Source organism: Symphodus melops (genome assembly GCF_947650265.1).
Source record: "Symphodus melops genome assembly, chromosome: 17".
Classification (NCBI taxonomy): domain Eukaryota; kingdom Metazoa; phylum Chordata; class Actinopteri; order Labriformes; family Labridae; genus Symphodus; species Symphodus melops.
In genome coordinates, this window is record NC_136707.1 from 3,160,801 (window position 1) to 3,301,742 (window position 140,942).

The 140,942-nt window shown below is 41.1% G+C and overlaps 11 protein-coding genes across 14 annotated transcripts in view; 3 read left to right on the forward strand and 8 right to left on the reverse strand.

Annotated features, from left to right (window-relative positions):
- Window positions 1-497: 497 nt before the first annotated feature.
- LOC306838856 (keratin, type I cytoskeletal 13-like) lies at window positions 498-4,726 on the reverse strand. Its single transcript, XM_079367236.1, has 8 exons — window positions 4,250-4,726; window positions 3,382-3,464; window positions 2,627-2,783; window positions 2,313-2,474; window positions 1,970-2,095; window positions 1,799-1,873; window positions 1,561-1,706; window positions 498-771 (listed from the first exon to the last, which is right to left on the reverse strand). Exons 1-8 carry the CDS (start codon window positions 4,679-4,681, stop codon window positions 564-566), a joined length of 1,389 nt encoding a protein of 462 aa, XP_079223362.1. The 5' UTR covers window positions 4,682-4,726; the 3' UTR covers window positions 498-563.
- Window positions 4,727-20,055: 15,329 nt separating this feature from the next.
- On the reverse strand, window positions 20,056-21,679 carry LOC306838527 (uncharacterized protein). The gene is made up of 2 exons (XM_079366735.1): window positions 20,334-21,679; window positions 20,056-20,248 (listed from the first exon to the last, which is right to left on the reverse strand). The coding sequence occupies exons 1-2, from the start codon at window positions 21,490-21,492 to the stop codon at window positions 20,157-20,159; spliced, it is 1,251 nt and encodes a 416-aa protein (XP_079222861.1). The 5' UTR covers window positions 21,493-21,679; the 3' UTR covers window positions 20,056-20,156.
- Window positions 21,680-26,098: 4,419 nt separating this feature from the next.
- LOC306837681 (keratin, type I cytoskeletal 18-like) lies at window positions 26,099-28,673 on the reverse strand (the record flags this gene model as incomplete). Its single annotated transcript, XM_079365425.1, has 6 exons — window positions 28,351-28,673; window positions 27,593-27,721; window positions 26,819-26,901; window positions 26,580-26,739; window positions 26,345-26,500; window positions 26,099-26,224 (listed from the first exon to the last, which is right to left on the reverse strand). The coding sequence occupies exons 1-6, from the start codon at window positions 28,549-28,551 to the stop codon at window positions 26,099-26,101; spliced, it is 855 nt and encodes a 284-aa protein (XP_079221551.1). The 5' UTR covers window positions 28,552-28,673.
- An 802-nt stretch (window positions 28,674-29,475) lies between these two features.
- On the forward strand, window positions 29,476-41,731 carry LOC306838266 (MBT domain-containing protein 1-like). Its single transcript, XM_079366361.1, has 18 exons — window positions 29,476-29,629; window positions 30,895-31,144; window positions 32,203-32,336; window positions 32,945-33,056; window positions 33,171-33,250; window positions 33,438-33,555; window positions 34,067-34,201; window positions 34,708-34,796; window positions 34,939-35,037; window positions 35,139-35,274; window positions 35,807-35,862; window positions 36,017-36,121; window positions 36,207-36,354; window positions 36,773-36,855; window positions 37,493-37,730; window positions 37,822-37,893; window positions 38,018-38,206; window positions 38,895-41,731. The coding sequence occupies exons 1-18, from the start codon at window positions 29,609-29,611 to the stop codon at window positions 39,002-39,004; spliced, it is 2,175 nt and encodes a 724-aa protein (XP_079222487.1). The 5' UTR covers window positions 29,476-29,608; the 3' UTR covers window positions 39,005-41,731.
- Window positions 41,732-44,378: 2,647 nt separating this feature from the next.
- Window positions 44,379-48,870, reverse strand: LOC306838267 (nucleoside diphosphate kinase B-like). The gene is made up of 5 exons (XM_079366362.1): window positions 48,713-48,870; window positions 46,495-46,627; window positions 45,541-45,642; window positions 44,914-45,026; window positions 44,379-44,661 (listed from the first exon to the last, which is right to left on the reverse strand). The coding sequence occupies exons 2-5, from the start codon at window positions 46,609-46,611 to the stop codon at window positions 44,544-44,546; spliced, it is 450 nt and encodes a 149-aa protein (XP_079222488.1). The 5' UTR covers window positions 46,612-46,627; window positions 48,713-48,870; the 3' UTR covers window positions 44,379-44,543.
- Window positions 48,871-52,901: 4,031 nt separating this feature from the next.
- rapgefl1 (Rap guanine nucleotide exchange factor (GEF)-like 1) lies at window positions 52,902-83,726 on the reverse strand. The gene is made up of 16 exons (XM_079366770.1): window positions 82,576-83,726; window positions 81,078-81,370; window positions 68,157-68,235; window positions 65,395-65,635; window positions 64,818-64,915; window positions 64,567-64,679; window positions 63,292-63,459; window positions 63,099-63,196; window positions 62,574-62,696; window positions 62,172-62,350; window positions 61,749-61,839; window positions 61,555-61,605; window positions 60,994-61,081; window positions 59,871-59,935; window positions 59,420-59,474; window positions 52,902-58,560 (listed from the first exon to the last, which is right to left on the reverse strand). Exons 1-16 carry the CDS (start codon window positions 82,776-82,778, stop codon window positions 58,436-58,438), a joined length of 2,070 nt encoding a protein of 689 aa, XP_079222896.1. The 5' UTR covers window positions 82,779-83,726; the 3' UTR covers window positions 52,902-58,435.
- A 4,914-nt stretch (window positions 83,727-88,640) lies between these two features.
- casc3 (casc3 exon junction complex subunit) lies at window positions 88,641-97,913 on the reverse strand. The gene is made up of 12 exons (XM_079365753.1): window positions 97,676-97,913; window positions 96,595-96,622; window positions 95,758-95,813; window positions 95,194-95,448; window positions 94,587-94,735; window positions 94,055-94,228; window positions 93,037-93,950; window positions 91,995-92,168; window positions 91,034-91,132; window positions 90,761-90,930; window positions 90,337-90,541; window positions 88,641-89,882 (listed from the first exon to the last, which is right to left on the reverse strand). Exons 1-11 carry the CDS (start codon window positions 97,868-97,870, stop codon window positions 90,398-90,400), a joined length of 2,358 nt encoding a protein of 785 aa, XP_079221879.1. The 5' UTR covers window positions 97,871-97,913; the 3' UTR covers window positions 88,641-89,882; window positions 90,337-90,397.
- A 1,418-nt stretch (window positions 97,914-99,331) lies between these two features.
- LOC306838722 (uncharacterized protein) lies at window positions 99,332-103,246 on the forward strand. Its single transcript, XM_079367068.1, has 5 exons — window positions 99,332-99,408; window positions 100,045-100,113; window positions 100,681-101,154; window positions 101,253-101,372; window positions 102,103-103,246. Exons 2-5 carry the CDS (start codon window positions 100,100-100,102, stop codon window positions 103,070-103,072), a joined length of 1,578 nt encoding a protein of 525 aa, XP_079223194.1. The 5' UTR covers window positions 99,332-99,408; window positions 100,045-100,099; the 3' UTR covers window positions 103,073-103,246.
- A 1,591-nt stretch (window positions 103,247-104,837) lies between these two features.
- On the reverse strand, window positions 104,838-110,947 carry eif3d (eukaryotic translation initiation factor 3, subunit D). Of its 2 annotated transcripts, none has more exons than XM_079366772.1 (16): window positions 110,827-110,947; window positions 109,578-109,703; window positions 109,292-109,337; window positions 108,948-109,084; window positions 108,765-108,850; window positions 108,584-108,656; window positions 108,122-108,237; window positions 107,895-108,027; window positions 107,650-107,797; window positions 107,348-107,478; window positions 107,062-107,147; window positions 106,693-106,822; window positions 106,393-106,535; window positions 106,022-106,214; window positions 105,824-105,917; window positions 104,838-104,952 (listed from the first exon to the last, which is right to left on the reverse strand). In XM_079366772.1, the coding sequence occupies exons 2-16, from the start codon at window positions 109,698-109,700 to the stop codon at window positions 104,939-104,941; spliced, it is 1,653 nt and encodes a 550-aa protein (XP_079222898.1). In that variant the 5' UTR covers window positions 109,701-109,703; window positions 110,827-110,947; the 3' UTR covers window positions 104,838-104,938. The 2 variants fall into 2 exon arrangements, with proteins under 2 accessions (XP_079222898.1, XP_079222897.1); XM_079366771.1 differs by having other exon boundaries at window positions 108,122-108,243.
- A 4,085-nt stretch (window positions 110,948-115,032) lies between these two features.
- Window positions 115,033-140,942, reverse strand: part of LOC306838857 (somatostatin receptor 3) — a 28,592-nt gene continuing 2,682 nt past the window's right edge. The window contains exons 1-4 of one of the 3 annotated variants that reach the window (XM_079367238.1): window positions 132,785-132,893; window positions 129,268-129,376; window positions 127,065-127,242; window positions 115,033-119,743 (exon numbers count right to left, since the gene is read on the reverse strand). In XM_079367238.1, the coding sequence (XP_079223364.1) occupies window positions 118,226-119,653 (1,428 nt within the window). In that variant the 5' untranslated portion in view covers window positions 119,654-119,743; window positions 127,065-127,242; window positions 129,268-129,376; window positions 132,785-132,893 and the 3' untranslated portion in view covers window positions 115,033-118,225. Of the gene's footprint in view, window positions 119,744-127,064; window positions 127,338-129,267; window positions 129,377-132,784; window positions 132,894-140,942 lie in introns of those variants that run through there. The other 2 variants (XM_079367237.1, XM_079367239.1) reach the window with 2 other exon arrangements.
- Window positions 138,817-140,942, forward strand: part of LOC306838858 (cytohesin-3-like) — a 10,271-nt gene continuing 8,145 nt past the window's right edge. Inside the window, exons 1-3 of the mRNA XM_079367240.1 lie at window positions 138,817-138,898; window positions 139,813-139,883; window positions 140,285-140,334. Of these exons, the coding sequence (XP_079223366.1) occupies window positions 138,859-138,898; window positions 139,813-139,883; window positions 140,285-140,334 (161 nt within the window). The 5' untranslated portion in view covers window positions 138,817-138,858. The remainder of the gene's footprint in view (window positions 138,899-139,812; window positions 139,884-140,284; window positions 140,335-140,942) is intronic.

Consider the following 140,942-nt stretch of genomic DNA (forward strand, 5'->3'; position numbering starts at 1 on the left):
TTCTCAATGCATTTTAAAGACATTCAAAGTTCGATTTTTGTTGTTGTACCGTGGCTAATACAGGAGGAGAAGCTAGCGGCAGGTAGCAATTAGCTGAAGTCCCGGGGTAGCTGGTTGGCATCCGATAGTTAACAGACAACAGAGTGTGGGATTTAATGCTTTATGGACCTTACAAAGCCAGGTATCCACTCTCATAGATAGACTTTCTCACACAATCTCAAAATCTGTAGCATCACTTTGTGATATGACTACAATATTTTTAATCTCACATGTTCAATTCCTTTATTTGTTTTGTTTTTTTCTTACTTTGTGCTGAAATCTGTCGTGTGAGACACTCACTGAAACACTGAGCTTGGAAAACTTCATGGATAAAACATGTTTTTTTGATACACTTTTGTGTCTTTTGTTGTTCACTCGTTGCATTTTTTTTGAATTTCTAGAACTTGGGAACCTGTCAGTATAGTGACGTATGAACAAAAAGGACACAAGAGAAAAACTTTTATGTTAAGGCACATCAGCCACTTTTATTTGTGCATCGTTTCAATGTAAGCTGAGTGAGGTGCTCAGTTCACTTTTGTTTCTTCGCTAACCACCTCAGAGCTGGAGACAACCTTCCCATCCACTACCTCCTCCACGATGGTGATGACTTTCTGCCTTTTGGTAGAGGTCGAGACGGGGGCAGGGGGGGTCGTGTTGAGGTTACTGCTGGAGGAGCTGGTTGAAGTCCTGGAGGAACTCATGGACGAAGAGAAACCGGAGGAGGAGGAGGAACTGCAGAAGGAAGAAACATAGATTTTTACATCTGAAGTCACATATAAAGTAAAGAATTGTCCTTTCGAAGTGTCAACAAAGAAACACTGCTGAATACTCAAAAAAGAGTAGTAGTTAAAGAAGGAGACACAAAATGAAAGGAACAACAAATAAATTATTTTTGCACTAACCCTATCAAGATTAATGTTCATGAAATGTGAAATACATTTGAAAAGAACATAGATTTTCATTATTAAATGCAGAAATAAAATTAAGGTAAATGAAATGTATAAGAATTATATTTTTTCGTGTTTCGAAATGCATCTGTCGTTATTCCTCTTGTATATATTGTTCTTAAAATTCCTTTGTTGGTATTTCTTTGCATGTTAACTCTCCTTTTTGGCACGCCTACGATTCAAAATACTATTTGAAATAGGAAATAAATCAATGTGTATTTTTTCGATAGTGATATATGTTTTAACACTTTTAATATTGAATATAAGGAGTACGGTCTTCACCAGCTCTTTTTGTAAAGTGTCTTCAGACAACATTAATTATAATTTGTTTGAGTAATATTTGTCTTACTCTTCAACGTACAATCTTATGCCAAAAATATGTTTCAAAAGTTGGGACTGTGACCACAAAGACTGTCTTTGTCAACAGAGCTTACAGCTCTATGCCTTTTTTTATGTCAAAAACAATCATGAAAAATTGAGTCTTTTATGGTTTGTTTGTGTCTTAAATGTACTTTAATTCTACCTGCAGGACATTTATCCTACAGGTGAATAAATAACTCTTTAAATCTCTCACCCGCCACCCTCTCCATCCAGCAGCCTCCTGTACTCGGCAATCTCCATCTCCAGTCTGGTCTTGATGTCCAGCAGCATCTGGTATTCTTGGGACTGTCTCTCCAAGTCAGACTTCAGCTGCATCAGCTGTTCCTCCATCATCGTCACCTGAAGAAGAAAAAGCATAAGAAAAGAAAGTTTACATGTTGAATCCAACGAGCAGCAATAGTCTGAGTGAAACTATGAAACAGAATCCTCACCTGGTTCTGGTAACCTGTCAGCTGCATGGAATACCGGCTTTGGGTTTCAGTCAGGGTGTTCTCCAGTGACGATTTCTGCAGGAGAGAAGACCCGGTTCAGTACTCATAACATACACTCGATGTAAATGAAATATGTGTGTGTGTGTGTGTGTGTTGGTGTGTTATTCTCACCATGCTGAGCTGTGACTGCAGCTCGATCTCCAGACTCTGCAGCATTCGCTTGAGGTCTGAGATCTCAGTTTTGGACGTATTGATGGTTTCTGTGCTGACAGCAACTTCTTGGTTCAATTCATCTGTCTTTTTGGGGGAAAAAAAATGGCAGCATTTTCATTACAATCTGTAAGTTTACCCACTGATTTAGTGATATAAACGTGTCAAGTTGTATATTTTGTATAATTTTACTTAATAACACAATAAATGTCTGGAGAGATATTTATTATAATCCAGACAGTTGTTACAGCTGTTGTTATGTTACAGTTAGATACCAATTTTCTACAATAAAATGAAGTCGTACCTTCGCTTTGAACCAGGCTTCCAGTTCTTTGTTGTTCTTGGCAGCGGCAACTGCGTATTGGTCTCTGATTTCCTCCATTATTGCAGAAAGGTCTTGTCCTGCAGGGGCGTCAACCTCCACGTTTACCTGACCACTCATCTGACTCCGCATGGCAAGCAGCTCCTGCAGAAAAACAGTGAGACTTATTAAGTTTCCAGCGTTGGTCCTTTCAGTCATTTCTCAATCCTGTGGGAACCTAATTTATAAGCAGCTTTAATTACATGTCCACGTAAACTATATGAATCCCTTAAATGGATAAAAAAATATTTACTGACCTCCTCGTGGTTCTTCTTGAGGAAGATCAGCTCCTCCTTCAGGCCCTCGATCTGCATCTCAAGGTCGGACCTGCTCATTGTCAGCTCGTCTAGGACCCTCCTCAGCCCGGCGATGTCTGCCTCCACTGACTGACGCATGGCCAGCTCGTTCTCGAACCTACAATCAGGATAAATTAATAAATAGTTTTAAATCAGTTTTTCTGGGGAAATGTCTCTTCTCTTCTCTTCAGGTTTCAGTAACGAAAAAGCTAAGGAGATAGTGTTTGCTATCATGAACTCTTTTCCGCACTCTTTTTCTGCTTGCTATCTGTAGCATATGTGATTTTCTTTTAGCAAGATAATTAGCTTGGTAGCTAACTGGATAATACAGAATAGCTGTAACAGAATCATGGACTCTTATCTCCTGCCATAAAAGCGGCGTTACTTGAAAAAGGTAAAACAGATATTTTGCTTAAATCCAGTTAACTGAGTTATCAACCTTAGCTTGATGGATGAATGGACTGTTTGACAAGTATCAGTACGTAAACTGTAAGTAAAAAAACTATCAATCTACTCAATTTCAGTAAGATAGCTAATTAGCTTGAAAGCTATGAGGAAGGTTTAACCTAGAGGACCTGATTGTTTTATTGACCCTCAAGACTGTGTGCTAAATTTGTCTTTGACAGAAGACCAGAATTTTAATTCTCTGGCTGTCCGTGGGGTGCGCACACTCCTTTAGCCTATTCTACCTTTTATTAATAAATGAATTCACTCACTTGAGCCTGAAATCATCAGCAGCCAGTTTTGCATTGTCGATGCAGAGGTAGATACCACCGTTGTCTCTGGTAGCATCCTGGATCTGAGAGATAAAAGACAAAAGAAATGCTCTTTACTTTCAGTTTGTGTTTCTCATGTTTAAAGTATCCGTTTTGATGAAAAACATATTACTGATGCAAAGTTGAATGAGTCAAATTATCCTCTCTCCCTTTTAGTTCTCAGATTTTGTGATTATATATGGACAGAAAACTGGAGCAGTAAAATGTGCAATTGTAATTACAGATTTAAATGCTTGACATATTCGGATGGATTCTTTCGTGATGAAAGGTGTTGGCAGATTTAATACCTTTTAAAAAAACGATTATTTTAACATTTGCTGGTTTCTCTCTCTGAAACATCTCGATTCTTTATCTCTCCTTCTTAATCTGTGTTTGAGTGGAATAAACGTAATATCTGCTCCTTTTCAACGCTGCTGTTTCTTCAGACAGTTCTTGCTCAACGAGTTCAAAAAAGCAACACTTCTTATAATCCAAAATGTCAGCTGTCAATCTTCAAATACACAGTCAAGCACTTAATCTAATAATTGCTAAAAACAGGTTAAGAGCAACGAATGTTGCACGAAAGGTGTTTGAGTATTTTGCCTGTGATAACTAGATTGTTGTTGTCATACATGTTACACCTGGTTCAGCATCAACAGTATGAAGATAATGGCAGATCTAGGGTATTGCTTTGATAAACCTAATAATTTACAGACACTGTAATGAAAACATAATCACAAACTATAACTTTCATTCAATGATTAAACGCAGTTGCTGTTGTTGTGTTAAGGTAACTAAATATCAGCACACATGTTGGAACTAAACTCACCTTTCCCTGCAGCTCTGCAATGGTGGCATAGTAAGCGCTGTAGTCTCTGGAGGATGGGGAGGTCTTCTTTTCCAGGAACTCTCTGATCCTAAGCTCCAGTTCACTATTGGCAGCCTCCAGCAGGCGCACCTTCTCCAGGTAGGTAGCCAGACGGTCATTCAGGTTTTGCATGGTTGCCTTCTCGTTGGCAGAGATGTCCATTTCCCCTCCGCCGCCGCCGCCGCCGGCGCCCATACCGAAGGCGAATCCAGAACCACCACCTCCACCACTACTAAAACCACTTTGGTACTGGAAGCCACCTCCACCACCTCCACCACCTCCACCACCTCCGCCATAGGAGGACATTCTGACCGCACCACGTCCACCGGGCATGGAGAAACTGGTCATACCTCTAGAGCTCATGCTCATCACGGACCCTCCTGAGTTGTACATATTGTGATGTGGATAAAGGAGCTGTCTTTCTGCTTCAGCTGAGGAGACAAGACGAGACAGTGGAGCTCAGAGATCAGCTGCTGATTTTTTATACTGTTAGAGGAGTTCGTGAGGAGGAGGAGAGATGGATGGAGCCAAGTCTGGGAGGAGACACCTGCCCGTGTTTAACTCAACAGAAGGTTAACGGGTGTGTAGGTGTGCCTGAGAAAGGCGGAATCCACCCATCGTTAGTGCATTCACCTTTTAGTAAACACACAAAAGGATCAGCTTTAATCAAAAGATTAGAGTATAAGAAGGGCTGCAGGCGAGTTCAAACTTGGATGACATTTAGATTTACAGGTCGCTCACTACATGCAAAAACACATCCAGTCAATCAGCTGCAGCAAAGAGTGACCTTCTTTACAATAAAACACAACCTGTTATCAAATTTTTTATGAGGGCAGGGTTGGGTAACTTTTGGCCGCAAGTTATTGTGGTGGGACTCATGAGCCAAAGTGCCTTAAAGACTAAACCACGTGTTTGATTAAAAAAAACTGTCTTTGACAGCTGAGTAATCTTGAGCAAACAGAGACAAAGAAGCGAGACTAATGCCAGGTACACACATATGTGAGAGACCGCACACATTACATCGCTCATGACCAATGAACATTTCAGATCTCACACACTAGCCGATTCAGCCGCCTCATATCACAACGTGTCATCTTGCACGGTCAGATGCAATTTAAGAGTAAACAAACCGGCAAGCGAAATGTCTCTTAAAAAAGTTTGGATTCAATTATATGATGTGAAAAAGAGTTCAGTAACTTAATGACTGTAAGCTCTGTTGACTAATGTTCTCTATCACAGAATGACTGAGTTTAATCTTCAATAATCTGACATCTGTGTCAGATGGTTTAACCTTAGGACCTTCTGATTATGCCCAAATTGATCCACCGCTGTACCTGGGGCTTGAGTTTCAAACCCATCGGACCCTAACCCTGGATGGTTTGACCCCTGCCCCAGATTGCCCATCTGAACCCCAGACTGTTTGTCCTCAGCTCCAGATGCTTTGACTTCAGACTGAGATGGTCTAAGCCCGGCCAAACATGATCTGAATACGTCCTCAACCCCATCTGAACTCAACTCCTGGATAATCAGATCTCTGCTGGAGAGGGTTTAAGACCAGACCCAGAGAGTTTGATAGTCTGATTTCAATCCTAGAGGGTCAGGGTTTGATTGCTCTGGCAGTCCTCAACCCCAGTCTGACATCTATTGAAGATGGTTTGATCTAGACCCAGATTAATGTATTCAACAATGATCTTCACACCTCTAAACTCTGTAGTATAATGGCAGGGACGTATAACCTCAGAATCAATGAATAAAAATGTAGCTTAAGATAACATTATCACACAGAAGTCTAGAAGACTACAAACACTCAAGTTCATTTTTACCATTTACAATTACACCACTCGTTCTAACATTTGGATTAAGCTTGTCATAATATAAATCAAGATCTCTGACAGAGAATAATGGACGCTTTAATTATTATTTCTTAAAACGACAGGTGCAGTCAAACACAACCAGATACTAGGAATGTGGATTTAGCTGCATGCTGTTCACTTAATCCACGGTAAACAGGTACGCATACTTAAATTAAAGCCTGGCATTCAGTGTACGATTGTACAAAGATTCATTGCTGAATGTTAAACCCAGTGTCTGTTTAACTTCCTTGTATATGACTCTCTGAACAATGAGTTCTCTGAACAACACTAAATAAGATCATAGTTTGACCTGGAAAAAAAAGTGCAATTTAAGATGTGATTACTTACTTTAGCATTGTTAAAATGACACATTTTTTACTAAACTGTTGGAGACAAAGGCTGATTGAACTCGAGAATTTTCTGAAAACACTGAGCAGCACCGAGCAGAAACAAAGGAAGCTTTTGGTCACAATCACTTTTAAAGGTGTGGTTTGCATGAGAGAAGGTGCACAAGGTGCTTTTGCACAGTAACAACATGGCACAATCAAGGCCATGAAGCATGCTGTATGTATGTTCTAAAGCAAAGGGGTACACGAGGAATACTTAAATTGTCTTTTGATTTATATTGTTTGATTCTTCTCAAGTTTAAATTTGCCAAATTCAGCAGTTTGTTTCTCAGGAATCATCAGTACTGAAGTGTTATCACATGTTGATAATGAAATAACAGCGATTGAATGAGAAGCATCAAACTGGGACAGAGGACTCAATAGATTCACTTTATGCATAAACGCATCCTGGAGCAATGTCAATCATTTAAGTATAATGATTAAAGTGGAAATGCAGGTTGGGTGTGGCTGCGTGGTATTCTGCTGCAGGCGTGTTCCCATCATGCACAGCTGCTTTCAGGCTGCAGGGAAAACAGACAGGTATGCACAACACCCACACTCTTATCTTCTTTATAGTAATTACAGGTGAACTTTAATTTTACTTCAATTCAGACAATGCCCAACATGTTTGTTTAATAGGCGTACTCGTCTCAGATGTTTGGCTCTGAAGGGACAATTATACCTCCAAAAGAACTTGTTCAAACTGACAGCTTTCTGCAGGGTCACTGAAGGCAATGCTCTGATTTAGCTGTATTACTCAATCATCAGTGTATTCAACAATGTTGGTCTTCTCTGGTACATAAACATAATCTTATCTAAAAAGTCTTGATTGGAAGTAGACCATTTTATATAACGTCTCTGCAGAACCACATGACCCGACCAGATTCGCTCTACTGACTGTCTATTGCTTCAAGTCGTTTTCTATGACCTTTGAAAACCTGCACTTAGCTATTCCTCTCCAAAAATGAATGTGGAACGATTTACAACACATTCTCAAGATTGACACTCTTGTTTCTCTTTCACAAATTAAGACAACGATTTCAAATCACTTTGCCACAGTGAGCGATTGTTTTAACTGAGAACCCTCCTGTTTTTGTCGTCTTATTGCTGCTCTTTCTTGTAACTCTACATTTACGTCATCTAGCGTAAAACCTCACAACATAAGCTGAAAGCTTGTTTTAATTTTTCAACCCTTCATGAACATTGTACTGACAAATGCATGATAGGACATGACAGCTCAGTTACTACTACTATTAATGAAACATCAAAACTCATGAGTAATCTAAAAAGTCTCCCTCTGTTTTAGCTAACGTCATATTTACCATTCTGCTTAGAGGCAGGGTTGGTAATTTTTTCCAGATACACTGTTTAAGCTCTTGGTTGAAATTGTCTTTAGTGTCCTGCCAGAAATGAATAACTTGTGCTCTGAAAAAGGAATGAAGAAAAGTGGTCAGCTTGTAAAAGCTTCGATCATTATCTGCCACGAGGTGCCAATCTGATGAACCAATCACACTTTCTCTACCCCATGCATGCACGAGCCCACACTGAAAGCATGAGCTGAGGTTCACTTCTGGACCAGCGGTTCTTGCACATGTAAGTGAGGGGGCGTGGCTTTTATGGAAGCACAGAGGGGAGGGGGGTGGTTGCAGATGGAGCACTGAGGGAATCCAACTTTTAAAATCATGCTGGTTTTAATAAATTATCAAACCTGCCTTTAAGGTAACGTAAAAATCTCTCACAAAAGAATAAGTGGACACTTGGGAGATCAAAAACAGCAGCACTGTGCCTCACAGCTCTGCTACTATTTCTGCTTAGCTTACAACATATTTCATAAGTCGACAAGCATGCATGCAGTGTTGTGTCCCTACAACATCAGGGGGTTTGAATGCAATCTGTCTTAAGCTGGCGTATAAGAAAACTCTCCTCAAACACAGAGAACACTACAAATCTTCAGATGCTATGCTAATTAGAAAAAACTCATACCGATACTAAAGCTAAGTCATGACCCTGTTTAAACTCACCAATCTCTTCTGGTTCAACGTTCAGTCACTTCTGATGCTTGAGCTCACATCCAAAGCTTTCTGCTGCTGTACAACTCTGCTCCTTCTCGTGCTTCCATGAAAACTCTCCTGCAACAATCAGCTAACATCACCTGAGAACTTCTATTACACTCCGACTATAGATGGACAATAGCAGTACATTAAAGAAAAAGTTGTACGTCATGCACAATAAATGAAGAGTAAATGAAATAAACTTCAAATCTAGCAGGAATCTGGCTTGAAAACTGTGTTTTTTTTGTCCATTCTTAATTACACTGTGTGCATGATAGTGTTCGTACTAAAACAACTGTAACAACCATAGCCCAGTTAACAACCATAGCCCAGTTAACAACCATAGCCCAGTTAACAACCATAGCCCAGTTACTGGCTCTTTTACTATTTTTGAATCATATTTTGTAACATTTTTATATTTTTGTCGAATTTAATTTTTGCACTGTGTGATTTTTTATCCTGCTTTGCTGCTGTAACACTGTTAATGTCTCAGTTTGTGTGATAAATAAAGGGTGATCTTATTATTCTGATGGGTAGGAACTCTCTGACCAACTAATAAATGTGTGTTCACTAACTGACAGATATTGTCTTAAACACACACACACACACACACACACACACACACACACACACACGTAACAATCCCCTCCACCACCTCAGGGAAATCTATGGAGAAACCCTCTGAAGCTGCTCCAGCTTGTCCCCTCCCCAAAATGAACCCTACTCATGAGTCCTTGGCCTGCAGCATCAGTCTTATATAACAGATGTTACCTGAGAGGGGCAGGGCTGCTGCTGCTGCTGCTGCTGCACAAAGTCAATTTTTTTTCTTCATCCTGGATGATAGGTGCATTGAAAAAGATCAAATAAAGACTTTTTTTATGAACCAGATTTCTGTATCATATTTAAAAGCTCAAAGTAGAAAAGACGAAACCCTTCTTGTGACTGATTGCTTCCCTGTAACTTTAATTATGCAAAGTCTTCTCAAAGAAAATAAACCTACACAGCTCAGAGGTTTTTATGCACTGTACGTATGTCAGGCTTGTTTAGTATTTAACAAAAGCTAACAAACAGCTTGTACAGCTTCTGGTGGTGTTTTTCGTGTCAACTGTGTGTAGTTTTAAGGCATCAAAAGTACTTGGTTAAATGTAGGTTGTGCTGAAGATATAAACAGCCTCATGTTTAAGACTGTGACAGGTAAGAAGTTTGACTCAAGCAAGGTTTTTTTTTAGGTTGTGAATTTGAAGTTTTGACTTTATCAGCGCTGGTCCATTAGTTAGCTTGTGTTTAAGACGACGTAGCCAGTCTGGTCTGTGTTGTCTGTGCTCGATATCCCAACATGCTTTGCAAAGCAAAAGCAGCAACTTCTAATACACAATGAATGGGGGCCATTGTTCAAGTACACACAGACACAGTGGGTGATGTTGGCGACGGCACTTGTGGTCATGTTGACGTGTTTCATTCTGGTATGTTTGTTGCAACACTTTATGTGACAGACAACTTTCTAGATGGAAAACGTCTTACCAGTGCGTCTTATAAACTTTGCGTTTACAGCAAACAAAGTTCAGGCATGAAAAGAGAAAATATGCCGTTTAAGATGCATGTGTTTGACATTCAAATTCATTAACACATATTCCAACTCATTATTAAACAACAGAGTAACACGGCACTAAACTAAACCTGTAACCTGTAAGCACCTTTTCTTTAAATTGATAGTTAGCTTCATATGACAATAAACTGCACATTTAACAGCAGTCCTAATTACCAACAGAATATTGCGTTGACAACATTTTGCAAATCTTCAGTTGGACAAGTCAGTGTGTCAACCTTTCTGTGTGCCACACCTGGCTTGTCAGATAGCCAAACACAGATGAGACTACTCCCTACACGCCCCTGAATGTTCCATGTATACTTACCTTTAACAAAGTACTTGCAGACTTTGCGTTTGCAGCTTCACTTCAATACAACATCCAAGCACTTCTTCGGCCTCGGTTTCAGAGGGTCCCAACCAGCCTCCGTCAAGTCGCAGCAGGTGTGTGCCTGCAGGTGATGATGTCTCGAAAAGAGAAAGTCAAACACTGTCAGGGTGTTGTTATAATAATAAAAATAATGTTCAGACAAGTTTCATGTGTTCAAACCAGCCTTTGAAATCTTATCGTAACAGCATGTTCAAATGGAAAAAAGGCTGAAAAAACTGTTTCCTATCATAGGCTTCAAAAATATCATTTACAGCTTTCTTTCTTTCTTTCTTTATTTTTGGCATTTAGAAAGCCAAGCAGACCAAATAGAGCTGAAGACTCGTTCACTGGGGAAGGTTCATGCTATTCAGACGGCACAAAAAGTTTAAAGATGTGTCTATAATTGTTAAGCACAGAGGGATCAACAAGGGGATTACATAAAAAAAAGAGTTCCAATCATCAGGGAATTTATTTGCACTGAAGGTAAGATAGAAAACATGTCACGATGGAGAAGCTATAAAATCTTGCGAGTTTAAAAAAAAAAAAAAAAAAAAAAATCTCAATTGTCTTGACCAGCTGGTTTTTGGAGGGCTGAGATTTTTTCGAGCAATAAAAACATTTTCTGTCACAAAAGGACTGAGGATAAAATCTTTCTGCAACATTTGAAACACCACAGGGAATTTCTCCGACTTCGATGAGAAGCCTGAAGATGTGCAGAGATTACTAAAAGAGTTCATCATGTCTGTATGATGACAATAGGGGAAAAGATCAACCTGACATCCCCCTTAATGTATTCCAAATGATCTTTATTTTACAATTTCCGGAGATGAAGTGTTTTATACTGCTGCAAATATGTTTACAGCCTGTTCACATTCCCTTGATGGAGATAACTAAGTAACCGATGCTTTGTTAAGGTGCATCAAACAGACCCACAGGAAACCCTCTTTTGTGTCAACCCATTCCCAGCAGCTTAAAGAAGCAGCTGTAAGAAATCAGAGTACTTAATTCACCTTTGACTACCTCGACATACTGACTTTATTTGAGGATAATCTCACAGTAAATCTTGGTCTTTTCGTTATTTGCTTGTTCTTGTCCCCAGACCGTGTCATAAAACACGCAATAAATCAAACATCACCTGAGTCAGATAACAACATGCCCTCCCTCCTCGCTTCCTCCAAATCAGGGTGTGACGGCCCATGCATTCTTCTGGATCCTTCCCTCAAACCACATTTTGGCTCTCCCTCTCATAAATCCTCCTCGTCTGTTTCGCTTTTTTACCATTAACAGACCATCAATCACTCACTCAGACGTCACTCGATACACGTCACACCAAAAGTCTGCACGGAAACCAAAACTCTGCATGCAATTCTGCAGGAACGCAATGTCAGACAAACTTCTTACTTCTTAATGATAAAATGAAGTTTGTAAAATGAAAACAACAACATTTCGCTCATCTGTAAAAAAGGTATCAAACTTTCCCAGCTTCACATTTTGTTGCTCTATGTGCAACTCTGTACGTTTGTGTCCTGGAGAGAACTCCCACTATTTGATGAGGCTCAGATAAACTGGGTTTTGTTGTAGCATGCCCAGCTCAATATGTTTTCCATACAAGGAAATGTCAAGGTGGTTCTCACCTGAGGCTGTTCTGAGTCTTTAAGGTGAGAGTGACTATACTTTGATTTCTAGCAGTTACTGCGTGCTCTTAAAACTGTCGTTGACTCAACAGGGCAAATAAAGACTTAACATGGAAAAGACTAATAATGTTGCTCTTTCTGATACTTTTACACTGTTGGCCTATTCAAAATGACATCGTGTTGCTCATAGAGCTGAAGGTGCAGACAGACATCATATGTTACGAAATCATTTCCCTACATTTTGATATCAACATCATCACTTGATTTCTCATGTGTGGAGGAACTGTGAAGCTCTAGATTGACGTGTTTTATCCTGGAGTTGTGTGTAAGCGGGTGAACGGGCTGAGACACCTGAGTCCAGGTTTAGAAAACAAACACACCTGTTTGTTGATGCTGCAACAACTACTACGGGCAGATTCAGAAAGTTAAACACAGCATTCACATAATAACTTTATACTCACGTTGCACTCTGCTTGTAGCCACCAAGCCATTGGTTATTTTAACCCTGCTTTAAAGGCTCCAGTTTGGCATTTTGGACGTCTTCATTTTTAACCAGAAGGGTCACACAAGAGCGTGGAGCTCGCAAGGAGCGACGAGGATGCTTCCTGGCCAACATGACGTTTTAAAACAGTTTCCTTGGGTAGTTCAGACACTCGGCGTTTCAAAGGGGAGCCAGGTCCGAGGTTTAGTTGTATGACTTGAGATTTTAGTAAAGCAGGTTAGTCAGGTGAGGAGTGACTGCTCTAAATAAATACAACACTGTGTTGCTTTCTTAGTTTGGCCAACGAGGGCCAGCTGGCAGTGCAATACAGGTCATTCTGTCGAGTTTGTGATGAAGCACAGAGCGCCCTGATGTCCAGCACGCCGCTCAATCGCTTCAGTACAGAGAATGCTTTAAGTGTGGTTATTATTTCTTTGGTAAGTCCAAAGCTGGTAATATTGTTTGATCTATTTTTTCTATTCCCTGTCATTAGGCAGGACTTTAAAGAAACCTCAGTCCTCTGCTGCGATTTCTTTACAGGAGGCTGAAACAACGACAACACGTGACACATTCATAAATAAAATTCTTGCTTTTTTTGGGGTCACTGAAGCAGCAACAGGACCGATGGTCGGTCCTGCATGGTGGGGAGTGTTGCCTGAGTCGTGTCAAAGGAGAATCTCAAACAAACAATAGATCTTATTCTGATCTAAACTGTCAGACACATTTCTTGCTAAAAAATTCCAGCATGGTTTTGATTTCGAGCTTTGGCCGACACACACCTGTAAAGTTCCCATGTGTAAAACTGTCGTTGTCATTATCCAATTATAAGTGATTAAGGAGTTTGATCAGTTACACAACCATCAGTGACTCAGTGAAGAGTCGTTAACGACGAGGCTCAGTGTTTTATAACCCTAACAGTTCATACATGAAAGTGATCAGTTTATGTCTCTGACATTGATCCAGCAAAATGAGAGAGAAAAGAGTTATAATAAAAGGTTTAGTTTAGTTCAACGCACAAGTTTCACCATCCAACGCTCACACACCCCTGCACTCTAGAGACTGACAGCAGATCACTTTTTCTTCTCATCTGCTGCCAGGTTTCGTCTCTCTCACACTAATGAATCTGTTTCACAAACTGTTTTCATTCCATCAAGGTCCAGTTCTTCTACTCACTGCCTCTCTGTGCCTTTGACTTAGAGTGTTACGAAAACACGCACATCACCTGTCGGCTCTGACATTCTTTCAGTGTGAGCAAAGTTTTCTGCCGGTGCATCGAGAAAGTCTGCAAAAGATCGACTTCAGTCGCCAGTCATTTTAAGAGACGCTCATTCTACACCAAGCTCCATTCAGCTTTTTAATTTATTTTTTTTTTTTAACAATTTGTGAAAACTGCCAATGCTGTGCTTCTGCCAGAAATCTCTAGCGTCTTTGTATCGGCAGGTTTCCTGATGAGAATTACTTCTTTATATACGGCAAAAGCCTCAATTAAAAACCAGCCAACTTCTCTCGATGTTCAATCTGCGTGCGACTCTTTTTTGAACACACGCGTCGATGAACAGTCATTGCAAGTCGGAGATTGTTCTCATTTAAGTTAAAGCCAGGATTCATTACAAACGTACAAATCCTTCTGAGCTCAACAAAAATCCATTCAATGAGTTCAGTGGTTATTGGACTTGAGCTTGTGTAGAGCTTTTCTAGTCTTCTGACTACTTAAAGCACTTTTACACCGCAGGTCACACCTACACAGTCCCTCACAGATGGCAGAGGCTGCTGTGTAAAGAGACCATCAGAAGTAAACTAATCCCATTCATACACATTCATACACCAGCAACAAAGCAGTGGGAGCAACTTGGGGTTAAGTGTCTTAACAAAGGACACATCAAACATCTGTTAGACTGACTCGACCAACTGAGCTGCAGCCACCTGCACGCTACAATGCATGTTTTTTTAGAAAGTGATGAAGGTGCATATCTGTGCAGGTAAAAGCTTCTTCAGAGGCGTGTATCCTTCTCCTTTCTCTCCCATTCTCCAAGCCCAGCACAGTTTCACCATGAGCCTGGTTCTGATCCAGCTTTCTGCCTCTTATAAGGAAGTTTTTCCTTGTCACTGTGATTTTGTCAGAAACGTGCTTAGTGTTCATAATGGATTCATGTTGGGTCTTTGTTTCACCGGCTCTTTTTGTAAAGAGTCTTGAGATAACACTCGTTTGACTTGGATCTGTACAAATATAGATTTATGGATCTTCATTTTTGTCTACCTTGTGAAATTATTTTGAAGAAATAAAACATGCTTTCTTGAGTTGATAAGCCAGCAGGGCCTTGATAACAATTACGGACTCCATGTTTGCCAAAGTAGAGCGTGTGCAGGTTTAACTGGCTCTGCTTTCTCATGTCATCTGTCTGATCAGAAAACACTTTAGTCCTTAGATGAGAGTTGGATTAATGTCAACTTTAAAAAGGTTATGTTTGTATTTGATCTGCATCTGGGTGTGGTCGCATTAGACTTGTCAGAGACTGAGACACACACAGTGACAGGCGTGTCGCCATCACGGCAACCGCCCTGCAAGCTGAATGGTTGATCGCCTATGAAGAAAAAAAGATTAAAATGAACAACAGAGACAGGAATTAACAGATCACTGTAGAGATTGGGGAAAAGTTAATCATTTTATTATAAGATTTGTCTCTGTGTGTGTGTGTGTGTGTGTGTGTGTGTGTGTGTGTGTGTGTGTGTGTGTGTGTGTGTGTGTGTGTGTGAATGACTGGCAGGAAAAATACTTTCTTTTTTTCTTCTTCTTCATACTTCAAATATTCAAAGTGTTCCAACAGGCCTCTGGGGAAAGAAACACACACACACACACACACACACACACACACACACACACACAGACTCCAGTTCAAACATGTATGAAACACAGCTCTCACACACACCCACACACACACCCTCTCCAGAGTCTTTGGATGCATACGAGCACATACAGCACCCAGTAACATGCACACACTTTGTATAATGTCGCATCATTATGGGTTTAAATCGAGGTGAATGACAGACTTTAACTCAAGCCATCGTTTGCATGACATGTTTTAAACTTTATTTAGTTTTGTCCTTGTGCTTCTTAAATCCAGATGCAAACGAGGTTATCTGTAATTGTTATTGTTAAATAAAGTTCAGAAGCAGCTTTGCTTTGAGTTGATCCTTCAGTATGACGGGTTCATATGCTGTTTAATTGCAGACTGACACACAATACTAACACTTCAGCACTGTAGTATTTAAACACCAGCTACTATATTAATTAATTCAACTGCTTGTTATTGCAAATATTTAATCAGCCTATCACATCTTAGCAACTTAATGCTTGTCAACATAGAAAAAAAAGTTTCCAGCACTTTGTTAAATGTATGCCACGAAGAATTATGGAAGCTCTGAAGGCAAAAAGAGGTCCCACCCAGTCCTACAAGAACGTGGACCGAATAAAGTCTACCTAATATACTGACTAACTTTAGTTGAAATAAAATGTCACATCTGTACCATACTTTAAATATTCTTTGTCACAGAAAGAAGCTCTTTGTTTGAAAGTTTCACAACCCAGAAAATACCGTGAGTGTTTGAAAGCATTCACTTCATAAAACATTTCATCGTTAAGTACCTGTCAGTGGGGCCACACCCACCTGTCACCTTCATCCTGCAGGCACTAAAAACATAATCCACACACACGCACACACACGCACACACACACACACACACATGTTAAACTTATTTCTATTGATGATCTTAAGAACAGCTTTTATAACTGCACATGAACGTCGTCTGCTTTGTTTGTCCGTCTATCTTTGTGTTGTGTTTGCACTGGCGCTTTGACGCAAATTAAGTCCCCGCTGGAGGGATAAAAAAAGTTCTTTGACCTGACTTTGATTTTATATTTCAGCAAAATGCTAGCATTTGCATTAATCCACACATCGTGACTGAATTAGTTAATCCTGAAGCTGGAACTGTAAAGAAAAGAGATGCAATATAAAATGCCAGATGTTAAAGTGGCAAGCATTATAAAAGGTGAAAAAAAGTGTGTTTGATGTCAATAATGTGTCTGTATATATATATATATACATATATATATATATATATATATGTATTCAAATTTTTCTGACATTAGTCTGACATTATCCTTAAAAAAGGGTTAAATATGAATTTCATTTTTTTTTAAGATTCATTGATGACTCAATTGTGCTTGCTAATAATAAAAACAATTGTTTATGGATATATAAAGACATACTCCATAGTATCAATACAAACTGCTCAGTTTTTAATCATTATGCTTGATAAGGTGGCTGTTGTAAAGATGTAGGCAGGCAGGACTGCAGAAGTTCTCTTTCAGGTTTAGAGACCCTGAGGCACCAAAAGGGGGCTGTGAGGTAAAACAGGCTTTGAACAAAATGTTCTTGACTCCTCAGAGTGTCTTTCAGGACAAAAAAAAAAATGCTGAATAAGACATTGTCCAAATTGCGCTGGTGTGTCTTGTCAATCACAGGTAGCCCCGCCCTGAATCATCCCTTGCTTTATGATCTCTTAATGAAGCCATCATTTATTGAAGCAACTTTATACTGTAGTGTCAGAGACAACACATGAACTCATCATTACAATGTTTACTGAGGATATAAACTTCTACAGATCACACTCGTTTTGGAAAGCAGTAGAACCTGAACTCTGTCTAATGCCGACTTCTGACAGTCAAAACCCTTCATTACCCACAAGTAGGACTGTCAGCATTAACCAGTGATTCACAGTGATGGAAAAGAACAATCCACTTTCCCTTGAAATACCTTTCAGACAGCTCAGCTGATGAGTGACACACCTCAGGACATAAAACATTTCACTTTTTTACACTTTCTTTGAGTTCCTTTTTTCCGTGGTTAAGTTAGTGTCATAATTTTCGATCTGCCAGAATTTCCTTTATTTTGAAAATAAAAGCAAGGATGAATTCAAAAGTTTCAAAATTACTCTCAGTGTTCATGACACTAGAAAAAGGCAAAATAAAAGCAGAATTTTTTATGTGAAATACTGGAATTTTGAACATACGATTAAAAATGTGATTCACTTTTGAAATATAGCAATTAACAAAGATATAATCTTCGACAGCTCTATACACACAAGGCAGCAAATCCACTGAGTGTGGGGTTTTGTGGTGTTTAATGTCGACTGCAGTTAGTGTTGTTACCTACAGAGGTCTGTACAGATGTTTCCTTTTAAATTGAGCAGCCTTCAACCCTGATCAGCGCTGGCTCAAGTGACATCACCTGCGGCCATTTATCAGATGTCAAATAGGTTATGTTCTGCTGACCACATACTTTATTTAATAAATGAATAGTGAAAGTAGGCTACAGGAAAATTCCAGAAACAAACCTCCTTTTAGCTGCAGGCTGCATGAAATGTCTTGACCTTTACATTTCTGAAGAAGGAGCAGTCACTGCAAAAGAGGTGGGTTAGACTTCATTGATCAGTGATTGGTCGATCCTGTGGCGAGGGAGGAGTGTGCAGGTTTCAAGTTTATTAAAGGGATACTTCACCCATTTGCATGAAGCTGTGTATCATTAGAAACATGGTAGTAGTGTTAAATGGTCGTGAATCCAACCCTCATTTTGCCCCGAGACAAGAAAAATATGTTTTTGAAGTTTTCTTCATGCGATGCAATAGGACGCTTTTTGCATCACATGAAGAAAACTTTCAAAAGAAACGAAGAGCTAAAGCTTTGAAATAACTAGGGATAAAACTCAGTCAAGAGTCTGTCTAAGACTAAAAATACTTTGGATATTGCAATTGTCATGATATGATATGTTTAAAGCCTCTTATCTGTTTCTATGGTGTTTAAATGAACCTCATTTGCACTTCATTACTTTAATCAATTAATTTGGGAGTGGAACAGAATTAGAAATAGCTTGAAAATTTCCCCCTTCATGTTTTTCTCTTGCTTTTTTGAAAAAATCTAAAAAATGTGTCGCTTTCTGGTAGCACGTAACCTGATGCAAGTGCTCAGTGGTACTGTAATATTCAATATGGTCATCTGTTTCAAAGTCATTTGAATGTTTCTTTGAGCAACCCATTAAAAAAAAAGCAAGGATTGAATGTTCAAAAGAAACAGTATAACTGCGTTTACTTGCACTTAAAGGAAAACTGTCGAAACTCAAGCTTTTTATAGTTTTGAGGTTCAGGGTCACATTTTTTAGGGCATCACATTTAATAATATGTGGAGACTCTATGAAACCTTTACAAGATACACATGTATTGTGGGAAGTTGACACTTTGAATATTGAAATAATGTCCCACCCTTTGACCTACATTGTTTCCCCACGTTGGTATAATTCCTTTTTGTGGTTTGCAATCAATGCATCTTTTTGTGCGCAAAGAATTTTCAGCTTTAATCAAATTCAAGAGTGTTTTAATAAAGCTATGCTTCATAAATGTCTCATTAATGTCACCATGTTCTCTGGTCTGGTCTGCAGCTCTTCTTCAGTTGTCACACATTTGGATTCTGCTGCCACCTGCAGGTATGAACACATCCTCACAAATCATTGTTAAAGAGATCTGGATCTTTTTTTTTTTTTTTCTAAAAGTGTAAGCTACTATAATCAGAGTTCTGCTGTTTTATTACAGAACTTTTAAACATGACCATGTAGTGAGGTTGTCAATTAGGTGAAGCCTAATTTTATAGGACCACTCTTCCATCATTGGTGTACCTTTTGGAATATGTCCCCATTCCCATTAAATAAATGCTACTCTTCTCTCTCAATGAAACATTTATTTAATTAGAGGATACAGAACAGAGTCATTTTATCAGATTTATTTGATGATCAAAAAGTAACCTTTACTTTAGGTTGTACAGAGACCAACAACAATAAGAGAGGTTTAAACAAAAACACCAAACATCACATGAAAACACACATGAGCTCTTTGGTTTGAAACCCACATCAAACCACTGAAACAAAATGGAAACACCACTAAATGTACAATTTACATCATATGTAGTAAAAAGGTTCATTGACAGTGACTGGAGACATAAAAAGCAACACAAACTTAAGTTAGGTATGATTTTTTTATCAATAATTCTGATAATTTAAGTAAGTATGAGATAGATTTTTAACAATCAAACATATGATGTAACCCTTTTCATCAGTGGTGAGATATTAAGATATAATATATTTTTAAGTACCTGTCCTCTAATTGGGTACTTAAAGTTTATGTTTTTAATATACTATGTCTGTGATGACATCATAGGTCCCCTGATAATTGCAGGAAAAGAGGACTTCAGCCCTTTTATATAGGACACACATTTTAAGCACCACTCCCCTAACGCTTTTAATTTTGCTGAAAGCATTTAACTTGTAATGGAGTGTCTTTTTTTAAATTAAAAAAAAAAAATTACCAGTGTACAATATTTTAGTCATTTTAGACTTGTGAACCAGCATCGGTTTGTTCAGCCTCTAACTGAGGTGTCAATCTGTCCCACCCTGGTTAGCCTATCAGAGATGCATGACATCATTAAGGCCTTCGGGGTCAACACTGGTGACCCCAACACCTGTTGACAGCCATCGCTGGAGCAGAGGAGACGTACCTGCAATGTAAGAATAAGAGTCTTTTTTGGAAAAAATGTTCTTTTGTTATTGTTGCCGTTGTTAAAAGAAAGTAGGCGCTCTTACCTGCGGCCTGTTGTTCTTGATGGGATTTCTGAGCTTTGCTTCTTCTGTCCTGACTTCTCTCCCTTCCGGCTGCTGATATTGACAGAGCCGCCATCTTGCAAACACTGATTCTTTCCTTGCTGCTTCCTGCTCCGCTGCCAGTGCTTCTGATTGGCCAGTTGTTGCTGCTGATGACCCTCCCCCCTGTGCTACTGGTTCTTCCTGACCCAGAGGAGCTACTGATCCTAGTCCCTGTTTGGCGGCTAACTCTGTCACTGCTACCTGCACTGCCAAGTTTAGGCCTGCTCACAGGGCTACTTATGCGATTCCCACCTGCTGTTGAACTGTTCAGCCAACCACCACTACCCATACTGCCACTCAATCTTCCCCCAGGGCTTGAGGCTCGTTGGCTGTTGGTCTTTCCCACTCCACCTGACAAGCTTGCATTCCCTGCACTGCTCCTACGGCTGCTAGATGAACTGTAGACACCGCTGCCAGTGCTGGCATATCTCCCAGAGCTGCTAGTCCTGTGGCTGCCAGATGAGTTGCTGAGCCTGCCCCCACTACCTACACTACTACTGCGCCTAACAACACCTCCAGAGCTGAGTCTGCCTCCACTCCCAGCACTGCTGAGTCTTTGTCCACTAGTTGGTGGACTGATGATATGGCTGTAATTTGCACTGACACTGACTCCATCTGCACTGCTGGCACTACTCAAACGTCGAGTACTCCCGCCATAAAACTGCCACTCCCCACTCCCCCCAACATCAAATCTTCCTGCTCTAGGTATTGCCGGTGGGCTTGTTGCAAGATGGATATCAGCCAATGGGCTTTTTTTGTCGTCGGCATTTGGTAAGCTACTGCTACCAGCCCAACTGCTAATACGACCAGTACTTCCACCATAGAATTTCCACTCTCCACTTCCTCTGCTGCCAAATCTTCCTGTTTCTGGTGGGCTTGTTGCCAGGTGCAGGGCTGTTGGAAGACTTTCTCTTCTCTCTGTGTTGTATAAATCATCACTGCCAGCCTGTTTAATACTGCTGCTGTCGACCATCCGCTCTCCAGTGGTGTTAGCCACGATGCCAAATGTTGTTTTTGGTTGGCTTGTTGAAAAGAGCAAGGCTTCTTCTTTTCTTGCGCTAGATAAGCTGCTCTTACGCCCAAGACTGCCATAAACCATGTAATCACTACTTCCTCTTCTACTAAACCTTCCTGTTTCTGGCCGGCTTGTTGCTGGGAGTGTGGCCCCTGATGGACCTTCTTCACTCCCTGTGCTGGATAAGCTTCGGCTTCTATTTTCTGTACTGACACCATAAACTTTCCATTCTCCACTGCCTTTCCTAAATCTTCCCTTTATGTCTGCAGCAGCATTTTCAATATTACTGACTTTACCTGATGAATTAGCAGCCATCTCACAGAGACGAGCTGAATCACTCGCGATACCACTGTAAGGAGCCACATTTAAATTATTCATCACACCAATAAAGGTAGTCCTTTCATTTGCAGGTACAATACCAAAGTCACCTGTGTTGTTATTATTATAATTATTCTGCTTCCTTATCCCACTCTCAATACAGGGATCCTCCTTTTGTTTGTATGGGCCTCCTAGACTACCACCATGATTCAGGATATTCTTGATGTCTTGAGAGTCTCCTGTACATTTGTCCATATCTTGAGGATGAGCTGCATTACCTGTACTTTTTCGATACAGCCCTCCAAAACCTAGCTGTTCCTCTTTGTCTGCTATGACACTACATCCGCTGGGATCACTGAACTCCAAGTCTTTTGACTGGCTTCCAATATCTTGACTGTTTGGTTTGTAGTTTTCTTTTGAACTATTCACACTCAAACTACTCTCTGTGTTATCTTCAAATGATCCAAAACACAGATTGTCTCCATCGTGCTCTGAAATGCTGCTGCTTCTGTCCTCTCCTGGTAAAGCTTGATCTCCACTAAACAACAGGGATGGGCCCAACTCTTTTGTTGTAAGAACATACTTTTCAACTGGTCTCACCCTCATATTTGCCTCAGATGGACTTAAGCATGCTTCCTCGTCCTCATCTTCAAAATTCGGGCTTCGACACGAATTTGCCTCAACTGGACTCAAACATGTGTTGGGATCATTTGGGCTAAGAAACATGTCTGGGTCCTCTGGACTCAGGAGTGAATCAGGACTTCTACAATCTAGACCAACTGGGCTAAACACTTGAGCATTCATGCTCATTATCACTTCTGTCTCAACTGGGCTAAGACACACTTCTTGATTCAAAGCTGGGAGTGGATTTGATGGACTCATAAAGACGTGACCTTCATCTGGACTGAGAAACTCATCAGTGCTGGATGAACTAAAAGCCACACCCGAATCTGTTCGACTTGTAGACTTTGTGGACTTTGTTGTACTCATCAATGCTTCTTGACTTGGGGGATTATTTATCTCCTCAGCTATTTCAGCAGGATTCATCTCCACCTTGTTGATATCATTAGAACTTTTGACTACCTCGCTCTTGTTCACTTCTACGTCTACTTTGTTCAAAATATCTGAACTTTCAGTTCTTCTCTGGAGATCAACATTGGTGTCTGGGCCAGTTACTGAATCTGAATCCTGCATTACATTATTTTCTTTGCCAGTTAATGCATATTCTGGTTCTGCACAAGGAATGGTCTCGGTACTCTCATTATGATCCCTTGTGTTGGGATCATTTGGGGTAAGAAGCATGTCTGGATCCTCTGGACTCAGAAGTGAATCAGGACTTCTACAATCTAGATCAACTGGGCTAAATACCTGAGCATTCATGCTCATTGTCACTTCTGTCTCAACTGCTTCTTGATTCAAAGCTGGGAGTGGATTTGATGGACTCATAAAGACATGACCTTCATCTGGACTGAAAAACTCATCAGTGCTGGATGAACTCAAAGCCACACCCGAATCTGTTCGAATTGTAGACTTTGTGGACTTTGTTGTACTCATCAATGCTTCTTGATTTGGGGGATTATTAATCTCCTCACCTATTTCAGCAGGATTCATCTCCACCTTGTTGATATCATTAGAACTTTTGACTACCTCGCTCTTGTTCACTTCTACTTCTACTTTGTTCAAAATATCTGAACTTTCAGTTCTTCTTTGGAGATCAACATTGGTGTCTGGGCCAGTTACTGAATCTGAATCCTGCATTACATTATTTTCTTTGCCAGTTAATGCATATTCTGGTTCTGCACAAGGAATGGTCTCGATAATCTCATTATGAATGTTTGAACCTGTCCTGTTAGTCTGTAAACCAGCTTCAGTGGTGTTTTGTTCACAAGTGAACAGTTCTGTTTTTTCCTCAGCCTGAATGGTGCCCTCAATACAATTCATGGTTGATGATACCACCGTTTCTGTCTCTTCCTTTATTTCTGCAGCAGTTTGTTTGCTGGGATCAGAGTCACAGGCTTTGATAATCTCAGTTTGAAGGGTTATGTTTTTAAAGGCCTCTGTAGTTACTTTGTTGGAGGTTAGAATTGCTGGTGTTGGCTGATCAGTAGGACTTGTGGCAGATTGTTTGCCAGAAAGCAACATGCTGTTGGACGTATGTAACTCTATTTTAGAGACAGCTCCGTCTTTGAAATCTTCTCTAATCTGAGAATCAGCAAACCCTGAGTTCAGGGGAACATGATCTTCAGGGTTTATTTTATCTTCCACAGGGATGCTCTGATTGTTAATTTTGTCACTGGTGGTCATGAATTCCCTTTCTGTCCCCTCAGAAAGAGCTTCAGTCTTTTTGTTTTGAGACTTGTGGAATGAGCCTGTCTGATTTGATGTGTTAATCGAGCTTCCTATTAAACTCTTTGGATGTTTGCTCCTGTCCGTGATTGTCTGGCCTGGGGTCGCTATTTCTGTGAGTGAACCAAATACGGGAGTTTTTTGGACAGTGCAGATGTTGTCTCTAGAGACCTGATTAATTCTTTGATATTTTACCTGACTACTGGCAGGTTTGTGCACTGTAAAGTTTGTCATTAAAGAAGAGGGGCTGGTTGAGGCATAGTGAGATGGGAAATTGGTCGCAGAGTTTGAGTGAAGACTTGAGAACCTGTGAAGATAAGAAATACTTATTTGACATTTTCTTTTGACTGTTATTGCTGATTGTTTTATTGTTTTATGGGACTTTCATTGTGTTTGCCGTTTTAAACCAATGTTTCAGTCTAGATAACAACTTTTTCTTTTTGAAAAGGTATATATGTCGAGGTCGGGTCTAGGTATCTTTTTTATTTTGATGTCAAGTGATGAGGACTGATTTGAAGTTAAATAATAAACTTCATACCTTTGTTGACTCATTGCATCCAGCAGCCTCTTGTAGTCTTTTATCTCAGTCTCCAGTCTGGTCTTGACATACAAAAGGGCCTCATAGTCTGCAGCCTGCTGAGCTGTTCCCTGCAAAACTGAGTCAAGGTCTCTGCACAAATTGTCTGCTCGCCTCTGCAGGACCTCCAGCTGCAGAACGAAGGACTCTGTCTGCTCCAGACCAGAGGCCTCCAACGCTGCATTCTACAGACAGACAGACAGACAGACAGACAGACAGACTGACTGTTATGGGCTGTGGAAAGGGATCCTTCCTTTGCAGGTTCAAAGAGGTATACCATGCAATAAATAATTACAACAGCAAGTAGCTAAGTGTTCCCTACTCAAATTTTCTTTATTAACATTTAATGGATGGCAGAACAACCAAGTTTTACATGTCATAATTTGCTATGATGAGCAAGTTTTGCAACTTCGACAGAAAGGTGGAAAGGTGCAGGATGGTTTATTATGTTGATCATACCCCTCTTGAGTTGAATTCATATAAAGTCAGGAACAAAGAAGCTAAGCAATTTTCTGTACTCTCAAATTTTCCGACAGGGTTATTATAATATCATTCAGTGTCCATACGCTGTGAGCAGGGTTTGAACCTGCGCGGGGATACCCCATTGGATTTCGAATCCAACGCCTTAACCACTCGGCCATCACAGCTGATGTGTAATGGGATTACTTTGTTAAATCTCGAAAACTCCTTGGGAAGACCCTCACATTAAAAATGGAGGCAAAGGATAATTGTTCCAAGCTCATGATAGTTCATTTCAAAGAACCAATGCTCAAGTTTCTAGGGTTAGGCCCTTCTGGATTTCAAGACCAAATTATAAACACTCTGCCATCACAGCTGGTGGAGTCCAGATTTACGTTCCAAATTCAAATGAACTTTGTCAGACATGGGACAGAATCGAGATGGTGCAGAAAAGAGCGTAGTGATACTATTTGTAGATAATAAACGTCCTTCTCGGTACCTGCTCTGTTACACAAACCCTAGATCAGGACTGAAGAACCAATGTGGGTTTTTTTAAGTATTTTGTAAATTTTCCTGTCTGGGTTATTAAAGCATCATACAAGCGTCCATGAAGTATGAGCAGGTTTTGAAACCTCATTGGATTTTAAGTCTAAGGCTTCAACCACTCTGTCATCACAGCTGATGGAGTCCAGATTTGTGCACTAAATGTATATCGTTTAAAGCAGATGCACGCTGTGAGCAGGGTTTGAACCTGCGCGGGGGAACCCCATTGGATTTCGAGTCCAACGCCTTAACCACTCGGCCATCACAGCTGCAACTACATATAACATAAAGGAATTAGTTTGCTAAATCCAGATCTTCCCTTTGATGGGAACACCATCACATCAAAAATGGAGGCGAAAGATAACTGGTCCAAGCTCATGATTTGTCATTCCAACATACAAATTGTTTAGCTAATATTGGATATTCACTGTCAGGGTTGTCTTAGTTTTATCTTACCAAATCCTGAAGTTGTGTTAGTTCCTCTTCCAGACTTGCTGCGGTCCACCTCAGTGTCTCCAGTTTAGATTGGTCAACCTCTGACCGTACTGCAGAGTCACAGGCCAAAACGGACACCTGAACACAACACACCTCATAAAATCTACAACTGTGGGCGCAGCACTATTGTACAATGTTTTAAACTCACTTATGAGTGGCTTGCATCAAAGTAAAAACATGCTGCAAATATCTGTATACCTGAGTGTTGAACCAGCACTCATTCTGGTTCTGGTTCTTGTTCAGCAATGTCACACACTCTCTCAGGTCCTCCAGCTGCTGGATCAGGTCTGATGACCCGACGGTCTGCATCTCCACTGCAACACCTGACACCTGGGTTGGGCAACCCTGCATGTCCTGAACATGTATACAGGAAACATCAAGTCAGAGGAGGTCTTCTCTTTTGAACATTTCAGGTAGGTTTATATTGTTTCACCTGTTGATGTTGAAACTGCAGCTCCATCAGTTCTTCTGAGTGCTTGTTGAGAAGACTCTGCAGCTCTGGCAGTTTGTGGACATTAAGCTCCTCCCCAAGAAGCCTTAAGTCACTGAGCTCTGCCTCCAGACGACCACGATGCTCCTGCTCCTTTTCATACCTATTTACAGTACACAGCAGTGTATGGGGAAATATGTCTACATTTGCTATCAGTGTGTTAAATGCTGTGTGTCACTTACCTGGTACTGAGGTCCAAGCAGGTGAGCTCTGCACTGAGCAGCTGCAGCTTCACCTGAGCCTGAGCCGAGAGACTTTCCCCAATCTATGAATGAGAGGAAAAGTTAAAAACAACGTTTTATCAAGAGACGGTGCATATCGAGTTATCGTGTTTCGGACTGTGCACATGTTTGTTTTGAGTTAGGTCTTTTGACTGGATGGTGTAGACAGAGGAATTGTTTGTCCTCTTTAACAGGCCTTGGAACCAGTTGGATTTGACTTCACGATGGAATGTATTTCTGTTCGCATTGTTCACGTCACCATCCAGACAAACAATTACCTCTGTTCAGAGGTAATTGTTTGTCAATAAAACTTTCTTTTGTTCAAGATCCAGTTCAATCTCAGGTTGACAGCTCCAGATCTGATTTCGCTACGTCTCAACAAGTCTGACCTTTAAACAGAGCAAAGCATCCTGACAGGTCTGATCTCGCCGAGGACGCAAAAACATTAAGAGCAGTTTATCTGCACAGCTGCTGACCTTTTCCTCTCTTTAAGATCTTTCTTTTTCATGAATCATGTTATTTTCTCTGATTAAAGTTTATTAAAAAAAACTGTTATTAAATCTATGTTACCATAATTTGTGTTTCACATTTCATATCTTATATTTAGCTTTGATTTGATATCTTATTTTTTTCATCAGTCAAAAACAATAACGTTTTTTTTTTCTTCTTTTTAATTGAACCTCTCAGATTTCCTTTTACTTTTGTTTTGTTTTCTAGCCGTGTGTTTTGTTACACCTGGTGCTGCAGCAGAGACACCGTCCTCAGATGTGTGTCCAGCTCGCTCAGCTCTCCGGGACCCTTTTTGTCCAGTTCTTCCTGGATCTGATGCTCCAGCTTCTGATTGGCGGCCTCCAGACATTGGACCTGCAGTCACCAATCAGAGGAGTCAAACAATAAATCAATGAACAAATATATTGATTGTCAGCATATATCAGTGATGAGTGCATCTGTGTTTTTGATTGTCAATCAGCTGCTTTGTATTTGTTTTAATCTGTCATTTCATTAAAAAATAAAAACCCTCTACATAGCCAATGTCAAACTCCACTCATAAATCTGCTACTTTTGCATTTTCATGCTCTTACCAAAAACATTATTAATCTTTTCAAATCTCAATTTCATGTACGTTTTTCCTGTGAGGGTGCCTGAGTTGATCTTGGCAATAAAGAGGATGTGTGTCTTCACAAGTCATTTTCCTGGTAATCAGGAAATCTGGTACTTCTGTGTTTTATGATTCTCAAACTATTGGTTAATTTCCACTTATGTTCAAAGTTTATAATGTTTCTGATTTAACGGTGTGGATCAGAACAAAAGAAGAAACATGAGATTTTCAAAGAGTGCTTGTTTTAGTCAATGCAAAACTCCATTGAAATTTTCATCTTGTATGCTTCGAAACATCAGTGGAAATCACATTTATTAGATTGATTTTGTTTTCTGCTGCTGCTGAATCCATCATGGGAGTATTTTTAAGTGTTTCCCTGTCTTGCTTTTCCTACCTGCTGCAGGTACGAGGCCAGCCTCCTGTTCAGATCCTGCAGGGCGACTTTCTCCCTGGACAGACAGAAGCTTCTGCTGCTGTCAGGAGCTGCAGCAGGAGTTGTGCTGTAATGCACCATAACTCCAGGTCCATGATGAACACGGTAACCCAGAGCTGCCCGGCTCGCTCGGCTTGCACGAAGAACCTGCCACGGTGACATCTAATCACTCACTTGTGTTTACGTTCTTAAGTGCGGATGTCACGCCTGGACTCATCTATGCTCCTAACATGCACTGATCCTTTAAGAGTAATCTTCTGGAGAAGTTAGGACACAAACACAGGTTTTTCTCCCTTATTCCCTTATCCAGCTGCTGTCTCAACTCCCTGCTGGGGCTGTGCAGTCCTCACAACAGGCTGTTTCTGCCACAGATGTGTCAGGACTTGGTGAAGCGTAACTTTAATCTGCATTATCCTTTAAATAGTGACATTTAGAGCAGGTTTCAGCACGGCGGACGCCCTGCCCCTTCACGCTCTTTTAGTGATCAGTGAATAGAAAAGAACATCAAGTACTTACCTGTTCTGCAGTTTTTCTTTGACCTGAGGGCCAAATGGCAACTGTCCTAAACACATTATATCTTACATGACAGACTAATTTCCTTTATATGTCATCTATAATCTGAGTTAATGTATCACCGATGTATGTACAGTACATTGATTTGAAAATACTATAACCCACAATTCAGAAACAGCGTGATCACAAACGATGCATATTAAATTGAACGTTGTAATCAGCATGGACAAAGCTCTTTTGGAATCTGTTAATTTAAAATATTCCTCCCTTAAAAATACATCACAGTAAGAAATACTTTAAAGCATAATGTTGGTTCTGGATCCACCCAAATGATTTTATGTTTTTTTTATTTTTTTTATTTTCAAGAATGAAAAAAAACCCAGTACATGTTAATGAAAACAAGAACTCCATTACTCAATATCATCTCATGTAACGTTGGTACATGATTTATATTTTATATTCAGGTAAAATTGATATTCATTTTCTGTCCAGCAGAGGTCACTCGCAGAGGAGACCACTTTATCTAAACTCAACACACGAAGCAGAGAGGCCAACAGCCAATCAGAGAGCAGCAGCTGTGGTCCCTGCGCCTGCGCACTTTGAAAAAGGGGGGATATTTTTGTAGATATGTCTGGCTCTGGGTTTTAATGGTTCTATTAAAGTGTTTTCGTGTTTGAGTGAGTGTGACCCTCCGCGGCCCACCTTTATGGAGAACCCGAGAGACCTGGTAAGTTTTTAGGCTTGTCTCTCCTCCTGGAAAGCGACCCCCCCCCTCCTCCTTTTGTTATGGTTGTGATAGCGGTGTTCAAGTCAAGTGAAAAACTCCTTTAAGAAACATAGTACTTTACAGTTCCCCAGGTCTCTAATAGGAATAAATACCACATGGACTTGTAATTATACATTTAATATTGGAGCTCTAAATACGCTTCCATTCGTCATATATAGTCTGTGTATTAATTTAATCCAAATATAGCCTTTAATAATTATATTGCCTGTTATTCACCTGCCAAACCTGCTTTAAATGTCATGCAATATTTTATTTATCTCGTGTAAAAAAAAATAGCACATTGATTCCTGATCAGAAATTTCTCTTGAGAAAACAAGGCTTTAAGGATTTGTTGTTCGGCATAGGTGTTCTTTAACAAATGTCTATTTTTTTCAGCCAATTTCATTTTTCATCATCGCATCGCGGGTGCACAGTGAGGTTTAATCAATTAAACAATTAGATTTCATTTGCAATTCTGTGCACGTGCGTTTTGTAGATGCCGATCGTTAGGGCTTTACCTGAGTTTAACCCAGCTCTGGATAATAACAAATGACACCCATATTTTGGGGGTCATCAATAAAAGAAATTTAAAAATGACACAATTTTAGGGGTCATTTTGTTTTATTATCCAGTTAAATGTTCTCGCTCTGACAGCCGCCAGTTCTGTCTCTTTGTTGTCAGTCATATCGCTCTCTCTCTCTCTCTCTCTCTCTCTCTCTCTCTCTCTCTCTCTCTCTCGCTCTCTCTATTTCTCTTTCTTTCTCTCCCCCCCTTTCTCTGTCTGTCTCTCTCTCTCTGCTCTCTGTCTTTTTCACACACCGCACTGCAGTGGTGCACGAGGTCACAATGGAAACCTCTGGATGCAACAGCTGTGTGTGTGTGTGTGTGTGTGTGTGTGTGTGTGTGTGTGTGTGTGGTAATATTTAAAGCATATGCTGTGTGCAATAGACTGTATCAGCCTTTCACCTGTTTGTGATATCGGTATTGATCATTATTGATTTGGATTACATCAAAAAATGTGAATGGGATAAAAATTGTTCCTGTTGAAGTTTCTTGAATGTTGTTAAGTTTTGTAAAAAACGTTTTCGGTTTTGGTTTTGGGCGTTTGTTTCTTTTCTGTCTGTGTCTCCTCGATGTCTCAACTCTTCTCTGTCTCCTCTCCTTCATGTGTCTTTGTCTCCTGTGTGTTTGCATTCCCTCTCTATCTGCGTCTCCTCCGCCTGCAGGTGGAGCGTCCGTCCAGGAAGCGCTGTGACTCCTTCGGACTGCTGGACGGCCTGGAGGAGGACCGCAGCAGCTGCAGCTCCGAGTCCAGCGGGGGCAGCGGAGGCTCCAGCCCGGAGGACAGCGAAGATGAAGATTACGGAATAGGAGGAGGAGGCGGGACTCACCTCAACTCCACCTCCAACTCCTCCCTGACTCTCATTAAGACTAACGGACAGGTGTACACCTACCCTGATGGAAAGGCTGGCATGGGTCAGTCTTAGTCTGATGAAATGTTTTCTGCTTTTTCTTTTAAACTTCTCAATTAGCCTCACAGCTGAAGTTTGTTTTCCATCAGTGTCACACAAATCGCTCTGCTGCCATAAATACATCATAAATTCATCCACTACTGAAAAAAAGTCCCCCAACAAAAGCACTATCATCTCATCATTGTTTTACAAAGTTGAATTTAAAGGTCACATATTATCCTCCTTTTAACAACAAATGTAAATAAGTCTCAGAGCTCCCTAGAACGTGTGTGAAGTGTGTTGTTGTAAATCCACTCTGGTCCTGTGTTTGATCATGTCTATAAACCCCACTGTGTCTGTAGCTTTAAATATGTAAATGAGCTGTGTCTGACCACGCCCCCTCTCTGGAAGGGCTTGGGTAGTTCTAGCTTTCTCGCTCCATGTCCTATTAGTTAGATTGAGAAGGCAGACTCAGAGAGCAGAACAAACACCTAGCTGTGGGAGTGTCACCCACCTGGGGGAGGGGCTACTGCCCTTTGTGATGTCAGGAAGGGAAAATCGCTGAGCGGTTTATTTGAGCATTCTCTGAGAAGTGTAACAGGCAAAAGACAGAGGAGGGAGTTTGTATGCAGACTAAGGAGGCGTATTAGTGTTAAAAAAACAAAATAAAGTGTATTTAAAATAACGTGACCTGCAAATATCGGTCATACATGAGCTTTACTTTAAAAGAAGTGCCTTTAATAACCAGATATATTTAGTTGATCATACTCTGGTGCTACTTTCTTTCTGCCTTGTCTAGTTCTATACTTAGTAAAGAATCCTAATTCAACTCTAAAATGACCGGCTTTTCTATGTAGATTAATCTGCTGCTGAAAATAGAAAGGATCCTTTAAGAGATATAACTTTTTTGCTTAAGAGGATAATACTTTTTAACAGCTGTTACATAAACCCTCTCTTAACCAGCAGACTAATTCACAGAATAATGGAGTTCCTGCTCTGCTGTTGCCTCAATCATTTAGTCTGTGTGTGTTTTCTTTCTCTGATGGATCCTTCAGTGATTTGATTGTTTTCTGCTCTTCTCAGCGACCTGTGAGATGTGTGGGATGGTGGGGGTCAGAGACGCTTTCTACAGTAAAACCAAACGTTTCTGCAGCGTCTCCTGTTCCAGAAGTTTCTCCTCCAACTCCAAGAAGGCCAGCATCCTCGCCAGACTTCAGGTATAACAACACTGACTGAGAAACAAAATGGAGCCGCGGCCTGACTTCCTTTTGTGTCCATTTTTTTAAATGGCAGAACGTCTCCTCTCGTCATATTCTTTAAGCTGATCTCGCCTCTTAAAGTTTTACAAGATTCATTAAAAATGTCCTTCAGTCACCACAAAGTGTTTAAAACAATTAAAATATGTTTTGCAACGTATGAACAAAGAGAACAGTGACCTGATGAAGGCTTTTTCCCTCTGTTAGGTTTGAAGACCGTGTGCTGGAGTTTTTTGTTAAAGCATTGATTATATATAAGACAATATCATCTGCATTAAGACCAATAGGATGTATTTAAAGTTTTATCGGTGTAAATTAATGATCCTCGTTTGGGATCCTGTTTAGCCCTTTTTGTTGCAGGTAAGATGGTTCCGGTTTGTGCAATGATTTATGCCGAGGAGAGAGCTAAAAACAAAAACTGCAGAGGCTAATGTTTCTCGTTTTTCAAGCACTAAAGAGAAAAAAAAGTTCAACTCAGTTCTTTGGTTGCAAACAAATCTGCAGTGTTCATGTTTTTGTCGTCTCAAAGGGGAATCTCGGACTCATTTTTCTCTCTTTGTGACTTTAAGGGGAAGCCTCCCACTAAGAAGGCCAAAGTCCTGCAGAAACAGCCTCTGATGAGTAAACTGGCTGCGTACGCTCAGCATCAGACTCACCAGCAGGGCGGAGTCAAGAAGAGCGGTGAGTCCGCTCGGCTTTCAGTGGACATGCAGGCTCTCTGCAGAGTCTCTCAACCTCCTTTTATTAATCTTATAAGTGTGTTTCAGTTAGTCTGTTGTGTATGTGTGTGTGCAGTCACTCTAGACATGTTCGACTGGGGTCGTTACCTAGGAGACGGAGATGTGATGGGAGCACCAGTCAGCAGCTTTAAACATGTAGGTGCATCGAACACTTACACACAAACTACCAGCTTGTTTAGAAGATTGAACTCACATGAAAACATGAAGAGGGATTCTTTCTTAGTATTTAGTTTGTTCGGTGGCGGTCTTTGGAAGATAAAAGATTCAAAAGAATCAAATCACTTATATCTGTGTTAGTCTCTTATTGTTGTGTTGTGCTCAGGTCCCGATGGGAACGTCGTGGGGCGACATCAGTGAAGGTGTGCGGGTGGAGGTCCCAAACACTGACAGCGGTCTGCCGCTGAAGGTTTACTGGATCGCTGGGATCATCAAACTGGCAGGTACACACACACACACACACACACACACACACACACACAGACACACACACACACAGTCTCAGAAACGCTGCTCTTATGGTTAATGAGTTTTTTTTTCTTCTGATGGCGTTTGAGGATGTGTTGATGTATTATCTGTTCCAGCCATTAAAACTTTCACTGGAGAATTGTAGCAAAAATAAAAGTCCACAATTCAGTGAAATTTCATAATTTTGCAAAATACGTGAGGACCCCAAAGACCTTCACATTAAGTTGATTTAATGATTTTTCTTTTTCTTTTTTAAACCCACATAAATCAGAAGTTCTTCCTTGTTTCATGTCGCTCTGTGCTCGTCCGGTCTGGATTCCTTTGAACTGACTTTTCTGTCTTTTGCTGCTTTGTGTAGCCTGTATCTTTTTTTCCAATATAGCTAATCTAATGGATGAAGTCTCTTAATAATTAACCCCAAAATCCATTTTTTACTAAAAGCATTCAGGATAACTTCTTGAAAGTGATGAGGCTGTGTGTGTGCAGGTTTTAAAGCTTTGCTGCGGTACGAGGGATTCGACAGCGACTCCACCAGAGACTTCTGGTTGAACCTGTGTGTGCCGGACATCCACCCTGTGGGCTGGTGTGCTTCAGGGGGCAAACCTCTGGTCCCCCCCCAGAGTAAGCCACACACACACACACACACGCACACGCACACGCACACGCACACATGCAGAGTCACACTGAAGCTGCATCCGGCTACTGGAATGAAATGAGCTCAATCTGAAGGTTATATTATTATTTCAGACCTCATACATGTCTCAGTCGTTTTCTTCAGCCTGCAGCAGTGAAACAAGCTGTGACGGCTGCAGTGTAATCATTGATTTTTTTAAATGACAAATTCACATGACATCATTGTCTTTAAAGCCAGCAGCTGGACAGTTTAAACAAAGGTCTTCTGGTGAGAACAAGTGTGTGTAGGTCTTTTATTTTGGGATTTTATCGATGTGTACATTTGAAATTAATGTCGATTTTTTTACAGGCATGTACCACTTGTTTTCCTTTGTGGGTCCTTGAGAGGCTTCCCTTTGAAACAAGTTGAGGGGGCTCCAAGAACAACAACTGATGTTTAAGGTGTAATGTGTGTGTGTGTGTGTGTGCGTGTGCGTGTGCGTGTGTACACTCAGCCATTCTTCACAGAGTCACAAACTGGAAGACGTTTCTGGTCAAACGGCTGACGGGATCCAAGACGCTGCCGCCAGACTTCGCTTCCAAGGTCAGAGACGCGTTTCTCCCTTTGTTTCCTCGTGACGTCGCTGAGTCATGTGATCCACTCTGTCAGCTGGCACCATGTTTGAACTGTTAAGTCTGAAGGCTTCAAACACCTCCTCACAGTGTCTCCTCCTCGTCCTCCTCAGGTGCAGGAGAGCATGCAGGTCCCCTTTAAGAAGCAGATGAGGGTGGAGGTGGTGGATAAAACTCACCTGTGCAGGACGCGGGTCGCCTTAGTGGAGCAGGTGAGACTTGGACAGAAAAGAGGGCCCATGTCTTATGATTTTGTGTTTTTATTTATTTGTGTGTGTGTGTGTGTGTGTGTGTGTGTGTCGTGTTGTTGCAGGTGATTGGCGGTCGTCTACGTCTCGTGTATGAGGAGTGTGAAGACGGGACGGACGACTTCTGGTGTCACATGTACAGTCCTCTGATCCACAGCATAGGCTGGTCCCGATCCATCGGACACAGATTTAAGCGGTCCGGTGGGTTCAAGTTTCTGATGTGTAATGAGCTGGAACAAATCCCGACTAGATGCAGTTACACACACACACACACACACACGTTTTGATTCTGACTGAAGATTCAGCAGCAGTTTGAAAGGGATTGAAACTTGTGCAGACGAATTAAATCAGAGCAGCTGACATCTCTTTATTTGGATCCGATCAAGAGAGAGAGAGAGAAGTATCTCTAATCCCTCTGTTTTGTTTACGACAACCTACGTCGTACATCTTCACAAATATTTCAAGAACGAGCAGCAATAAACGAAGCCAAAGTAAAAGTGCAAAAAAAAACAAAAAAACCTGCAGTTCTTCGACTGTGCTGTTGTTGCTGGTTCCAGAAGTATCCTTAAAAAAAGCCCTGTGCTAAAGTCTCCAACTATACATCTACAGCCTGCTGCTGAATGAACGTCATACAGACCTATGACATTTGTGCAACAGCAAACTTTTAATTTAAAGGATCATCAGACTAATCATCAGATGCTCTGTTTTAAAGAAGAGCTGTGTGTGTTTCCAGATGTTTCCAAGAAGCTCGGCAGTTTAATGGACGCTCCTGGACAGCTGTTTGCAAAGGTGAGAGCGTCAACAAACGTGGCCATCAGTCAGTCTTCTCCGCTTGTAGCCAAACAGAGCAGTTCAACGCCGGGCTTTTTTTATTTTACATCAACTCAAATGTTTGTCCTTTTATCTGTTACATCGGGGTCAAGTACTGTTTGTACCTGTGCAGGTGAAGGAGGTGGACCAGAGCGGCTCCTGGTTTGAAGACGGGATGAAGTTGGAGGCCATCGACCCTCTGAACCTGTCCGCCATCTGTGTGGCCACAGTGAGGAAGGTGACAACAAGCAGTGATTAGACACACGTTTGAATTCAGAGCAGTCGACGAGCACTGTGAACCAGATCCAAACTCTCTTCATCAGGTCCTAGCTGACGGATATCTGATGATCGGGATCGACGGCTCGGAGGCAGCTGATGGCTCAGACTGGTTCTGTTATCACTCCACCTCTCCTTCAGTCTTCCCCGCTGGATTCTGTGAGATCAACAACATCGAGCTGACACCTCCCAGAGGTACGTCTGCGTACATGAACGAGTTCGATGTTTAATATTGTGTCACGAAGCACGCATGGGTCTGACAGCACAACACATTCATGCAAGTCCAGAATTGAAAACTTCTCTGAGGGCTGTTCAAAGAAGAGACAATAAAATCAGAGTGAGGTGAAAAGCTCGTTCCAAAACCAGGGTGGAGTTGGCTTGCTTTCTGTTGGACAGGCAGGTGCCAAGCAGCCGTGCTGGCTTGTGCTAGCTTGCTAAATGATTGGCTTTTTTCATTACAACAAATGCAACAGGCCTATTCGAGCTTGCAGTGTAGCTACAGGAAGTAAACTCGCACGCTGCACGAGGGTGAGCGCTTCTGGCGGCGATGAGCCCAGTCTGAACGTTGTATATGTGACACTCCTCTTCGTCTTTTTGTCTTTGTGTCCGTCAGGTTACAACACTCTTCCTTTCAGGTGGTTCGAGTATCTGAAGGAGACTAAATCTGTGGCTGCTCCCGTCACCCTCTTCAACAAGGTCAGAGAACAAACGCCAGAAAAACTACGCTCAGCTCAGTTCAGTCGATGAGTCTGAAGTAACATCGGCCTCATGACGTCAAACATTTAGCTCTGTTCATGTTCCTATGAGCTCTTTTTATTCAGTCTTGGATCCGTTACGAGTTCCTCTTGGTGAAGTCAATGTTGTACTCTCCGATCCAGGAGAAAGCGGTCACTTTGTTTCAAAAATAAAAGCAGGGGTGAATTTAACAGAGTACTCTCATCTAAAGATCCAAAATTTCAAAATAAAATCCAACCATTTTTATTTTTAAATGCCAAGTAATGACCTTTCAAACATGCCTTTAACAATGGGATTTATTACAATTAACTATTGAAATTTAAAGATTAATTATGATTAAAAAATGTTGTTTGACTGCCATTCTTTATTTCGTCTTTATTTCACTGAAGCTTTTTTCTTCTTATTTTGCACAAATTTAGAATTCCCCCTTTAAACATTTGAAGCATTGTGACATTAGCTTACGTAGTCTCATAATAAAATATGATGAAATGTATCTGTCTTCAGGCTTTGGTTGCATGTAAGGACATCGGATCTGTTCTGAAACATGTTTCCTTCCTCTTTGATATGAGTAAACTCTGTTCGGTGTTTCCTCGGTCAGGAGGTTCCTAATCACGGTTTCCGTCCTGGGATGAAGCTGGAGGCCGTGGACCTCATGGAGCCCAGGTTGGTCTGTGTTGCCACAGTGACCCGCATCGTACACCGGTTGCTACGGATACACTTTGATGGCTGGGAGGACGAGTACGATCAGTGGGTGGACTGTGAGTCACCTGACCTGTACCCGGTGGGCTGGTGTCAGCTGACCGGGTACCAGCTGCAGCCGCCCGCCGTCAACGCAGGTCAGTACTAAACTGAAAATATACACATTCAACAACCTGTGCTGTCAGACGGTTTGGAGAACTTGTTGAAAATTTAAAAAACTTATTTCAGGCTCGAGAGATCTTCAGTCAGCAGCATCCAAACAGAGGAAGAAATCTCAGCAGTACAGAGGACAGAAGAAAAGTACGTTTCTCACATCAACAGCATTTAAAGATTTCTTTTACAAATCGTACTTTTATGTTTAAAACAAATCCCAAATAGTTTTTTTAAAAACGGATTTCCGTCCTGTCTGACTGTGTTTTTTCAGAGAGGAAGTTGCCCATAGCTAAGCGACCCATCAGTCTCTCCGGCGCCATGGTGACGGGCGTCCCAAGGAGCCTTTCAGGAGACGAGAATGAGACTCCACCTAATTACCCATCACCCCCCACTCCTGCCTCAGCAGCCCAGCCCCCCTCTGTCGACCCCCAGAGCAGCCCCAACACTGAGGGAGGGCCAGGTACACACACACACACACAGCTGATGCCACACAACTCGGCTTTAGCCTCAGTGTGCAATATAACCTTCTAGGCTGTCCGGCGCCCCTGGTACAAGTTCCTTATGTTTTAAGTGAAGTTTAATGATTGAGCAATAATACATGTAATCATTTTGCAAACTGTTGTTTCAGTAAAAATTAACATTTTCACACAAATATTCACCTATAAAATATTTTCAATTGTTTATTTATGTCTTTAATATTTATTATTGATTGTTAAATTTCTATTAATGTTGGAGTGGAAACCAGGCTACAGGTCCAACAGAAAAATAATCTCTTTAGATACCTGAGAAAAAAAAAAGTCATTTAAAAATGTGGCTCTGATTTGTTACATCGTGGCTTTTAAAGGAAAGGTATTGCTACTGGGTTTTGAAGACATCTCTTTTAGACCGTTACATGAGATCTAACTTTGTCGAGGATAAAAGTGAAACTTAAGTGCTCATCATAAAAACATATTTGTTGTGTTTGTACTTCACTTGAATATTTACATGTATGCAATGTTAGCATAAAGCTGACCAATACTGAAGGGTTCTTTTTTTACTTTGTACTTTCTCTTTATCAGCTTCTCTTTCTCACAGGTTTACATTTATTATTTAAAGCATCCGTGTTTAACCCTGCAATGGCCTCCTAACTGTTTTCTTTGTTCCTGCAGGTTCACAGATTAAAGAGGAGAAAGTGGATCGATCAGAGTTTTCTTCAGAGAGGACTGAAACAGAAACCAACGGATCTTCTGGAGAGTTATTTAACACACAGGACCAGTAGGCCTAATCCGTCTCTTTATCGCTCATTCTTTTCATCAAAACCCTAAATTTGGCCCTCCTTCAATTCAAAATCTATTTATTTCTCTTCCTCAGTATTTATCTCTGTGCCCGGTCAGACCAGGAAGTGGAACATATTAATTTATCCCTACATAAATTAACTACCATGAAGTTTTGAAAGCTTGTTGATGAAGTCAGGGTTGTTTCTAAAGTTAAATAAATTGATCTTTTAGACTATTTATATCCCAAACAGAAGACATTTCTTATGTGCTACTTCTGTTTTTTTTTAAAGTCAGCCACAGAAGCACATGAAGCCAACTGCTACAGGCATTTCTAGCTAACTTGTTCAGCGGCTAACACGTCAAAAACCTGATTATCCAAAACAGTTGCATCTTTTGTTTTGAAGCATTAAAAGGGCAAAGTTTAGAGTTATCTAAACGTTAGAGGAGTCTGGCTAGAGGCTATTTAGCTTCATTCTTCTCTGTATGATAAACCTCTCCTAATATTATATCACATATTTTCTTCTCATAACTTTATCTGTTTTTTCAGGGCCATATTCTTGCTAAAAACATGCTAGCTTGCCACAATAAGTCAGATAGTTAGCTAGTTTGTACAATGGGCAGCTTTTATTAAAATGTAAGTCCTTCATTAGATATATTTATGAATCAATCTCAATAGCAAGCGTAAATGTAGTGCTGGTCTGCCCAGGTTTCATTCTTTATTTTCCAAACTTTCCTTCAAATCGTTCCTGGACTTTTCCAGGAACAAAAGACCTTTCACATGTTTCAGACATGTTGTTAAAGCTGTCATTCTACCTGAAGTATCACTAAAAACTCTTAAAAGTCTTCTGATTAAAAAAGGGCAAAAAAAAAACACAGAACAAAGAGAGAAGACTTCCACTGAAAAAGAAAAACAACAAGTAAAGAAATCTTTTATAGGATGTTTTTGACACATTTCTTTGTTGTTTGTATATGTTGATGTGGTGTTTAAGGGTCAGAACTCTTGACGTAATAATGTTATTACTGAATGCTGTGTAATGTCATGTTGAGATTAGCAGTGATTTAAAAAAAAAAAAAAAAGTATGCGTGTGTGTTTGGGTGTGTATGTTGATGTTTTGATTCTAAAGAATTATCAAAACATAATGAAAAAAGAAACCAGCCTATAGGAGCCACAGCAGTCAAACTGGTTTAGTTTTTCAAATCCTTAATTGTATTGTTTCAGAAGCTTGTTCAGAAGGCCAGTTTTCCGCAGTTGTAAAATAATCTTTCTTCTATAATAATAATAATATACAGTATTGTTCCTTTACATTCAATGTTGCTTAGTGAGCCAAAACTGGGTGAGGTTTGGTTGAAGGTGTTTTATCAAATAGATATAGAATTCCTCTTAAGTGTAAAAGACCTTTTTATTCTGAAAATCACCTCATCTCTTAAAGTTAGGAGTAGCTGCAATAAATATATATCCCAAATATTGCAATAAGAGATTTATATTCTTAGCATCTGATCATACTGACAACATTGGTGCCAATTCAGTGGTTGACTTCTTGAACAATGTCAAACTTCTCAAATAAATCTAAGATTCATGTCTTAGTTTTTATACTTTATAAAGGTCACATATTATGCAAACACTAATACGTGTCCCTGGACTGACTACAAACCCCCCAATGACAAGAAAAGTCCATCCTCTCTGTCTTTCACCTGCTCCACTTTTCAGAAAATGTCTGCTCAAACAGGCCGTTTGGATATTTTTCCTTCATGACATCACAAAGGGCAGTAACTCCTCCCTCAAGTGGGTGACACTCCCACAGGTGTTTGTTCTGTCCTTTAAGTCTGCCTTCTCACTGTGAACAATAGGGCATGGCATGAGAAAGCCAAAGCCACCCATGCCCTTTCAGAGAGGGGGGGCGTGGTCAGACACCGCTCATTTACATATTTAAAGCTACAGACACAGAAACAGCCTGTTCTGAGCAGGGCTGAAATAGAGGTTTTATAGTTGACCAGATAGATTTAGAACAAGAAACTTCACAGACATGTTTTAGATAGAGAATAATATGTGACCTTTAACATTAAATTTAAAAGTAGTACAATTATATTTAAGTCAGGAATGATGACGACATTTTAATAGTTACTTTAATATCCGACCAGAGCTAGCTAAAATAGCAAACTGAGTAGTATTGAAGATATTTAGAATCAAAATCAGGCCGATTAAGAAAATCTTATTTGGACAATTGTATGTCCTTTTTACACTAAAGACAGGAACAGAAAATGTATATGTTGCAGAGTGTTATAAATCTCAACTGTGACTTCTTGATACCTCAATAAGTTTGTTACGTGAGGATCTAATGACTCAAACAAAAAAATATCACAGGCTATTTAAAAAATACTTAAGAGTTTATAGTATAAGAAAGAAACTTAAGTAATGAGGATCACAACATTTTTACAAAGAGATACAAAAATAATCTTTAAAATTTTAATGTATCAACCCACAGATTTATACAGACAATAAACTAAATATGTGTTTAAATATATACTACTACAACAATAGTATCATACATAAAACATTTAAGTTATTCATCACTGCATTCACATCAGGACACAAATGTCTATAACCTCTGTATAGTATCATTTCTTTACACTTCTGCAGTTTACTGCTAACATGCCAGAACTCTATTTTAGCATATGTTATTGACATTACATAAGAAGATGATTATTTTCAGCCTGTTACATTTGGCAGACATTGACTTGGACACATTACAATTCTGCTCTGTGAGTCGGTTCTCAAGGAACTGTTTAGCTAAAATTAAAAAAAAGTATGACAAATTTCATTTTGTACTTATGATAGGATGTTTCAGTTCAGTGTGTTGGCTCCATTTGACAAATAGTTTTCTTACACACCGTAGACAACATGGACTTTAACACAATTTCAGTCTCAGTGTGGCTAATTTCCCCTGAGAGAAGATAATGTCAGAGCAGCTTTTTGATGCTAATGTTTGAAAATTGGGGCTGTCAAACCAGTTCAATTTGTAATTAGTAACACTGTGATTAATCACTTTTTAATTGAATGTTTGAAACTTCATTATTTATTGCATTTCTAAACCTTTTTTGTTATGCTTTTATTATCAATGTTTGTACTATCTTAAGCTAAGGGTACTTTACTTCCTGTAGGCTAAAACATTAACTTCTCTGCAAAAAAGCATGAATCAGTTTTATAACAACGAGGACAGAAACCTTGTTGGAAAAATCGTTTTGGAGCTGTATTTTGATTTTATACTTGCTCCATCTGTTACCAATAAGGAGGCGGAGCTTATGCCCTATACTGCAGCCAGTCACCAGGGGGAGCTTTAAATGTTTTGGCTTCTCTTTTAGGAAGCTGTCATGTTGTTCATATTTTTATTCAGTCTGTTGATCTCACAATCTTTATACAGTATTACACTAATTTAGTTTCATTTCCTCCTCAAAAAGAGTAAAATAATAAAAACGCACAACTAAAGTGTTATAGGGCTCACAGTGTATAACAAAAAGGACTTGTGTATGTGTGTGTGTGTGTGTGTGTTTTGAAGTCAACTGTGTGTGTGCATGCATCAGTCTAAGCAGTTAGCACACTAATCTACTAGCTGTAGTTCTTGTTACACGCACGACTGTGCTGTGTGTATGTCGTCGGTCTGTGCTTGTCGTCTTTTTTGTACGTGAATGTCTTGAAGTCTTTTTTGTATCATGGTGCTATCTATTCATCGGTCACGTTTGATACGATTTTATGAGATGATTTGGACAGATCGTTTGTGACTCTGGTGAAGAAGTTGTATTTTAGACAAAGATTTTTGTCTGTGAAGAAAATCTGTTTGTTCACAATTTGTGTTTAAGGTTTGACCTGCTCAGTTTAAGGAATAGTGAGCGCTGTCACAGGAGTTATTGATTTCATTTCTCCCCTATTCGATGATTTGAGTATCTGAATGTTTGTTGGTTGTACAGTGACTTACTGATGTGACAAAATGATTTTTTCTTGAGAGTCTGGAGAACCAGACCAGCTGTGGTTGCTTTTAAGTTTTTAAACTTGCAATCTCAAGGTAGCACTGATCATAACTGGAAACGTGTTTTACTTTTAGGTGATTAGATAATAAAGAGTATGCATTAGGGAATACCCTGTTATATAATTAAACATGGATGCAAATAAGGGAAAATTCAAATCAAATAAAAATACATTGACACACTGTTTTATCAACAGAGGACGCTATCTGCTTTTGGCTTCTCTTGTTAAGTAGTTCAAGAAGAGACTTCTTTTAAAATCTTTAATTCTTTAAAATATCTTTTTTTTTAAACTTGATTAGAGGGATTGTAGTTTTGGCTTCATTTGAGTCTTGATTTGATTCATTTTTGCAAAAACAGCATTTTGTCCTCTTAAAAAATAATAATAATAACATTGTCAAGTATTTAGTCATATCTTAATTCTTGCTCCTGAAGAATTACGAGCAACCATGGCAACTCTCAAGCTCTAAGCCTGTTAGACATCAACAGCACTGTTTTTATTTTTGTCTACTTTTGTTGCTCTTTTTTTTTTTTTTTTAAACAGGCAAATAATCAAGCCTCTGTCTTGTGCTTACTTGTTGTAAATGTTAACGTAGACATTGCAGTACTTCACATGTAGCCTTCGAAACCTGCAAAAGAGAGCCGACGAAAAGAAAAACCAGAAAAAAGAACCTTCATTAAGCTAACGTTTGCAGAGACAGTTTAATTTATTTATTCTTTAAAAACACATTTTTAATTAGAGTCCCTCTGTGTCTGTTAATGTCCACTACTTTACATGTTCATTGCTGTGAACATGAAGCTTACTGAGCTCTTATTAAAAAAGACAAATGTTTTTATAAAGTATGATACAAAAAAAAAATCTATACTGGAAGTGTATGACAAAAGAAATGTAATGTACCGATGTTAACTTTCATGGAACTTTTGTAATACATTGTGCAATTTTTGGCAGCATGATTGTGAAGAAGTGATTACATTTAGACGACTCACTTTACATTTTTATGCAATAAAAAGTTATGAGGAAAAAAAACTTTTTTTTTGTTTTGTTTTTTTCATCTTTCCCTTCTATGCTCTGCAACTCCGGGTACCTTGAGACGTGAGTGACCATCACTGTCTCCAGAGTGATCAACGCTCACAATCATGAGTCACCAAATGATTCATTCAGTTCACCCAAAATCTGTGCACGTTTGATCACAACACTGTACAAAGAGTTAAATTTGCCGAACTTTTTTGACCCTGTGGTGATACAGAGTCAGGCCACACGGTTACAGCTTTCTGCATGTTCGCCTGTAACTCTGCAAACTACAGGCTGATAACAGAACATATTAAAAACCTTCAAATGAAACGGATACAGAGAGGGTGAACATTTTTGTTAACATCTAGACTTTATTGATAAGTGCCACATGTTTGGGATTGATGAATGAAGACCATGTAAGAGGCTCGACTGCAGGGACGACAGGTGTGATGGGGGCGGGGTCAGTGGGGTGGATGAGGTCCAGTTGGGTGGAGCTAACTGGTTAGGCAGCTTTACTCGTACAGCCAGGCCTGGGCGCAGGAAGCGTAGGTGACGAACTCCTCGGCCTTGAACCACAGGTCGATCTCAGTCTTGGCGTTTGCCAGGGTGTCGCTGCCGTGGATGATGTTCCTGAGAAAACAGAGGAGAAAAAGGTTAGTGAAGAAAGGGTTGCTCATGTATAAACACATAATTTAAAAAGTAAATCGACAAATACATTTAAAAAGACGTTTTCATGTTCAACTCAATTTTAATTTAGATGTTTTTTTGGCAAGTTTAATTTTGTGAGTTTATTCTGAAAACTGAAACTTGCAACAGACATTGGAAAGCCGTTACACCATGAGAGACATTTTATATTTAATGTGTGCGTTTATCTCTGCTCACCTGCCGATGTTGATGCACAGGTCACCACGGATGCTGCCAGGCTTGGAGTCAGCGGGGTTGGTCTCACCCAGCATCATCCTGGCCAGCTTCACAATGTTCTCTCCCTCCCACACCTGTGGACACATTAACACACTGGTTACCTGTGTGATCACAAAGCTATGCTAGATAATCATGTTTAAAAATGTTGTTTTTAGTGCTAGAACAGCATGACAGTCACAGAGGACATTTCTGTGTTGAGCACATGCTGATAATACTTTCGGGCTCCAGCTTGATTAACATTTTCATTGCAGGATTTTTGCTCATCACTGACTCCAGTGAAGGATCTGAAAACCTCCTCGTTACTGTAATGTGAAAAAGAATCTGAAACATGTTGAAGCTAATTCGTGATGTGAGCGTCCTCTAGAGGTTACGACCTCTCCGTCTGAATGTGACAGAGGTCGACTCCATGAAGGGAGCGAGGCCTTGAACACAAAGAAGGTGTGAAGAGAGGGAACGAGGACAGCGGGGCGAGACGTGTTGATTCAATGGAAAGAGAGATAAAAAGAGAAAGATATCTGACAGAGTGCCGGAGATGTTCAGAATGACTCTGTCGGTTTGTGTGTTGATGCTTATTAATGTGTGCGTTACCATGGCGAAGACGGGTCCGGAGGACATGTATTTGCACAGTCCAGCGTAGAAAGGCATGTCCTTCAGGTCCAGGTAGTGCTTCTTCATGTGTTCCTCAGAGGCCTTGAAACCCACAGAAAATATAGAAAATTAATGCAAATACGAAGCTGTGCAAAGTAAGTACATTCACTGAAGTATCATTCGTAGGTTCTTACACCTGCGTGAATTAATGAAGCTCAGAATTCTGGATTAGCTTGATCTTTTTCATTCCCAAATTTTAAACGGCAGTTCAAGAAATCCCTTTCAGTTCTTTTCTTTCTGAGAGGGAGGAGACTTGACTATATTTCACTTCTTTGTGTTTCATTTCAGCACAGTAATGGGCAGTGCGGGAGCCTAGCTTAGCATAAGTTAACATCATTTTTCTCTCCGTACTTGCAGCCAAGAGGTTGTCTTCACCCTAATGATTTACAACTTCTACGCTGATGACACACAACTCTATATCAGCATACATTTTTAAGGCCAGTTTCTGATGTTTCTGACCGAGGTGAACCTCTGTTTGATGTCGTCCTTTAATGTAGCTACATAGTTTAATCATTCACACAGACAGTGAGGGGATTAACCTTGCCAAACACAACAGCTGGGAATAGCATCACTGAGTGTTTGATAGTGATACCAGTATGAGTCCTTCAGAGGACAGCTCAACAGCTGTCATCTCTTCTCACTCATCTCAAACCTACTCTGAGTGCTCTTGTACTTCTATCTTTGTAAGGAATAGTTTACTTGTTTCTAATAATGAGTTGAAAATCATCTAAATCTGCAAACAAGAAGCTTTGTATCTAAAATGTTACTGCTATAAATAGAACTTAGCATGTATGTAAGTAATGAACCCTTTACTCAGTTCTCTTCCTAAAACAAAGTCCTGTTTAAATAACTCTTTCAGAGTTGAAAACATTATCTTGATGTCTTCTTGGTTACCTGCAGAAATTTGGCGGCAACCAACTTGTAGCCTCTGGTCTCAAAACGCTTGATGATCTCACCGCACAGACCTCTCTGGACGCCATCAGGCTTCACGGCAATGAAGGTACGCTCCATTTCGGCTAAGAGAAGGCTGCGGACACACAATCGACACAGAAGAGGAAAAGGCAAAGTTTAACCGTAAGATCTGAAGGAAGATGTCTTGACTTAAGAGTATGTCTGTATTAGGGGATCAAAATTGACATAAATCTTCTGCACTGACAATTTAGGATAGGAAAGTCGGATAGTATAGAGGTCTATGAGGAAATAAGCCAACACTCTATGACTTTATTTGGGCTACAAAGGGCTCTCTGCACTTTTAGTTTATGTCACATGTTTAAATTTCTATTTCATCCATCGTGTGTGACTTGATAATTGTAGATGGCAGCAGCTCAGTGCCACGCTCAGATGTGTTTCTTATGTAAGCTTCTCATCATTAGAAATATTTCATTCTGCTGAATGTGAAATCAGAACTGCCCTCTGGATGTGTCTGGCAGCGTTTTCCTCTCTCTCAGCACAGAGAAACCATTCACTGAAAGGCGACACCGGCTCGGACAAAGCTTTGGCTGCGAGGCTTTCTAATTATACTGCCTGTCGGTATCTGTTCATGTGAAGCCGATACGAGCTGAAGGCAGGTGGCTCTGGCAGGACTTCAGGCTGGGAGAGCGGAAAAAAGCCTGTCAGCTTTGGGGGGTGATGTTTCTGAAGTCTAATTAGGGTTCAGGGTCAGATAGCGAGCTTATGTTCTGCTGAATTATCAAACATTACATTTTATGACTCTTTCTCTGTTCCATGAGCTGTGTGATGATGGAAGATTATTAAAGGCTGGGCAGTTGAACCAAACTGCCCAAACTTGAAGAGACAGCTCTGCAGGTCAAATTCTGATAAGACTTCAATCAAATTCATTGTTAATATTCTTTTTCCTTGAAGGGTTTACTCCATTAACAAACCACTACAATATATGTCATAATATACTGGTCAAACTTTTCTATTTCATCTTGCTATTATTTATTTCGATCACTTTTATTTTTAGGTGACACAGGTGATTTAAAATCAAGTTTTCTTTAAATAAATATACCAAAAACACATTGTGCACAAGAGTGAAATACATAAAATTTGTAAAAAAATAAATAAATCAGCTCATCTACTCAGACAGAAACACAACTTGATGACGTCCAGCTTCAGTGAACCAATCAGGACATGACCCACTGTGAGGTGGAGTTTGTGTCTGCAGAGAGCAGCTGTGCTTTGACACATCACAGTGAAACATTCCTTACCCAGTTACTGTCGTGAAATTCACTCCAGAAATTTGACTATTTACCATTATGAGCTTTTTTCACGAGATCCTAAAGTCTGGTCTCTCCATGCATAGATAGTTTCCTCATTTTAGGAAAGAGAAAAGCATGTCATGTTTCATTTAGCTGAATCGTTGCGCCTCAGATTAAACCACATTTAAATGTCTAAAGTTTATGTAATCAATAATGCATCTATTTCTTATGTGTTATCATTGTTTGGTAACAAGTAAGAATAATAAAGTTAAATTTGTGTCGAAAGGAGACAAGAATTTTAACATTATGTTGAAGGATCTCTTAAATTAGAATTATTGATCATTTTAAAGTCAAGATTTTGTAAGATTAAAGAACTTTTATATTTCATATGATCCCAAAGAACAGAGACTTTAGTTTTTTCTTAATGTGAAAGTGAACTTGTGGAAATTGAGGCCTGTCATGTACGGTTATTGAATGCACCGCCTGTGTGCAGCTGTCCAGCATGTCTCTGTAGGAGAAGCACGTGTTGCTACAAAGTGTTTTCACACTATTTTATATCAAGTCAATGTTGCATTGTTTAGTTTTGAGAAAAAAACAGACATCCGAAACATGTTTGCAACACGTGTGCATAATATGAAGCAGTCGGAAAACTATAAACACTAACTGACCTAAAATATTTCTTGCAGCTTTAGTGTGGGATACTAGACCTTACTAAAATATTTAAAGACAGAATCATGAGAACTTTGCCTCATCACAGTCTTCCACTGAAGAAGCTGTCCACTGTCCAGCATGCAGACATGAATGGAAACATTTGAGGTCAGTCGTCTTTAGTTTGTCATGTTAAACTCAATGAGACAAAATCTGTCAGCATAATAAAACAAAATGGACTTTGATGTGTGTGTGATACCTACCTTGGTTTAGGGTTGAGGAGAACTTGTGAAGACTTGCAGCGGGGATGTGATCACCGAGGCCGAAGACCCGAAGAGCAGCTCTATATAAAGGCCTTTTTGGTGGGGGAGGGGTTGCAGGGGTCCAAAAATGTGTGTGTGTGTTGGGTCGGGGGAAACAAGTTAAAAGTGTGTGTCTGTGTGTGTCTGCCAATCTATCTTTGTGGAAACATGTTTTAGATGTCTTTAGAAATGGGGACATGTATGTGCAAAGTGATGACCTTAACCTTTCAAATGCACAAATAAAATCCCATGCACTGCAAATGAATGCATAAGTCATGTTAGGCATTATACAAATAAAATAAAAAATACTCATAGTGACTCGACTGACATTCAAGATTATGTGAAACGTTCAGGAATGGAGCACAGTCATTGCGTTCTATGAAGTGCCAGACATGTCACGATCATATCAGAGTTGATCTATTGGTACAAAACTAAAGAGTATTGGACAAAATAGCTGATTTTATTGGTGCAAGAGGTCCCAGTTTGTAGATGTGCTTTTTCAACCATACAGCAAACAATTTTTGGTTAATTTGAGAATCACTTGTCCTAAACTGGAGGGCGGATATATGTAGAGACAAACAACCAGGCACACTCAAACTCACACCTACGGGCAATTTAGAGTCTATTGACTGGTGGAAGTGTCCACAGTATACCTGACAGGGAACCCACACATGCATAAGGAGAACATGCTGTGAGGCGACTGCGATAACTGTGCAGCTCAAATGTACTGTAGATATTTTTATATGGATATCAGTTAGTAATTGATACCCCCTGAATACAGCATATATATTTACTGTAAAATCATTTACTACTGCAGCTATCTGAACTGCAAAATGTGCTTTCTTTTTTCAATTTTGTTTTAAAACTCCTTTTCTGTTATATAAAGATATATGTGTATTATTGCTGGGTGTTCATGTCTGTCGTATCTGTATTTTTTACTGTTTAAAAAAATCAATGCTAAAATATTTTGTTTGTTAAAACTATATATTTAAATAAATATATTGAAATCTGAAAAACCTAATGCTAAATACCTTTAGCTGAAGCCTAGCTAAGGCTACCTTACCAGTCTACATTTGATGTAAAACTCTTTCTGCTATGTAAAGCACTTTTTTAATATTTAAAGTCGCACATGTGAACTACATACGTCAGACAGAGGATAGAAAGACCTCTCACTATGTCCTCCACATACAGTGAGTGTTTGGCTTAGGCTCAGTCCTGTCAGCACAATCATGTTTGAGCCTCAGTCTGAACTCAGTCAGCTGCTGCTTTACTCAGATACTGTATCAGTGTTCAGATTTCCTGCTGCATGAGTCTGTCCATGAGTCCATCAGATGGACAGAAGCACAGATAACAGTCTAATGGAGCCAATATTCATTTCTAAATGCATGTATGAAAAAAGCTATTTTTGCCTTTTTAAAAACTGCTTTCAAATTGGGATGCAAAAGGGGAATCTGTTATTCTTCACTACACGGGGGGAAAAGGGTTTTTCCCATCACAAGTTCTGTGGCCTCTAATGTTACTGACCTAATTTACTGTTTTACCATAAGAGAGCACTGAGAGACTTCCAATCAGAGAGCTTTAAATGATGTTGCCATGCAGCTGCAGGCGGTATCATGTTTGAGGTTTATCTCTGTGCAGTGCACACAATTCAGCCAACCCAGTCAAAAATGTCTGGCACCGCCACTGAAGTGCAGGTCCAGACCTTACTCTTTGTTATGATATTTACATGTATGGAATGAAAGATAAAATGCAGCAGCAATATTATTCTAAAGGCCTTTCATAGAAGCATTTCCACATGCACAGTGGTGCTTAGATGCACTATGGTACTTTTACTGTACCTATACTTATTTATTTTGCTTATTGTACTTCAGCTGAAGTAAATTGCAGGACTTCTATTTGTGATGAAGTGTCTCTACATTTGATCCCATTTTCCATCACAGTTCCCGTTGTCAAGGAACAGGTGTAATGTATTATATAAGTGGTTGTCTTATTCTGCACCTGTTATATAATAGCTGAATTTAGACTGAAACTCACACACACACACTGCTGCACTCTATACTATACGCCTTTAATCTGAAGCTCCAACCTTTACCCTTCCCCCCAAATTGACCCTAAATATAAACCTTCTCCTAATCAGGGATGGAAAGCTGTCCTCCCTTGGGAGTGCTGGTTCAGTCTGGAGTCCTGAGGGGGCCGATGCTGGGACCCTATCAGCTGAATTTAAAAACACACCTCCCCTCCTATGCACACACTCCAGATTTTAACCCGTCTTACATTGCAGAGCATTTGTATCATGGAGACCTGCAGCAAAACAGCTGTGAGGCCTCTAATGTTACCGACCTAACTCACTTCACTTAGTTACTGCTAATAATACACAAACTTTTACTATTATTACTAACATTGGAGCTATAAAACTACCTTGTTCATTATTGTTGTTGCTCTGTTTGTCACTATAATTACTACTGCATCCCCATTGTTTAAGTCTAGCACAGTTTTAGCAGATGTTCGAGTTTTGTTCTGCCTCTTAAAAGGAAGGGGTTTTTTTGCTGCAGAAACTTTGCTAAATTTTTCTTACAGCTGTGCTCATAGTGTTCATGCATTTAAAGTAATAATGCCACATGTTAAAAATACAAGTCCTGAATTCAAAACCTAAAAGTATTTAATCATTATTTGCACTATGTAAAAGAAGAAAAAACAGGAGATAATAAGTATTCATTATGTAAGAAAACTGCTTTGTGAGTAGTCATTTTCCAGTAATTAAAGCAAGATCTACCTCCATGTAATGGAATAGAAGACATTAGAAGTCGCTGTAGGTCAATGCTTTTCTTGCTATTTTCTGCCAAAGCAGGTTAGCCTGAATTACAAAATCACAATGCATCAAAAAGTGTAGAAATTGTCCCAAAAGCAGCCAAGCTGGAAACAATTAAACCAGTTAAAGAAGTATATATTTTTTAGATGCATACGCCAGAAAATATCCATAAATTGTATTGGGAAGGAATTATACATGTGTTGGGAGTATTTAAAGATCCAAATAATCTAGTGCCATCATTATGTCAACATTTGAATGAGTGAGTAATACATCCACATGCAGGGTCAGCTGTAGGCCTCGTGTTTCCAGTTTATAAGCTAATGTTAGCATGCTAACATCCCCAACTAAACTTTGCTCCCTCAGTTTGGGTTTACTTTTTCACAAAGGTTTCTCAAGCTACATGCTAACACAGTAACAATAACAGTGCTCTCATGTTTAGCAGATTTCATGTAAACTGTGCTAAAAGTTAGCATGCTTACTGACTACATAGTCATTTCTCACGCATACAGTGCTGCTTGTATGAGTGGTTGTGTAGCTGACAAAAGTGAGACAGACACAAAGAAGTGGACAGTCTAGTTGCTGTTGTTGTCCAGAGGTTTTATTTCAGTGTCTGTAGTGCGACAGCAGAGGGAGCAGAGAGTCTGGAGGTGACGAGACAGACTATTCAATCCATGCAGAAAACCTGCCTCGTGTGAAATGTCCAATAGATCCTATCATACCAATAAATCAATCAGAATAAGTCATCGTAATCACTTTAACATGTTCAAATTTAATTTGTCTGCTTTAAATGGATTTCAAGACATTTGTTACAAAACTTTCCTTGGCGTGTGATATGATATATCTATCTTGAGTGAAAATACTGGATGAATATGGCAGTACTATTTAGAGCAACGCGTCAATGGAATTGAAAGGAAAATAACTGAAATCCCAGTTTCATGTTTTAAATAGATATATGATAGTTTACGATAGATTCCAAATATTAAGCTCTTAATCTGTAAATATTGTGACATTTTGTTTTTGAAATAGCAAATTATTCCTCTATTTTTTGTCTTAAAGGAAAATGGCATTTGAAATATTTATCCTACAAGAAATTCCAGATTTTTGTTGTTTTATTAACTTTAAACAGTAATTGTTGAATTCCTTCGTAGATTAAATTAGGCAGAACTCGCTCACGTTAAGTCTTTTTTGCTCTTTTGTTTTCCCTGAATTTGTCACATCTATGACCCCGCCGCTTCAGGCCCCACCTCCTCCAAAGCCTCTGCTCCAATCACATCACCTGTCCGCTGTTGACAGAAATAAGGACTTGTATGGATGTAAACAACCACTTCTGTACAAAAAAACAAACATAAACAACCCCAAGCTTTATATAGAAAACAAAAAAAAACAATCAAACCAAAGATATTCAACTGTACAATTCATAAAGTCATAAATTCATCATCATTTCTTTCTCTCTGTCATTACTGTACACTTTCTCTCACTTTTACAAATAAAAAAAAACATCAAATCAAATACTTCTGCTTAAGTTAGCTTCACTCTCTCTCTCAGCTCATACATAAAATAGAGTCTCCGTTAGTATTTGCTTATTTACAGGGTTGCACTATGTACACATTTTATTTTTTCAGTGTTTCAAACAGGCGACACTGCGGACAGCCTCGACCCAAGAGGCCGTCCGTTTACGATAATTATGCATCCCAGCTGAATTTCAGGCAGAATCTGTGATTGGTCCAAAGGTATGGTCTGTTTAGTTTTGTTCAAACCCAAGAATGTTTTAATCTGGATGATATTAGAGATGGACTTTTGTTTCTGCCCAGAACTACGATGGGATCCATAATAAAGCGCCCGACACCCAGGAAGTGGTCCTGAGAGAGCCACTGGCAGACTAGTGATGATGAATTCTTCGCTGGGTTCCACACTTTGTACCCGACCAAACTTCTGCAAACATCTCTGGTTCAACAAGACCTTAAGCAAGAAACACAGAGCCCTGGAAACATTATTTTTCAGGCAAAGGGAAGAAATCTAAGGAGTCTTAATTTCTCCAGTTGTCTCAGGACTAAGAACACAACAAACTTTTACCGATGCTTCAGACACTTTAACTTAATGTTCTCTGGGGATTATTCTTGAAGGCTTAAAAAGCTTGTCTTGGAGGTTTGTTAGCTTTGTGGAACATCCTGTGTTATAAAGACCACATTTGTGTTTTTGTGTTTCTGGACTCGGTTTAGGGAGTTTTCAGTTCTTCTGGAGATAAACCCGAACTTTAGTTATCAGCTTGTACCATTGTTCCTTGGAGTTGAACATTTTAAGTGTCTAAACTTTGAATTAAGCTTCAGCAGTTTTGAAATTAAGCTAGTCTGTTCTGAGTTTTAAAAAAGATGTTAATAATCAGATACGGTCTTGTTAAAAAAGAGACGTTTTGGAGGTTTTGTCCTGTCCAGAATCAAGAGTTTCATCACGTATTTTCAAAATCCTGACCCAGTTACTGTCCTGAGTTTACAGGAATAACTTCACATTAGTAACCATGTAAGGGAAATGTCCAACTATTAATTTACAGCTGCATTTTTACATCATCAAACCAAATGAATAACTTTAAATCGCCGTAACCAAAAGATCAGTTGAACATTTCGATAGATGCTCTGTGCTAGCTTCCATGATGTAGAAATGTAGTGACGGTGTGGTCAGTCCACTGAAACATCACAAGCAGATTCGTACAGATTAAGACTGTAAACAATAGGATTGATACTCTGTGTCTGGTTTCAAATAAGCGGGTCTCCATGGGACTCGGTCAGGACTCATGAACTTGTTTCTGGACAGGATCATCCTCGCTGAGCTTTTACAAACAGGATGTTATGGTACAAATGGAGAATGATAAAAAGCCTCACTGGCTACCAGAACTGAGCACAGAGAAAAATGTTCAAATCATTTACATCTTTTAGTTGTTGTTTTTTTTACAAACAAGTGAACCATCTGAAAACACTGAAGAGTTTCAATCACAGCGGGGAATCTGAACATCTACTGGACTTATACTTAAAAAACGATCGAAAATCAACTCAATGTAAATCATCAGATAATAACCATAAGACAGGCTAATCGGTCTTGATATGAGGTGACCCCATAGCATTGAATTTATTGTTGAACTCTCTGGGTTCGAGAGCAGCTGGAAGGCTTATACTCCAAGCAGCTGCTGATTAAACAGTAGATACAAATAAAACATATTTTCATTAAAAGATGTAAGAATGAAACTCTTCAGTGAACTGCAAAAAACACGTGATTGTAAATCATTCAGTCATGAGCCTGATCCTTAAATCTCACTGCATGTGAATGAAAAGAAAATGTATATATTTGTTCTTTTACAAAATAAAAAGCTGAATGAATAAATTATATAACACATGGCTTGCAGCTGTTTGTCTTGTTTGTTAAATATATCCAGACTCTTGCAGGTGTGTCATATCAACCTTCCATGTTTAAAGATTTAAGCTCAGACAAAATGATTTCAGATTGTTTTTACAGTGCAGACGGCTCTGACTCAAAGTAACGTTTCAGTGTGAGCAAGGTGGACTATTGGAGGTGATCACAGCAATAAAACAACATCTCTTTAGATATCTATTATTGTAGTAAATATGACTCAAGTGTGATCAGCTGTACAAACACAGAACCAATCGATCGCAACACAACTGGACTCAACTGAACCGACTGAAAACCTAGAATAAAGAGTAAACAAAACCTCTCTGTGTCTCTGAGCCCTGAGGTTTGGCAAAAGTGCTTCGTTGCGGCAATAAATTGACCAACCAGCTTCACTTCCTGTCGCTCTGTTATTGCCTCGGACGTTCAAACCCGCCCATTCGCAGAACCGGCCAATTGCAGGGCAGCTCTGTGGGGCGTGATCTGGTCCTTCCTTTAAGCTGATTGGTCGTTATAATGTGACAGCAGTAAGATATAAACACTGAAAAAAAATATTGTCCACTTTTTCTATATGTTTGTTTTCTCTCTGGTGTGATGTCATCCTGTAAACACAGCTGATTGGCTGCTGTTTTATGATTAGTCCAATAAAAGATGATCAGTTTCAGTCCCCTTCGTAAAGGAATATAACTGTTTGTTTTCCGCATGTTTAAACCATTTTCACTGAAGTGTTGTAAATTAAGTTTTCAAGGCAACTTTCAACCATTAATATTCCTGAAAACAATCAGCTTTAAAAAGCAAACTTCAATCGTAGCCACAGGTGTCTTGATTAAGGGTCAACTGAAACCTTTCAAAATAAATCAAAATCACTTTCTCGTTGGATCTGGTTTACTTTTGACTCTCACATTTTTCCTTTGATAAACAGATGGTGGCGCTGACTTTAGTTTGAATGTCTTTGACATATGTAACGTATTGCATTATATATTGGCTTATACTAACATCTAATGAGAAATATTGTGTGTTTTTTTCGTGTAGAAATGTAGTGACACCTGTTGGCTGTTTGTTCTTTCCCTAAAACTGTGAGTGATGAACCAATGTGTTGTAGTAAACTGGTTTAAACACACAAAAAACAGCAGCAGAGTCCTTTAAAAGGAGCTTGGCCTGGATTTTCCAACCTTTCCGAGAGAACCAACTTTTTTTTTTTTTTTCATTCAAGTCCTGAAATAAAAATCCGAACACATCTTCTGAGTGAGACTGAGATCACGTTTGGTAGAAAACCAGCATCTACACACTCTGATCCAGCGAGACAAATTTCGTCCACCAACAAGTCCTCTCGTGGGATTTAAAGTGAGTCCTTGAACGCACCGTGACCATGTCTCAAAATCGTCCATAAGTCTGTCGCAGATAGTGCAAGTGAATGCATCGTCACTGCAGAGGTTAAATAAGGGAGGACTCTGCAGGACAGTCCGAGGTCGGAGGTCACAAACCTCTGATGTAAACCACAGACACTATGAAAGAAACCTGTGAGTGCACACATCTGGTGTAAAACAGCTTTGATGGGAAAACTTATTCAGCTTTAAAACAGTGATGGTAGATTTCTGTGAGTGTCTCCTGAAATGTGGTTACACCTGCGTCAAAATGGTTCCCACCACGTTTTACCGTCACGCGACTTGTTTGCATCTTCCTGCAGAGATTTGACTTGCACACCAGGAGTCCGTGAAAAAAAACCGGGAGAACAGAATCATGACAAGAATTCACGTTTTCCTGTCTTCGTAAACCGAGGCATTCGTCGGATTTTACGTCCTCTGTCGTGAACATTTTCTCGTCATTCGGACACGTAAACATTCTCTCCCAGACGGACTTCTCGCTCTCGAACAGAAAGTGCTCAGCTGTTTGGACTTTTTGAAGAGGATCTGTCTCGATTTGCTGCGTGGACTCTAATGTTCACACGTCCTCTATTGCATCTGCCCGACTGTGGTCAGATTGTCTGCGGTCTGACTGCTCAGCCGTCACAGGAGGAGGGAAAGTGCAGGAAATGAGGAAACATGATGTAACATTTTAATTTCTCCTCCTTCTTCTTCTTCATCACTCATGTCACTTTTATTGTTTTTGCTCCGCTCCTCGCTCCCCCCCTCAACGTCAGTGTGAGGTTTGGTGTGATCTGTCAAGTTTACAGAGTCAGGAGAAATCCATCTCAACACGTCTTTCGGTGGCCGTTCCTTCATCGTCCTCTCTGAACGTGCAGCGTCGTGTGAGCAAAAACAGAGCTAACTGACCAGTCAATTCATCCCTGCTGTTCTGTCTGTTTAAAGTGAAAGCTGTGAAACATGGTATCAGACAAGTTAAATAGTCTTGTTAGAGAGAGAGTAAATGATGGCTACCTGACACAGCAGCAGCTCTGTACTTTCTGTCTTAGTCACGTTTTGTTTGCAAACAGGTTAGAGTTAGAGATGTCCCGTTTCTGTTATTGGAAATCAACAAATCAACAGAAGAGGACGTCAGAGCTGGATTCCTCTGACCTCTTCTTCTGCTGTACTGATCAGGAAGTTTGACTTAAGTTATATTTGCTGGAAAGTTTTAAGGTGGAGGAGATGGCGAGTAAGTGGACGGTGGAGAGATACAGGTTTATTCTCTGCGTCCATCATGTCTAAAAGCTGCCGTGGATCGTTGAACACGAGGGGATGTTTCAGGACAGAGGGAACGGGATTACGCAGAGTTTAAACTCTTGTGAGGACACATCAGTTTGTGTTGATTTTGGCGCCCCCCTGTGGACAAAGCAGGAAAATGGATCTCCCTGCCAGTCTTGTAATGATCATGTGGAAGTTTGATTTCCACCTACATGTTTATTAGGAGCCATAATAAATAAATAACACTCGGAAATAAAATGTGATTTAAAGCCAGCTCCATATTCTTAAACTGATGGATCATTTAAATAAATGGGGATCCGTGAAGCCTAAACTTCCTCTAAACACAACATTTTGTTGAAAAAATACATTCTGCATCGTTTTTGCTCACACGGCTGCATGTCAGAAAGTACAAATCACTCATCCAAGACAGCCCAGTGCGACTCTGCATCCCCATCTTACCCTCACATCACGTTTGAGTCTGCTGAGGAATCTTCAGTCGTCCTTTCCTGAAGTGTCGAACACGGCCGCTAAACCTTGAAAAATGTTCCGACACAGTTTCAGACGGACGAACTCCAGGTTTTAAGGAAAAAGAATGAAACTGATCCGATCCAATAACTTTGAGCTCAAGATGAGTTCAAGGTCCCTCCTTGTTTCTGGGACTTCTGACTGAGTGATGACAGAGGATGAGGAGGAAAAGAGATAAATTAGTTCATTAAAAACACAGTAGAAGTGAGGATGAGGGAGGAAAAGAAGGTCGGTGAGGAAGAGTTTGTCGTTGTCTGAGTCTTTCCTGAACCTCGCTCACATGTTTCCTTCTTCCTCTTGTCAGTCTTTATTCTCTACCCTCCTCTTCTTCTATGTGTCTTTGGGCTCCAGTTTGCAGGACATGTCGAACAACAGGTTCTGGTTGTCGATCACCTGCAGCTGCCGGACGTAGGCCTTTGTCTGCAGGTGGGAAGGGGATGTCTCCGTATCCATGGCTACCAGGGGACACGGGAAGAAAAGACACAATCAGTGATGTCGGAGATAAAAGTCAATCCACAGAGCAAATGATCACACGCGGAAAAGAGAGATGTAGTGACACACGACCACCAGCAGGGGGAGACAGAGTTGTCAGGATTTTAAAAGCTGCAGCAAGAAAACTTCTGTTTTGGAGATCTGGGAATGTAGGACGAATTAATTTTGGACAGTTTGAACTGAAAGAAAATCAAAGCATCCAAATACTTTGACTGGTTTATGATGTTCATTTATTTAGTTTATTTGCCAAGGACATACAGTCACATTGGTGCAGGAACATTTCACCATACACAAGTCCCAGAGTCACCGTTCTTAGTGTTTGTAGCTAAATGCTCAAAAGGTAATTTTTTTTTCCATTGTTTTGTTCATAACTGAGCACAAACATTAACCGATTATTTCGTAGTCAATCTTTTACAGGCTGTGGAAGTGCTTTCTTTTTCTTTGTGCATCACATTAAAGGAAATTCCCAAACACAAAAAACAAACAAACAGAAAATCAATTTTATTTTTCTGCCTAATTTCCAATTATTTTGTCTCCATTTTTGTTTCCAGAAATAATTGAATAAACCTTTTCTTCTAATTCTAATAATTCTAATCTGTCAGGAATTTTCAGTGACAAATTTTAACAGTGTTGCATTTAAATCAAGGATATTTTCTGGTCAACAGGAGTTAACCAATCAGAGCAGAATTGAAGCGTAACTGAATTAATATTATTCAAATTAAATTCAACATTTACAAGTCTGTTTTTCATTTCGAGGTCAAAGCTGCTGCATCATGTCGACACATGAATATTTGTGTGTGTGTGTGTTTGTGATATTTTTACCTAGCTGGCTGCTCCTGTATCGTCTGATGATCCTCACCATCTCTGCCACTTTATGCTGCAGGAGGAGAAGGAGGAGAAACAGGTGAGTCTTATGTTCACTGTATTAATTTTTTTTGCAGCCTAATCGTGTTTATTATTTATTTTCACAACACTTTTTATTTTCTGTCTTTCAGACTTCCGGCTATGCAGACAATCATGAAATAGAATGTGTCTGCTGGTCTCCATGGCAACCTCAGATGCGTTTTACTTTCCTCAACCGCCTACAGTTCCTCATCACACAGTGTGCATGCATGTTGTATCAACATTATTAACATCATGTACGCATATTTTTTTGACTGTATCGTATTTTCCAGAACAACCAGGGCGGCTTGCAACTAAATAAATGTGCTGAAAACGACTTCCCACGATGAGTCGTGTGTATAGAAAAGAAAACAATCATCAGTCGACTCACCATCTTCTCAAAGTTGACGAGTTCACCGTGAAACGTCTTACAGCTCTCGTGAAGGAACGTCAAATCTGACCAAAAGGAAGAGAAAACAGATCATTCATGAATCAAACAGAAAACAACAACAGTAACATGTGAGTCAACTCATTAGTCCTCCATCTTTACTTCATCATCACACACATGATTAAAGGAATTATCAGTTATCAATAAAGAATTCTTCTGTCTTACAAATGATCCAGCTTTACATTAAAAATATTTATTACCAGGAAAATTATTGATGATTGTTTGAGAAACTCTTTATGTTTATAATTCTCTGTTTGACCACAGGGGGGCAGCAGAGTGAACTCTCCAAACTTGACAGGCTGCTTTTATCACTTCTCCTTTTTTAACCTCTTTTTCTTCTTCTATTTATTCCTCTCTCTTTCTTTCTCACAAGACGTGTTCCCATGGAAACAGAGCTTAAGGCTAAACACACACACACGCACATAAATACAGTGTGTACAGTAATCTCATTTTAAGTCTTTTCAAACTGAACGTGAAAGCAGAGGGAGAGACAAGTGTGTGTGTGTGTGTGTGTGTGTGTGTGTGTGTGTTTGAACACCTTCTAGGTAAAATGGGAGCAGCTGAAGACAAGATTAAAAGAAAAAAATGGAGCGAAGAGGAAACGTTGATGAAGAGAAGTCTTTGATGTGTGTGTGTGTGTGTGTGTGTGTGTGTGTGTGTGTGTGTGTGTATGTGTGTGTAGCACAGGTTAATATGGAGCCGATTAGCCAGGAGTGCTAATTAGCGAGGTGGAGCTAACGTGCTAACGTGCAGCAGCATCTGGTGTACAGCTGGAGGGAAACAAGTCTCAGGGGAGACAAAAGATAAGGTTTATTAAACGATCAAGAGATCTGTGATCAGCTGATCACTACTTCAAAGTCTTTCTGAGGCTCTTTAGTCCCTGATCCGGATTCAGAGAGTCCCAGTGGACAACGAGCATCCTGCGCAGGAAGAGGATGAACTGCGGAGGAACTGGACCGTCCTTGAACAACACAGATTTGCTAAACTTCCAGGTTTTGATCCTTGGACTGAAAACAAGTTAAGGTGTACATGTTTACTTCCTGGAGTTCACAGGGTTGGTTCTCACCTTTGAGCAGCAGAGGAGTGAAGGGGATCAGCGGAGGTCTCAGGCTGGTGATCAGGTCTCTGTAGGACTTGTGATTCCTGGACGGGTCCTGAAGAGAAGATCACATGACATAAACATGTGCGCCTTTTCACCAAGTTCTCAAACTAATTGTCCTTAATTTGACTCGTACAGCTGACACAACATGTCGTCTCTACAAAACGTAGGTGGTTCTCGTTCAATCACTCGCCATGTTCATACTTTGGTCTTGTTTTCTTTCTGGCTTTCTTCTACACATTTATGAGAATCAGACCCAAAGTGTTGAGCAACAGCAGAACCCCGAGGTCAGTTTGGGTCCAAGAGTAAATCAGTCGCTAACTTCATCATCTTGATATGTCATGTTTTGTCCAACTTTGAGAAATTCAACGTAGAACTGTTTTAGTCAGACTAACATGTTTACAAGTCTGTTTTTTTTCGTCAGACTAACGATAGATCAAAATATTTTAACTGCATGTTAAAATACTTCGTATTAAATCAGAGACTGGAGGTTTCAGTTTAAAACATTCAAAAATATTTTTTACTCACCGCGGTGCTCTCAAACTGCTGAAACTGCTTCCTGAACTTCCCCGGCAAACCCTGAACAAACACACACACACACACACAGAAAGATGAAGTTATAACACTGAAACATACACACACACACACACACACACACAGCTGGAAAAATGGAATAATCTATGTTCTGTAGCCGAACGTTTAAATGACAGGTGAGTTTTTACCTCCCAGGTGAGTCGGAGTCTGCTGACAGCCGGGTTGTCTAAACCCAGAACCACAGCCAGGAAGGACAGCAGGTCCTGCTGCTGCTTACAGCTAAAACACACACACACACATCCTAATTATTTTCTGTTTATTTATAATATTTCATTCTTTACCTTGACACAGACAAGCGAGTGATGTCACAGCGTTGTAAACAAAGAGGTTGGAGCGCCCTCTGCAGGACAAAGTACACTCTGCACTTTTAAGAAAAGACTAAAAACTTTCCTTTTTATTAACGCTTTTAGTTAGTAAGTTAAGGAGTTGAGTTTGGTGAGCTGTAATGTCATTGGTTGATTTTGCAGAACACGGTGTTACATGAAAGTCAGGAAACAGATTCCATGAAATATAAAGTCAGGCTTTATGTTTGCCTGCTCCCTCTGACTCACAGAGCTGCGATCTTGATGAACTTGCGGAGCAGCTGGATCCTCTTCGGTAAAGACTGACACTGCAGGATCTCCGTGGCCACCCAGTGCTGCACCTCACTGCAGCGCTGCAGGACCAGCTCCAGGTTCAGTGGGCGCCAGCGAGACTGCTCGCCATGAAAAACGTAGCACACAAACTCAACCTGCAGGAGACACCAACGAAGAAGAAACAGTGATTTAAAGTCTTAGCTGAAGTACAGAAAGTAGCCCTACGGAAAACAAAATAAAAGATGAAGATAAATTGTGTGTTTAAGAAACGCCAATCTGTTTTCATGTTTTGGATAAAGAGGATTCTTTGGATTTTGCACCAATCAAACTCCACGGTAAATTCTGCAGAACTTTGAGTAAAGAAACCATGTGACTGACCTCGTGCACACAGCTGAAGAGCTCCCAGTCGAACACCACGAGCTGATTGGCCACCTCCTCTGCTGACATATCGTGGAGTTTACTGTCACCTGGCGTCCAGTGGATCTCCTCAGGAAGAGGAAGCTGAGGGTGGAAGAAGTTACATCACCAAATTAAAAACCCACAGTCAGTATTTTACTTAGTAAATAAGAGTACAACAGCTCTGTGAAATCACTCGCAGGCTTTTGTGGAGGCAACAAACCCTCCAGGCCTCCAAGGGACAGAGGAAATCCTAAATCACAAACGCAGCCAGTCTGGTGCCTTTTTGCAACACTTCAGTCAAATGTGTCCCACTTATTGTCCCAAAGTCTAAAAACAAATGCAGAAATCTTTCTTGACATTTTTTAACATTGCGTGTTTCCTATTTCCAATTTTCATTACAATGAAAGAAAAAAAGAAAATGTCAACTTTTGTTTGTTGTTGTTGTTTTGGTTCATGCTTTTTGTTTTTAAAACTGAATAATGATTTAATAAATCAGTTCCTCACCAGTGTGTCAAGCTCAGAAGGTTCACAAGCAAACAGGTGTGTGTTGACTCCCAGTGTGGTGAACACGGCCTCGTCGCTGGGACGAAACACAGCCTTTTCTGAAACACAAAGCCGAGAAAAAGTTGACGTTGGTAAAAGAAGCTAATGTCTATGGTCCGAGTCAGATAATCCTTCGTGGTCTGGGTGTCCTGACCTCCAGCTGATGTGACGGCCACCAGTACGAGGTGTCCTGGCAGGACTGGTTGGTCTTCACTGTACTGGAGTTTCTCTCGGACCAGAGCCAGAATCTCTCCGACCCGACAGGACAGGCGGCTCCTGATGGTGACGTAGGAATGATCTGGAGTGTAGACCCTGCAGAAAACTGGACACAAACATCGACATACACATCTTTAGAAATTAAGGTTAATATTAATTAAACAGAGTTTGAGGTATTTTAGCAGCATTACATGGCTTTTTTCCCCCTTAAAAGAACATAATAACTTTCTTTTTCTAATTAAAAGTATTAAGAGATTTTAGAAGCTTAAGGTCCCAATAATTTTGATTTTGCAACACGGTCAATGTGGCATAATACTGTAGCTTTTATGTTCCTCTGTTGAGGTAGCTTCTAGATCTTTCCGTTGTCCTTAATCTGGTCTAGTTAGCTTCTGGCTAGCCCACAGCTAGCTTTTTAGGCCCTGCTGGTAATAAGTTAGCTTCTGGGTTCTTTTAGGATCTGTTTGATAAGATTTAGCTTCTAGTTTCTATTAGTTTCAATTAGCCTTTGGGTGCTTTGTGTTTAAATTTAACTTGCTTTATTAGCTTACACAAATAAAGCTTTTTCCTTATCTAGGTCCGTATCTAGGTCCATTTATGACCGCATTTATGTTAACCGCATGATGTTATCGGTTAACTTGTAAGTTTTAGCATGTAGCTCCTCCATAGAGTTAACTTAAACTGTGTGGTAGTTCCTATTAGAGTTTGTAGCCTTGTTTTAGCGTTAGCCTCTTCTTAGCTCAAAATTAGCCTCTAATTCTACTCAGTTTAAGCTTCTCTCCATCCGGACCTTTACTCAAACAAACAGCTACAGAGTAATACTGGATTGATTGCTGACTCAGCTTTTAGGCTAACAAGATACAACATGCAAATCAGACGGTCAAGTTTTTTTCTCCTTTGATGGTGCAAGGCTAGTAGTTTCCCCCCGCTTCCAGTCTTTATGTTAAGCTATGTTTAATACCATTCAGGATTTGTGATACTCTTTGAAAAGATGTATATAGTGTGTGTGTGTGTGTGTGTGTGTCTCCTGGGTGTGTCACTGAGTTTGATTTTCATTTGCAGACCACAGACTGCAGGTGTGTTTGCATTTCAACTGTGTGTGAGTGTGTGTACAGTGTGGTATAGCCTTGTACTTCTGTCCTTGCACGTGTGCAGGTGTGCAAAGGTGTTTGTGTACGATTGTGTGTGTGTGTGTGTTTGTCAGTGTGTCTCGTACTCTCATCTGAGCCTCTGAAGGCCTCTCGCGGTTGCAGACAGGCGTCGATGCGTCTGAAGTGTCTGAACAGAGGACGGACCTGCTTCTTCCTGCTCTCCTTCTCCTCATCAGAGCTACAGACACAAATTACACAAACAAACAGCTTGATTGAACGTAACATTGTGCACAATATATGCTATACATGATAATGATGCAATTCATTTTTAAATGCAAGTATAACAAAATATGTTAGTGACTGGTGTTTATCTTACGGGCAGTGTAAGATCTCGGTCCATCTCTGCAGTTTGAGCACGTCCTCAACCAGCTCAGGATACCGACTCAACTCCTGAACCGCACACAGGTAAAGCTCCTACAAACACATAACACACACACACAAAGACATGAATGCAGGCACAGATTGTAAACAAGAGAGGACACATTACATCCGTGTGTTTGTGGGGAAAAAAAAGGTGTGCTGATTTGAGTTGGTCTGTTTTTCTGTAACTGTGACAACCTTGTACCAAAAACAACATGTCCCACCCTGCAGAGGTGTTGTCTCTTAGCGTGTGTGGAAAACACTTCAATGGGAATCTTGTTGTTTTCCTTTGACTTTGAGGTTGTTTTCTTAAGCTTGTTGCATGGATGTGTGTGTGTGTGTGTGTGTGTTGCAAACTGGAACAAAAGTAGTGTCTCCAGTTTATGAATCGCTGATTGGGTTCCAGTGATTTAGTGTGTTGTGACCTGCCAGATAGGAGGTGGGACATAACGTTGGGATGTATTTGATGGGATTGCTAGCTGCACCATAGATGTGTGTGTGTGTGTGTGTGTGTGTGTGTGTGTGTGTGTTACCTTTGGGAAGTTGTTGCTGCGCTCCCCCTCCTCCTGCAGCAGCTCTCTGTAAGTGTCCAGATATCTAAACGCCACGTTCAGCACCGCCTGCTTCCTCTCTGCTCCGTCCATTGCTCCATCACTCTCCCCCTCTGTCTCTTCATCCCCTTCTCTTCCTCCTCCTCCTCCTCCCTCTCTTCTCTCCCCCTTCGCCACCCTCCCTTTCACCTCTTCATCCTTCATGTCGGTCTCAAGAGAGAATCTGAGAAAGTTTGAGTTAAGGAAGAAACTGGATTTGTCTTTAAACAATACTCCGGCGACTGGACGGAAATTTTACACAGAAAAATAATGAAGCGAAAAACCCATTTTAAATATTTATATTGCTCGGGATAGTCGGGTCATTTTGCTTTGTTGAAAAGCAAAATGGAAATTTTTAAATGTAATAAATATACTTCAAATAAGAAAGGATAGAAATGAATGTCTACTTAATTTTGTCAAGAGACAAATGTTAATGAGTTAAGTGGAATTAACTGCAACACTTTAAAAATCAAAACAATCTCAGTCATTTCATTAATATCCAATTTATCTTAGTAATGAGAATAAGAGCAGTTCATAAATCTATCTTTAATGAGCTCCGGTTTAATGTCTCACAGAGGCAGCATCTCTGAGGAGAAACTGTAACTACAGAGAGACAGAGCCGCCATGATGACCCACATATATCTGCACACACACACACACACACACACACACACACACACACACACACACACACACACACACACACACACACACACACACACACACACACACACACACACACACACACACACACACACACACACACACACACACACACACACACAGCTGCCTCTGTCTCTCCTCATACACTGTGATCACACTTAACGCAGTGCATGCAGCAATCTGAGGAGAGTGACAAAAGTAGAAATCCAGCAGTTATTTTCAGTCGTTTCTCTGCTGCTGGGTTTTACTTCCGCAGCGGAGATCTGCTGGTGTGTATCGCTGTTCAGAGCCAGGCTCAACGGTTTGGTGCCTGAGTAAAAAAAGTGACCACGAATGGATGATGGGATATTCTACGTAATAGATTTAAAAAAGAAGAAGAAAAGAAGAAGTTATAGCTTTACTATTACGAGGTGTTCTTGGATTCAAAACCACAATTTCCATAATGCTTTGGAGAGAAGAACTGGCCGGGCAAAACGTCAGGAGCTAAAACATTATGTCCTTATTTTAGTGACGCCTTTAGGAGGCGTTATGTATATATATGTCACAGTTCCCAAAGTTTCCATAAACACATGGCCTCAGTCCAGTGTCTATAGGGTCAGTAATAAGTAATTACTGCAAGGACGACACTTTTCAGTCCATCCAACACATTCGACCTGGCCCTGGTCAGGAGTGTAGAGTTAGTTACCATGGTGATCTAACAAGGTTAAAAGAGAGCGTCTCCATCAGCAACACACAAGTGATCTTAAGCACCGTTTCCACCAAGCAGACAGAACAAACAACGAGCTGTGGGAGTGTCTCCCACCTGGGGGAGAGGTTACTGCCCTTTGTGATGTCACAAAGGGAAAGTCTCCAAACAGCCTGTTTGGAGACTTTCACACATGTTCTAAAAGGTGGAGCAGGCGAGAGACAGAGAGGATGGACTTTTCTCGTTTGTAAACATGTAATAGAAAAAAAACATGGCAAAGTGTGTTTTGTGTAATATGTGAACTTTAGTTTAGTCCTTTTCTTACATTGTAATAAAAGGGGCAACATGTTGTCAGGGTATGTCTGAGAGGCTACCTCTGCATACCATTCAACAGTCCTGTAATGTATAATGAAAAGGATTGTAGTGTTTCGGTGTTCAGATATGACTCAGTTGAGGACAGGCCAAATGTTTCATGATTTCATTTAACATTTTTTTCTGACAGAAGATTTCTGTGTTTCTGTCAGAAAAAGATGAAGACGAGTGTTTCTCTCTCCGTCCATCCATCCATCCCTCCCACTCTTCTTACGCCCACATCCCTCTCTGCTCCACTTCCTCTCGTCCCTACAGCTCTCTGAACTTTATCTCGCTTTGTGTGGGTGAGTGTTCACGTGGACGGCCATCACACTGTCACAGTGCAGGATTTTTTTTTTTTTTTGCATTTTTCACAGTGCAGCATCAAATTAAACTTTTGTATCCCATGAGTCAGCAGTTTAAAATCTTTAACACTTTCACTCTCTATCTCACTGTCAACGGGGCTGTGTTTTTTAAACATTTTCTCTCTGTAAATGTTTGCCCCGGATGGCAGATTTAGCAAAGAACAGCTCAGGTTTTGACAATTTCATTTAAATCTGATGTTCTGAAAATATTTTAACAACCAACTAAAATGCACAGTGTGTAAAATCCACCGCCAAAAGGCTCTGAATCAAAAAGTTGAAAAAAAGATGACGTCGATGCTGGTGGGGAAACATGGAGGTTCTCTCCACTACTCTCCCCACGACTCCGACACTTTGAGAGAGAAAACACAAACCTGACTGAAACCAACAGAGCAGAAGAACATGTTTGACTAAACTGGATCAGAATTAAAAGAAAAAAAATATATAAGAGCTTTAATAACGAGAGCAGAGCTCTGAAACTGACACACAGAAGATTTTCAGCTTTGCAGTCAAACACGTGCATGGAGGCTCATGCTTACCTCAATTATTCACACCGAGCCCTGTGAGCACATTCTGTCCAGGTAATTATGCATGTGAACGTGTGTGTGTGTGTGTGTGTGTGTGTGTGTGTGTAAGAAGGATACTGCTGCAGCAGAACTTGCTGGAACCTGTCGGCCGTCAGGAAGATGGGATGTGTCAACATGAAGTCATCCAGCAGAGTTTCTTTAGAGATACAGAGACACAGAGACAAGCATTAGATTTACAGTGTACCTGAACACATCAGCAACTTTTAAATAAAGCTGGAACAAAAAGAGGCCCTGACACTCTCTAAAAACCGGATTAAAATCACAGAGAGGAAGTTTGATTTTCTGTGTATCATTTAATTATGATACACTGTTGAACAGGCACACATCCCGACTGCAATGTTTAAAATATATCTAATGTTCAGCCTTAGTCTGTTTGCAGCTAAACAGTCTGTGTGGAGAGGAAAAAAGGTGCAAATCAAACCAAAACATTAGCTTAACCTGTGTTTAGCCTAGCTTAGCATTAAGACAGAAATCAGAGGGAAACTGCAACTATGGCAACATTTAAAAACAAAAAGAAGAGCACAATTCAACAATTAAGAAGCTGTCTTTGAGTTTAAATGAATTTCCTGATTTTTTTAAAAGTCATCATTTTCACTTGGGAAAAAGTTCCTGTGAACTTCCTGTCTATTTTTGCGCCCCCTGTATGTCTCTCATCACGGTGCTGATTTTCTCCTGTACATGTGTAAGTTACGTTTTCTAACAAAATGCATCTTTCTTTATTCTCAATGTGTAACCTGGCATGGAACTGTCTAACATTTTGACAGCATGATGTTGATCTCCTCGTGTGACACCTACCCTCCGACAGGTATGACGGGTATATAAAATAATAAACAGGTATAACTTCTTCTTCTTCTCTCAGAAGGTTTGGTTCGCTTGTGCAGGTCATATCGAGGCATCTTTAACCATTTTGATCTATTTCATAACAGGATAAAAATTCCTCACAGGAGCTTTAAAGTACATCAGATATATTTAAATTACACACACAAAGAAAGAAAGAATAAACACACACACACACACACACACACACTAAATTTAGGCCATGCAGACGTATTTAGCCTGCTTCTTTCTGTTTTACAAAAACAGAACTGAAGCTTTTATGGAACAAACAGAGGACAGAAAGAAGTATTGGTTTGATTCTAAAGAAAGGTTGTAAAATAAAAAAAAGGGAAACACTGTTCATGTTTATACCCTGCCGAGAGAAAATGAATCACATTGAACCTGTTTTCCTGAACTAAACTGTAATAAACTGACTGTGAGGAGCGGCTGCAGCAAGAAACATCTGTAATTTAAGACGCTGACAAAACCAAAGAAACATTCTCAAAATATACTGCTGGTCTGTGTGTGTGTGTGTGTGTGTGTGTGTGTGTGTGTGTGTGTGTGTGTGTGTGTGTGTGTGTATGTGTGTGTGTGTGCGTGTGTGTGTAAGATGCATGCTGCAGTGGGCGTGACCTGCCGGGGTCCGCCTCTCTGCAGGCGGTTACCATAGAGACACCACATTGCCGACAGTGAGCAGTGAGAGGAAGAGGAGGGAAATGTGAGAGAGCTGAAAAGAGATGAAAGTCACATGTGTGAGTGTGTGTGTGTGTGTGTGTGTGTGTGTGTGTGTTTGTATTGACGCCACAGTGTAACTGATAATGGACCTCTGATGCTGACAATGTGGTTGATTGATTGGTCACCTAATCAATACTTCAGTGGATTTATCCCGGCCGTAAAGTCTCAGCGGTCTCTTTGAGGTCCAGCGGAGAGTTTGACTAATTTACAGTCTTCTGCTGAGGAGTAAGTGTTATTGATCATGATCCCGTTCATTCAGTATGGATTATCAGTGTAAAGCTGAATGGATCAGGTACTTAGAGATATGAAAGAAGATGATGATAGTAAATCTAACACTTTATTTTAGGAGACACCTAAAGATTGGAAACTATCTTCAAAACGACTGATAGCTCCTAATAAGACTCCTAAAACTGATGCTGGATCAGCTGACGGCTGAGCACAGAAAGCGGTGAAGCTCAGAGCAGAAACACAGAAGATATGAGCAGAGGAATCCAGGAAAGAGCACAGTAAGGACATGCAACAGGGCAGTACAAATAAATAATAATAATAATAATAATAAAGATTGCATTTCAGACAGAAGTGCAGAACTGCAGAGATGCACAGTAACGAAGTGCAAAACACTGAAGTAAAGTAATTCAATAAAGCGGGTACAGGATCGCAGCACAGAACGGGACATCAGGACATTTTATCAAACGACAAAGGATGGCATCGTTTTTCTATACGTTTACATTACATTAAAACAATTAGCTTAAAGCTGCAAATGAAAGAGACACCGCACTGATTCATTGAACTAAAAAAAAAACTCTGGAGACGGAGACGGATTTGTAGTTCTACAACACGACAAGAAACGATCCAATTTCAGGTTTCTAGGACTTGCATTTTTATTCCTCTGGTGTTGAAATAGCAACCAATTCAAATACATTTTTAACTAGAATCAGGATGAATGCAAATAAATGTTTTGAGAGGTAAGCTGTGATCATGTATCAGAGGATTTTTCTACAAAACTAAAAAAGCCTCGAGCTTAAAATCCTGTTTGAAGTCAAACATCGTGATTTAACTTTACTAAATCTACCCGTGCAACAACACATGTTTACAACTGTCAATAACTATTTTATGAACTGAAACCAAAAGGCTGTAAATTAAATCAATCATCAGTTCATGAATCATCATCTGCAGCGGTGTCTGTCTGAGATCAAACTTCTTTGGGGGCGTTTTTTTTTTTTTTTCCTGTTGTTTTGTTCCTGCATACTGATCCATGAGGACACCCCGTTATATCAGCCTCACAGTGAGCATCAATCAGCTCGTGTGTGTGGAAACGTAAATATGATCACACACACACACACACACACACACACACACACACACACACACACACACACACACACACACACACACACACACACACACACACACACACACACACACACACACACACACACACACACACACACACAGACTAAGAGGCTGAATGTTTCGAGGGAAACATGCACATATTAATGAAACTGCAGTCGGAGCCATGTGAGGAGAGATGGTGTGAATGTGGAAGGAGGACAGAGAAGAAAAGTGTGAACGTGGGAGGAAGAGGAGCGAAAGCAGCCGAATCCAAGAGGGATGTAAAGAACGCCCACAAGGAGAAGAAGTGAGAGAGAGAGAGAGAGAGAGAGAGAGAGAGAGAGAGAGAGGGGACGGATTGTGTCAAAGAGAAAACTGACAGAGAGAAAGAAAAAAAAAGTCTGATAAAGACATTTTAAAAATGACTAAATAAACCGTGGAACCAGATTAGCAAAGTGACCTCGACTGAAACACCTCGCCTCCTGATTTATCAGACTTTGACGTCTCTTATCAAAATGTGTCACATTGCTGTGCTGATGTTAAAAGCTGCACAGGGAAGCGTTCCAATAAAGTACGAAGGATGAAGCAGAAACACAGTTAAAGACAGTTTGGAAAGAGAGGAGAAAGGAGTTCACAAATCGTACAGGAACAGAAAATCGAGTGATCAATGCACTAAACATGTGTCTATCTCTACAGATCCAAGAGAGATCTAAGAAAGATATCGGTCAATAAATCTCGAATCAGTCAGGTGCTAACTTGTAGATTAGAGGAAAATGTTGTGTAAAGTTAAGAGTCAAATGAAGTGGGTTTGTATATTTCTGGTGAGAAGTTTGAGGTTTTTCTTTGCTCTTATTTCAGTCTGAAGCCTCTAATTTGAGTTTTTTTTTTCCTTCTCCTCCCACCTCCTCTGCTTTCTCTCTCTCTCTCTCTCTCTCTCTCTCTCTCTTCCTCCCACTCCTCTTCTCTAAATGTCTCGTTGAGAGCCGGTTGCTATGTGAACAGGTGCTGAAGGGCCTCTTATGTATGTGCACACACACTTTCACACAAACACACACACACACACACACACACACACACAATACATGCATGTCCATAAAACACACAAAAAAGAAAATGCAACACTTTCGCCTGCACATCTCTACAAACGGGAAGTTGAAGGAAGCTGCAGGTGGAGAGGGGTCGAAGGCAGACGGAGGAGAGAGAAAGACGGAGGTAAAGGAGTGGGCAGCTTGTTCACTTCTTCTTTATCTGAAGAGAACGATTACATCCTCCCACACTGAGCGGCTCTGTCACGCTGTCGACTCGTCTGCAGCCGTGCGGGAATCAAACCCACATCATCGACACGGACAGAGAATGTTTCCGCAGAGAGCACAAAGTGACGAAACAGCTCCATCCTTCAGGTACCAGGATGCTTGTGGTCTTATAAAGTAGTAGGGGAGAAGCTTTTAACCCCTAGTCCTTTAGGAATCATCAACCAATCAGGGAACGGGATTAGACTTTATAACTTTATAACAACACATGATCAGTTTTGTTGACAGTCTGAAGATTTGCGTCTCTCTCTTTCTTGGCGGATCTCAGCTGACGTCAGTTCACCATTCTGCCTGTCAAAAGAAGTTTTTCTTGCTCTTTTCGATCTCGACCTGCTCTTTGGGAAAGGGTCGCGAAAACAACTTTCTTTTTCAGTTTAAAAAGATGGTAAAAGCGAATCTAGTGAAGTGACAGGATTCCCGCACTAAACACTTCGTTCAGTAGAAATGTTATTTACATTCTGAAACACTGACTCCCCTGAACACCTGCCTGCCTCAACACGCTTACCTGTGAGTGTATGAATGTGTGTGTGTGTGTGTGTGTGTGTGTTTGAGTGGCTGTGTACATTTCCGTGGACGTGTATTAGCTCTGCCAGGATCTTATTAAGGATCACACATTCAATAACATTTGTCACAGAAGCATTTATTGTCAGTGGATGTAGCCTTCATATTTTAGAACTTGTTTTTTTGTTTTTCTCTGTATTTTCATCCGTTAGATCAGCTGTCAGAGACATGCAGGGCTTCCCTCTTTCATTGCAAACAACTGAAAAAACTGTCTTGGCAAAGGTTTAAGAGTACAACTACTACAGTAGGTGTGTGTGTGAAAAATGTGCGTAAAGTACAACGTGTGCGAAGCTCACGGCTGAAGCAGGTAAAACCAGCCAGGTTAGAATCAGTCGGCAGTGAAAAGCAGAAGTGACGTAGAACAAGAAGAACATCAGAACAAAAAGACGATGAGAGAAGAACGTTAAAATTCATAAAACAAAGAGGATGTGAGGCGTCGCTGGGACTGTGCTTGAGTGTGTGTGTGTGCGTGTGTGTGTGTGTGTGTTGTGGGTGTGACGCAGACACACTGAGCTAAAATAAAAAGCTGGATATGGGTCACACTGACTGAAGGGATCAACAGACTCAGGCTCTGCAGTAATTAAATATGAAACATGGTGTAATTTAACTGCAGACAAAAACACATCAGATCAGGACGACATTCAGACTGAGTTGAACTCAGCCTCGCTCTGCTCTGTGAATCATATATCAACTGCAGCTCATGCTACATTAGCTTAGATTAGAGGTAGAGACTGATAGCAATCCTCTTGATTTTAAAATCAAGAAAAGAATGACGACAGTAACTCCTAAATTTGTGACACACTTAACAAACAACAGATATTGTAGAGCATTATTTATTTAACAAGCATTGCTGAAAGCTCAGCAAACTGTTGTATCTTTAACTGGGGTCGCATTTGAAGACACAAAGGACTCCAAGTGCTTGGCTAGCTTTAAATCCTCTTAACTATCAACAAACAATAATCAGTCAGAGCTCATTTCACAGCAGGAGAGATATATTTTAGCGTATGAAGTAAAGAAAATTAGGATGATAACTGCAACCTCGAAATTCATTATCATGTTTTGGTACGTTTTTTTGATTGTTAATACAAGGCTAAAGGCCAAACAGACCGCAAAGGACTAGTAACAACGAAGGCGGCCTTTGGTGTCACCTCATGTCTTGGTCAAAAAGTTGCACTAGAACACACCGCAAAGACGACAGCCGACAACCAAATACCACGTACCTTCTGCGCATGCGAGAGGACATAACTCTCCATGCCAACAGGGGGCGGTAGTCCGAACAAACAGCAGAGACGTTGTTTGTTTTTATTAACCAAGCTTTGCTAACAGCCAAGCTAACTGCTAGAGTTCAGCAACACACTTATTTAATTTAGCTTTGTGAACTGCTGCCAAAATGAACTTCCTTTAATTTATCAAATACATAATACAATATTACATTATGTTGTCTTCAGATTAAATGCTAGCAGCTAGCTTAAAACATATCTGGCTTCTGCTAATCTTCCGCTTAGCATCACTATTGCACTGCTAAATTAGTACGATTTTGACCTGTAAGAAAGCTTCACAAACAGACTTTGTCATCAACTGAACTGCTAAAGATAAAACTGTATTAATACCAAAGGAACTTCTTATTCCACGTTGTCCTTGTGTGTTTTCTGTTTAATGTTTCGTATCTCGACCATGCAAAAAGCATTGACCCGCAGGTCACTAACATCACACGTTGTGCCATATCTTTAATCTGTTTCCTCTCAGTGGTAATCTGAGAACTAATCTGCAGAGAGAACAAACAGCAAAGTGTTAAAAACAACAGCAAGTTAATCACTGAACTTTGGACAGCAGTCTTGAGTTCAACATAACAGGAAACAGAAATCACCCTCTGCTCAGAGCAAAGAAAGCTCCTTAGTTCAGAAAATCACCCCTGAAATGTTTATGTTGCCGTTCACTGCTGGCTACTTCTTGTCCCTTCAGAGGCACTGTAGGAGAATTTGATGATTAAAGATGTGTTGAAAACTACTAGAAATAATTTGTGTCTTGCACTCAAAATGTTTTGATAACTTTATTTTGTGTGCTTGGGAGGAGTGCTGGGAGAGGGAGACAGTTATGTCCAATGGTTTGAATTTGGACTGCAGTACCCAGTTTATACACTAGGTGTCAGAATTACATATTGCTCCTTTAACTTTGATTCAGCAGCCACAAAAAGTGTTTTCAATTCAATTCAAAGCTGTCGAAACTCCACCAGTGCATAGTTTGGAGAAGTTTGTAAAACAAATAACAGAGAAGTACAGCCAACAATAAACTATACATAGAGGCTCAATGAATGAGAAAGAATGTAAAATGCTTTATATTTGACTCCAAAAGGTGGAAGGAGATGGCGCAGAAATGTTTGGTAAGAGTGAGTGTGAACGTGTGAGAGCTTCATGAACTAATTTCTATGATTTCTCTCTGAATCACAAACAGAATCTACAGTTTCTTAAACCCCAAGAGGACGTCCATACAGAAATTTGATCCATAATTTATCAGCTCTGACTCATTCTGAGAAAAATCCATCAAAGTGGACAGTTTGTCTCTGCAGCATAATGACGACAGCAGCTGCATGTTTCATCTCCTGCTGCAGGAACATTAAGTTGTATACTTCTTCTTACTCCTGATAAAAACAGAAGAAAATAAAGAACGTGCAAAACTTCTTAAAATAACAAGTTTGACCGTTCTTTGAGAAATTCCATTGGGTTTTTTGAGGAAGTGCAAAATCCTGCAGTTCCGAGAGTGACCACTGGAGGCAGGCTGCAGAAGCTACAAACACACCCCATTCAAAAATGTTGCAGAAATAAACAGGCTGGTTCATAGAACTAGTTTGGCCTGATTAAAATGGTTCATCACGTTTTTTTTATATACTCATCTATTTTGTTTTTACTGAAGGACAAGAGTTATGTGTAATTAGGAGCATAGCTGACCTGAATGGCGGACAGGCGCCTGTCAAAGCAGCTGTTTGCCTGGAGGACCACAGCACCTCACTGTTTTCCTCTCTCTGCGTTAAAGCCCAACCAATCAGCTGCTGAGCTTTTCACAAGGTGATCAGGTGTGTTGCCAACCTGCAGTCTAAAAGATGAATGTGTTTGTGAGGTCAAGTCAAACACATTAACCTTTAAAAACTGGTTTATCTGTGAACCCGAGGAACTCACACTGACCAATCACAGAGCTCAGAAGTTATTTCAACATGTTACGTGAATAATTGACTTGATCACTTATAATCATTACAGTCATTGATGACAGAGACATGTCCACATGTTTTTCTTTTGTAAGTTTCTGAACTGACTCCGTTTCTTTACAGGTTCAAATCAAACTCAGTCTCTTTGCTTCTGACGAGCTGATACTTGAAATACTTACAAATGTTTAACTTTTTATTGGAACAGGATTTTAAAAAAAGAAGATATTTTGAAACCACAAACAAAGAATAAAAAACAAAAAACAAATAAAGTATGTTTTACTTTCGTTATTTAGGTAAGATCTTAACACCGAGATATAATATATTGTTTTTCATATATAATCTCATTTTTTAATGTCTGTTTAAGACAGACAGCAGTAAATACACTTTATAACTTTTAGTGTGTTTTTTTGTTTGTTTGTTTTAGAGTTATAAATACTATACAGTACTTTTCCTCAATGCTTAACGTTTTATTCATTTGGGTTATTAAGAAAAAAAGTCACAAATAATGTCAATCATCACTGATCAGATAGTTGTACAGGTTAGTTGTTATTCCTGCTTGGGTATTTTTCCGCCTGTCTCACCTCCTGCAGAGTCTTTTGGTCAAGCCGCTGTTCCCTAATGTTTCCCCTGCCGGCAGAGGGGCGTATTGGGGACGTCTCCCCGTCACTCCCTGCAGCTTGCCTCTATCGGGGTGTTATCCCCCCTGATTTCCTCCCTCCGGAGCAAAAGCCTCTTCTCTGCCTCTTCTCCAAACTCCATCAACGCTTAGCGCAGGAGTGACTGTTAATCTGATTACTTGTTGACACAGAGACAGCTGATGGTGGAAAACGTTGTGTTTGCACTTTAATGTTTAGAAAAGATGAATTTTCTGTATCAATCATGAAACTTAAGCTCCTCAAACAAACGTTGCTGAACACTAGAGGAGATGAGTTGCATAAGACTAATGTGCAGACTTCAACACTTCACACACCCACACACTCACAAACACTACACACACGCACAGACTTACACACAGAGCTGTAATAATGCTTCCATTGTTTAACAAGAAGAGCGTGTTGTTGGCTTATTCATGAATGTGATCAGCGCAGATACAGTAAAGTCCTCATTACTTAATAAACACATGCACACGTTTGTGTTTGTGTTTAATACAAAGACTTATCAACCAAGAAGTTATAGTCACAGTGATGTCACCCATTAGTAACTAAAGAAGAACTCTGACACCCATCAATGGTGGTCACCATGTTGTAGTCACTCGCAGTTTTTGGTGAACCTAGAATCAGTCATAGAGGTGGAGACGAGGCCGATCTTCTGACAAACGTTGACAGCACACCCGCAGGCACTCATGTCGGCCACGCCCTCTAATTATGCATAATCCTTATCCTTCACAAAATAAAACGGATGAGTAATACAATAAACTGCCATGGCCAAGACATGAGCTATTCAGATGAAACCCATTGTTGGAAGCAGGCTGTCATTCTGCTCTCAAAATGGACATTTGAATAAAGTGTGTGTATGTGACTTTAAGGGCTTTTGCAGCCAGCCTCAAGTGGACACTTGAGGAACTGCAGTTTAATAAATTCTGACGTTGGCTTAAGTTTTTAGGTGAAGGTTTCCTGGATGCTTAATACCACTGAGACAATTAAAAGTTCTTCTTTATTTAGGCTTTTCATCTTTTGATATTTGGCTCCCTGGGTCCCTGAGGTTCCTGGGTCGAATCCCTATCAGACGGGAGCCTCTCTGTGCGGAGTTTGTATCGGTGGGTTCTCTCTGGCTACTCTGGCTACCAAACATAAAGCTTTGTGTCTGAAGCTGGATGTGATTGTTCTCTCAACACCTGACAATGACCACTGATTGTTTCTCTCTTTAGACTGTTGTGATGTCGGCATTTATAGACTTTATATCCTTAAGCAAACAATTCTTCCAATCGAAAAGCAGCCTTCGTTTTTTTTTCCATTAATAAAGTGTATTAGTAAAATGTCATCAGGCGAGTCATTGATGGATCTCCTAGTTCTCAATAATCATGATGGACCTGCTGATGATGATCCGCTCCGCTCCCTGATCGGTGTGAAGGAAGACACTGAACAACACAATGTTTTATTTGCAGTCTGGCCTCGGAGGTGAGAAGAGGCTCGACGTACATCAATAATGAGATTTATTTCACAGATCCAGACGAGCAGGGAGCTTTATTAAAAGAACCCGTCTGAATGTGTCCGTCTCTGTCGCGACGTTCTCTGCAGAGTTCTCTTTCTTTCTCTCTCAGCTGTTTGTTCTCCTCCTGCAGGACGAAGGAGCCGAAAATAAACTACAAACACTTCCATCCATCTCACATTTTCACTTCAGAACCTCGGTGACGCTGCAGCACATAGACGAGACTGATTCAGGGATAGAAGGACGTCGTTGACCCTTTCAATCTTGAAAGGAGCCGGCCAATGAACATCCAGACGTAGTTTTGTGTATTTTCTGCGTTTTATTGAAGTAACTTACTGAACCCAACAAGTCAAGAAATGAGGATTTGTCATAACTGGTTCTGACGTCTGACACTATACGTCACCACATTTTGCTAAAAACACAAAAAAAATGTATTTTTGTATTTTATTTGTAGGATAAGCATCTTGAGATGTACCATCTTGTTTTCAACGGGGTCCTAAAAATTGATCCAAACCTATTTGATGTCTATGTCAGCGCTCATGTTCATGAAAGAGAAGATTATAGTTTCTGTAGATTACAGCAAACGTGATTTACAGACACACTTTTATTCAGCCTGGCAGACCGCACCACGCGAACATACCGCCTGGCCCTTTAAGTAGCCAAACACACAGAGACAGCAGGTTTTAAGACGAGTAGCATGCTAACAGAACAAACAGAGGTTTCAAACGATTTGCTTCACATTCACAGCTTCTTTTTTCTAAACGTTTTTATGATTCCTTTTCTTCTGATTTTTTCTCTTTATGTAAGAACACAAATTTAAAGTGTTTACCCCTAAAATATCTTTACCAAGGCAGACGTTTTTATTTATTTTTTATTTAAGTTCCTATTTTCTACAAATATGTGGAAATAGACAATTTTAATCTCGTTCATGTTGTGTTATTCGGCGGATTTTAAGGGATAAATACAATTTTAAGATTGAATGAAAAAAGGGACACAAATACACGTACACACCCTGCAGCACACAGAAATCTCTGCTACACACACACACACACACACACCCGCACACAAACACACACACACTCACAAAGGCATGCAGTCAAACATTCCTGCAGGAACACATAGGTACACGCATGCATGCACACCCACTTTAGCTGTAATAAGCAGGCTGCGTTTCTGAAAGAGGAACGGCAGCGATTATGTAACCACACACACACACACACACACACACACACACTACCGTGCTCGGAGGCTGCAGGAACAGTCTGTATGATGTGAACTATGAACTGAACACAATCCTGCGGGACACAAACAGCCTGAATGTGAACTGGTTTCTGAATGTGAAGCGATCGCACGGACACAGTCGAGGGTTTCAAAACTCACGCAGAGACGTCGAGGTAGAATCCTGAAATGTCACATGAAATCATTTCCCCCTCATCTCTCTGCAGCAGCTGAACAGGAGGGTTCGCACGACGTCTTCCACCCTCAACATGAACTCTAAGATTGCACCTACCTTTTATTCTTATTATGAATAAGTACTGATGACTTTAAAAAATACAAATATCCACTGCACTGGGATTTAGAAAACACACAGATCTTGTTTAAAATGATCATATCTTTAAAATAGTTCAAAACCTCTGTGTTGAGGTGAGGCCAAAGGAGTGGGCGAGAAAAAGAACATTCCCTTCCTGATCCTCAACTAAAAAAAAAACATTAAATAGAACCTTTCAAATTTAAAGATAATATACTTAAACAATTAAAACTAAAACAAAGATAACAAAATACAACAAACCAGGCCAAGACGACAAACAAAAACAAAGATTTAAAAGCAACGATCGTTGGCTCATGAACAGCTCCGGGTCGATTAGCAGATCTCAGCTTTTACATCTGAGAATCCATGAAGTGTAACACCTGAGTCTTTAAGCAGGTTTAACACTTAGCATGCTGACACCATGTTAATTTAGCTTATACTGTGGCAAAAGTTGTTTTTGCTGAAATTGTTAAAGAGAGGTACATGAAGAGATACTCTGTTAGCGTAAATGCTAATAGGGGCTGGTAGCCTAATCTTCAGTTGTCTCAAGATTCGATTCAGTATCTATTTTCGATTTCTCTTCTGGATTCATGATTCAAACTCTGTTTTTGAATGAGTCATACTTCAGGATCTACTCCAGTTATCTGTGAGACTGGCTGAATTTCCTGCTTCTCCATTTGGCATTGTACTGAGTCAAAGAGCTAGCATTAGCACTTAGCATGGAGCGACTGATCTAAACCACAGCAACACAAAGAAAAGCTCTTTGCACCAAATTTGATTTTATTTAATTGCTTTTAATCACCCAAAACTGCCAGCGGTCTCCTGCAGACTGTGAATGGACTTGAGCTTGTTTAACACTTTTCAGGTCTCCCGACTCCACGAAGCGAGTTCACACCGCAAACCACACCTTCCCATTCACACCCTGAATCTGCCATGTAAAGTGTCCATCAGTAATAACTAAACTCATCAAACACATTCAGACGCTGCCAATGAAGCGGCGGGAGCAGCTTGGTGTTAAGTGTGTTGCCCAAGCACACATCATCATGTGGCTGCAGGAGCTGGGAATCGAACCGCCGACCGTTTGGTTGAAAGAATAGTGATTGCAACTTTTTAAAAAGTGGTATCAAAACGTATTGAAGTATTCCTTCTTTACCAAAAATGCAGCAAAATAAAATACAGTTTCTGAGGCTTTGAGCCAGTTGTCCTCAAACAACGGAAGAAATCAGGATGATTATAACAGTCTCCTTTCTGACCCTGGATACTCAGTGTAGACCAGCAGAGACACTTGCAGAGCGTAATGCATCGTGAAGTGTCCATTTTGGATACAAGAATAAAGCTTTACTTCTTACCTCTGCAGTGAGCGTGACGTTTTCCCGCCACGCTGTCCAGCACGGAGAGCGTCAAGTTGTCTGGTGTGTCAGGAGGAAGAGGCGTCCCCCCACCTCCTCCCCCACTGCTGCTGCTCTCTGTGATCAGGCTCGCCTCGGAGCTCTGTTCGTCGCTGGACAGAGACGGACTTCGCACGTCTCCTCCACCAGAACCAGAAACAGAGCCGGAGCAAGAACCGTTAGCGCTGCTGGGCACCGAAACCAGACCGGTCCCTGTGGCTGAGGGCCACAAGGGGGGGTCCTCGCTGTCAGGGCTGCATGGGGGGAGGTCAGAATTAGTTTAAATCTTTATATTTTCACACACAAGCGAGTTCTCAGCAGGGGAGGACTGTTTTTGTTCATCCAATTTAAAATAATCCAAAGTTATCAACAAATATCAGCTGGAATTTATTCGGGTTGTAAACACTGCAGTGACTGTGTCCTCTGCCTGGATTTTCATGTTTTGTTTTGGTCGACATTTCTGGTTGGGGAGCTGGTGTATTTCTCCCGGCCAATGACAGCCTGCGGGTGAGTTTAGTGGACACAATTCAGTGATTGGAAAACTGGCCAAAATGACGGACGTCGACATAGAATTTTCTAGCAGTAACCTGAATTATTTTGTGTTTTAGACAAAATTAGAAATCTGAAGACATGATTGGAGACTTATGGATATTTTTGAGAAATAAATGAAAGCACGGTGCTCTTCCTCCACAGTGCTGACTGCATGCTGCTCCTGGTCAATTACTGGCCTTGTTGCGTTTGTCACTTCCTGAGACATGTTGATGCTTTTGGAGTTTTTCTACATTTTAAAAATCCAGCTATCTTGACCTGGGTTGCACTGATTCTTTATAAACTATACGTGAAACTGACTCACAAGAGAGAAACAGATTAAAGCTGGACCCACCTGTTGTAAAGTGAGTTAAGAAAACTGGTAAATCTGGACCACAAATGTGGATTAACTACAAAGCAAAGCCAGTTACTGCCCCGGGGTCTAAAACCTGTTACCTGCTCCAGTTTGTTATCCAGTTTACATAATCTCAGATACTTTTGGAATGATTTATAGCGGACTAAAACAACAATTAAATCCAATAAGCCCTAAGATTTAAAGGGTTATTCTGTTATTTTTAAACCTGGCTGGGACTGACTAACACTGTAGGTGCAAAAGGGTTTTGAATTACTCAAGAAGGCTACAGTCCTTCAGCCTGCAGCAGTGAAACAACTCTTAATGGCTGCAACATGTAACTTAAAATGTCTACTAAATGTTCTTGTATTTGTCACCGGCACACCAGATTGTTGTTCTTAAGAGTCAGAAAGTGATGCCAACATAGATAGACCTTCTTTCTAAGAGGAAGTGTGTGAGGTTTTTTGGCCACCAAAGGGGGCCCATGTTAACCCCTGTGCCACCAAACACTTTGGTCCGGCCATGCTGTTTTTTATAAATAGCACTGAAGCACCCACCGCCTTCTTTTAAACATCTCACCTGAACACCTCCCGGGCCTGGCCACTCTCAGGGGACGTCTCCCTGAAGAACGGTACGACCCGGGACAAGCTGGCCCTCCGACGGGACGCCCCTGTCCCTCCACTGGCCTTGTCAGTCACCCCACCTACAAAGCCGCCAGCCCGGGTCAGAGCCGTGGTCTGCTTCTTCAGGAACTTTTCCAGCGGTTTCATCCCCGCCGGCATGGTGGGACGCTGGATGAAAGGGGCAGAGACGCACGGGTGGATGGGTTGGTGGGTGGGTGGGTGTGTAGAGGGGGGGCGGGGAGGGGGGTTAGAATCAAGGGTTGGTGATGCAGAGACAGTAGTAGGGGAGGTCGGCTCCTACATCATCGGGCCCCCGCAAATCGGGGTTAAGCAGGTGTAAGCAGGTGTGAGCGGACCCTCCGAAGAGCTGCGCCAAGAACGGAGCGATGTTAACCCATCTGAGGAGCGAGAAGGAGGTACTGCGGAAGGAGGGATGGAGGTGGGCGGTAGAGAGACCCTCTTTATCCTCCTCTCTCTCTGATATCAACACACCGAGACAGAAATCCCCTTTACACTGAAAAACGATCTTAGATTCAACTCTCTGCCTCTCCACCTCCTACTCACAGCTTCTCCGACGCGTAAAACACCAAATTGACGGCTCCGGTGCGGAGCGCTGCGTCCGCGGGCGAAAAAACCCCGAGAATAAACACCCAGACGGCGCTCCTGCTGCCTGCCCGGTGCCTCCGCAGATCTCCAGTGTCTCCTCGGTGTGGATGGACTGAGACACCGAGTTCGTGTCACGTCAGCAGCTGCAGATTACTCCGTGATATCTCCGGATGAATGATCGATATTACAAGACTATTTTCTCCTCCTTGCACACCTGGAGGAGAACCCGCCCGGCCCGGTGCGTTTAGGTGCTGTAGTTTTTTTTCCCTTTTTTTTGCTGAGCAGCAGCAGCAGCAGACGCTGTTTTCTTCTTCTTCCTTTTTTTTTTCCAGGTCAGATACCGCAGAGTCCACGCGCCTCGCTGTCCCTTTTGCACCGACACACACTGTCGAGCACTCTCTCTCTCTCCTCCTTTTCTGCTAAATTAGTGGAATGAGAAGTGACTCGTAACATTCACACTCCTCCTCCCTCCCTCCCTCCCTACCTCCTTGCTCCCGCTCTCATCTGCTGCAGTTGCGCGCTCCCGTCACACGTAGGGTCCCGGGCGCGCGCATGCACGTTTACTTCCAGTGCTTTAAAATTGATGGAAAAGGAAAAATCCCTGACGACAAGCAGCAGACATATTCATCAGAACATTCTTCCTTTATCATAATGATTCAATACCACAAAGTATGTCCTAAATATGACATTCAGCGAGCTCTGCATTAACATCGTCTTCATCATAGAAATCACTGTACCTCATGGTGCTTTCAGTGTTTTCATTTGCATAGCCTTCTACTATCACTACTATTACACTGAACAATGGGGTGATAACAATAGTTACATGTATAATAATACAATTACTGAAAAGGTCCTGCTATAGCTCTGTACATGCTGTTTTCACACCCAAACTCCAATCTTAAAGGAGGACACATTATCCCCCGTTTCCACCTTTTCAATCAGTCCCCCTGTGCTCTAACTCAAACATTTGTGCTGTGGTCCAAATCTAACATGAATCAAGCACCAGAGGAGGTTTGTGACCCTGTAGAAACCAGCTCTCTCAGAACGCTCCGTTTTGGTGTGCATCTCTTTAAATGCAATGACCCGCCTGTCTGCATTATTTCTCTTTCTCTTTCTCTCTCTCTCTCTCTCTCTCTCTGCGAACATTTTTCTGACACTAAAGTTCCAGTAATTCAGTCTTTTCAGTCCATGCTAAGACTCTGCATGTCTTTTATTCTGCAGAAACCCCACAAGAGGGCAGTCTAGCAGGACACAGAATTATAAAAGTATCACGATTAAATAGACTTACCACTAACTCATGACGTGAATGCACCATCATCATCATCATCATCATCATCATCATCATCACCGAAGGGTCAGGTTGAAAGACTTCTGCTTGAGGCTCCTGTTCAGGTTTCTTGTTGGATGAAGAGTTTGAACATCAAACGTCACAATCTTTTTCTTTTTATTGGAGCCAGAAGTGACCTCGGCTTTTTTTTAGGGAAAGGGAACTTTAAAGTGAGGATATTTCTTGGGGTACACCAGGACAGTTTCTAGAAGCTGAGGATATTTGAAGGGTGGTGGGTTCGCGACAAACTCGTGACATTTTAAAACAAGTGTGGACTTTGTTCAAATAATGTCACACAAAAAAAAATCACTCTAAAAAGACGATGCACATGAGGGCTTTTGAGCTCCCTAAAAAGTGGGGATTTTTGTCTCATGAGGGGTGAAGACTTTTTGAGAAGTGAGGACATTTCTGGCAATCTTGAAAGAGAATGAAATATGTTTTTCTTAAGTGGACAAATACAGAAGAATCAGGTTCAGGTCAGAGACAAGTCATCACAATTCATTAATGTGTCAACAACTACATGTAACCATTTGCTGACTATTGATCTTCAGCGTAATATTATCTGACCTTTTATTGATCTGTGTGTGGAGTCATTGTTTGTGTGTGCGCGTGTGTGGAGTCATTGTTTGTGTGTGTGTGTGGAGTCATTGTGTGTGGTAATCCGACCTGGTCACAGGTTCATAACCGCAACAATCAGCTGGACAGCAAACATGTAACTCGACACACCCTGACGTCCCCCTCCTCCTGGAGGAGCACTTTGTAAGACGATTCTGTAAAGTAACACCTCCTCCATCGACTGCATCGTCTGAAGGAGGCCAGGAAGTGTAAACTCTGAAATGGAATTAGAGCCCTTTAAACTCAGAGACGCGTTTATTAATCCAGGTTCATACTTAAATAAATAGCTTTGATAATTACGACAATCTGATTATTTTATCACACACGGTAACTTCAGGTCATTTGTGCAGAAGACTAAATATTCCCACATTTTTGACGACCTCAAAGGCTCCGTGTTTGACACTCTGTACTGTAAGTATCTCCAATGTGTCCTTTCACACAGTACATTAGCTCACACACTCAGTTAAATTCTTCTACTGGATCAGACAGATCTGAGGTCTGTTTGTGTTTCACTGAGCAATGACAAAACAAGACAACAGGACCCTGTGTGTGTGTGTGTGTGTGTGTGTGTGTGTGTGTGTGTGTGTGTGTGTGTGTGTTACATAATACAGTATAACAGAGTGTGAGTACAAGAGAGTGTGTGTGGGAACTCATGTCTGGATTCAAACAGTATGCTAATGTCCAACGCATCACTGAACATGTGTGTTACTGTGTGTGTATGACATCAGTACGGTGACAGAATGGGAGCTCGCTTCTGCACACGCTCAGTGGCTCAAATGACAGACAGACACATGACTCAGTTTGGGAAACACACACACACACACACACACACACACACACATAATGTAGGTGCGTCATAATACTGAATCACCATTAATAAGTCATGTAGCCTAGTTCTAATTGGGTATCTGTGCATTGACCTGTTTTTAATCAGAATGTCAATTATTTGATTTTTAGCCATAGTTAAAATTAAATATTTTCATTAAGACCTCATTTATATGTCGTCATAGTTGATTTTTTTTGCTGTTTCTCTTGCGCTCTCTCTAGCAATGACATTTTAACTGTTAGCATAAGGCTACAATTAGCACGCTGCTTTCCTCCTCCTGCGACACTGTGGAGGCTCTCATCTTTTTTTATCCTGAGTGTTTCAATTGGCAACACATTAAGAATAAATAGTAAAGCTGCACATTTTAAAGAGTGTTTGTCGGTGCATTTTGTTTCTCTCTCTTTTTTACATTTGGCCAGACCACGGTATCAGTTTCCATCCGTTTCCTGTCTGTGTGCAAAGCTAAGCTAACAACTTTAGTTTAAAAATGTGTCTGATAATTCTCTGATTGTCCAAACGTCACATCACCCGATCAACGAGCAAATTAGGAAAAAGTTTGGAACTCAGGTAGAAGAAAGAGTCCTGTTAAGATGGACAGGACACAGAGAGTAGAGAGGGTGGAGGAAGAAAGGAAGGAAGGAGATATGAAGATGGATTCTAAAAGAAGACAGGAATCAATTTCAGTCATGTATAAAGAATAAAGAGAAATAGAAAGGGTGAAAAGGCATGAGCAAGGAGGGGAAAATGGAGAGGAAAGAGGAGTAGGAAGGCAAGGAGGAAGAAAAGAGAAAAAAATGGATGAAAGAAAAAAAAAAGAGGTCAAGCAAAGCAGGGGAGAAATGGAGGAAGATATTGTGAGTGGTACTGTTACATCATCGATAAGGAGCCAATCAGAGGGCAGGGGGCTTCAGTTCACTTTGTTTAGAGATGGAAGAGTCATTACATCATCACCTACACTCAAATGTCAATCATAGCTCATTACCATGGTTACATCAGGGCCCTTGACCAATCGGACAAAGCAAGGACAAAATGAAAAATCTGACATTTGACCCGCGTGTCGTCTTTATTCCTCTTCCTTTTTCCTTCCTCTCTTCACTCATCCTTTTCCTCAATCTCTTCTTCCTTACATTTTCCCCCCAACACCCCTGTAACCTTTTTATGCCATCTGTTCTCCTGTTGTTTCTCTCCTTTTCTTCCATCCCTTCTTTCTCAAATCCCTCCCCTCCATTCATCCCCTTTCCTTGAATTGCACCTTGTAATTATTTCTCTTCATTTCGTCCTGGCTTTCTCTTTCCCCCACTCCTTTTTCCATCCCTTTCTTGCTCTAATAGTTTCTTCCTTTTCATCTCTTCTTCCTCATGTTTCAAACTCTATTCCACTCCTTTAAGTTTCTCCTTTCCCCTCACCCTCTTCCTTCCTTTTGCAACATTTCTCCATCCTGTTTCAGTCTTAATATCTAGCCTTTATTCCTTTCCTTTCGCCAATCTTTATTTCAGTTTCATCTTCATCCCCTCCTTAAATCCTCACTCGTTTCTCATTCCTCTTCTTACTATTTAGTTCCTTCCCTCTTCAATTCAAGTTTCTACTCTTTTCCTCGTTCCCTCTTACGTCCTTCCGCTTCCTGCATCTTACCACTTTCTTTGCTTCCTTTCATACATCCTCTATCCCTGTTTCTCTCCCCTGTCATTTTCTTTTCCTCCTCTCATCACTTTTTTCCCCTCATCTTTATTTGAAATGAAAAAAAATATATATATATATAATAAGAAAAAATAATTTCCTTTGCCCTTCATCCTCCTGGACAAAGTGATAAAAAAAAGACACTCGTGTGATGCACTGTGAAGTGTGCGAGGATGTGTTCAGCGTGGTTGGATGCCTCTCCAGAACTCTGCTGAGGCCATCACACACTTCAAGGGTTAAACAAAATGAGCGGCCTTGCTCCTTTAACAGCTGAGCCTCTCTTTGTGTTCGGCAGCTGCTGCTGAATATTCACCAACCACCGTCTGCAAGCCGATTGGCTGTTAAAGCCTGTCAATCACACTGTTTATATAAGTACTGCCCTCCCCCTGTTCGCCATACATATTCATTTTAACCGACAGCAGCTGAGGGGTGTGTGTGTGTGTGTCTGGGGGAGGAGGTAAACAAATTAAACAGGGTTGGCATGTAGAAAATAAGAGGTAGTAAAAGGAAAGGAGAAACGATGAAAGGCAGAAAGAGTTACAACTGTCTTTTTTTTTAAATTATTTTAAACTTAATTGAATGAAGTTTTCTTTGATCAGAATCTGCAGGAAGACTTTAGAGAACAAAATCAGGACTTGAGGGAAGGGCAGTTTGAATGCTATTGCATATTTAAAGGTCTCGATATGTACGTTATCTACCAAACTAAATTATTATTTGACTGATTGAGACATGAAGGAAACTTGCTGAAGTGCGGGCTTCTCTGACAACAGCGTAGCTGCCAGCATGCTCTCTAGGTTTTCATTTAGGTGCAGAATGGTTGGTTTTTGTTTATCAGAAGAAAGATCACCCTGAGTGAAGACGTCAGAACAGGACTAAACCTTTATCGATAGCAAACCGTTGACATTCTGTCACCTGAATAGAAAAATGAACCGCTGGAGTAGAAATGGAAAAACACACAGGAACAACATGCTCGGGGTTAATTCCAACTCTGAAAATGTCTTTTATTTATCTGTTGGGGAGGAGTTAGTCTTTTTATGAACCGCTTTTCCTCCGTGTGCCTTTAAGGGTTTAAACATGTGAAAACAAACAAAAAAGAAATCATCTCTCTCCTGCATTCACTAAGAATAATAAAAAAAAAACAGTATTCAAATCAAACCGAGTGACAGTTGACAAAAAAAGAAAACGGAAAACAGACGAAGCTAAAGCCACACTGCTTCTTTATCGATACTACTTGTCTAAATTAAATCCATCGTTAACATTCGAGGTCCCTGCCGATGTGTGTCCAATCAGAAGCTGACTGTTCTGTAGCACTTTTATTACAATACGTTTCCTGCTCTATTTTATCTCTTTATACACATTTAGATTCATATTTACATCAAACGCTCCGTGGAGACAGCGCCAACAGCTCACCATCGTTTGATTCAGCTACCTTCTACAAAACTCTGAAAACAGTTTTAATACTGAAGTCAATTCACCAACTGTCGGCGGCAGCTTCTCTCTTTAATATGACGGGGGAAAAAAAGACATTTAAAGACAATTTTAACTATTCAATCCGAGTTTTATCCCCTAAACCGTCATAAGTTTGAGATTCTTAAACTTCCAAACTGGTCTGGTCAGTGTGTGAATGAGGAGGAACATGGCAGCAGCAGTCTTCATCTGTAACATGTGGAGGTTTTTCAGGAAGCACCGGGTGGACTGAACACTCACACCGTGGATCGACTCTGCTGGAACAGAGATGTCCGTTTATTTCTGTCTCGTTAAACTTTAAAGAAAAGAGCGAGCTCACCTCCTGTTGGTCATAAACATCTGCTGTACAGTATTCAGGATTCAGTCGTGACTTCTGTTTGAACCGAACACGTCACGATGAAAAGGAGCTAACAGAAAGAAAACTTTGACCCCCCCGGTCCAAAACCGCGTACGTAACTCTGTGTGAAGAGAAATGCTTCAAAGAGGCTCTAAAGGGTTTGAACTCATCAGAGACGTTTCCAGGATCAAAGACACGTTGGTGGGACAGAACCTGCGACGCTGCGTAACAGAGCAGTCTGTGCGAGGCTCAGTCGCCTGCCACAGGCCTGAAAACAAACCAAGAAAGAAGAAGGAAAAAAAAGAAGAAGAAAAAAAAAAAAGAGTCTGATTCCACCTGCAGAGTCCGTCTTCTTGTTCCTCCTTGGGTATCTGATGGCTGCTCCTCACTGACCCTCCCATCCCGCTCCTGGATCACAGAACACAAACACCAAAGGCTTTTAAATCTCCCCTTATAAATCAGACTGCGTCAAATTTTAAAAACCTAAAAAAAAGGAGAAGACTCGACCCTGCAGTTGTCATTTGTCAACTTAACTCCTAAAAATAAATGTCTTTTATAGACACTCATCAATTAAAAAAAAAAAAAAGTGTCACAATTCAATCAAACTAACAGAGAGACACTGTCTGTCCTTCATACATTCAGCGACAGTTTACGACAAAACAACATCTGACGTTTGGAGTTTTTCTCCTTTATGATTACCAAGCTACTCTGGAGCCAATCAGAGTTCAGAATCAAACTTGATTGTGATTTAGAAACGAGCAGCATCAACATCACTTCCCGTCCGGCAGCTGAACTTTAAAGACACATTTTAGAGATTCTGATCCAGACGAGCAGAGAACGAGCAGAGGGTGGGAGATCTCACCTGTAGTTTTGCGATCCGAGTGAGGCTGAGACTGCGAGGCTGGGAGGGGTGAGGGGCGAGGTCACTCGGATGCGAAGTGCACCTCTGGAGGGGGCTTGATGGTGACGGGCTGGGACGTGCGGCGGGGGGGCGAGGGCTTGGGCTGAGCCTGCTGCTGCATGGTGTCGTAGTACGTCACGCCTCCGTAGGTCACCTGTGCCTGACCCTGTCAAACACAAGCAACCAATCAAATCCTCGGAAAACGTGTGAGCCATAGACACAAAGTCAGTGAAGTGCTGAAGGAACAAACAGCTCTTTAAAAACAAAAGACACATCTGCAGACAGCCACAGTGTGGATTTTTACGACCGACTCATCCGTACAAGCATAATGATAGTTTTTAAAAGCCGATCCTGATAAAACAAGTCATTAACTGAGCCGGCGTACCTGAGGAGTAGGGTACATGGTGGGGTACGGGAAGGTCATGACCCCCGGCGGAGGGTAGAAAGGTGGCGGCAGCAGCTGCTGTGGTGGTTGCCCTGGCGACAGGGAGACAGGAGGGCCTCCGTAGAGGGCGGGGTTAGCGATAGGGCCACCTGACTGGTGGGGATGGAGACCTGAGGAGGAGAGAGAGAGGACAGTGTCTCAGACATCTTTACCGTCACACTGAAGCTGTAATCAATGATGTCAACAACAAGTTACACTCAAACACAAACTGACCAGGGTGGGGCATGTGCATCTCTGGCTGGACCAGCATGCCTTGGGGCGGGATGGGGGCGGGGCCATCCCCGTGGGCGTAGATTGGTCCCTGGTATGACACTGAGGGAAACAGTTGGAACATTATAGTACATTTAATCATGAAGTGTGACGAGGTGTCACTGCCACAGTGACAGCTGGAGCTCGGCTTCTTTTAGAGTTTTTATGTGAAAGATTTGAGGAGCAGACTCCAACAGAAGGGTTTATGTTCAGTGCAGGATTCAGAAAGGTCTCTGAGTCCATCCACGAGTCACAAAGTGACGCTGAAAGAGCCAAGTGAAGGAGTGTGATCAAACCTCAAAGTGACTGTTTTATATTCGGATTCTTTTCACTTCCTTCATTGATGCGTATTGTTAGGACTGCACAGTGAGTCCACAGACTTTATCGTTGTCAAAGAGAAAAGACTGAACACGTTGGATTCATTGATGAACATTTTAAACACCTTCGTTTAAAGGAGAGGAAGAAAACACTCCTCAGTCTTTTGTGGTACCCGACAGACTGATGTTTGCTGACCTCTGCTGGGGAGGAGGAGGAGGAACACGTGGACGCTGTCTGTTTACTGCAGCTGTCCGAGGAAAGTCTGAAGTTCGTGTCCAGAAGGACAGTCTGAGGTCATTCTGCTCTCTCTGTTGTGTTTTGTCTGAGTGGTGGATGTGACCTTTCAGAATAGCACAAACGCCTGCACATCTACAACACGGAGCTGGCTTTAAAAACAGACTATCAATGAGGACCTGCAGCTCCAGTCAGCTGACAGGTTGGGGTTGTTTTTTGCATTTCTTAAACTGATGACAATAAGTGAACACATCAAGTCTTTAAATGACAAAAGGCACCAAAAGCTTTGTTGGGTTTTTTTAAAGGAGAATTCTTCATCCAGCTGCAGTGAAACAGGCTGTAATGCATCCTAACTCTAATGTGGTATTCTTACTTGGTTCGTAGTAGTGTCCCTCCATCACGCCCAGGTGCATGGGCGGGGCCGGCTCTGGGACGGCTCGCTGGCGTTGGGAGGAGTAGCGTTTGGCCCGGTTGGATGCGACGCCTATCTCCTCGATGCTGGAGAAGGCCGGCGGGCCGCTGGGGAGGTGCATGGTGCTGGGGAGGCCTGCAGACGGAAAGGTTACTCAAACAACACATTTCAGAGACGCATGACATCCTGTGATAGAGAGGGGATCAGTCCAGTGAAGACGTGTTTACTGATGCCTCAGCATGTTCATATGTGAATACTGAAGCTCTTTAGAAAGAGCCAATCATGACCAAGGAGAGCTGCTGAAGCTAAATATCAGCGAGAGGTTGCTCATCATCATGCCAGGCTCTCGGATGCTCCCGCAGTAAAGCTGACGGGGAGGGACGATCAAGTGTGGAGAAATATATAAAGACGTTCTGCTGACTGTTTGAGTTTTGTTACTAACAGGTGACCTGACACTGGAGTTATACATACTGATTTTAAATCATCAACATTTACTATTTTCCCCAAAAAATCCTCCTGCTGCCTCAAACTGCTGCAGACACTCCGAACCATCTCGTGAGCTCAGATGTTGCCCTTCTCAGGTCAAAGTTCAAACCCTCTTCTCTCTGTTGCTTTAATAAGAGTTACTAGATTTCATCATCCTGAGTTGGTGCCTTTGACGGTCACTCTATAGATATAGGTTTTAAAAGGTGCCGTTTTTATTCTCTGTAAGGTAGCAGAGGATATTTTCCCCACAGTCAAACTCTTTACTCCCAGAAAGAAAAAGAAGAGGTCGACCATTCTTAGGACAGTTGTGTTGTCCACGTTCACTTCTATGTCGCCTTTTTTTACAACACTATTAACTGAATGAATTCATCTGTGACATATTTAGAGGCAGAAATTTATTTTTTTGGGAGAAATAGGCAGGGGTCGTTTGTCAGGATCACGAGTGAATCCAATTCTTTCCTCAAATGACTAATGTCAAGTTAAAGTTGCAGTAAAGACACTTGGATCATGTTCTCACCTCTCATCTCAGAGCGGATATAGGACGTCGGGCTCTGGCTCCAGCTCTGTCCGGCCAGACTGAGGCGAGCGACGTCCTGGTCGAGTTCGGCCAGCGCTCCTCCTCCGCTCTGACTCGGGCCGTCGCCTGACCCCGCCCAGCTCTTCCCTCCCGCGCTGCTCGGGGAGGAAGCGTTCCCTCCGGCTGCAGACTCCTCCACAGACGGCTGTTTGCTGCCCAGATCTGCGGGCCGGGAGCGAGTCCTGCGAGCCAGCGAGTATGATTTACGCTCCACGGGTCGCTCGGTGGGAGGGGAAGCCTCCCGGTTGGGCGCTGCGGGTGCAGACGAGTGCGGCGCGGGGTCAGAGGTGGAGGAAGCGGCAGCAGCCGACCCTTGTGCTGTTCTGTCCGTGCTTCCTCTTTGATCCTGCTGATGTCGCCGTGGCGACGCAGACTGGTAACCACCGGGCTGTGATGTCACAGCTGTGGTTACAGCGCTGATGTCCTGATCCCTAACGCCTCCATGGCTGATTGTAACATCCTCGATGACCACAGAGGGGCCGCCCCTGCCCCCGCCAGCCCGCCCTCCTCTGCCCACCCGCTCTCCCACGGGGTCGGGCGGTGCCCTCGGGCCCTGGCGTTCTCTGGGATGCGTCTGGGCTCCTTTGTATTCGTTGTTCCTGTACTGGGACTGAGGCGGAAGGTGCATCTGACTCTGATGGGGGGGTCTGCTGCGGGAGGGAGGCGGTCTGGAGGGGTTGCTCGCCCGCTGAACAGAGGAGAGAGGGACAGAGGGAGGGGCCGTAGAGGATGGATGATTGGATGAAGGTTGAGGAGCCCCTCCTCGGTTCAGACCGCCGCCGCTCTGCCAGGATCGGACCGGTCGCTCTCCTCCGTCCCTCCACCGCTTGTCTCTGTTGGGAGACATGTTCTGTCTGCAGGAGGACACAGAGACATTTAGACTCAACGCTGATGGGAAACAAACTTTGAGAAAAACAAGTGTCGACTCTGTAAACGGCTCGATTAAACGCCGCCTCACCTGGGTCGGCGCTGCCGGTACGTTCGCTCTCCGTGTCCTCCACCGTTCCGGATGTCGTACCCGTACATGGCGATGAGCTCGTCGCGGCTCTTGGGCGCCTGCTCCTCCTCCCTGAACTTGTCGTGCTCCCAGCGACCCTCGTCCTTCCACAGCTTCCTGTTGCGACCTTTTGGTCTGAGACATGAAGAAACATGAAAAGCTGCGCAGTGACACGAGCCGAGACGAGGATCTGACGATCCGCTCAGATGTGCAGAACAGGTTTAAAATAAACATTTAGCCCACAGCGAATACCTAAAGTAGGTTTTTATTCATCATGACTCATCTAATAGGAGCTTTAACGTTGGATGAATTTTTACTGTTCGTCATCTCTTCCCTTCAAACGTCACCTGAACAAGTCTTACAAAATGCAACAACAGGTGACTGTGCCAACCATCCCCGGTCTTTAATTCAGCGTGAAGCTAAATGTGTATCTGCTCAGCGGCGTTTGAAGATCAGACACACTGGAGGCTTTTTAAATGGAGGATGTTTGTACCTCTCCTCCTCCTGAGTGTTTCCTCTCACATCGTGCTCGAAGAACAGACCCTTCCTCGGGATGAAGGCCGGGTTCTTTCGGTCCTCGTCATCGTCCAGCTTCTGACCCGGTTTTCCTCCCGGCTTCGTCTCAGGGTCATCTGTGGACTCCTGTGTGTGTTGATGAAACAGAGACAGACACAATGAGGGGGGTGTCTACACATCAGAGCAGAATGTATTTTATGAATCAAGGTTCAAGGTTCTTTATTTGTCAAATATGCTCCATGTTAAACATACAGCACAGATGAAATTGCAATCCCCCCAACCCCCAGTGCAAACCTGCAGTAACAATGAAGCTTTTGTAACAATGTCAGCTGCTTTTTTACACTTTAAGTTAAAATAGAAAGAGAGACTCATCTCTAACTACTGTGTTCATTATCATGATGCAGGAGTGATGTGGGCTCTAAATGTTGGACTGATGGAGTAAAAGCGCTGCTGCTGTTCAATGTAAACCTGAAGGTTATTTCAACACATTCCGAGACTTTGATGCAAACTGAACCACGTCCACGTCTGCTCACTGGACGTCTTCGCACCCTCGACATAAAGCATGAAGGGGGGCAGAGTCTCACCTGTCCGTCACCGCTCTGTCTCTCTCCGGCCAGGTTTTCCTTTTCCTCTGCCTTGCTCGTCTCCTCTTTACTCTCTTCTCGCCTTTCTTCCTCGGCCTCTACCTCCTCTTCCTCGGCCTCCTCTTCCCCGTGATGCTTCTCCTCCTCCTCCTCTTCCTCTGGTGGGACATCTGCAGCGGACGGTTTGGACTCGCTGGTTGCTGCAGGAGCCTCTTCATCGCTGACATGTTCAGCCTCCTCTTCCTCCTCCACTCCCTGAGAGGAAACGGGGTTACAGTCACTTATCACTGATGGAACCTTTGTTCAGCAATGAACATTTTTTAAACCAGTTTACTTTGTTTAAGAGGCTGCTGAGGCTGTTTTCCAGCATTACTACACAATGTGACAAAGCAAATCCTGTCTGGGCTTCCTCGACAGGAAGCTTGCCTCGAGATAATTTCATTATTGGCAGCCCGTTGGTGAAAGTGTTTGTAAAGTTAGTGGGCGTGACCGAAGCACGGCTGGAGCTTTGACAGGATGTGACTTCAGTTAAACGTGTTGAGTGGCGTGCAGCTCGTGCGTTACCTCTGAATGGGAGCCGTTTTCCTCTGGATCGGCGCTGTCATAGTCGGAGAGGACCGCTGGACAAAACAGAATCAGAATCCTTTTTTATTGCCAAGTACATACACGAGGAGCCACAAAGATACATCTTTATAAGTAAACATTTGGAGGCTTCAAAGCAGGCAACCTGAACACAGCAGCAGGTTGGATACGGTTTGGCGTTTGCTAATACTTTTTAAACGCCACTGCTGCCTGAAAGTTGCCTGACTCACTGCGAGTCATTAAAATCGACTGATTTTAATGACCCTGGACTTCGGAGGAGGCGATACATGACTTTAAACGAGCAGGTCGACCTCTGGAGTTGGAGACGCTAACCTGTGACAGAGCCAGGCCATGACAAACCTCCAGTCCCTGACACGGAGACACAGAGCCCTGTGTGAAGGACCGTCTCGCCAAAGCACAACATGACCTGCTGCCATCAGTGTGTACTGTTACTGATGACTCTGGCCGTGGCCCACGTGATCATGCTTCTGTTGCCTGTAGCGTCCGTGTCTTAACACGGGACAGCTCACTGATCAGGGAAGGTTCAGCATGTGTGGCTCTGACAGGAAGTGAGCCGTGCCCAAATACGTTGTGATTTGGCCGGGAGATATGGGAAGTATTGGTACTGGATTTTGTTAACCATCCCTTCAGAACATCATACAGAATATCACCATGTCTTCAGCTATTTGTTCTGCAGTTGGTTCTATTCGTCACACTGTTGAAGATATATTTACCGCCTTTTAATCTCGCTGATTGAAACAACAGCTGTTTGGCCTTCTCAGACTGTGTGCTGTTTGTAAGAACTGATGAAAGTCTTACCTTCGCCTACTCCTCCATCTTCACTCTCCTGCAAAGAGAAAAAACACAGATCAGTATCGCTACCAAATGTTGCGTCTGGTTTGTATGTTTTGGAGGATAAAGGACTCTTTATGTAACCTGATTAATTACCTCCTTTGATGTTTTTAATTGTTATGTTTTATAGGTCTGTTTTTAACCCTGCTTGTAAGGTGTCCTTAGGGTTTTTTGAAAGGCACCCATAAACAAAACGTATTATTGTTGTTGTTGTTGTTGTTGTTACATCTCCACCTGGTACAATCTTTTAAATAACTTTATATGTTTCACCAGACATATGCGTGTCTTTCAAGTGAATATCTGTTCACTACCAGAGAAGGGGATTTAGCTGACAAGTCATTCAAAGGGAGTGAAGACCTCTCCTTCTGGTAGTCCTCTCTCCCCTCGCGGCGTTAGCGCGTGCTGGACGTGGCACGCTGACGACACGGAGCGGTAGGTGGCGTTAGCGTGGCCTAGCTGAACAAGAAAAAACCCAAAACCAGAGCCGATAGATCAACTACCTGCACCTTCTAATCTGATCACAAGCGGGCAAAACTGTATTTGTTATTGGGAACAAACAAGCTCCTTTAATAAGAGGGAGAGTAACACAGAGCACTAATAGTGTAGGTGTTATGGTGAAATCTGCGTCCCTGTAAAATAGGTTCCAAGTGGCGCCTTTTCGTCTACGTTTCACAACGAGAGACCAAATAAAAGCGTGATTTTGACTTTATTTAGCTTGTCCTGTCTGTGTCAAATACAAAAAGATGAATCGTAGTTTTAAAAACAGGTTGTTTGTTTTATAATGGGTGTTAGAGCAGAATCGAAGAAGCGAGCTTAACTAACGTTTTATAACCGTCAAAAAGCGAACTTGTCGGAGTCTGTTTTTTAAGCTCCACCTGACCGAAAGTCAAGCAACTGATACCGGAGATATTTACTCGTACTACACCCTTTAGAAGTGAGGAATTGTCCCCCCGGGAGAAGTTTGAAAGGAAGCGGCATCTGTCGGTGCCCCGGGCCGGGAGACGTTTCCGTCGTTCGGCTAGCAGAGCGTACGGAGCTCGTTACTCACACACTCGGATTCCGCGGCGCTTTTCGCCTCCACCCGGGTCACCGTCGGCTCCGGCGGTTCGGGTTCTTTCCCTCGGCTCTTAGTAGCCGGAGACCCAGACCTCCCGCTATCCGAACCAGAACCAGAACCGGACTCATCGTCGTCGTCCTCGCTGTCCTGGGACGCGCGCTTCCTCCTTCGCCGCCGGTCCGCCATCTTAAGGTCTCGAATGCCTGGGAACCGGAACAACGCAATGAATTGTGGGTAGACGAGTTCTTCTTCGCCGACGCATAACGTCATCGTCAAATACACTTTTTTAAAATACTGCCATCATGTGGAAGTAATTTCATAATTTCATAGCTGAATGGCCTTGAGCAACATTTAAATGATCAGTTCTATTTATTTGGGGGGGGGGGAAGAAAGAAAAAAGCAATGTAGACACAGTAAGTAAAGCGAAAGCATCAGTTTAAAGGTGCACTATCGAGTTTTGGTAGAGAAATGTGAAAAGTGAAACCATTGAAATGGGATACATCATTACAGGGAAAGGGGGGACTTTCCTTCTGTCTAGTCAACATTTTCACGTTTAGTTTCACTTTTGTAATGATGAGTTTTAATGTTTCCCTCCATCAAGGATGCATGAAGTCACTTTGAGAAAAGGCTTGGTGGCTAAAATAAAAACATACATACAAAAGAACATTTTGTGCTTTATAGGATACAGTTGGGACCACAGAAGCCAACTGTGCAACAAGTCAGAAAAGTAGCCAACCTTTTATTACCTTTTGGTTGTTCTTTTACACAACAGTGTTTCTGGTCTAAAAACAATTCTTGAAAACAGATCCCAGAGTGCAATCTTTTTGAAATGGCAACATCTCCGTCGCCAATGTAAACCAATGAAACATTTTTCTTTCCAAAAATGGATCTTACACACATGCGCATTGTGTGTAAAATCTAGTTGTGGCTGCGTGCCATATTTGATCTTCACTCATGCACACATGTAGGTGGACCACACCAACTCTGTGACTAACTTTGCATAGAGGACCATGATGAACATGAACAAACTGAAATCTGTTAATTATGGTTTAATTTAGTTTGTGTGATACCAACAAATTGTTCTAAACTTTGTAACAGGGTGTGACGTGTCAATGCAGCACAAAGATCTAACAGTTAGTTAAAGAACGTTGAAGAAAGCTGAAGTTCCCCCGCATTACTTTAAGTATAGTTTAGTATGGGACTTCAGAAACTTAAGGTAGCAGCAGGCCTGCAATCTGTGAGCAGATGTTCTGAAGCAGTAATGGAGCGCTCTCTGAAAGATATAATGATGCCTGATGTTTGCAATGTCGTGCTGGTTAAAAAGACAATCTCTCAATTGTATGTTTGTATGTTGACGTTCGTTATAGACTTGACCATCTCTTAAATGAAGTATTCATGTCTTTGCTTACATGATAACATGATGTCTACATTTAGTTTCACTTTTGTACATGATGATAAGTTTATCTTTATCCTATCAGGCTTAATCTGTCTGACCAAAGCTTTTATTTTCCACAAACCTTGCACAAAACAACGATTAAAAGGTATTGATCCTGATTTCCTTTCTTACTTTTGCTTTCACTTAGCTGACAGCACAGTATGTAACCCAACTGGAAAAAGCCTTGTCATGCTGGCTCCATCCGCTCGACATATAAGCATCGTGTCAGAGAGGATAAAAGCCAGAGACAGAGAGAGATGAGCAGGAGAGAGGAAGACAGCAGTGTGTGGTAAGCTCTGGTTTTATGCTCAGATTGTTTTAGGGCATGGCACATTTATTTTAATCATTTCTCTTTCCCTACATTAGACATGTATGTTTTTACATGGATATTATTTATATTTCTACTTCTTCAAGCATCATACTTTATATTTAAACCCTAAAGTTGTATCTGCAGGTTTTTTTTTTTTTTTTTTTTGTATCTGCACATGCTTCATTGTGCAGGATTTACTTGAGCTCAATTTAACCTGAGCGGCTGTTACGCGGCAATATTGTAATGATTCATGGTGGCCAACTATTGATATCGTTTTTAATACTGGTATATTAATAGCAAGTATTATTTTTTAGTTTTTGATGGCTGAAGAAGTTGCAAAGTTCAATTTAAACAAGTTGCACTAAAACAATAACAGTTCAGATTGAGGTGCATGCAGCCTTTTGAAGGGTTTTACTTTCATCAGTGTTGTTCACAGACTGAGCTACACTGTGTAGAAATAAGAAGACTAACATGAGATGAATGAATTGAGAACATTTTCTTATTTGACAAAATAGTTCTTGATTATGTTTAATTTTGTGGACATAAAATGCTGTTAAAAAAAAACATATGACCCTCATTTAAACAATCTCATATCTGATGCATTTTAATCCTCAGAGCGTACAACTAACAAGGAATCAGTCTGCAGAGGCAAAAGATAAGACAGACAAAGATGTCGGGAAAAAGGTGAAGTTAAGTTTCCTTCTTCTGCTACAAGACGTGAATTTTAAAGTCCAAAATATGGGCTATAAATCTATGTTTGAATTATATTTTAACGAGAGCTTCAACAGAAATCAGTGTTTGTTGTGAGCCGGAGTGGTGCATCTCCTCTCTGAGCTGTTACGGCTCTCCTTCTGTATTTACATTTATACATTACACGTTCATCCAAAATGATTAAATCATCAATTCTTAAAAATAAACACAATTATTAAAAAAACGTGCATTATCACAAGTAAAGACGAATGTTTTGATAATGCTGTGGATTGTGCATTCATATTTCCTCCCTGCATCAGACATGTGTGGGGCCTGTTCGGTTGCTTATTTTGCTTTTTTTTTATTTCCAAGGTTGTCAAAGCACTTTGTGCATTCCTGTTAATATGATTAACAACCACATTAATTGTCTGGCTGTGTCATGAATGAGTCATTCTGTGTTTTAAAAAAAACCTGTTATGTGTTATTGCTGCAGCTGAAAATGTGGTCCTATCTATCAATTTGATAAACTGACATTCATGATCAGATTGTTGTGTGTGACAGAGAGAACCTTCAGGAGGCCTTGAGCCTGTACATCTCAGACACTCTGAGCCTCACTGACACAGTGAGAGGATTTTGTGAGGATGTCTCTACGTGGATGGATTGCAGGAAGACAGAGCTGAAAAAGATGAACAAGCAGACCAACCATCAAGAGTTGGCTGAAGTGCTGAAGTGCACGCTGGGAGGTCTGGAGACGCTCACCTGTTTCCTGGATGCAGTGGAGAAGCTTGCAGTCTCATCACTTCACGTGTTCATGACAGAGAAGCAGGTGGTGATTCATCTGCCAGCAGGCGTCAGCCTTGAGCACGTTCTGATCGTCATCGTTGCTGCCAGGATGATTTGTCCTCTGCTCCTCGAGTTTAAAAGAGATCAAAACACCTTCTTCCTTCCCAAAGTTGAAAATGTAGAGGTGTTGGCGTACCAGCTGGACCGATACATGCAGACCACCCAGAGGATCTGTGACATTTTACATAATTGGTAAACACGCTCTTTCTCACAATATTGTGAACGTTTTTCAGGATAACAAACAAACAAACAAAAAAAAACACCACTTTGTAAAAATCCTATTTCTACAGCTCGTTTGATGATGACGCTCCAGAGCGGAACAATAACGTTGTCGTAGACCTGGATGAGGATTTGCCTGATGATGAGGTCGAGAGGATGCTTACTCGCATTCATCAGCTCATTGAAATCAGGTCAGTATCATAAGAAATATTAATTCCTGATTGAAGAAAACAGGCATTTGCTCTTGAATGGAAATACAATGCTAAAATTGGAAAAAATTGAAAAAAGTTTTAATGTTCAGTAGGCTGCAGCTATCGCTCTTCTGGCTATAAAATAAGTCTGAATACTTATTAAGGCTTGATTGTTACACATGATTTGATGTGTTGCTGACTTTACTAAAAGGTGGTCATGTTTTAACCATTTTCAGGTGATAAAGGCCTGCGTCAGCTCGATTTTTCTAGTTGATGCTAAAAGGTCAACGACAAGTTTGTTTGAGACATTTCCAATATAGTGATTGATCATCACCATTAGGACACAAAATTCTGCTTCTTTTTTACAAAGTCACATCACTTGTTAGCTTCTGGCACCTCTTAAGCTCCACCCCTTGTCCAAATAAGGTCACTATAGGGCTCATTAAAGAAAACAAACAAACAAATGGATTCAGTTTGAACCCAATACTGGTTGCCATGGTGATGTCTTCAACAAGTGGCAAGTTCTGAATGCTGTTACAAAAAATACAGCCATTATTTACTGGTAGATTGTTGCATCAGTGAGGGATCTTGTTTGGCATTGGCAGATTTTAAGTTTACCACTAAAAACTATAAATGAGGTCGAAATGATCACAGCCTTGAGGAGGTCGTTTTCATGTTTAACACATTTCCCTTTTTTTTTTTTTTTTTCATTTTTCAAATATGGTTTCAGGAATGATCTGCCCTTCAGGATGGTGTTCTTGTTCCATGGAGTGCCGTGTTCTGGCTTCATGGATGACTTTGTGAAACGCCAGCCCATGATGCTGCAGTTCCTGAAGGACCTGGAGGGGGTCGCAGTGCAGCTTGACTCTATGAATAAGGGGGGGAAAATCTCTGGCGTGGTGTCGAGCTCGTTGGGTGCTGTTGGAAGTGGTCTCTTTATCACTGGTATTCTTTTAGCCCCTTTCACTGCAGGCGTTTCCCTTGCTTTGACACTCGGTGGATTCGGACTGGGAATCACTTCCGGAGCCACCACTCTAGTCACCGTACTCACAAAGTTAGGGGTAAACTTGACACAGCAAAAGAAAGCTGACGAATTCTTCCAGAGCTTTATGGATGATGTACAGAGTGTTCAGGATCACCTGCAGAAGGTGATAAGTCAACAAGTCATGAAGGTAGAGCCAAATGTTCTAGAGTACTTCAGCGATGGTTTCGAAGTGGCAAGTAAACTTTTCTCTATCAAGGATCGATTTTCTTCTGTGGTTAAAGCTGTTTCTGATTTTAAAGCTTTAGAAAGCGAGGAGATGGTGGTCACTGCTGGTGAGGTGGCGCTCCAGGAAGGCCGAGCATTGCGTGATGTGCCCGCATTGGCATCAGAGATCCCAGAGGTAGCGATGGCGACTGTCAAAACTCCTCTCAGAGCGCTGCCTGCCATCGGGTTGAATGTTTTATTTATCGGCATGGATATCTTCTTCATCTGCAAAGACAGCATTGAGCTGGCAAAAGGCAGCGAGACTGAGCTGTCAAAGTTGATCAGAGCCAGATCGGCTCTTTGGAAGTCGGAGATCGACTCGTGGGAGAAGATTTATGACTCCCTGAGCAAAGGTCTGCAGACATCTGATGAAAAACGTGCCATACTGGAGTCACCGTTTTACTGTGGAGCTGATATCAACCAGGAAGAAAGCAACATTGTTTGTATCTAATCAAGTGGGCTTCAAACAAAAGAAGATATCCATGCCGATACAGTAAAATACCAATACAATTCTTGAATTTCCCTCGGGATAAGTAAAGTATCTATCTATCTATCTATCTATCTATCTATCTATCTATCTATCTATCTATCTATCTATCTACAAGAATACCTCACAATACAATTAAAAAATGATACAAATTGAACAATTTAAATATTTATCTCAGTACTCTAACTTCAGTAGCTGAAGAAAAGGGGCGTACAGACATGGTGGGAAACAAGTCAAGGTTTGAGGTTTGGATGTGTTATGTTTCAAAACAAGGATGTCGATAGGAGGTGAGCTAACATGCTAAAAAAATAAATAAATAATGCAAGAGACCGATGAACGACACATCCGACCCATGTGAAACAGCTACACCACATACGGTACCGTAACTTGAGCGCGTTGTTCCATCCCTCGTTGTGTATTCATGTCCTGCTCTGTGGCTTTTACAGTATTACATTGTGAAAAGGGAACAAGGCACTTTTTGCAAAGCTTTGAACCACATATATTCATATCAACTATTAAACTGTTGTAGGTGGATTCTAAGACATTCAAGTCTTTGTTGAGAGAAATATCTGTTCAAATATTTCACTCTGTCCATGACGGTGAAGACACGTGTTCTGTTACCGGTCTGTGTTTAAATACCAAACCTTTGCCTCTATGCTGATGACTGTCATGTATGCATCTAATATGCAGTAATGAATACCTATACACTTATAATCATTATGGGAAATAAAATTACTGTTACTATTTGCACCTTAATAAAGAAACATCGGACTCTGAAGTCGAGCTCCGGACTATTCTTTTGACGTTTTAGCTTCTATAATGTTTTCTTAATCAAAATGAACAGAATATATTAAACCAATTAAAATTAATCCTTTTGGTTTGTTTTGTGCTTTACAATTGAGATTAGTTTGCAAAAAGTGAAAAAATAGTCTAAAGTCAGTTTCTCAGTTTTTTCCTGCAAGAAGCGTCAATATATGAACCAGCTGTTCAAAGGTTGATGAAGCTATCTCATCTCAAAAATGACAAAGGGCCAAACCATATTGTGCCACGGGCGTTTAATGATCATGACTATCTCAAAAAGTTCAAGAAAAAAAAAAAAAAAAAAAACAGTGGTCCCACCACTTAGCAGACTAATTTTAAATGGGAATATCTCACTTTATTTGTTATTTGATACATACGATTTTGCTTTAAGGCTCACTCAAACGAGCCCCCCGACCCCCCAAGCCACTCGACCTTCACCCACATTGCTCCAGTACCAATCGGGTCTGAGCCTGGTTACCTCTTTACGTCATAACATCTTGATACGGTAAATGATAAATGGAGGTTGCATTGTGCTTTTCTAGACTTCTGCCTACTCAAAGAGCTTTTAAACCACAGTTCACACACAACAATTTTACCATGGAAAAATCTTTCCATCACACAATTATTACATTTCCCATTTTCTCTCAAAAGACCCGGGAGGGTTTTTAAAATTAAACATCAACTTTTAGTGTTGTATTTCAAACCTGCAGTGTAGTAGTATGTGTCCAGTTAGTGTTTCACATTAAGAAGAGATCAGCTATCCTGTGTTTTCCTATTAAAACATCAATCTCTCATCTTGTTTTTGATTCAGATCAAACATGGAGCTCATCTCCAAAAAACTTCAAAAAGGTATATCAACTTTATAAAAACTAGAACTTGGTACAGATGCTATGGATTGAGAATAAACAAAATGAGACGACAACATGAATGAACTCTGTTGGCCAATCTGCTCTCTTTATTAAATGTCTTGAATGAAAACTGATTTTCTGTATGGAGGGTGAAGGCTGCTGGTCACGGGAGCTCCACACTTCAGTTCTCTTCATCTGTAAGGCAAAGAAATGAAACGGAGTTGATAGAAATGCTGTGCAGGAAATCATTTATTTTGGTGGTTACAGGATGTGCTTCAGGGATTATTCTCTGGTCAAATTCTGAGTGAACCTGCTTCTAGAAACGATCTTACTTCTACTCAGATGAGATTAATACATCAGAGTACGCGGGAATATTTAACTCTCATTTAGCAACAAATCCTTCTGGATTCTTTCCATGTTTCTGACAATTTCAAATGATTAAGATTTAGAATATCTGAAGGATTTCACCTCACTGTCGACATTAACGGTCTTCTGACATAACTAGAAAACAGCAGGGGAACAGTTTGCAGACACGTCTTCGCTGACATGCAGTTTACTCACAAACGTACCATCGTACCCGTCACGGGTCCCGGCTTTGAACGTGATCTCTATCCCTTTTTTCCCCCCCAGAGAACCCGGCGCTATCCATGATGTGCAAAGTTTAAGTGCGAGTCTTTAAATCCTCAGGACACTTTTCCACGTCAGTGCGAATGAAATGACCTCTGCTCACGAGAAGGTGATGGTTTCCTGTTTGTATGGGAAAGTTTGATTTGAGCCCCAGCTTGACTGGAGTCTTCTCTCTCTCTCTCTCTCTCTCCTCACGGCCCCGTGCAAAACTAAAGCTTCTCTTGGCTTGTTCTTAAAAATGTGCTGCTGATGTGTTAAACTCCTCCAAACAACAGAATACTTGACGGAGTGGGACTTTTCAAAACGTGAGGCGTCGTTGTTGTTAGTTGCAAATACAAAATTAATTTGAGATAAATACAAATCTAATAAAAGAGTAAAAAATGAATGAAAATTAAGAGTAAGAAGAAGGAAAAAAAAAAGTTGGACAACCGACTCTCACCTTCTTCCTCCTCATCCTCCTCGTCTTCCTCTTCCTCCTCCTCTTCATCAGAGCTGAAGGTTCCATCAGGCAGGCTGTACACCCGGATCACTTGCTGTTTAGAGAAGAACAAACGATCATGACGTTAAGAAGGAAGATTCTCCACTGCCTTTCACCACCGAGGCTCTCTGACTCCGAGCAGGATCACCGCAGACTCGCCTTGTTGGGGTCCTTCAGGATCAGGTACTTCCCCTCGTCCAGCTTGCGGCAGATGTCGATGACGCAGCGCAGGATCCCCCAGGCGTTCTCCATGCTCAGGTTGATCTGGCTGGCGAACTCGTTGGGTTTGAACTGCTGGGTGCCCAGGATGACGTGGCGAGCAGAGTCCTTGGCGTGATAACGGGACACGTACCTGAAGAACACACGGGGGGGGGGGGGGGGGTCAAGTCAGTCCAGACACTTCCTCTGTCATAGCCACAGACTGTTTAGCTGGGATAGCTGAGCAGGAGCTCAAACAGCCCGCAGCCTGAATCCTTCGACACACACAGAGGTGACGGAAGAGGTTGGTGCGGTGCGTTTGTGTTCCTCACCCCAGTTTCAGATACTCCGATCCAGCCAGCATGGCACAGCAGGTCCAGCGGGCCAGTTTGTAGCTGTTGTTCTTCAGCTCGGTGGCGAGCACGGCTCCTCTCTGAGAGTCCAGCTTCTGACGCCAGTCCACGCCGTTACAGTGCTGACAGGGGAGAAAAGGAGGTCGAGATCAGCGGTTTGACATGACAACGAGCAGCACTGATTTTAATGTCCTGAATGAACTGCCACAACGTCCTTTCTGCGGGATTAGTGGTCAGTTCAGCAGATAAGAAGAAGAAGAAGAGCTCCTGCGCTCTCACCCTGGAGTCCCACTCGTTCAGAGTCTTCACGTTGATGAAGGACACTTCTCCATTGGCGCCGGTCATCACGCCATCGTGCTCACAGCGGACAATCAGGTCGATGTCCTCCCCGAGCTTCCAGTGACGATATCTGAAAATAAAAAATAAAACATGGTCAGGCTGAGAGAAAGCAGCGACGACGTCCGGTAAAATAAAGAGATGCTTCAATAATATCCACGCTCCTCAATACAAAACACCACATGTCAGTTTGTCCACCTTCAAAATAAAAGCATTAGATGTCATATCGTTTGAAAGGAGAAACTGAAAGGGGCCGGGCAAAGAATTCAATATTTAAGGGATGCAGTGTGGACAGGCAGTTCACCGTCTCACCTGTAGGCCACTGATGCCACCTCACTCTTGTCCATGTCCTCCTCCACAAAGGGGTTTGGGTTCGGAAACTTGTGGCGGTCTCCACCCTAAAAAAAAAAAAGGGGGGGGGGGGGGACGACAAATTGTCCTTCAAATAAATCTAAAGAGCATAAAAGACATTTGAGACATTCTTCATTGTTTCAAAACGGCTGATTAGCCTAGCTTAGCACAGAGACTGGAAAAAAGGTGGAAACAGATAGCCAAGTGGAGGTTAAAAAAAAGAAGGAAAAAGAAAGTTTGCCCCCACCATTCGTAAACACTGCTGGCTGAAGTTGTGGTTGATGTAAGTCGCCTCCATGGCCAGGTTGCGAGGAGAGTTGAAGGAGTTGCCCTCATCTTGCGGCGGCTCGTTGGCCGTCTCACTCACAGTGAGCAGATCTGAAGTGATTAAGATCAAATGAAAGATCAGAGAGGATTTATAATAAGACACTTCACACATGTTTTAGGGAGCTCTGAGACTTATAAAGAGGAGAACATGTGACCATTAAAACATCAACGTTAATCTCTGTTGACGTTTAAAACCGAGCAGTGAACTTCTGTCAGCCTCACCAAAGTCAGAGTTGTCCCTCTTGTCGAAGAACAGCTTGTTTCCGACTCTCTGCACGATGATGTCCCAGGAGTTGACTGAGCGCGTGCAGCACATCAGGGTGGCCAGGATGGCGTCAGTGGCGAACACGTTGCCCTGAGTCTTCGCCAGCTGTGGACGGACAATCACACAGCTGCTGTTTAAAAAAAACAACGACGCACGCCTTTGATTTAATCGCCGTGTTGAGTGGCGAGGCTGGTTAGCAAACCTTGCGGATGACGGGGTCGTCGGTGGTGGTGACGGTGTGGAAGATCCTCTTGATGCTCTTCAGCTGCTTCTCGTTGCGGGTGGTGACCCGGTCGAAGGCCTTGTCGTAGTACTCCAGAGCGCCGCAGCACTCTCTGCAGGAGGAAGACGACACGTCATGAGCCATCATCGTATTCCCCCCCGGAGACGGGGTGTGTAATGACTTCACGCCGGGCGGGGTTCACTTACATGTCCTCGGGGTCGGCCACCTCCATGTATCTCATCTTCATCAGTCGGGGGAAGTCCATCTCCTCCTTCACCTCCCAGTCGCTTCTAACCTCCACTGATGAGTCTCTGGGCTTCAGCTGCGCCTTAAACATCACAGAGTTATCGTCATCATCGTCTTTCACCCCGTGCCCTCTCTACTCATCAGTCTGAACAACAATGAGGCAGTTTTGATGCTTTCTTACTGGGATTTAAGAGGCTGCCTGTCCTGAACATGAACTAATCAACTCTGTACTAGAGAGTAAATGACTCGTTTCTTTTTCTCTCTCTAAAGATTGATCTGCCGGTCGTATTCTTTAATAAATGGAAGTGATCATAACACTTCCCCCCCAGTCGAACACCGTGGAATGCCTCTGTGTTCGGGGAAAGACAAAAGGTAATCATCTCTCCGTTACACGTGTGCAAAAAGGAAGCAGACCACTTTACCTGAGATTTCTGGTCCCACTTCTGACGCACTCCGAACTGCTTCTGAAACTTCTTCTGCAGCCGCATTCGATCTCTGAACAGACAGACAGACAACGCTCGTTCAGTCGAAGTCTCCGACATGCTCGGATGTTAAACCCGACGCGTGCACAACGCTGTTCAACATGTGATGCGGAAGCCTCACCTCTCTTTCTGCTTGGCGCTCTTGGGGAGCGTCTGCATGTTGAACTGGGTCAGGTTTCTGCGGTCCTTGTCCCGGCGCAGATTCCTCTGTTTGAACACATAGCGTCATGTTATAAAGGACGAGTTCGAGCACACTAAGATCAAGTGAAACTTAAAGAGTCACCTTAAAAAAAAAAAATCTTACCTGAGCAAACCTCATGCGGTTCCTCTGGTAGGCCGTCTTCTGCGTCTTGGCCGTGTCCACCAGTTGGAAGCTCGTCTCGTCCTCCTCATGGAAGTAGGCGTACTGACTTCCTCCTCCGAACTGAGACGAGTACTTATCTGCAGGTAGAATACGGGAGGTGAACTTAGGACTCCTATTTCAGATTTTAAAACCACGCTATAAAAAAAAATTGCTGTTCCGTTCAATATTTACATTAAATTATAAAAAACATCCTCTGGCCACAAGATTTAGTGGTGTGTATGGAGTGAGACATTTCAGGTGAACTCTATTCCACTACATGTAAACACGACGTGCGTCTCACTCACTCGTGTATCTCTTGTCCTGATAAGTGGCTCCGGTCCAGTCAGCGACCTGAAAGAGAAACAGACGAGAAAAATAACTATAATCTCCGACGTTACATCTTTCACCACAAATGTTTAGAGCTGCTTCAAGCAAACCAGAGCTGAACTCAGTTGTTTATCTTATTGTATTGTATGTACCTTATATTAATCACAATGTAAACAGAGTCACTATGTATTTAAACAATGTTTATTTTATCTTTCTTATCAAATGAAAGGAACTTTATGTGAACATAAATGAGAGAACGCAGACCTTTCCCAGACGGTCTCCTTTGCTGAACGGCTGGTACGGCATGTCTTTGAACTTATCCGGGACCGCACATGGACCCCATCCAGACGGGTTGTCCTGGATCACAGGGGCGTTGAACTTAGCCATGGCCTGAAGTCAGGAAGAAAGAGAGAATCCATTAGAGTGACAACAAAGCAACATCAAAAAAACATTACACACACACACACAGAGGGTCTCAGCCAATAAGCAGCACTGATTTCTCCAGCAATGCACTACAAATATGCATTGATCAGTTTGCGCAGTGGGCTAGTCATCATCGACCAACAAACATCAAACAAGAAATCTACTCTACAGATATCAAAGCGCAACCTGGCAATGCTGCCACCTTTATAATTTCATATTATTGTTTATTTATATTTCAGAATCAGGTTTATTGGTCAGGTATGTTTAACACACAAGGAACTTAACTTATGTAGACTGTGCTCTCTCTGAACAAATGTAAACATTATATAATAATAATTAACTAAATATATAAGCAAGTAATTAAAGACTAATATGTACAAGACTAAATAAGATTATAGTGGAGTGGTGAGTAGTGCAAAATAATGATGAATTAATCTATTTTATTTAAACTAATAATCATGAAGTTACAGAAAAACTTCGACCCAGTAGGACACGCAAAGGACCTTACTTTAGTAGATAGATAGATACTTTATTGATCCCGAGGGAAATTCAAATAACGTTGATGTTAATGAATTAATCAACTTATACTTATACTATCAAGAAGTAGTGATTACTATAAAGTATCTTCAGTTAGATCTTGAAATTATTAAAATAAAGACAGATTTTTACAGGTTTACTAGATGCTAAAGTGATGGAAAGGTGTACAGCAGTCTGTGTCTTCAGTAGAGGAGCGTTGAAAGGATGTCGTTTTACTCTAAAATAAACTTTAACACATTTAATGCATTAATTTTTTTACATTCTTATATTAATTAATTTTTACACTGTGATTTTTCTTCTGCTGTAACTCTGTAAATGTCTCTGTTTGTCAGATGAATAATGGATTATCTGATCTTAAAAGTCAGTAGTGTTACCCGGTGGGCTAACAAATGCTAATGCTAATCCATTGTACCAGGTGGCCGTGTCGGACATGCTAAGCTAACTGGGTGTATAAGGCTACATTCACGTGCATAGAACGCGCTAACATTCAGCTTCACGCGCGTCTTCAAAAACAACGTTTCCTCCGTCGGCTCACGGTTTCGTGTTTTCTTACCGTGACAGATGTGACACACTGTCAGTCCTTTTAATCCCTCTGCTCCCCTCACGATGTAAAACCCCGACACGGCGCCGGTGGGAAAGGAAGTATGACGCTACCGCAAAGTGGACAGTGGTTCCTGCCGTAAAACTGCACGACATTGACGTAAAACTGACGCGGCTTGATTTTAATGAAATTAATATTTTTGGCAAGAGCTTTTGTTTTTTTATACATACCAATAGAGAACACTGCAAACGATGAGCTCAACACAGATCAAGAAAGATAATTTGATTACAACAACGTAGCAAAGCTGCAGTTTTACATGCGACCACACGATGGAGACATACAGTCATGATTTTAAATAACTTTAAAAGCAGCTCCATTGATAAAAACTTGTACTTGCATTGTAATTTTTCCAAAGAACACCAAAAAAAGGCTTTTTTAAATGCAGTTTTTGTTTTAATAGCAACAAGAAAAATAAGTAAACAATTTCAGAGTGTTTTACAAAGGAGTAGAACAAAAGCAGAAATTAAAACTCAAATTTAGATATGCAAATGCAGGGGAAAATAATACAGATAAATCAAGGGCGACAGAAACATTCTCAAACCCAACATGTAATGAAAAGCATAATCAGACATATCAGACATGCAAAGAGACTGTCGTGTTATAGTCTTGTTTCATTTTAAAAGTCAGTCAGTGTCTATTTAATTTGAGGTCAAAAGATCATAATTGAAATTTAATTAAAAGTTTTTGTTTTTATTGTGTGACAGGAAACAACAAGATTAAGAGTGCCCCTCCTGGTTGGTGCATAGAAGTTAGAAGTCACTTTCAAACAGTGTTAAAATCATTAGTGTGGACAATCACAATCCATACAGAGAAACACATTCAGGTAAAAGGTTCTTGGTGAGTTATAAAAGTAGAAATGTAGATTTAAGATGCACAAGTCATAAGTTTACGCTACTTATCACACACGGTCTCAGACTTCATTTGCTTGATATGCTGATCAAAAGGGAGAAAACTGTTCAACTGAGTCTGATCGTCTGTGACTTTATTGACCTGTAGCGCCTCCCTGAGGGCAGGGGTTCGAACTAGAGGTGTCCCAGGTGCGAACTGTCCGTAACAATGCTTGTTGCTCTTGAGAGGTAGAAGGTGTTTGTGAGGGAGGAAGGCAGCCAATGATTTTTGTGCTGTACTGATGACCCTCTAAAGTGCTATTTTTATCTGCAGCTGAGCAGCCAGCATACCACACAGAGAGGCAGTATGCCAGCACAATCTCTATTGTGGAGCAGTAAAAGGTTTCTAGGCTTTGATTAAGATTATTTCTCCTGAGGACTTTCAAGAAGTGCAGAGACTGCTGTGGCTTTTTGACCACAGCCGTGGTGTTGCTGGATCAGGACAGATTGTCCGATATGTGGCTCTCCAGATATTTAAATCTTTGAACTCTGTACTCACAGTCTCCATTTATTAACATGTGGATGGAGATCTGCTCTGCAACTTCCTGATCTACGATGATTGTATTGAACACTGAGATATACTCTATGAAGAGAATCCATTCTGTACGTAGCTCCCTCTGTGTGCCAGGTGATTGAGTGCTGTGTGGAGAGCTTTTGTGAAGGCGATCTCCGTGGGCCTTTGCTCTGTATAAAAGCTGGACTTTTTATTTATTATATATTGGTAATTGCTTCTTTAATCCATTTTATTTTATTCAAGTACTTGCTATTTTAGCATTCTTTCACACAGCTAACAGCTTTTGCACCTATATACCAAGACCAATTCTTTGTATGAGTAAATTGGCAATAAAAAATACATTGATGGCTTAATTTATATATATATATATATATATATATATATATATATATATATATATATATATATATATATATATATAAATATATGAAGTGTGCTGTCTTTTTTGTTTTGCATTTTCTAAGTTTTTTGTCTCTGTCATTATCAGTCAGGGCTTCTTAACCTCTTTTTTCATGCTGTTATTCGGTAATTATGTAGAGCGTGTGCCTTTCTTCAGAAGTGTAAATGAGGGAAATCATCACCTCTTTTTGTAAGTGTGATTCTGTATTACAACAGAAAATAACAACCATCAGCGTGTTTGATCTCTGCAGGTGCACACACACACACTGATTCAATACTGAACGCACTAATCACAGTCTGAACACGCGCTCATCGCACACTGATCCTCTCAAGTGTGATTTCTTAACAAACCCTTAGATCATGTCGATAGGTTTTTCTACACTACAAAGGTCAGAAATCTAATTAATCCAGACACAGATGGCCGTCAGAGAGACCCTTGTTTCACCTGGGATTTGTCCGTGTACCGCATGATGAAGAGTCACATCTGCATCATCCTCACATCACGTAGTCCATCACTGATCTGTGGAAGGTTATGAACTACATTTACACCGATTTAAGGTTAACACTTTCAGTACACTCTTATAGTCCCCAATATTATTGCGACAGTTTAGGACAAAAATCTGATTGGGAGCGAAGAGATTGATCTTCACACAAAGAAAATGTTTTCCTTAATTTTACTCCTGAGAATAATCTAATCAAATAATCACCAAATCTGAGGTGAGCGTCAGTTACAGTGCACAGAAACTGCTGGTTTAATGTCCTTCACAGGGACACTTTTCACTTTGACACCGTGAGACTGCACATGCTTCTATCGCTGTGTTTTTCTTTTTCTTTTCGTGTATCTGGTTCATAAAGAGAGAAAGAATCATGGTATAAGATGCTAGCCGATGGATGGCTACCTGTGTTTCACTTTAATTATGTCTGGAGAGAGTCCACTGGGAGGGAGGCGTCATGAGGAGCAGCTCCTCTGTGAGTCACTTCAAACTGTCGTCCTTCACACGCAGAGAGACAGACGGAGAGTTCAGTCTGACCTGCAATCACATTTATTTATGGGTGCTCCGCTGTGATCTACCTTTGTTTGCTTTGTTTATTCCTTGGATGTGTTGCTTGAATGTGATTTCCTGATTTACTTTATTTTATGTTTTTTGCTCTGCCTATTACTTTTGGTCTTTTCCCTCCTCCTGTTACAGTTTCCTGTGTGTTTCTTTTGTATTTGGTTAATAAGGAGAAGATTAGAAACACCTGGGGTCACTCAAAGACCCCCCCCCCCCCACACATATGTTGCTCCATGTTGATTGTTGTCATGTCGATTAACACCTGAAGGATAAGAGGAGGAGGGGCTCAGCGCTCTTAATGCAACTATCTCTCAGAGAAATACACAGAAAACCTTTTCAGTGTTGTTGCCTGGCAACAATAGGAGCATTTTTGGATCAGCTTAATGCTTAAAAGTCGACAGCTATTTATGGTCTGTCCAGCTCGAACAGTGACATGTTAAATAATGTTTTTACCACAATGCTTCTGTGTTTTATCTGGACGAGTTGGAGGAAGAGAGAGAGAGAGAATCAGTTTTTTAAAAAAAGGCTCTTTATTTGTGTGTAGACTACACAAACCTCAGGCCACCCCTGCTTAAGTCGGTGCTGCAGTTGGGCCACCCCTGTCAAAAAGTCTGGACCTGCTCCTGTTGAATAAGCGACTCAACAAGCCTTCAGGTCAGGCTATCAGAATAAAAAGTCCAGATCTTTTCAGGTATGCATGCAGCTCAAAGATTCTGAAAACCCTGAAACCAGAAGAAGTCACTTCCAATTCAGTCAAGGACAACAGCTAATGAAAACCCTGACTGTCTGACATCTTCAGATACTTGGGTAAACACTCAAATTTACAGTAAACTATTTGTCTTTCATCCGGATTATAAAACCTGCATGGACACAAACATCTGTATAAAAGAGAAGTTTGTCCAGGTTTGGAGGTCTAAAAAACAAGGCACCCCCTAAAAGTATTGTTTAGTTTTAAAGACCGGTCTGGAGACCACTTTTTAAAGGTCTCGGAATCTAAAGCATTTTTACTCAACCTTGTTTCGGTCTCAGACTGAGCAGACTCCGGATTTTAAATCAAGACCTGTTAAGACTAATACTGACCTACTAACAGGTCATTTTCCTCGTTATATTCAAAGGAAAACCGACTAATACCTGCAATTATAATTTCTTTCTCGGTCTCGCCCTGTCTTGGTCTTGACTCAGTCTTGATCCTTAAACGTCTTGTTCTTGTCTTGATGTCAGATCACTCCATGCTCTTGACTACAACACTAAAGGATTGTTCATGCAAAGGACAAACAATACAAAAAACCCATGGCTTCACTGAAACACGTCTTTTATTTCTTCATTCGTGAAATCTCAGCAACATGACAAAGAGGGCACACAATATTTGATTCTGCAACTGCTCCAACAAGAACACAACATAAAAACAAAAATAGGGAACACAAGGTGCAACAAATGACGTCCAGCAGGATTATGAGGCATATTTCCCTCGTGGTTTGAGTGAATCTCAAACTATTAAGTTTGAAGAGATGTAAGGTTTTATGGGTTAATCTGTTGTGATGAGGGTTTCTGGACTGTGGGGAAATGTTCCTGCTCTAAAAAAAAAAATAATCACTGCAGCGAAACTCAGAGAGGATTCCTCAAAAAAATGAAAGACAAAAAAAAAAAGCCAAACTTCAAAGTGTCTATTCTCATCTTTTGCTTGCGGCAATGTGCAACAGAATACGTTTTCTGGGCTAACTAATTTACACCTAAGGAATAATGTAATATTGTTCAATGTGATTTAGTTGACCTTGATGTGTTGCTGTCATTGTGTTTAGCATTTGCACAGTTTGCCTTTTGTTTTGTTTTTTTTCGGGTTTTTTTTGTTCTGACACACAAAGTGAAAACAGCCTGTCAGAGTTAACTGCAGTCTGTGGGCAGAGAATCTCTCTGACTCATCAGCTGACCATCACCTCTGTGCTCAGGTGGGCTATCACTGCGGGGAGTCTGCATTACATAGCACACACCGACATTATTTATAGACAACATACACACACACACACACACACACACACACACACAGACAGGGAAGCACAAACACACACTCGCACACACCACAACAAATCTCAGCTCTCATCAGACTGCAGCCTCGGGGGCATCGCAAAGAGAATATGAGCCACGCAAATCCCTTCATAATGTGCCTTTAATGATGGTTTCTGCTGCTCTGAGGAGCTCTGCAGAGAGAGAGAGAGAGAGTGTGTGTGTGCGTGTGTGTGTGTGTGTGTGTGTGTGTGTGTGTGTGTGTGTGGGGGCTGAAGACAGGCTGCGAGCAGAGCTAACACAGGGAACGAGCAGAAGCACCATTCAGCTGTATTTACAGACAGATCAACATAAGCAGTGTGTTTATGGGAGCGTGTGTTTGCTGTCATGAACGAGCAGCACTCAGGTGAGTTTTGATGAATGAGAGAGAGAGAGAGAGTTGTTGCCTTATCGAACGTGACAAAAACATATTCCAACCTGCAAAGATAAAATTAAGTGTAAATTATTTAAATCATATTTATCAGTCCATTATGCTGAAATGATCCCTTTCCTGATCTGAGAGAAAAATCTTTTGTTTGTGCTCGATGGAGAAAGAAAAAAAAAAGTAAATCCTTCACAGGCCCTGGTCTGAACTTAACCATTTATATAAAGTCACATGTACAAAAATATGATATTCCAAGAATCTGGACCTGGTTTCTTTACAAATCATGTTTATACAACAGCTACAAACACAAATATTTACATTTGATTTTGATCAAGAACTACACAAAATGGATTCTGCAGCAGCATGTACATTTCTGAAATTGTAAACAAGAAAATTGATCAGTTGAAATAATAAAATGAATCCTTGACACACTACAATGTTCATTAACACAGCCTTCACTTAAACGGTTTCTTTGTGCTTCAAACTTGCTTGAGTGTGAAGTCTGTCATTTTTCTCGTCAAGCAAAAATATCAAAAGCAGCGCACCTGTAGTTCTTTGAGTGTCCACTTGGGGCAGTCGTCAAAAGTGAGGCAATCCCCACAGAGCCCCGTGTAAACATGTCCAACTTTACAGCAGAAATACTCCTGTTTACAACCTAGAAAAGAAGGGTTGTCACATTTTCTATCATGATGACTGTACATGGGGGTGGAGGATTAATTTTGTTATGGTTAAAAGTTGTGCATAATTAGGGGTGTGGCCTATTTGTGTGACAGCTGGGACATGTTAGCTGTCTGCTACGTGTCTACTCCACTACTTCAGTCGTTGAATTTTTAACTCTCTGCTATGTTTGAGGTGTTAGAGCCTTTGGGAGATATCAGATAAATTATGCATCTTGATGTGTGGTTTGCTAAAAGATCATCACAAGAGCCTTGTCCAATATTTATATCGTCTATTTTTAAAGCTTTAAATGAAAGTAGGTCATTCCTTTTAAAGTCTTTTTAAAACCCTTAAGGTTATGGCTATGACTTTGATGTATAACTTTGGCTAATCTGTGGATGATTTAAACCCAGCGAGGGCTAACTGTGATTTAAAGGTTGAATAAAAAAGAAGAACAGTGAAATCGAGTCCATCCGAGACCGATTTCCAGCTGTTTTATCACCTACTTAAATATGGTTTTCACATCAACCTGTGCCAAAACAGCAGGGACGTCTCCTGGAGATCATTTTGAAGTGTTCAGTGAAATCCGCTCTTCCTCAAAGATGTAATTTAAACATTCAAACTAAATTTCTAAATGTGCAACTTTAATTGCCTGTTTGCTATTTACAAGACGGTTCAGCAAGAGAACAGTTTAACACATTTCCAACACAAGAAAAAGAAATAAGACTGAGTGTGTGCAGGTACTTTGGCTGTGCAGCTTTGAAAGAGTGCTGACATGATTTATTGATTCATGAAGGGAACGAGGATTTGAAAGAAGTCTATGGCCAAAGGTGGTTAATATTTAACCGAAACATTTTATATCAAAGTCCTCCTCTCCATATTTTCTTGGTGTGATTCACTGCACAGCTGTTAAAGCAGCGACGTGTAGTTCGCGCTGTAATTCGTGAGTGCATGTGTGACCGATCTTTTGTCAGAAGCTGATCTCGTTAAATCTGGTCGAGACGTTGATGTTTACCAAACATATTCAAATAGCTGGTGACGCAGTTTAAACAGTTTTGCACGTCTTCAAAAAAAATGCGAACCGGGACTGTTCAGCAATGTGGAATCGAAAGGCTACAAGTACGAGGATCAACAAGAAACATACGACACAATTTAGGAAAGGCACAACTTTGTACATTCAACCATGCATATGTACAAAGTCTAAACAGTGGTACATTCTGTATGAGGCGAAAACGTCAATTGTGTCCTTGTAAGAAAAATGATCTTAAGGCCTCTTTTAGTTTCATTGAATTGTTCTGTTACGTTCTGATGGAGCTTCATTACAATCTGCTGACTGCTGTGTTTTCTTGAAGTCAGCCTGCTCTGTCTTAACACTGAGTCCACTTTACAGTCACACACAGTTTGAGCTTTTTAACTATAAGTAACTGATCTCCAGTGAGGTGCTCTGGTCCAGGTTTTCCTCAGGTAGAGTTTTAATGCTCCCGTTCTTTGTCCCGTTAAGCAGCAGAGGGACGGTCAGCGAGGACCCGTTGACTGCGTCCGTCCCGTTCAGCGTGCCAGCTGTGTCCCTCTTCTCCGGGGTCGATGGTTCTGTCGCTCCAGGTGTTGCGTCTTGCGCCTGGGAGTTTTGCTGCTGCAAGCTGCTGTTTCCGTTTTGAGCGATCCGGTAGATCTCAGTCATTTCTGAGACGTCCTCGTCGTCCTCTTCGTCCCTCATGGCCCGTCTCAGGCTCTCCCGAGGCATGAGCGCCGTCCGCCCTTCCTCCTCCTGCTGCTGCTGCTGCTGCTGCTGCTGCCGCTCCATGGGCTCGTGGTTCTCTACCTTCCTTGTGGAGCGGCAGAGAGCTTTCCGGAAACCCCTCTTAAAGTTGTCTGACAGGAAGCAGTAGACGATGGGGTTAGCGCAGCTGTTAGCGTAGCCGAGCACTACAACGAAATAATAAAGCCCCTGGTACTCTGACGGTAGGGAAACCAGCAGGTTGAGGATGTTGAGGGCGTAGAAGGGCAACCAGCAAAACACGAACACAGCAACCACAATCACAACCATGCGTGTGACCTTTTTCTCGGACTTCCTTCTTTTGGTCGAGGTGGCGTGGACTTTCTTACCCGAGCTGCGGATCTTAAAGACGATCAGCAGGTAGCAGAGGCAGATGATGAGAAGGGGGCAGAAGAACCCGACTGTGGATGTGTAGATGATGAAGGCCGCCCGCCAAATGTCGGCTGGCTGAGGCCAGGCGATGTTGCAGGTCCCACCAGCTTTCTGGATGTTGGCGAATATGACGACAGGCAGAACGACGAGAAACGACAGAGCCCACACCGTGCTGTTCACCACTTTGGCTACCTGGGGGTGTCGCCACTTTGACGAGCGGATGGGATGGACAACAGCGAGGTAGCGGTCAATGCTCATCACGGTGAGGCAGAAGATGCTGGTGAACTGGTTGATGGAGTCGACGGTCATGACAAGGCGGCACATGAAGGAGCCAAACGGCCACGACTGCAGCGTGTTCTGCACCGCCAGGAAGGGCAGGCCGAGCATGAAGAGCTCGTCGGCTATGGCTAAGTTCAGGATGTAGATGTTGGTCACAGACTCAATCTTGGAGTAGCGCAGAACAATGTGAATAACTAAAGTGTTTCCCCCGAGGCCGATGATGCACACGATGATGTAGATGAGTGGGATGAGGACCCCTGCAACGCTGGGCCCGGAGGAGACATGGGGGACGGTGGAGTTGGTGATATTGAGCAGCGTGTCGTTGAGATCGCTGTCATTGAACATGAGCAGGAACAGAGGGGGGCCCTGCGAGGGGTCGGCCAGGCTGCCGTTCACCCACGTCCCATCCGTCATCTCCAGCCGTGGAGGCGAGGAGACACCCGCCAATGTGCTCTTCCTGGCGCTTTGTCCTTCTGGCCCCTCAGCTACAGCCCATCTGTTCTGCTAGAAGAAGGGGGGGGAAAAACAATCAGCAATCGGAGTGAACATTCAACATTTTCTGCATTTTTCCAGCTCAGAAAAACCTGAAAAGAAATGAAATCCAAACACACATTTGTTGCCCAAGGACAGATGGAAGGTCTGACATTATTGCTAACACAGTAAGTGTTGAAGGTTGTTCTTTCTCTTCAGAAAAAGCAGGCACGCTCTTGTGTTATGATAAAACATTTAAGGTGTTTGGGACAAAATTAGATTTGCCTCTTTATGAATTCAGAAAGAATCAGGAGAGACAGCTGCTATTTTCTACCACGACTTCACCATTTCAACAAGAATCCAAAGGCAAGACATCAAAATGTGCTTCGCAGCTTGTCCGTTAATGGATATGACAGATGACAAAGATGTTCCAGCCGTGTTTTTGAAGGTAAAGATGCTTCCAACACTGCTTGTGATTCAGTTATTTGTTAATTTTTGTGAAAGGCATTTAATGTCGGTCGATCAATGTGGTGATATGGAGACAGGTGAAAAATGTTTGATCCTGATAACATCAACAAGTGATTTATAAATTATAAAGCTTTATAAATTAAAAAGATTGCTTCCCCACACATGATCGATGGTGATACTTTACATTTCACACTGGCGAACATGAAGTGGGACACTGAGAGGAGGCGAGAGGTCTCACACTCGATAAATATCTCAATTGGTAAGTTCACACTCTCACTTTCATCCCAAGCCTTGACTAAAGCTAATATCTGCACCACTAGCTAACATAAGGCATACTTGCAATGTGTTATAACAAACGATAACTGTTTCCCTTCAATTACGACTCTCGTACCCCAACTGTTGCTTCAATTCATAAAATGCATGCAAACATTCATGGACCAAAGAGGCTTTCAAAATGTGAACATCAGCTATAGTTTGTGTTATAGCATCTCGAAAAATGTGGTCAAAAATCACATCTGTGTCTGGTTAAAAATTGTAATGACACTTTGTTGCGTGCCAAGATGCTGTGTGCAGGGTGTAAAGAAGGGTGCTTATTCTTTTTGGATTAATCCGTACGTCTATGAAAAGAAAGTCATTTCCTCCTGTTTCCCGTCTTTCTTATGCTAAGCTAGTTTTTGCTTTATATTCAGCAGACATGAGTGGTATCAATCTTCTCATTAAAACAACATCAGATGGGAACATCCACAAAACCTCAGATACATTTTATCACTAAATCCAAAATATTAAGTGATATCCCTTCATATAGATACAGGCTGAAAAAGATCATTTATTAGCTGCATGAAAGAGGATTCAATCTTACACCACTATAGAGGCATCATAAACTCTGTTTCATAGGAAACATAAAATTGTTTTGGTTTTTTGCACATCTCCTTCAATCAAATCAGATTTTTTTTTATGCTTTTGGAAAATCAGAAGAGAGGAAACCACAGATGTGCCCTGAGCTCCCTGATGGACTTCATCAAATAAACCCTGTGAAAGCTTATTGTTCCCACTGTGGTGACAGGGTCTGTAAACATCCATCCAGTTTTTTCTGTCTGATCGAAGCTCGAACGCGAAAAGCACAAAAAAAAGAAAAGAAAAACCAACTTAAGCAGCAAAAAACAAAAGAGCAGAACGGTTTCTTCAACTTCCAGCACACTGACTGTCACATTTATCTTTTTCCAATATCTACAATTCCTCGTGATTACGGAGGTTTCACATTGCACTTGGCAATTCAGATCACCATGGAAACCGGAGGAAGAAAGAAGAAGACACAAGCGTCGTAAATCAAAGGAAACCAAATAAACTGCAAGAACAGGAGAACCCTCTCGACTCCTCAGAGAACGCTTCACAGGGAGGAAGAAAAACACTCGACACGTCGGGTCAACGATATATAGAATCTCTTCAGCAGCAGCTCGGGTCAAGTTTGATTAAAGGTGCATTTCTTAAGTGATGGTTGCACGCTGAGATGATATTCCTCCGAAATAAAAGCTAATGACCCCAATCCAGCTATAATTAAAAAAAATGCAAATAGGTAAACAGTATGATGTAGGGAAGTCATGCAGTTTTTAAAGGAATGCATCAGAAATAATGGCTCCGACCGTGAGTCGACAAACAAGCATTTTGAAATGAGTTTTCTTCTCTTAAGTGCAGAAAAAGCGTTTCTGTGTTGTTTTTAGGTCCTGACAGAAACGAATAATTCATGTGCCCTGAAAAAGAAATGAAGAAAATCTGTCATCTCAGTTCGTAAGTCTGTAAAAACGTTGTCTGTCTGCCACGAGGTACCAGTCTGATACAACAAATCACGCCTCCCTGTCTCCCTGCTCGTCCTCTCCCCCATGCATGCACAAGCCCACACTCGAAGCATGAACGCTGCTTTTCAAAACTCCTGTTGTTGCTGATCCTGCAACAGCTGAATGTTGATGTCCATGTCTTTGAATTCACTCCTTGCAATGACGTGGAAGCCTGATGTGTGGAAAAACAGAGGGAGCTCCACATACACACACTCAAGCATGCACACACACAAGCCAGTTCTCCCCCGAGCCTGTCTCTCCCCTGTAATTCATGTGTTACCTCTGAGACGTTATGTGTGAGAATATAATGCAGTAAATGTACACTCCTACAGCCTGAATAGTGAAGTTTAGTTTATAGGACTTTTCATAGGATTAGCATAGACTCAATGATATAGGTTTAACTCACCTCCTTAGGGTTTGCCATAGGCAGAATGGCATGTCGTGCCCCGGCCTATCACAGTGATCAGCCTATTCTTTTATTTTCTTGGTCACTAGCAAATTATCCCGCGGTCAGGAGAAAAAAGCCTCTCCTTATGTTCTCACTGAAACCAGTAACATTGAAAAAAAAGAAAAACAACTGGAGATCTCATGGAAACAACAAAAACATAAATAATAGATAATAAAATGTACAGATTCAGTCCGCTCAGGTCTTCAGTCCTGTTCTTCTGGGGATAAATATACATATAGTATATTTCCTGAAGAAGGTTCAGATGACCTGGTGAAAAAATGTTGTAAACTCAGATTGTCTCTGAGCTTGACTGTGGGGGGGGATGAACAGTCAAATTGTTCAGAGAAAATCCGCCTGAAACTATAAAAGACAAAGAGAGACTAAATTGGATTTTGAAAGATTAACCCAGTTAAAAAACAGCCTTGAAGAGGCAGACACAAAGTGCCAGCAAAGTTATGAGCATTTGTTGTCATTAAAGCATTTGATTCTCTTAATTATGCTTTTCAGCAGGAAATGAATAACTTGATAATTACGTTTAAGAAGAAAAATAGAAAATGAAAGAGACTAAACCGAGCGCTCCTGTGAGGACTGAAATGAATCATCGTGCATGTTAAAATCAAAGTTGATTAGTTCATATGGAGGTTTTACTTTAACAGACGGTTTCTCCTCTGGGTTCAGTCAGACTTACTAAACTCAGGAGAATCATACAGGAGGAGATTATTGCGACCTCGCTGGAAGCTTTCTGACCTTTTCCTGTCTTACTGATCCTCTGTGTGAGCATGACAACCTGATGAACTGAACAAAGAGGGAAAAAAAACATCATGGCAACAACAACAACCTGCGATTTTTCAGGAGAACAGTGGGAACATAAGCTTCTATCACACGGGATCCTCTTTTCATAAACCTGACAGCAGCTTCAAAAGTCGATCACAAGTCAGAATGAATCCTACGAATGTTTTCATCTGTTTTAACTTTAACACCGTACAAGTATTTCTTCTCGTAAAGCACCAGGAGCATGATGGGATATGTCAACAGGAAACTAGCTGTAGTCTGATAATAGTGACCATGAACGACATTGTCTTTGTAAAAACCTTACAGGCTGTGACTAAGCAGTCAAAAGGCTGGAGGAGATGTCATACTCCAGCCGTAAAGCTAATTCATTAGCATTTCATTCCTTGTTTCCTTAATTGGAAAGCTACAGGTTTTTAGGATATGTGATTGACAATCGCTAACTGAGAAGTACTCTGTCAGAATGAAAATCATGAAGTCCGTTACCCCGTGAACGTGCTAAATAAGAACAAACGTGTTAATTAGGTAGTTTTAGAGGTGCTGCCAAAATGCATTATGATTTCCATCAACTTCTGCCTCTCGTTCGCCCGGCAGCCTGAACCCAGCTGCTCCACATTTCAGAGAGAGAGAGAAGAACAGAGTCACATGGAGAGGAAAACCAAACGATACTGGGGGATAAATGCTTCTGTGCTGCTTGTCGGTGTATTTAAAAATGTAAAAAAAAAAAAGAAAAAAAAAAGACATGACTATCTGCAGATTTAACACAAAGTGACAGGAAACATCTTGAGCCTCACCGTATAGTAGCCATGTTGGATTTTAACTTGGACTACTTCCAAGTAGGAATTCCAACTGAAGGACAGCGTTCCTGATGACGTTATCAGCCTGGAAACTTAAAATATCCGACTTCCACATCAGGCTAGCTGTTTCCCCTCGTCATTTTCTTCTTCAGTCTTTACACGATGCTAAACTGAGCTAAGCTGTATTAAAGCATGTATGAATCAAAGAGAGCTAAATGGCAACCAGCAGTTCATTAGAAGGATTCACATATTTAAGCTTCTTGTGGACATGTTACGTTACCTGTCCAAATAACTAACCCCTATTCAAAAGTGTGAGAGTCAGCAAACTGAATACGCTTTAGGTTTAATTTATGTCTTTAAAGACTTCTTATCCTATTCACTGCATAAGAACCATAAAGAAAACTTCCAAACATGCACTTGAGAATATTTGGCTCATTTGAATTAAAATGAGACTTCATTGAAACCAAAACTCAGCTCAGTGAAGAATTGGAGGTTTGATGTTTGACAAGAGTTGAAGATGAAAAACGCTTAAACCTGTGGAAGCTACAAAAAACAAGCTAATGTTGATTCACTCTTGCGAAGGCTGCCGGCTCCAAATTTCAACAGCTTTTCTGCCTTTTTGACTCCGAATTAAGGAAATTTTTGCCTAAAATGATGCTGGACTGACTCAAGTCTGCCTGCGGAGTGTGTGTGTGTGCGTGTCTGTGAGTTTGTCAGATTCACTCTGTGCATGGACAGATGATATCTTAATTGCTTTTTGCGCATGAATACATCGAGCCTTTTTCATCCTTCATGATCAAACATGAGATTATCTCTGGGTACTTGGCTTTTTATCACGTTTTTTTAACACACTTTTTCTCCATTTAAGATATTAAAACAAAACAAAATTGAATGCAGCATAACGTTGTGAGGGGGAGACATTTTTACACACTGTAACACTCTGAACTAAACCGAACAGATCTTCGTGCTCAAACACATCCGGGGACATTTGACATGTACGATTTGATTCCTGTGGTGAGGTGGATCGAGGGTAGATCATGTGACAGCTGCTCAGTACCAGGTGGAATGGTCAAGGATGAATTCATTATTACACAGCCTGTTGATGCAGAACACAAGGCTACCTGCTGCCACATACAATGAATGTTTCAGTGTCTGTCATATAATAAACATTAATATTAAGGCACCAAATAACGTGCTAGTCCCAATCGGTCAACTTACCTTTCATTATTGCACAATTTGATTAAGGACGTGACAATACAGAATATACTATAAGTTGTGTTGGAAAAATACACTTACAAACACTATAAAAAAAGACAAAAAGACATCTAAAACATCTTAAAATAGACTGAAACAAAGAGGGAAAGCTACAAATTGGGGATAGATACAAATCAGCTTTAAAGACACGACACAGAAACTACAAATCAACCACAGAGACAGAAAAACTTCCAGCTGGAGACGCAAATAAATCACAAAGACAAACAACAAAGCAACACAAAATTACCACGGATACTGAATACGAACAACAGGATTAACCAGCCGAAGAGAAACGCTACCAGGGGACCGCATATTAACCACAGAGACACAAATAAAGGAGATTTAACAAGAAATAAAAAGAGATTTCCAGAACATTAAGAAGTAATGAAAAGCCATCGCTGTGACTGAAAACTACCAACGGGAGACCAACCAACCAACTCTCAAAATGACCCGTGTGTGAAACAAATCAACCACAAAGAAACAAAAATTACCAACATTACAAACATTTTGGGCAGCAGCAGCTTAGTCTGTAAGGACTTGTTTCTGGAACCGTAAAAAGTCTCCGGTTTAAGTCCTCGTGGGGCCCCTAAAAAAAAGGGAAGTTGGTCTGATAGTTGGAGAGATTTCAGGCAATTTCCAGAGTACTGCCGAGGTGCCCTTGAGCATGGTACAACAGCTCTGGTGCGCTCCCTGCATTGAAGTGAAGCAGCTCCACTCCGACATGTTGATGGTAAATGGACTTTTCTAGTCTTCTGACTACTCAAAGCGCTCATACAAATTCAAACCCAATCACACACTGATGGTCGAGGCTGTTTTGTAAAGTGACCATCAGAAGTAATTTAACCCATTCACACACCAATGACAAAGCAGTGGGAGCAACTTGGAGGTAAAAAGTTTCCTGCCCAAGGACACATTGGACATGTGGCTGCAGGAGCTGGGGGTCAAACCCCCAACCTATACCAGTTGAGAGACAACTGACTCCACCAACTCAGCCACAGCCGCCTGCGTGAGAAGCCATAAGTAACAGAGTGTAAATCAGACTTTCCCTCTGGGATTAGTCAAATAAATACAAAACAACAAAGTAAAACATCCACAGCAATGACACGGATCAACCACAAAGAGACAGACGATTAACGGACGAACTACAAAGACACTAAACACCCGCCATCACCACACTGACAGACCAAAAGGTGAGTCTTAAAACAACCCCAAGCTATAAACCAAGAGACACAAACAAATCAGAGACAACAAACCTACAAACAAGAGGAATGAACAGTAACACTGAAACATACAAAAACACGAGGAAACGAAATAACTGAAAAGACAAAAAAAGAATCAAACAACCACAAAGATAAATAAACCTAAAACAAATGGCCATATTATATTATCGTTTCTATACAGGCTGCTTGGAGAGAAACGTGAGAGCTCGTTCAATGATGTATATTTTATTTTTTAGAATAGACTATAACTTTGTGAAATAAAGAACATGCTTCTTCAAAAACCATTGAGGATAACCATCTTTAAACTTGAAGATGTCTCCCAACCCTCCGCAGTAGTTTTTTCTTCTTTTTGTCGTGGTTTGCTGATGTTTGAGGAGATCATCATTGTCTCAGTGAAAAGGTGAGCTGACACTTCAGAGCAGTCACTGACACATGACACACTGTGTGGCATTTTGAACGTCCATCTGATTTAATAGCGTATAGATGTTCCTGTGGGTCGTGTAAAGAAAAAAAAAAAGAAAATCAGTATGAATGATGCAAACTCACCTGTGATGTGAAAGTCGACACCCCGCTGTGTTCCGGTGATTCAGGATAAACGATGAAACACCGCGAGATAATCAGATTGATTTATTCCCCGGTCAGAAGGAGTTGCATCTCCTCCTCTGCTCCTCTTGTATGTTCTCCAACAGTTCCCCTCCGTCTAGTCTAATCCCGGGATGTAGCTCTGAAACATGCGCAGAGAGACACTCGAGGCTGCACCGAGAGAGTCTGTGACACTCCGCAGCATCGGAGCCAAACTGAGCGCAGCATCGTCTCAGTCTGTAACCTGGTAACAGACTGAGCACACACACACACACACACACACACACAGTAGGACAGTGTGTGTGTGTGCGCGCGCGCGTGTGTGTGACACAGAGAGAAAGTGTGTGCATGTAAAAAAAAATAAAAATATTACTAACTATGAATATTAATTAAAATGAAAAAAGGCAAAACAACTTCAAATGAAAACGACTCCCAGGTCTGAGCCTTATCCCAGTTTTGATCATATTTGGGGTATGGGTTCACATAAATATTAGCTGAAAATGCAGTCTCAACTTAAAGGCAGGGTAATTTTCTCCAGATACACCTTTTTAGATTTTGGTTGAAAATGTCTTTAGGTCCTGAGAGTAATTAATAACTCAAGTTCTCTGAAAAAGAAACAAAAACAAACTGTCATAGCTGTTGTAAACACGTAAAAACTTGGACCACGTTTTATAAACCAATCACAGCCTCTCTACTCCATGCATGCATGAGCTGAAATCCGATTCTGGACCGATGGCGCTTGTGCATGTAAGTGAGGGGCGTGGCTTTTAAGGGAGCACAGAGGGAAGGTGGTGGGTGAATACGGAGAATGGAGAGGATGCTTCTTTCGAAATCGTGCTAGTTTTCGAAAATGACCAACCCTGCCTTTAACAACAGGCTGAGAGCTGGAGCTGAGGAGGGTTTTAAGTTTGGTCTTTACACGTCGCCCAGCTGTCAATCAGATAAGCTTCGCACCTTATTGTGAATAACGCTAATCCTTCATAAAATCAAAACAGGAGACTGTGTGGGGTACAAATTCAATGTGTGCCCATAGAGACACGAGCCTATCAGATCCTATTTCGTTTGTTGGAAACTTCTGCTGCTGGTGCCTCTGCAGCCAACCTCAAGCGACAGTAATTAATAATAATAATAATAATGATAGCTTGGATTTATATATTGCCTTACAAGAAACCAGAAAATGTAATAAAAACCAAAGACATCATAGGCACCTAAAGGTTCATGCAATTAAGACTGTGGTTCAGTTGTCCTTAGCCTCTGTGATAAATAACAGCTGACATTTTAATTAGATTTTTTTTAGTGTGTGTGTCTCTGAGTGTGTGTTATAGTGCTTTGTTGCTGATCAGCTGATTGCTGCCTTGGGGCTCACAAAAAAAGATGCTTCTTCTTTCTTTTCCTGTGATGTGTATTGATCGAGCCCAAAGTGTGGCAAAAGAACAATAGATGATTCCCTCTGTGACTCATGATCACCTCTGCAGAGCGTCACAATCTGACCTCGGCTAATAGAAAAAGTTCTAATCTTCATTCTGCAGCTCAGTGGCCACCCCAGAAAATGTTCACGGGGGTGGCTGACAAAAACCAAAACCAAAACCCGCCACACCTGTCAGGTGGATGAAGTATCTTGTCAAAGGAGAACACTGACAGAGACTTAAACAATTGCATGACTAAAACAGAAAAAAAGAGATTTTTTTGTACAAATAAAAAGTCTTCCATCTTTGATTCCTACTTAAAGAGAAAATTGGAGCAATAACAGTGTAAGTGTATATTTTGTATTTTTGCATGTGTTCAAATTTGTGCATCTGTGTAGATCAGTGTATGCACTTGGAGATTTGTTATTCGTTTGTAGATTAGTGTACACATTTGTAGTTTTATTTACACATTTGTAGTTTTATTTACACATTTGTGGAGTTGTTTACTCATTTGTAGATCTATTCACACATTTGAAAATATTTTTGAGACAATCAAAGCTCCACATCTACTTTATTGACTGAGCTAAACAAGCGCCCCTCAAAAGAAGAGCCAGATGTAAACTGGTCCTAAAAGAAATGTCAATTTTAAGATCTAATTATTCAGCCTGGAGCCAGATTATCACACAAGTAAAGCTTTCACATTACAATCTGTCAGTATATCAAGTGTGTGTGTGTTTGTGTGTGTGTAGTGGGAGGGGTACCGGGCCTCAGGGACTGATTCCCACAGCGTCACAAAGGTCAAAAAACAGCCCACGTTCATCCTGCTGCCTTCATCAGAATAAACAGCATCTGTAAAAGATCAACTGGATCCTGCAGGAGAGAAAAACACAAACAAGAAAACATCGATGTTGTGCAGAATGCCTCCATATTCAAGAGAGATTAGCAGTGTGTTCAATCTGAAACCATTGCTCATATGAAGCCATGATTTATTAACCAGCATGTTTCTGAGAGGCTCTTTGACCTTCAGCTTTTTGATGCTTTTTTTTATTTAAACTGATGAGCTCTCTGCTGGTTACCTTCAGGATTCTGTTTTACTTAATTGTGGACTAGGACACAAAACGCTAAAACAAATATCACACGTTCAATGATTCAGTAGAGAGAGAACATTTCTCAAATACATTTAAATGTATTTTTAAATCAATGTAATACTTCTACTCTCTGACTTTTAGGTAGAAAAATTGTTCTTATTACACATCTGTATTTATTTGACAGCTGCTTTAGATAAAGCACAACATGGACGCTTGCTTTGGATGGTTACCTTAAAGATCCTTTATTCCTATTTTAATTTATTTTCTGGTGGGAGTGAAAAGACACATTTCAGCCTCTGCCTAAAGTGGTTTGTTTAGCTGCTGTCTCTGTAAGGCCCCTCCTCCCTTTGCCTGCTTCTTCTGATTGGCCAGCTCTCTGGAAGTCTCTCCAGGAGGTCAGAACGCTGCACGGCGCAGCCAATGAAAATGGCCTCTAACTGCCGACAGAGGCTTGAAGTCGCCTGGTGAAAGTCTGGCAGAACCATCAGGCGTTTAGCAGAACAAACCGTTTATTGACGCTGCAGATTTTATCATCGGAAAACTCATACATTTACCTCATGAGCTAAAAATGATGACATCACCAAAGTTTCAAATCAAGTTTGCATTTCCACTACAGACTGTATAAAAAATGGACACACTAAAGAGGCCAAACAATGGAGGTCGCCATGTTGAGCGCCAGCTTCTTTTATCAATTGCTTCCAAAGAGGAATGAGTGTTTGAAGCAACAGGAGGCCTCCCAGAAGGAGCTTCACCGTAAGTACTGCTCTGATATTGATCCATCAGTTTAAACAAACCGTAGATCATTAAGCAGACCGAGGACTTTACTTTTGATGCCTAAAGGCCATGTGTGCTTTAATACTTCATTTTTTATTTCTTAACAAAGAATCAGCAGTAATTCAGATGTTTTGTTTGTAACAGAATATTTTTTTCCATCATCGATTGGAATCTCTAAATATCAAATTGTCATCATCAAACTTCTTCGGCTTCACCCCAGATCTGTGAACAAACGTCTGACTGACAAATGTTCTCGAGTTTAAAGGTCGACCTGCTGAAAGTCTGACAGCTTTCACACCCGAACGCGCTGTTGGTCTCTATTGATCCTGAGATTAATGAACCCGCCAGAGATCGAATGTCTGACATTTAATACATTCATTAATTTAACGTTCAGGAAGAGGTCAAAAGGGAAACAACTTTCAGCATCTTGATAAATTCTCACATACACTAAATCATCATTTGTTTTCTAAACGTTTGTATGCTCAAGCTAAGTACTTTCATCACACCTTGATTTTTTTCTTGATTGAACTTTCATCTTATTCCATGAAACAAACAGTTAATAATCTTAAACTCAAACACGGTTTATCTCCAAACAGAAGTAACTTAGGGTGGAAATATGTTGTTTGTATGTACACACTTTATAATATTCTGTGTATTTAAACCGTGCGCCATTCTTTCACAAACACTCCTGAAAATGTCCAGAAAAACTTTAGGCAAAAATCGTAAAAAAAAAAGTCTAAGTTGCTTTTCACACATGTACCTGGAATAAAAAAAAGAAAAGAAAGAAAGACCGCTGGCTTGACCGCCCAAAGATGGAGGTCAAGCCGAAATATCAACAGGATTTCCCCCCCACTGTACATACACAACAGAAATGTTACTTTAGGGGGCTCGAAGGTAAAATTCTGCACATAGGGTAAAAAAATATGTTTGTGTGTTCAAACTGAACAAAACACAAACGAGAGAAAAGTTTCTTTTTTTATGAGACACTTTAATTAAAATCTATTCTGTTTGTCTGCTCTTCTCCATCAGGACTGTTAATGGGCAGAATAAACAGATGAAAACACCGCCTCGTTCCCCCGCGGGCTTCAGAGGTTTTATTTCATCGAGGTTTACGGAGGGAACATTTTGATTATTAAAGGCTTTAATTAGGGACAGAGTAACAACAACATGCCGTTTGTTAGCAACTTTCAAGTGCCCCACAGGAAATCTTCCCCCCAGTAAACCCACCAACACTACAACCACCACGATCACAGAACACAGGCACTGTGAAAGGTGCTGTGGCAAAACCAGAGCGAGAGCTGACCTGATTTTTTGCTAATGCACTTACTGCCCTGCGCCCTCTACAGATCCTGGGCCCTGGGCAACTGCCCAGTTGCCCTAATGGTTAACCTGCCTTGATTTAAAAATCAACATATATGTCCAAATCCTGATTTTTTTTTCTTACCCGTTATCTGTTCTGTGACAAATAGTTTAATGATAAAACTATAAAGCAAGAGTTAAATGTTGAAATGTGTCTGTCTACTGCTGAGGCTGAACGTCCATCTCTGTCCTCCAAATAAACACTGAAGCAGTGTCTCGCTTTCTTTATCTTATCTGACAGAAGCAGCTGCGGCTCAGATGAGACAAATCTCTTTTCCAATAAGTCTCTTTTTTTCCCCAGACATCACAGTTTCCCAGTTTGATTTAATGCGTCCCAAACCTGTGTGTGTGTGTGTGTGTGTGTGTGTGTGTGTGTGTGTGTGTGTGAGCGCGCGCACCTCGGCTGCTCACATCAGATGAAAACGACTGAAACACAAACAGGCTTCAACAGAAAGAACATCAAGTGGAGGCAGTGATTCTGAATCTGTTCATTTTATCCGTTTGTGTCCACCGATTAAACTAATTGAAACAGATGTTTCAGGCTCCACTGCGTGTTTCATATAAAGGCTTCAGCTCCCTGTGATCAGATCCTCATAGACTCATATTAATCTGCATTTTTCACATGTGCAAAACACAAAATATAGTCACACTTTTAATTTAATGGTTAAAAGAACCAATGCCATATCTCTGTGTTGCTCTGTACATTTTCTCTCGTATTTCTTCAAACACAACATTTGTTTTCTAGGTTTCTTCCTGCAGTTAAAAGACCTTGACCCTTTTACATTAGTTTGTTCTCGGCTGTATCAAAGTCCATTGGCTGAAAATAGTCTTACTCTGAAAGCACAGATCATGTGTGTCCTTCTCTTCCTCAGGTAAGGAGGGGGAGGAGACACTGTGGACATTCTTTCGTTTATGCTCCTTCGGTCGAGCTGCTGTATTGTCATGACTGAAATAAAACTACCAAGGCCAAACACATGAGGCTGACGCTTTTTATAAAGACTACTTCTGCCCTAAAACAAAAAGGTTTATTTAAACAAAAAGGCAAAAAAATACTTACAACAAATGTCCAAAGTTCATCCCAAACAACCAAAAAAATCCACAAGGAGAAAAAACAAAAGTAATCCACAGAGCAGAGGGAGACGAACGACTTATTACAAACTACTGACTACAAAAGACAATGAACTGACACAGAGGGGAAGAAACACTGAGACTAAACAGACATTGAGTAGACACAGGTGAGACAAATCGGGGCAAACACAGAGAGGCAGGAAACACTGAAGACTACAAAATAAAACATGGAACACTGAAGAAACAGGAAACTGAAGGATGGAAGAAAACACAGAAACAGGGAGAGGACATTACAGAATAAAACTCTAAAGACTGAACAAGTAAACCCCAAAACACTAAGAAACATTAACACACATCAGCGAGACCAGCTTCAATCATCATGCATCTGATTTGGAAACTACGAATTAGAAGGTATTATTGAAATCTTGTTTTATTTTTTAAGCGTTCGATCAATTTCATAACTAAACAGAATATAGTTATGGACCCTTGATCGTACTTTCCATCACTTTATCAACTTTACGTCAAACAGGCACCAGAAGAACAACATCTTCAGAAAGGGAAAGTGATGTTTGCACGTGTTTCTCTTTAGTCCGGCGTGAGCTTGTAATTCTCCTGAGATGTTTGTGCAGCTGCGCTCACGTGACGCGCGCCGTCCGACGCAGCAAAAGCGTGCCGCTGACAGACAGCGGCGTGCACGTGGTATGTGGGGACTGGATGTAAGTGTTACATGTTGATGGTGATCTGTTCCAGTGCTGCATCAATCCACATGATTCATACAGCAGCTCAGATACTCTGCGTCTTCAAATGTTCAACAGGTGCCATCTCTTTGCTTTTTGCATCATTTCTGAGGAACTTGACTTGCTGCTTTGAAGCTGTTGAAAATACACAAAGAAAGACTTTGTGACTCAGCTGTTTTATAATCTCTGACGAGGATCAAGCTGAATGGCGAATGCGGTTCAATGAAAAGCAAAGCAGAAGAGTTCATTTCTGTTGAAGAACGGCGAAACCTTCAGTCAGTTTTTGGCTCCGAACAACTTCAGGGTTCTGTGTTCGTCATTCTGTGAGGAAAAGATGAATAAAGAGTAAGAATACATCATGCTGCTTTTGTCCTCCAACCTTCAGGACTGAATCACATCGTCATCTTTAACCGAAACAAGACAAAAACAAGACAAAGGATCTTCACAAGGATCCAGCTGAATATCAGCGGGCAGGGCCACAGAAGGACGTCTTTGTTCGTGATGTTTTTTACACCAGTTTGAAACCGTGAAAAGAGAAAAGACAGGGGGAAAAAAAAGAATCAATTGGAAATCAATGCAAGCAGCGTAACTGCACTGACTTGGATGTTGAACAAATGGTTTGCAGCTGTCGGAATTTTTTTATTTTTAAAGATTGCACAAGGAAGCCATTCTTCAGGGTGCAACAGAAGGAAGGGTGTAGTAGACACTGAGCATGCAGGAATGAACATTTAACATTTATGAACCACCGTCTTAGTGAAACTCACAAAACATCAGATACTGTTTAATTATAGATGCAACAGAAACAGTTTGATGTCCTGTTAAAAGATTACAGCGGCTCAGTGATGACTGCTAAAGCCAACATGCTCAGGGCTGAAGACTATTTTGATTTCATTTAAGTTCAACTCAAAGGCCATGATGATGTTCTTAGTTTCTGAAGAGATGCTGGTGAAGTGACACAGAACGTAATATAAACATGTTTTCATAACAGACAGAAAAATATAACTAACAACTATTTGTTCGATAAAGTGCGAAGCTGTTTCCTGGATCCGGCACATTCCATTATAATCATTAGAGGAGTTTATGAGCAAACACCTGTTCTCAGCTCCAGAGCTTACTCTCTCACACAATCAAGCATGTCAACATATTTCTCCTGAAAGCGTATAAATATAGCCTGATCAGTCAGACAGCGTCAGCAGAGAAACAGATGTCCACATACTAGTTCAGTTCAATTTCTCTCAAATGATGAGCTCTGACTTGTAACTATATATTTCCATTGAGCTTTATTTGTAATACAAACCTGTTTGTTTTTCCTCCAAACAAAATTGGAAACTTTCAATGGGAATGAATGGGAATAAACCGGGAAATTACTAAATTGAAGTTTGGCCCTTAACAGGGAACTTAAATATAGTTGGGGAAATGTATTTTAGCCTAATCTTGATTAAAACAATCAGATTCCCATTTAGGAAGGTAAATAGGATGCAGGCCATCCCAGCATGCTTTGCAGGCTGTGCAGACCAAACACACCTTCTTCACATCTTTTTTGCCCTCATTGTGTCCCTCATTAATGAATGAAAACCAGTGAGTGGAAAAGATGAGTGTTGCATCTCTGAGCTTTTATGAATCCCTAAGGCAACCATCATCTACGTGCTTTAAAAGTTCTCTTCAGATGGGCGGTGTCACTGAGATTATAGGCTGTTTTATAAAGTCTGTGGCAACACGTGGAGCGTTTGAAATAACACTGTTACAGCAGACGGACTCGAGTTCATCATATACTGTACACGCCGTCCCTGCTTTCTGCCTACACTCCGCTGCTGTAAATAGATTAACATTAGCTACCGCAAGGTCTCCAATCAGACAAGGCCACATTTGCATTATGGATATCAGATTACTATGGAAACTAAGCGAGAAAAAAAACAAGCTTGGACCTCGAATACAAGGCTGAAGAATAATTTTAAGAAACAGATGAATCAAGTTTGCAATTCAAGCACACGGAGACACAAACATCGCAAAGCAAAGAGACAAGTGTGAGCTGTCTCACATCCTTGTCTTTTGATTTTGTTAGGTTGTACTGTGTTTATTTATCTTTTTCTTCTACCTTTGTATGTAATGTGCTGCTCAAATAGAATTTAATTGAATTGAAATTGCCAGTTTGAAGTGTCGGGAGTGTTCGAAGCAGAAGTGGGACTCCTCAGTTGATGAGTGTGCTGCTCAGTTCTCTGTCACAGCGATCGTAATTGCTTCCAAAGTGGTCTTCGACAGCTGTTGCGTTGACAGTCTCTCACATCAACAGTTACTGTGGACCCCTTTGCATGAACAACAGCTGCACAAATAGACGAAAGAGGGGGAGAAATCATCCTTCATATCTGTGATTAGTGAGGTGCCATCCATCCCAATTTGTGCCTTTTAGAGCACTCCGCTCGCACAAACAGGAGTAATCAGTGCTTAGATTTGTCATTAGGCTCCAACAGTATCAGAGGAACATTTGCAAACATCTTAGGTGAAACTTTGGTTTCTTTCTTTGCAGTCACTTTGCTTTGTATTGAAGCTGCATCTATTTGGATTTTTTTGTCTCTATACGTTTATGTATTTTTTATCCATCGTTTGCTGGTTGTGTATGGTCGTAGTTCACTCATATGAAGCTCGCTGTGGTTGTTTTTGTGTCTCTAATAAGTCATTTGACCCTTATATCTCATGACTTTTTTTTTATCTCTTTGTGGTATACCTTCAAGGCACTCTTCTTATTATTATTGTGTTACAAACCTATGCTAAAAAAAATTGACAAATGGCAAAGGAAAAGCACTCAATATATGTAGACATCAGGTTAATGTATTTATAGCTGGAACATGTGCAGTGGGCCGTATATCAATCAATATTTATTTGTATAGCGTCAATTCATAACAGATGTTATCTGGAGACACTTTACAAAAGCAGGTAAAGGACCTTACTTACGGCTATGTATATGTTTGATGTCTATTTTCAGATTTCACATGTTGTCTTGATGTGAAGCATGGGAAGTGGTCTTGTTTCCATTTGTCGTACATTTGTACACACGTGTCTGCAGGAAATAACATTACATGGACACACAGCAAAGAAAGCTCGCAATCAATTATAGACTTAAATGTTACTTTCAGTTTAAATCTGTGTGACTCTTCCTTAACTTCCTGCATGCATCGGAATGAATTTTATGCCTTTTAAAAGGCACTTGTTCTTGCCACTGTGACTCTGCTGCTTAGTGCAGTGTATATTATCTTATTGTATTGTTTCATGTTGTGTCAAACGACAGTGGTGTTAACAGTCACATCAGACAAGCTTTTTCCAAAGACCTCTGAAATCCTTGAACTGCTGCTTCGGTACCTAACTCCTCCAGGAATCTGCTCATGGCTGATACTCCATCAAACCTGCTTTAGCACAAACCACCCTGAAAATTAAATTTGGGGAACAATGCATTTCAATTTACTGACAAAAGAATACACTGACAGAGGCAATTACAGGAGAATCAAAGCGCTGCAGAGAGAAAAGGCTTCAGGAGATAACTGATGTTATATAACACTCCCAATGATTTTCAGAAGGGAAGTGGTACCAATTTAAAAAGGGTCAACTACGAACAGACCTGCTGGGAACACATTGTCAAGGATTTATTCCAAGTGGCCCATTTATGTCTGCGATGACAATATTTTAGCGAGGCGACACATTTTGTCCCAATTAGAGCCGACACAATGCATGAGGACGCATGCTATACTTCTCTAAAACTTGCACAGTCTCCCCCTGCTCGACCTGAATATGTCTTACGTGAGTCAACATAACTGTTGGAATGATTCTGACAATAGGCTGAAGATGGCTGCGAGGACCTCAATGTATTTCTTGACACTTTCTTTTGTTAACAGTTTGGAATCACTTAAATGAAAATATTATTCTTCAATAAAAATGTCCATAAAAACTTAATTCCCAACGATGAGGTTTTTATGATTGCAGAAACCTTTGTTTCAACTGAAAAGTACGTTTTAGTGTGATGCAGTAAGTGATCTGATCTTTCCCACACAAAGTGTATTAAAATGCAAAGTGACTCATTTGGAAGTTTTAAAATAACAGCTGACTTATCGCACAGATATAACCATTCTCCCTCCCCCACCCCACACCCGTTTGATGACTTGCTTGTCTTTCCCGAATCTACAGAAACAGCTATAAATATAGGACCTATAATTAAACCTCTTAATAATCAGTGAGGGTAGATCAATACAGTTTGTCGATAAACATTTAAACGGTATGTGGTTGGACATGGATCTGACATGTCTTAAACATAATCTACATATTTTAATGTAAACACTGGTAACCTAATTTCACATATTATAACCTTTAAGTGGATGGAGCAGCTGAAAATGCTTTGGATGCGGTTGATGACTACTTGCTTTAATTAATTCTATTCTGTAATTCTTTATATTCTACTCTGTTGGTCTCTCACACATTGCTCCTCTCTGGTTCAGTTCTCATTTACATAGCAGCATACAAAGTATTGTTATACAAGGATACAATTACAAAACATTAATTCAACAGTGTGGCGTGCCCCAAGGCTCAACTCTAGGTCCTCTTCTGTTTATATATATTTTTAATGACCTGTTGTTTTGTTTATTTTTGATATTGCACAAAGAGAGCACCGTCTACCACATGTAGATTCCTTGTGTGTTTAACATAGATTTTCAGCAGTCTGTGAGATGTTAAATAATGTCTAATGTTTCCAGCAGGTGGGGCCTTATATTTAGAAATAAAAGTGTCCCTTGTTCAGCTTCACTTTCATTTCCTCATTGTCTGATACTCGTTTTTATCCAGACCTTTAGTGAAAGTTTCTGCTTTCATTAAGCTGTTTTAACCACAACAGTTTATTACATGACAGGATTACTTTGGTCAAACAGCCACATTCAGTGTAGTTTAATGGGGAATATTAAACATTACGTTCCTAATTAAAGTTGACAATGAAATTATCTTATGATTTATGCACATTTGTTGTTAAATTTAAGACATCTGTCATTTTTTAGGTAATTATTAATTCACAGAGGCACATATTACACTGTGTTACATGTTGTTCTTAATGCAAACTCACATATACTGGCTGTGTATTGTGTGTTTCATAGTGTAGGTGACATGTCTCTTCTGACTCACAGAATAAATGTGAACATTTGGTCATCAGGTCATCGTACTGTCGAAGTAAAAAGAGACCTTTGAGTGAGCTCAGAGTGTCAGCTAAGCAGAATCAGCTCCTTTTTTTTTTTTGGTCCCTGCAGACTCTCAGTTGTTTCCTGTTCAGCCTGCAGACGCAGTGCACTTCAGAAACATGAACATACGCAGGAAAGACAGCTTCCTCTGGGGGAGAGGTACACTTTTATATCTTATTATTGTTAGTATTTCATGCTCTTTGAAATGGCTGATTTAAAGTTTGAGGATTTTATTAGATGTTTTTTACTTTTCTTTGATAAAGTTTGTTTTGTTTAGTCCATGAATGTTTCTAAGAAGCTCATTTGGATTTGTTATACGTTTATGTTAAATTATGATTTCTTCTTCTTTTTTGTTTTAATATAGATCTTTTTAAAAAAGTCTTTTGGCTTCATCGAAAGTTAATCAAAATTCTGCCAATTCTTACAATTTTACGAGATACTTTGCAATTCATTAAGATATATAATAATACAATACACAATCATTTCATATGATTTGAACAAGCTATGAGGACCAATAGAACTCCAAATGTTTTAATAAAATAAGCGAATGGTTGCAAAATAAAATCTTAAGTTGTTAAATTTAAGATTTTACTGATAGCAACACTGTCCTTTGTTTACCCAGAATTTATTTTCATATATTATATATATTTTATTCATATTATAAATTCAGAATGTGTTAGTTATGTCTTTTTTAATTCTATTAATTGAAGTAAATTCTAACATATTTTGTATGTATTTTTTAAAAAAACTAGACTGCTTTGACGCTCTCTATTTATCCAGCCGACTTGAAAACTTCACTCTAAAACTAAGTCAGTTTCCTGAACATCTACAAGTTATGATTTCTCCTTTTAATGGCCGCCCTGCTCTCAAACTAGTCTTGGTTCATTAAAAAGAGGAAGAGGGAGCTGCTATTTTTAGTCCTCGCCTCTCGCCCATTCATGCTCTTCTCTAACTGTGGAGGATGAATGTGATGCATGCTGGTCTGTGGGAGCGAGCGGAGGTGTCAGTTAGGTTGTTAAAACCGTCCACATTTCTACTGACTTGTCTCATCAAATAAGCGTCTGTGCCCACAGCTCCACCTAAACCCCCGCTGGGAGAGAGCAGCATGCACACTAACAGGTGTGGGCTGCCTGATGACTCTCAGGTACTGTGCTGAATGTTTCCTTCCAAGGTCTCACATTAAAATCTGAAACTATTCTCCTCCACGCACTCTGCATCTGCAGAGCTTTTCACTGCATCTATACAAGGACTCATATTCATGCACACTTTGAGAGAGAAATGCAAGATTTGAAGGTTATTTCATAACAGCTCAAGATAAATTGGCTTTGAGTCATGTACTTTAGCATTCAGTCTGTTTTAAAAAGTGAGAAGTAGATATGGTGTCAGCACAAAAGAGATGAAATTCACTGTGTGTGCGTGTGTGTGTGTGTGTGTGTGTGTGTGTGTGTGTGTGTTTGTGAGTGTTTGTGTGTGTGTGTGTGTGATGTCATGTCACACCTTGGTCCTGAGCTGAAATCACTAATCTCTCTCTCTGAACTCTGTCAGATGACTCACGACATGCCAGAGATCCTCCATCCGCACCAGAAGGAGCAGACGTGAGTATGAGCAGCTCGCCTGAGAGGCAGCCGAGGCGTCTTCCTCTGTTCAAGAGACGCATTCATTCAGGCTGAAACTCCCACAACAAACCTTCTGCTCAGTTTGCTAAGGTTGCCAAAGTCACCCAGCAGCTTCAATGTGACTTTTTATCGGAGTCAAAAGTCGACATGATTTGTTCTCTCTGCGATGAAAAAATCTTTCAACCTGTGACTCAGCTTTGATCTGGAGACTTTAAACCTTTTTGAAACCTTTTCACACAAATATAACAGCTTGTCATACAAGACATTGTACTTTTTCAGAGCGCTCATCTTATTTTCTTACTGAGGTCAGATGTTAAGCACTACAGAACAGCCATTTATTTCATTTATCTACAAACTGAATCTTGAAAGCTATACTCCAACATATCAACCTTCATTTTAGCTAACCATGATTATCTTTTATATTTCATCGTTTCCATTGTAACATTTCAGCTACATTTCTTTAAGCTAACTGCCTAAATTATTTTAGCATAATTTTAATGATAATCCATAACATAGAGCTGACATATAAAACATTGTTGTCCTTAGTCTATAGCCTCCTTTTTTTGTTATACATCTGTTGCACCTGC

What these genes read in the sequence shown, in the direction of transcription:
- LOC306838266 (XM_079366361.1), top strand. Translation starts at nt 29,609, where the DNA reads ATGGAGAACCCGAGAGACCTG. An exon ending in GGGCGGAGTCAAGAAGAGCG is followed by an intron (nt 33,057 to 33,170) that starts GTGAGTCCGCTC and finishes GTGTGTGTGCAG; the next exon opens with TCACTCTAGACATGTTCGAC. An exon ending in CTGGACAGCTGTTTGCAAAG is followed by an intron (nt 35,863 to 36,016) that starts GTGAGAGCGTCA and finishes GTACCTGTGCAG; the next exon opens with GTGAAGGAGGTGGACCAGAG.
- eif3d (XM_079366771.1), bottom strand. Translation starts at nt 109,700, where the DNA reads ATGGCTAAGTTCAACGCCCCTGTGATCCAGGACAACCCGTCTGGATGG. An exon ending in AGCGCCAAGCAGAAAGAGAG is followed by an intron (nt 108,657 to 108,764) that starts GTGAGGCTTCCG and finishes CTGTCTGTTCAG; the next exon opens with AGATCGAATGCGGCTGCAGA. An exon ending in TCCTGAAGGACCCCAACAAG is followed by an intron (nt 105,918 to 106,021) that starts GCGAGTCTGCGG and finishes TTCTCTAAACAG; the next exon opens with CAAGTGATCCGGGTGTACAG.
- LOC306838267 (XM_079366362.1), bottom strand. Translation starts at nt 46,611, where the DNA reads ATGGAGCGTACCTTCATTGCCGTGAAGCCTGATGGCGTCCAGAGAGGT. An exon ending in TTGCCGCCAAATTTCTGCAG is followed by an intron (nt 45,643 to 46,494) that starts GTAACCAAGAAG and finishes GTGGGTTTCAAG; the next exon opens with GCCTCTGAGGAACACATGAA. An exon ending in CCGGACCCGTCTTCGCCATG is followed by an intron (nt 45,027 to 45,540) that starts GTAACGCACACA and finishes ATGTGTCCACAG; the next exon opens with GTGTGGGAGGGAGAGAACAT.
- LOC306838856 (XM_079367236.1), bottom strand. Translation starts at nt 4,681, where the DNA reads ATGTACAACTCAGGAGGGTCCGTGATGAGCATGAGCTCTAGAGGTATG. An exon ending in TGACAGGTTACCAGAACCAG is followed by an intron (nt 1,707 to 1,798) that starts GTGAGGATTCTG and finishes TTTCTTCTTCAG; the next exon opens with GTGACGATGATGGAGGAACA. An exon ending in CTGGATGGAGAGGGTGGCGG is followed by an intron (nt 772 to 1,560) that starts GTGAGAGATTTA and finishes TTCCTTCTGCAG; the next exon opens with TTCCTCCTCCTCCTCCGGTT.
- rapgefl1 (XM_079366770.1), bottom strand. Translation starts at nt 82,778, where the DNA reads ATGCCGGCGGGGATGAAACCGCTGGAAAAGTTCCTGAAGAAGCAGACC. An exon ending in GCAGCAACAACTTCCCAAAG is followed by an intron (nt 64,916 to 65,394) that starts GTAACACACACA and finishes ATGTGTTTGTAG; the next exon opens with GAGCTTTACCTGTGTGCGGT. An exon ending in CTTCAGAGGCTCAGATGAGA is followed by an intron (nt 63,460 to 64,566) that starts GTACGAGACACA and finishes GTTTGTGTCCAG; the next exon opens with TTTTCTGCAGGGTCTACACT.
- LOC306838722 (XM_079367068.1), top strand. An exon ending in TGTGACATTTTACATAATTG is followed by an intron (nt 101,155 to 101,252) that starts GTAAACACGCTC and finishes CTATTTCTACAG; the next exon opens with CTCGTTTGATGATGACGCTC. An exon ending in CATCAGCTCATTGAAATCAG is followed by an intron (nt 101,373 to 102,102) that starts GTCAGTATCATA and finishes ATATGGTTTCAG; the next exon opens with GAATGATCTGCCCTTCAGGA.
- LOC306838527 (XM_079366735.1), bottom strand. Translation starts at nt 21,492, where the DNA reads ATGGTTTATGGCAGTCTTGGGCGTAAGAGCAGCTTATCTAGCGCAAGA. An exon ending in TCAAGAACAACAGGCCGCAG is followed by an intron (nt 20,249 to 20,333) that starts GTAAGAGCGCCT and finishes CTTACATTGCAG; the next exon opens with GTACGTCTCCTCTGCTCCAG.
- casc3 (XM_079365753.1), bottom strand. Translation starts at nt 97,870, where the DNA reads ATGGCGGACCGGCGGCGAAGGAGGAAGCGCGCGTCCCAGGACAGCGAG. An exon ending in GGGACACTACTACGAACCAA is followed by an intron (nt 91,133 to 91,994) that starts GTAAGAATACCA and finishes TGTTTCCCTCAG; the next exon opens with TGTCATACCAGGGACCAATC. An exon ending in CCATGTACCCTACTCCTCAG is followed by an intron (nt 90,542 to 90,760) that starts GTACGCCGGCTC and finishes TGTGTTTGACAG; the next exon opens with GGTCAGGCACAGGTGACCTA.